Below are 144,179 nucleotides of genomic sequence, written 5' to 3' on the forward strand. Positions count from 1 at the left end.
AATTCAACTTATTTTAAAAAATCGAAGCGGATAAAAATAAATAAATACCGTGTGGTGATTCTACATTCCATGAGCTAAAATTTTGCTAAACAAAGTTACGCCAAATTTCTTTTCAATTTTGAGTTACAACACTTTTTGTACATGTGTGTTTTATTCGAACTCTTGCCCCACCACTGGGGCAAAAGTTCGAATCTAGTATTTGTGGAATTTCGCTAACCGTAGCACACTATTTTGACACTTTGGTAATATGAATACCTGAAACCACTTGATATTTGATGTTGGAACTGGAATACACTTTAAAGTTCGATCTGGATTTTACCCAAATCAGGGTTAAATTTACTACACCAAAAATTAGTAGTTTTCCGGCAAATTCAGACAAAACAACATTTTTTTCATCTTTGATCGAATTATCTCACTAATTCCATCACTCTTAGAGATACTATGTACATTTTACTGAATTTTAGGTTTTTACCTGAAGTTGCCACATGACTCGAACTTTTGCCCCACAATTCGAACTTTTGCCCCACTATGTGTAAAATATGATTTCCAAATCTTTTTTGCAAAAAGTTATACATGCTAAAGCATCTTCAAAACATACCTAGTTACGCCCCAAAATAAAATATCGAAGTCGATTTCATTACCATTTCATTCCATGCGTTGGAAGGACCATCGCATGTTATAATTTTTTGATCAAAAACCAACATTATGTCATAACTTTTCGAAATTAAGATCAATTTTCATAATTTTTGGAGTTAAAGACTCTTTTTCAAAAAGGGTTCGAACAACCTTGACACCCGAAAAAAATAATTTAAATTGAGCTCAAAAACTTCAAAAGAAACTTTTGCCCCACTCGAGCTTTTGCCCCACTTTACTCTAATGGAATTTGTACCAGAATTTCCCAAAAACTCTACTTCTCTTTTAAGTAAGCTTCAACTGATATTTCTTAAAACTATGGATGAGTTAATTAAAAAAAAATCACCAAAATGAATTGTCAGCAATTGAACCAGAATTCTCTGTAAAGGCTTTGTTGATCAAACTCTGAAAAGAAGATGGTTTAGATAGTGAAGTAAACTAGAAAACATACAATTAAACATTGCTTTCAAACGCTTGTGAGCCCATCATGAATTCATCCAGTGAAACTGAACCAATGATTCCAAATGCATTGAAAGTAAACAAACCAAAATGTTTAAAAGTCGACCGCTTACAAAAGTTTGACTACATTCCTTTGAGCTATCGAATAGATCAACAATAACTATACAACGTGAAATAGAGAACATCCGTTTTGAGTTTTAACAATGTAAAATGGTATTTTTCGTTTATCTATGATATAGATCTATGATAGGTGCTCAACAAAATTTAGACGTGTAAATTGAAAGTGGCAATAGAGAACAACCGAAAATATTCTATCATATTTCTTACGAATTTCTTCAATTCCCTTCTTCAACGGATCTAGTACAACCTGCTGTTTTCTTACATATATGCTTGTATTCTTCTCTTTCTACTGTTTTTTTGTCAACTCCTCCCTCACCGATACTTTCTAAATTTTAAAAATAGTTTTCGAAACGCCTGATCAAAGTTAAAACCTATGCTCGACTGACAGAAGCAATTCATTTACAGCTTCTACTTATGAATGATTGGCTACTATTAACGTAAAATTTTAACTCGTCTTTCGTCGGTAAATTGCTTCCGGAAATGAAACAGTACTAATAAGTAGTAAGTAACGATCCTATATGCCTGATCCGAGAGTGAACGATCGAAGATGTTGCATGAGGTGGAAAGTTTTGAAAAAGTGAAAATCCCTATAAATAAGTGCATACGTACTGTTTTAGAAAGTGTTTCTAGGTTAGATGTCACGTCCTTCTCCTTGAACCACCCCGATCTACACTGTGTAGATCGTTCGGGCGTTCGGTTTTTGCATCCTTCTCGCTCTCGCTCTCTCGGTACCAATCTTGGTTTTGTTCTTCTCTTCCTTTGTTTAGATAAGAATAAGCGGCAACAATTCCGTAAAACTAGACCAGTTGTGGTTCATTTGTTGATTTGTTCTTTAATTTGTTTGAGTTGTTTATTAAAATTTACTTATGTTATGAAAGATTGAAAAATTTGTTATTCTATATTGATTTCGTTTGTTTTGTTACATACTCCCCTCGCTTTGAAATAAATTGAATGCTAATCGCAATCAATAATGACTAATCATGAATAACTAGAAATCAACCAGACCAAACTTTCAAAATAAATCTATTTTCATGCTTACTAATGAATATTGCTCTTTCAGCTTAAGTGTAAGATTTCCACGTGGCCTTGCTTGGATGGATCATTTTCGAGAAATTCTTTCCCTAAACGTACTAAACCGTACCGGCTAAAATAATGGCCAAACTGTGTCAAACAAATATCCTAATGATTTCAAATTGCTATCGAGATTACGTACAAGAAAGTATCCTAAGCTTCGCAATGAATTCTACTACACGGACGAAAATGGCGTTAGATTTTGGTGTTCCAGATGGTTTTTGTTGCTCGGCTCTCACTACAGTGACGATTGTGACAAGTGTCCGAATACACCCCTCGACAAGGATGGATGCGAATATCCTTTCGAGTATTTCACGAGAACTAAAATTATCACTAGTATCAGTGCTACTGCTACCACTACTACCCTTACTACTAGTATCGCTAGATTGCGCAGCCTTTGGCCAAGGATTGCCCTCGCTGCTCTCGTTGGAGGCCTTTTTGTCGTCATCACGGTCATCGTCGTCGTCATCATCATCGTAGTCTTCGTCGTGGTGATTGTAGAATTGGTTTACGTTCGGATGATTGAGTTCGTCCAGGTTGTCATCATTGTCATCACCGTTCTTCCGTTCTACGTTTCCTTCGTCTATCTTGGTGTTGTTGGCTCTGGAGATTTGTGCGTTCTCAAACCTGTGCTAGCACCAGTCGCCTTCGTCCGATTCGCTGTAGATTGAGTGCATTCCCACCTTGGGCTTGAATCCGTTGAGGGCCGACGAACCGAACGCACTACCGCCGGTGCGGCCCAGATTGTACAGGTGCTCGTACGATAGGGGTTCCACCCTGAAACGATCTTTCTCTTAGAACGAAGGAGGATTGTGTTGTATCGGTTAAAAGACTGATCATGAACCACGTGAACTTTATTTGGGGACCTTGGACCTTTGTACTCTTTTAGTAGTTTATCGTCCTTATAAATTGAGCGGACCTTATACTATGTATGTGTGACTTCTCAATACTAAAATGACCACGTGGTTCATAAACGGTCCGTTATATATAATTGGTTTTGAACTTTCAGTAATCTTTTGTAGAATAGTTATGTCAGACATAATAAACATTGGTAGAATTAGGGGTTTCAGGGGGATCAGGCAGGAGGTCTCGGGGGCGTTTAAGAAGTTCTCAGGGTATTCTCAAGGGGTTTCAGTGTTTCAGAGGGTTCCGGGGGTCTAAGAGACGCTTAAGAGGATCAGGGTGTTTCAGGGGTTCTCAGGGAAAACCGGGGCCCTGGGAAACTTCACAGGTTCCAGGGGAGTTCCAGCGCTGGTCTTAGGGGCATATCAAGGGTTTTAAGGGGGTACGGCGAGGTCTCAGGGGCTTTTAAATAAATCTCAGGTCTTAGGGGGTTCCAAGGGAATCCAGAAGGCTCCAGGGGGGGGGGGGGGTCGGTTGGTCTCAGGGGAGCATTTCAGGTGCATTTTCGGTGGCTTCAGAGGGTCTCAGGTGCATTATAAGAGGCCCGAGGCGGTTTTAGGGCGATTATGTACACGCAAAAAAAAAATATTTTAAACTCAATAATTCAATAATAGAGTGCTTTGAATCAAAGAAAATAAACCATTGAACCCCGGTTTAATACCATTTTGCTTTGAAGCAAATACATTTGATATTAGTTTCAAAGCATTCTTTTCATTGCTTTAACAATCAAGCCTCCGCGGCATTGATTGTAGTTTCAAATACTTGTTGACTTTGAATCTATCACAACATTGCTTTGAAATTAAGTAATTTTATAATTTTAAAAACTATTTTTTTTTAAACATATATTCATGGACTAAGATTCAAAAACAAAATACATATTTTTGTTTGAAAGTGAAAGCTAAACATAAAAAGGCGAAGGAGAATCGAACATAGGTACTGCTAATATGCTGTACTGATAACGGGTTATCGTTCACGACCAGATCTGCTCTTGAAAATCTGAAGGTATAACTGAATCACCTTGTTCATTTTTGGCATTATGCATTCTTCGATATTGAAAATAAAGAAATATTTTTTTTTTGATCCAACAAAAGTCGCGACTTAGAAACAAAGTCTCTGTAAATTTGGTTTCAATATGTGTTATTTTCCTGCGTGTAATTAACATTTTCTAGTCAAAAAGATTAGAAGGTATTCTTAGAACCACCATAAACCAAAAATAAGAGGTATTAGGTTTTAAGACGTTTCTCAAAACCTCTACAAAACTAGTTGGTCAATAAAATGTTACTTGAGAGAGTTTTAGATGTGTAATATGGAATTCTAGGGATTTCGGTGGCATTTCAGAATGTTTCAAAGGATTTCAGAAGCGTCAGATGGGACTTCAGATGCGTTTTCGGATTTCCGGAGGGTTTCAGGTGCGTTACTCTCTGAAACTTCCAGTAGCACCACTGTTACACCCTGAAAACCACAAGGGGTCATTTATTAATTACGTAAGGGTTTATGAAGGGATTGGGGTGAGGTTGATTGAGACATCTTACGCGCCATACAAAATATTTGGGTTACCATACAAACAAACTAGCAAAGTATTTGGGTTATCATACAAACAATCTAGATTTGGATTTGAAAATGGCGTAACAAACATTGTGAATTTCTGCTCCCGTTCTTGCTGAGCGAATTTACCATTATTCATGTAATCTCTGACCAGTACCGGTTAGAGCAAATTTTCCTCTATCTGATAACGAGATAGGTTTTGATAAATACCTTGAAATACGCCTAGGAGGGACGGAAGAAGCTGAGGCTGGTTCTGGCTGTTCCGCATTTCAATTCGATTATGGAGGTTGCAGGGCCGTAATCCATTTGAAATGCCCTTAGATTTAAGGGTGTTCTTGAAACTCCTCTGAAATGAACCTGATCTAAAATGCCTTGAAATGCCACTGAAACTTCTATAATCCCACTGAAACGCCCTTGAAATCATCATAATCTATTTGGAATGCCCCTGGAATGTTTTTGTAGCATGATAGTCGAGATACATCCTTGATTGTCATGCTACAGTTATTGACACTACATTTGGGTTACTGTTTTCAGAAGGGTTCTAGGGGACTCAGGGGCATTTTAGGGGGTCTCGTGAGCATATCAGAGAATTCCAGGTAGTACCCGGAGGTTTTATAAATGTTCTCAGGGTTTTCAAGGTTCAAGGGTCAAAATGTTTTCAGAGGTTTCAAGGCAGTTTCAAGAGGCCTCAGGGGGCTTCAGGGGATCTCATGGGTTTCGGGGGTTCTCAGAGGGTATCGAGGGCTTCTAGGGAGCCTCAGGGGAATTTTAAGGGGCCTCAGGAGCATATCAGAGAATCCTAGGGGGTACCTGGAGGTTTCAGAAAAGTTTCAGAATGATTCAGGGGGCATCTGGAGGCTGAGGGAAGTTTCACGAGGTCTCAGGGGACTCAGGGGATCTCACGGGGTTTCGGGGTATTTCAGGCCACTGAAGTGCACTGGAACACCCCTGAAATCTCCATAATCCAATCGAATTGCCTTGTAATATCTGTAATCCGTTTGAAGTGCCCTTAGACATTAGGGTGTGTCTAAAACCCCCCTGAAACGAACCGGATCTTGAATGCTTCGATACGCTCCTGAAACCTCCACAATCCCATTGAAACGCCTTCAATTGTAAATGCCCCTGAAACCCCTTGGAAATCCTTTAAAAGGCTTCAGAAGCACCCTGAGACGCACCTTAAAACCCCTTGAAACGTCCCTGAAATGCTATCAAACGTCTCTCGGAACGCTCTTTCAACGTTCCTGAAACCTCGTGAAACTCTCTAGAATGCATTGAAACGCCTCTGAAACCCTTTGTAAACACCCTTTGGGGGCTCCTGAGACCCACCTTCCCTGAATCGCCCTATAAGCCCCTTTGAACGTTCCTGAACCCTCATTAATACTATTGAAACGCGCCTGAAACACCAGCTGTGCTCAAAAGCTTTAAAACCTGCCAGAACGATCTTAAAAGGCTCCTTTGCCACCTGAAACGCCCCAGAAGTTCCTTGGGCTGGAAACTTCCTGGAAACCTCTTTGCCCCATCTCAAATTCCCACGAGCAAGACTTGTTCTCGCGAACTAGATTTCTTCATTAAAGCCTTTGTTTCAGGTGTTTAAAACCGGGTCACAAGTCTTGGGACTGCAAAGGCCCAGATAGAAATAAGCTATACAGGTGATGGGGAAGCGAAGACTATAAGGCATAAGTCTGTACAAGTGGTACACTTCTGAAAATCTGAAAACAGCAAACATCTGGTGAGAGGTCCAAAGGCAAAGTGCCTGACCTTCAAGAGAGCCTAAGCTAGCATATCACAGGGTAGTTAAACCTGCACTACTGCACAGTAACATAGCCCAGCGACCGATGTGTTTGGCAATTAGTTAGTGGAGAACGTATTGCCATCATAGCTTATCTAAACCGCATAACCACCGGAAGGGTCAACCCAGGACGGGTCAAGTCAAGTCTAAGAAGTTGGTGCCAACATCTAACGAGGATTTCGTGGTCACCAAAGTATAGTGTATGTAGTCTTACTCTGTATCTGTTATACTCCTCCTCGGTGGTTGATAGAGCCGGTCACGAAGATGCTGCACTGCATGGCGGTGGAATTTCCAGGGCCAAGGCCGGTGGTAATTACGGGTGATTTCAATGCCCGGGACGAATAGGGAATCCGTTTCATGAACCACCGTCAGATCCTGCTAGAGGCATATCGCACATACCTCTGACCAATGTCGTTACAAAAAGTACTTTTCACCGGAGCGGAGCTGAGTTGTAGTCCCGACCTAACAGTTAGTAGCGGTGTTCTCACGTGTATGCGATACTATCATGCCTATTACCTAGGTAAGTCGGCCCTACGAATGGGACTGTTAAAATCAAGATATTGTAAATCTGCACCGCGGTTGTCTGAAACAAACATGCCAAGTAAGAGAACGCTTCGGGATCAACGCTTCGGGTCCATGGCAAATGCTTCTCCAATCCCACTCGTACATTTCATTGTGTGCAGCATACTATACGGATCTGAATTGTAGAGCAGAGGTAGCACCGCAGTGCTAAAAAATCTAGAATCTTAATACAAATGAAATGTTTAAAATCTGCTCAGGCGTTTTCAAGACTCTACCAGTAGCTTCCCTGCAAGTATAGTGTAGAAGGCTACTACTGTCATATTTGGTAGCGGAGGACATGGCTACTGAAGATTCGCGGGCCTTGGAAAGGGACCACCTGTTCGGTTGGATGCCGGTAGTCCAGCGTGCCTCAAACCAGTCGGTGGCACGATCTTAGTCGACGAATCTCCAACTTTTAGCGACTAGGCTTCGCCTATGATAACGAACATAAGATGCGCACTCCCTACACACCAAAATTTTTGAAATACTTCCAGCACGCCAAAAATCAGCAAAAGAAATTGCTGAATTTCAGCAACATTTTTGCTGAATTTCAGCACAGTTTTGCTGATCAACTGTCAAAATTGCTGGATGGTTCAGCAAGTTGAAAAATAATTGCTGATACTCAGTAATTTGTATTGCTGAATACAATCAGCACGCCAAAAATCAGCAAAGTTTGCTGATTACCAGCGAAAATATTTTGCAGTGTAGGATCGACTGACGAGTGAAAGATGCATGCGGGGCTGGTTTCAACCCTGAAGTAGCTCTGATAATCTTCAGAGAGGTTGCAGCTTTGTATGCAGATAGGTCAATTATGTTAACCGATGGCTCATTAGCACAAGATGGAGTCGGCTATTGAGTGACTGGGGTGGTGGATATAAGCTGATACGGCTGGTTACCTGGTCTCTGTGGTATTTTCTCAGCCGAGGCCTATACATTGCTGCAAGCGTGTCGACATGCAAATGGGTCCCGGCGCGTGGTATTCTCGGACTCCACGTGTTCTCTGTCCGTCCTAGAGCATGAGAAGGTTGACTACCCGTGGTTGATCAAGATGCAAGGGTATACGGACATAATCTTTGTCTGGGTGCTTGAACACGCAGGCAACCCAGGAAATGGGGCTGCCGATGTTTTAGGAAATTGGAGGCGTCATGCTCCATAGGAAATAACCTCCGTTCCCCTCTATGACGCAACCCTCTGGATCGGACCAGGGATTCCAGATGATTTTTTGAAAAATCTATATTCTCAAATATGTATCTTTATTCCACACCAAATTGGGGAGAAAAATCTGTATCCCATACAAAAATAAAATAGCTTCTCTAGCTTACAAGTCTGTATTTCATATAAAACGAAATCTGTGCGGATGCTCAAAAATCTGTAGAATACCGATAAATATGCATATATGGCATCTGGATCGAACAGACCTCGAGGTATGCCTGGAATGCAGGCTGGAACTACAACAGGGAAGCTTTCCTCCGAAAGACACACAAGAGTGGAGTGATGTAGCATACTCTCTAGATAAGGTGGTGCTGACTCGACTGAGAATTGGACACACTCGGCTAGCTCATGGATCGAAAATCGGTGGCAACTCGGCCTATTGCCAGGGATGCGAACAAATACTAGACGTTATTCACACGCTAGAAGAATGTCCTGCACGTGGGGATTTGAGAGTGAAACTCGGCGTGGAAGGTTCAATACGGGAAGGATGCATTATCCAATGATCGAAACGCTGAGAATACGGTTTTATTGCTAATTAGAGGACTGGAGCTCTATGATGCCATCTGCCGAATTAGGACTCTGGTGCTCTATGAAGCTGGATGTAGAAAGTCGCACGCTACGATACGCGAAATATTGTACTGCCACTACGACATAGTACTAGGTAAGGCAGTACCAAGACTTGGAGGTTGACTCTCTATGCATTGAAGTTGAACTTGAATGAAATGACGATGGTGTTCGTCATCAAGAGCGGTAAAGTCAACGTGAGGAAACAACTCCTAATAAACTCTAGTTATTGGTTAAGAAGAATATCCGCCTGGGTATCCAAGAAATCAAAGGATAAATGTAAAGATACAAAATGGGAGGTGGGTGTCAGGTGCAGTGCTACATCACCACTATTCACCGACCAAGGTGTATTAGCACCTGGTGACATTAATAAATGTCGTCACAGCCTAGAGATGAAAGATGCTTTCAGTATGTTATGCAGGACGTCAACGGCGGATCGAACCGGAACGGCGAAGTTGATTGCTGCCGACTCGATCATGTGGAGGAGCCGATGAACTCTAGGAAACTCGCACGGTTTTGCATAGTGTGTAGCCTCATGCTTGCCACATGCGACGGGGACACGACTCCGGACAACTTTGCCAAGAAGTTCAACTCGGATTTTGACGGCTACGAAGTCTTGTTAAATCTAAACGAGTTGTTATCTAACCCGACGTTTCGACACTTTGGATGGTGGCTTCTCCAGGGGAAACTAAAATAATAATATATTATAAATATTTTCCTTATTCAATGTGACTGTTGTTAATTGTTCCCTACTTACGATACGTATTTCGTTTTTTTGTTCACTGTAATTATTTTAGTTTCCCCTGAAGAAGACACCATCCAAAGTGTCGAAACGTCGGGTTAGATAACAACTCGTTTAGATTTAGCAAGACTGCGTAGCCGTCACAATCCGAGTTGTAAAGAATACAGTCGGTTCTCACCTGTTTGTCAAGAAGGTGTTTTTGCTGGAACGCTGTTGTATCGGTTGTCGACCATATCGTCTAAGAACTATGGAAGTTATTGCGCATGGACTCAGGAAATGTCACGAAAATGTCATGGAAAATATGTCATGACATTTTCCAATTCTTCCACTTCCAATGTAAATTGCCATTCGTGAACACAAATCTTTAATAATGTTGATTAATTATGCTAAAATAACGATATCATCAATAAACATTTCTTTCTGGGGGCAGTGGAATGTCAAATAACCTAATGACATTTTTGTGACATTTTACAGCCCTGGTTTCCACTAAAAAGTTACCTCAAGGTTCGGAATAATTTGCAGAGCATACCGGTATCCTGCAAAAGAATTCGACCCTTCTATCGGAACGACTCCCGGGTATGTCATCTTCGTGACAGTAGCCTAGCAGGCAAGTTGGATCTGAACTCGTGGTATGAAATAAAGTCGCCGATAAGACCCGTGGCACGTCCTTCTTCGATGTAAACGATTGGACCTTAGTTGTGGGGAGGTCAAATTGCGGTGCACGCGGACCCAGTATTTAAAATTGTCATTGGGAACCATTTATGAAACTGGCAATGTACCTGCCCAATACCTTGGTGTCCTGCCAAAACGCGAGTCACGAAGTACGTAGGTGCAAGACTAGAGGCAACTAACCTCGAGGGTGCGAACTGCACTAGCGCTCTTTCTAAGCACAACCTTCTGGTTGTCCCGGGAAGACTTGGGCTTGGCGTAGGAATGGGTACGGTTTATGGTTATGTCAAGAATAAATAGTCCCTTCTCAATCGTTGACGTCGGAGCAGGTCTCAGTCTCCTGAAATTCTGAGCTTTCATTTCTATTAGGTCTGTTGAGCAAGGCTGCCCCCCGAAGAAAAATATACTCCTCCCACCTAACCATTCACTTTTAGATACAGTAAACATATGAATTGGGGGTCATCTGGTGACTTTGTTTCATCGGAACAAGTGCTCCATAGTGTTATTCTTAACCAATGGAGACAACCGTTACCGGCACTACAAAGCTTTTTGGCTGATCGAGAAAAGAAGGTAATATTGAAAACCAACCTGGGCCCGTATAGTAAGAAAGAACTCCCTTTTTATACAAGGCCATCAGGCCCTTACGATCTGTTCAGGTTGCTTAGCACTCCATATTTTCTATCGCATGACTTGACACTGTCTCAAATAAAAAAAAATGTGCGTACCATTTTTTTTCCTCCCCTGTTGGGGAAATGAAGCCACTGCGTCCAATAAGTTGAACTTTTGTGGCACGACGCGTCGTCTCCCAGTCAGGTGTAATGGAATCAATAAATCCCAAGACCTTACCAGGTTCTACCACTATTTAGACATCTTTGCCTGCGCGTGTATAAAACACCACAACTGCAAAGCAGATGTTCCGAGGTTTCACGTTCCGTATTACAGAAACGACAGATATCATTCTGAATCTGGCCAATATTTTTCAAGTGATACCTGCTCGGGCAGTGTCCGGTTACTAGGCCAGTGTATGTAGAGTACATAGAGCTCCCTTGTTGAGCTCTAAGAGCTTTTTCGTTTTATAAGCATTCAGTGTTATAAATCGTTTTGACTGATTGCAATTTTTGACATCCATCCAATTGGATACCACCCTCTGCTCAGCCCAGCATTGCGGACCAAAGACCAGGTCCCAAAGAAACCCTTCTCATCCCTACCGTAGCCCCCGCAGTTCACGGCCGGGCCATTTACCTCTCGTAATCGGTATCCCGGGCGGAGTCCCGCGCCCGCTCCAGCTCCCGCTCGATCTCAAACAGCTCCCGCTCGGTATCTCGGAACACGTACCGGGAGCCGTAGTCCCGTTCCCGTTCTCGCAGTCGTTCCCGTTCCCGGTCCCGTTCGCTTTCCGTGTGATGATAGATGCGTGGATCGCGCGATATTTCGCCGCGCGAGTTCGGCAACGAATGAACACCGTATGGCAGCGAGTGAGTGTTTAGCGATAGATGGAGACTTTGCTGTAGAAGAGAAATGATCAAGGCTTATTTTGATGTTCTCGAACGATTGGGCGGCTATGGAACTTACATGCGTAGGACTAGTGTTTAACCGCGGGAAATTAATATTAGTAGACTTTAACTGTAGTGTAGTTGGTTTTATTGGTCTTGGTGGCAGTCTTCTTCCGAAATCTCTGTGTGATTGTAATACTGGATAAGTGTGCTGGATGTACGGGCGAGATACTGGAAAGAGAAAGAAGGTTTCGGTCCTAGAGGGTATCGTCTGTAGGAGATCATCCGTGAGCTCGTAACCTACCGATTTCCTCTCGATACCGTTCGCGCTCGCGTTCCCTTAGCTCCTGCAGCCGGGCTGGACTTGGCGATCGTGACCTCTGGCAAAGGCTGGTCGTTCCGTACGGGTGTATCCTCCGGTTGTACCGATGGTGGGCGCTGATCTGCGTGTCCAGCCGCGTTGGCGAGGGCGAACGTGCCGGACTGGTGGCTACGGACCAGGAACCTTTATGTTTTCAAAATTGCAAATCTTTGTACATTGTGTTCGTGTACTGTAGTCGTGTATCTATATTCATTTTCTTGAGGATAAATAATCGCTAGTAGCGCTGCACTGACTGGTGGAGGGGGTAGAGGCACAATTCCAAAGCACGCTGCTAGTCGGCGCTGTTCGTGTGAGCGGCAACAGGGGGATAAGGGGAGGACATGCAGCGCGCTAGGGGGTGTATTAACTCGGGACAAAACGCTAGATTTCTAAGCACTTGGGCGCCGTGTTCTAATTTGTTTTTGTATTCGTGTGAGGCTATTATGGACATGCTGTGTTTTGCTAAAATTGAACTGCTAAGCTAGTTTTAGAAATATTTCATAATAAACGGAACTATTTGATTCATGATGGAAACGGGATCTCTACGAAGTATACATTCTTTAAAAAGTGGTGTCATAATTTAGGTAAACATGTTATTAGTAATATACCTTCTTATTAAGATGATCCTTAACGCTTTTTATCAAACTTTATTTTGCACTGTCAGGTTTTGTTGATCTCGATGAAGAAATTGTTGTAATCCATCAGCTTAGAGTTTTGTTCTCAGGATTTTTTTTTTTCTGATAATTGATTCTGATTCAAAATTCATTTAACGTATGCATGACCATGAAGTTATTTTTTACACGAGTTGATACTGGCTGGTGAATTCTCAGCAATTACTTCAATGAGATCTATTTACGAACAAAAGCATAAAGTAAACATTTTGTTCACAGGTAAGTTATCTTTGCTAACTGACATTCAAACGACTGATCAAAATTAGCAGGACAAAAAACTTAACAGTATCCTAACGTTATGACATACGATCACTTAGATATCGATGAAAAAGTTACAGACACCACTATATTATTGAAACGAACAAATCTATCAACTGCTAGAAAAACATCATGCGAAAACTACAACTTGATTGAAATGAGTGAATTTGGGACTCATGATTCGATCATTTATTTAATTCCTGACGCAACCTGGCAAACCTTCATTACTTTTAACCAGTCCTTTAGCGGTCAGTCACCGCAACTGACAAACTTACCAAACCCTCGCGATCAGGAAAATAAATATAGGTACGGTTGTGGGGGGAATGGAGTATGTGAGTGGTGCAAAATGCGGAACAAAAATACCTCTATCATATCTATAGCGCCCATAGTGGTGCCTACCAATTAGGTGATCCCTACGTGCAATTTCCACCACGTTGGACACCGTCTCCGAGAATCCAATGTCGTGGTGTAGGTGCCTCGGACTAGGTGAACGCTCCAGAGCTGAACCCCTCCTGCAATAGACAGAAACACAAACCAATTACCGCCGGTGGAACCCCCAATGCCTACCTAGATAATGCCATGGATGGTAACCGTACTGTATGCTGGGTGATCGTCGATGGGCACCCCGGGCATCGTGGCCTCCCGGATGCAGATGTCCATCGTCGATGTAGGCTTCCTGAATCTCGTGGCTTTTCCGGTCCTGCAGATCCGGCGCATCACATTCCAGCTGGACACACTTGTTGTTTCGCCACGTCTCCAGCAGCAGTATCCCGGCGTAGATCTTCCCGACGGTCATCTTTCCTGTGTTCAGCATTTCCTTCGGAGGTACCAGCAGGTCGATCATCTTCTTTGCCTGGATCGGCCAAATTTGCTTGATCGTTTGCCGTAGTTCGCTATCGGCTTGGTCCATTTCTTCGGCTGAAATGAGAACAAATATTAAAGTAACCTAGTGTCATAGGCAACACACGGATCTTACCGGGTCTCATCTTTATGCTCAAATTCTCCCGAATCAACGCAAACAATGTCGTGGTAAAACTCACTCTTCCCTCTTCGTCCAGCGGCATGTTCATCCGGGTTAGCTTCTTGTACGCAAGCCTATTCGGACACTTGTTCCCAAAACCAAGCGGTGGGGCCATGTTCTTCAGCATGTCGAACATTTCGGTGAAGTGCAGTTTCCCCCTGGAACATAAACAAACGTGGATTGTACGTGATGTTTTAAGGTTCTTTAAGTGTAAGTGAGAACTTACGATGCGGATGGGTCATACTCGGCCCATATCCTCACGAATTCGTCCAAGTGATGAGCACCCAGAATACTGGAGTCCCGTGTCAGATAGTCGAAGTTGTCCATGATGACAGCGACGAACAGATTCAACATCTGGAAACGACGACACAAGTGATTATAAAAACTGAAGAATCAGTCAGAATTAATACATTACCAAGAATGAGCAAAAGAAGATGAAGGATACAAAGTATCCATAGGCAAGTGTCGAGCCGCAAGTTTCGTTCGGTTTGTTTGCCCGGGGATCACAAGGACGCCCCTTGAGACAAGCCAACATGATGTTCGGCCAAGATTCTCCCGTTGCACACCTGAAGAGAAAATAAACATATTCAGTATACTTGTCCAGTGGACTCTCTCAGCTCCTTCTAAAAACTTGAGAAGTACTCACCTAAACAGTAACATCAGACCGTCCAGGAACGATCTGAAATTGTTGTGACGACTGATGGCAGTGTCCGGATCTAATTCTATATTACCAAAGACCTGTAACGAAAATTAATAGTTTTCAGTACCTCGTCAATTGATAATTGTGTGTGCTGCAGATGTCATACGAGAACATCAAACGGCTTCCCCATTTCACCGCCCAGTCATTGAAGTCAACCGCTATTACCACCGGCCTTCACCCTGTTAGCAAGGCCGTCATACAGTCCAGCATCTGCGTGAACTGCACGATGGGCCCCGGCAGAGGCGCATAACAGCTACAAAAAGAAGACCCCTTTACTTTGGCGACCACGAAGCCCTAATAGGTACTCGCAGAAAAATAAATTGTAAACACAATTAAATTCTAGTTTAAATCAACAAATTTTTCAGTTTACTATAGCGACAAACTGATTTCTAGTTTAAACTGAGCTGTTCTATTGTTTGATAATACAAATATTTTCATTTGTTGAAATTTTTGACAGTTCGTTAAAACAAACAGAGATTTGGTATTTTCATCATGAAATAATGGATTGATACAAATGCAAAGACCTAAATATTCCCACGCCTTCCGATATTCAAAGTCAATTCAACTGAAACAAAAATGCATTTTCACCCCACATTCCCAACAGCTGCCCGGGGGGGGATTTTAGATTCAATTTTCATCGTAGGGTCTACCTACCTCACGCACGGCATATTGGAAGCAACGAAAATCGCACCATTCGTTACTAACCTAGTTTTTATAACCCATCATCGTCCGGTGGTGGCCGGGTGCGATCATGTTGCAACGCGCTAGGTCCGATCAGTGTGGTGCAATTTCAATTACGCTTGGGACAACGATGGGTAATGAACCCGAAAGAATGATATGGAACCGCGACATCCTATTGATCGCGCTGGAACAAAGATTGTTTATTTTTTGTTTCGATTGGCGGCATACGGCGCCGGACTTATTTTGCACTCGATTTGTTTTGACTTCGAGTTAACTGAAAGAAAAGAATGTGGGGGTATAATTTCAACCAACATCCGCGGCCGGGGCTTGGTAGGGTCACTGTGCCCAAGTAAGGTACACTTCAATAACAAAGCGGGTGCTTTGTTTTGGAGAATTTGGTGCCAAATTCCAAAGACGATGAGGATGATGATGGTGACGATGATGATGATGGGGAGAATGATAATGACGTCGATGGTGGGGTTCAATTCTTTCACACACCCAAGCATTGTATACGCTCAAGTGAGGCGGGGCTAGAAGATGTAGGCCTTGGTGTAAAGATTCTCAGTAGGTTTTGTGCGAACACGCCCAAGTCAGGCGTGGTTAGGATATTTAAGTTTTTCGTTGGCATTAAGATTCTTGGTAGGGTTTTGGATACGCCCAAGTTGGTTCGGGCATTGTTAGGAATTATCATGACATCTTCGGCAAGACGAGAATGATCGTAGGAATTTTAGACACGCCCAAGCTGGTTCGGGTATTGCTAGGAAATTTAGGCTATAAATACGGAGGCTTTGGCTTCAGTCGGGGTCAGTTGTCGAGAGTTCGGTGACAACGTTAACGCAGGCAGCACATCGGATAAGTCTTGAGCTCCCATGTGGGACACCTCTAGATACTGTCCAAATAAAGGCTGTAGGTTAGTATGGGACAAACATCAAATCCTCGCTCCAGTCGACTTTTTAGATCCCATTTAGGACCCATATGAACTGTGCAAAATTTCAGAGCAATCGGTGAAACTATAATTTAGCGCAAGCGGTTCAAAGTTTTCATAGGATTTACTATGGGAAAAGTTACACTTTCAGATAAAAAATCCCAGAGGTCGTCCCTTGTCTCCTTAATTCAAATCGATCAATGTTTCTTGTAGAAAAATCAATTATGAAACTTTCCTTCGAAGACCGCAAAACAATTGGATGCTTGTGGAAAAAGTTATTGATTTATTACCGATTAGTGATCCAATGAACGGCTTTTTGTTTTGTTTTATTAGCAGCACTGTAGCTGCTGCCTTGGCTGCTGCTGTTTCTGGGGGTGGTGATGCCTCCCGCCACCCCATGCAACAACGGCAGCAACAGTGCTGCTGATAAAACAAAATAAAAAGCCGTTCGTTGGATCACTAATCGGTAATAAATCAATAACTTTTTCCACAAGCATCCAATTGTATTGCGGTCTTCGACGGAAAGTTTCATAATTGATTTTTCTACAAGAAACATTGATCGATTTGAATTAAGGAGACAAGGGACGACCTCTGGGATTTTTTATCTGAAAGTGTAACTTTTCCCATAGTAAATCCTATGAAAACTTTGAACCGCTTGCGCTAAATTATAGTTTCACCGATTGCGTTGAAATTTTGTACAGTTCATATGGGACCTAAATGGAATCTAAAAAGTCAACTGGAGCGAGGATTTATTTTTTCCATACAAGCGTGTACCATACTACTGTAGGTAGGACGTAGTGTATTCAAGAAGAAGCTGGAAGTGTCTCTAGTAGTTTGGTGAAGAAATACAGAAAATGTTAAGGTGATATAAGAAAAAGTGAATCGTTGTAATATAAGATACGTGATGGTTTGTGATACTTCAATATAGTTTATTAAAACTGTGTCGGACTGTAATGAAATGAAAGATATCACATTCCGTGTTGTGTTTAATGCAGCCCCTGGACGGTACAGGGCGCTTCATATGGTGACAGCGAAAAACTGTTCGACAATTAGAACAGCGGGACGCCAATTTTCTGACTGGAAGAAGAAATCAGTGTCAGAATCAGTGCAAACCATAAACATTGAACAGTTTTGAACAATTGAGAAGAAAACAATGTTACAGACTGGATGGAAAAGATGAAATTCGTGGCAGCGCAAGTGATAGTGGAATACAACGTAGCACGGAATTGGAAATGGCAACGCAACAACCTGTGTATGGAACCGAGAGTCTGGACCAATGGACATCATTCAGCCTGCATTATTTGATGGTATCGTGAGTATTAACCTTTTAAATGATTAAGTGTTTTGAGATGGTTTAAATTTTTGTGAGTTGGTTTGAAATGATGAAAAATTTTTACGATATAAACAAAAACATTTTAATTGAAATACTGTTGTGGAAAAAATAAAGAAGTTATTCAAAAAATTATAAAAAAAAGGAAATCATAGTGATTTTCAATAAATAATGGAAAAATATAACAAGAATAATGATTTCAAGAAGAACAAGTGGATGAAAAATACGAACAAATAACACTAGTTAACAAAATCAAAGGAAAGTCGCGGACTTCTGTTAACGATTAAAATTATTGATGCATAATAACGTGCTGATTTTGAGTCCGTGTTTAAAATAAGAAAACTAAGAAGTACAGTTTTTTTTATTATACGAGACAATCGCAACCAAGTTTTTTTTTAGAATTTACTAAAATTCAAAAATCTCAAGTTACAATTCACCAAATTTAAATATCTTTTTTGCAATAAGAGGAAGCTGAATGTAATATGTTTTGAATATCTGATTATTTTTTTTCTCGTCAGATTAGATATTGATGAGTATTGGGAACAATCTCCTTAAATTGTAGCAAAATATTCAATAAATAAAACAAGATTTGTATTTTTCTTTCAAAAAAAAAAATCTTTAGCAGTTGTAGCAATGTTGATTCAAAATCGTCAGCTTTGTACGGGATATCGAAAATATTTTCAGCTCTACTGTATTTTTCTTTCCTTATGCTTTCAAACTTAGGGCATAATTTTACACTAAACATGATTTTCAGCTGTGAACTAGCATTACAATGGAATGGAATCAATTAAAAGTTGAAAAAAAAAATAATAATTTTGTAACTATGCAACAGACCGGCAACAATTAGGTCGTGTTAATTTGAATTAAAAAAAAATCAGTAAAAATATCAACATAAAAATGGCCACGAATACAATGGATGAAATAGGCAACAATAGTGGAGCGAACAACGCTAGATTTGAATTTCCAATAGGTTTTGCTATACAGTGTATTCCAGAATTTTATGGTAGTGCGTGTGAATTGGATGCTTTCATATATCAAATAAATTGTTTTTTGAAACCCATAAAACGGATAACTGATGCTAGTGAAAGGAAAAATGCAGAAACCATACTCATTCAAATTGCACTGTCTAAACTTAAAGGCCCAGCAGCGTTAAAATTTAAATACATTCTTGCAAATACTTGGGATAAAGTGAAAGATAATCTCCAAAAAGTATTCGGAATTAGTTTACAATTGGAAGAACTGTTTAACAAAATAGAGACCCTTGAGCAAGGCAAGTGTGAAAGTTTTAAAAGCTACAAAGAACGCGTTCTTCAACTTAAGAAAAATATTGATGAATTTGAAAAAGATTATGTTAAAGATCCTACAATTGAGTCATACGCTCAAAGACATTTAAGAATACATTTTCTAGCGGGGTTGAAAGATAGAAATTTGAATTTTTTTGCAAAAACGAAAAAAGAAGAGTCATTGGAGGATTTGGTAGATTACCTACAAGAAGAATGCATCGAGGTAGAACAACAAGAGCGCGTCGAACAGAGATTGAGGGATTCACACATTGCAGAATCTTACAGGCAACAAAATAAAGAACAGAGATTCAGTAATCCACTAGGTATCGACCACAACTTTCATTACGATAAAAGTAGATTCAACCAGTCCGAAATAGTGCATGAGGGAAATTTCAACAATTATAGAAATCTGGGACAACAAGAAATTTATCGTGGTGATTACCAGACAAGTTTTAATGAAATAACACCTTATTGGACCAACAGAACTTTTGATGAACGCGACATGGGAATTCAAAACAACAACATTTACTATAATGAACGAAAAAACTAAATAGCCGGAGGTTCGTTAATTGCGTCCGATCACTCCGTCAATCAGAAAATAATTTAGAAAGGCGCTTATATGCTGCAAGTAATAAGAAAATTATGCCCATGAACATAAATAAGAGTTATAACATACCACAAAAACAATTGGTTCAATTTGATAAATGCATTCCAGCACAAGAAAAAGTATTTATACATTGGACGGGCAACAATCAATTTATGTTAAATATCCCCACTGTAGAAAGACCATACACGAAAATCAATTACATGATAGACACAGGCTCACAACTAAACATATTAAGATGGGATGCAGCCCCTAGAATCGGAGCAACAGACATAGATTATTCTGAATCTGAAAAGTTTTTGATTTCGGGATTCAATGAAAGTCAAACAAGAACGCTCGGATCTACTGAAGTTAGTTTAATAATTGGGAAGTCTAAGTATAAGATAAAATTTTATTTAGTTCACCACTTAAATGTACATGGTATCATAGGAGCAGAATTTTTGAAACAGCATACATTATATATTAGCCAGAACTTTGATTACATAGCCCTACGCAAGCCAGATAGTGTAGAATATAATATTAACAATATTACAACAACAAAGTACGTAATAGTATCAGATAAATCTTGTCAGACTGATTTACAAGATAATAGTAATTGTATACAATATGATAACAATGACAAAAGCTGTCAAGTAAATTTTGATATTGATGAAGTCATACATGATGAAATAGTTACACAGCCAATCGTACCGAAAAAAGATTATTCATGCAATATGTGCCTTTATGAGAAGTATTATGAAGACGAGGAATGTATAAATCAACATTTTGATGAAGAATATTATAATAATGGATGTTACAATAAGAATGTAGAGGCCGGGAATCAATATACGCCGGAGGATTTAGATTCAAACCAAGATCTAAGTTTGACAGATAATTTGAATTATGAACAAATACAAGGTAAAAATCGTATCGAAAAATTGCTAGATACAATTGATTTGAAGCATTTGAAAAGCGCTAATTACGACGCAATGGAAAATATAATGGCAAGATATTGTGATGTATTTTATTTGAAAGGGGATCACCTGACAGTAACAGATGCAGCAGTACATGAAATTGAAACAACGACTAATGTGCCAATAAATAAAAGGCAGTATAGGTTCCCTGAATCAACAAAGAAACAAATTAATGAGGAAATTGAAGAAATGCGTCGGCAAGGGATTATTAGGCCCAGTAAAAGTCCTTGGAATGCACCTGTTTTATGCATACCAAAGAAAAATTTAGACGAAGAAGGAAACAAAAAGCATAGAATTGTGGTAGATTTTAGGGCATTGAATTTGATAACTAAACCATTTGTATATCCGATTCCACAAATAAATGAAATATTGGATAGCCTAGGCGATAGCAAATACTTTTCAACAATTGATCTGAAATCCGGATTTTATCAAGTTCCTATAGACCCAAGAGATGCTGCAAAAACTGCATTTTCTACACCCAAAGGTCATTTTGAATTCACGAGAATGCCTATGGGGCTTAGAAACAGTCCCTCAACTTTTCAAAGACTGATGAACACAGTTTTATTTGAAATTGAAGATGTTAAAGCAATCGTTTATTTGGATGATATAATTGTTTTTGGAAGAACAATTCAAGAGCATAACGAGAATCTGATTAAAGTTTTGAAATCTCTTCGTAAACATAATTTTAAAAATTGAACCAACAAAATGCCAAATTTTGAAAACCGAATTGAAATTTTTAGGACATACAGTTGATAAAAATGGTATTCGTCCGCTCGATGGTAATATTAAGGCTATACGAGAAATGGCAATACCAAAAACTGTAAAAGGAGTGCGATCATTCCTAGGAACAGTAAACTTTTATGGTAAGTTTATACCAGGAATTGCAGAAAAACGAAAACCTCTGAATGATCTATTGAAGAAAAATGTAAAATTTAACTGGACCTCAGAGTGCCAGAAAGCATTTGAAGAATTGAAAAACTTTTTAACGTCTGACTCTTTGCTAGTGAGACCAAATTACAAGGACACATTTGTTTTAACGACAGATGCCAGTGAATACGCTATTGGAGCAGTTTTATCGAATGAAAAATCAATTGACAGACCCATAGCTTACGCTAGTAGGGGACTTATTGGAGCAGAACGAAAATATCATACAATTGAGAAAGAATTACTGGCCATAGTATGGGCAGTGAATTATTTCCGTCATTATATCTACAATCAGAGGTTTATTGTTTACACAGATCATAGACCATTGATCTCAATATGGCATCTAAAAGAAACTTCATCAGTCCTCACACGTTTGCGTTTGAAATTGCAAGGATTGGAATGCGAAATTCGATACAAACAAGGAAAGGATAACGTTGTAGCGGATTTTCTCTCTAGGCTAAATCCAGACAATGAATCAGAAGAGCAGAGTCATCCAGCCGATGAAATTAAAACCGCAAGGTCGAAATTAATTGCTGTGGTCACCCGACAGCAAACGAAAAGAGCAGAACAAGAAAACGTATCCAACCAAAAACACCGCGACCGCGATCAAGCGAACAAACAGCTGATGAAAAACTACACCATTTCTGGCCACAATAACGGGGGCGCGATCGCTGACCGGGACCATGAAAGCGAGGGAACCAAAACAAAAACGCAAAAGATGACCTATATGAGTGATAGCGTAAATAATAATTGCACGGGCTCCGACCTACGAGGCATAAACAAGGTGTCAAATATACCTCCAGCAAGAACGAGTGCGATATCGGACGAGGCTGAAGTTGTGGAATCCATTATGGCCGACGTTTTCGATTTATGCAATAACACACATACTAATGACACATTTGCGGCAAGCGCATATGATGAATTTTTAGAGATGTCCAAGAATAATCCAATTGATGTAAATCGATTGAAAATTTCTAGGAATTTGAAAAGTGCAGATGCTGATTGTAACATTGTAATTTTGAATAGCAGATCAGCATTTAATGAAATTTCAAAAATTATTGATTTACCCCATGGGCTGAAAGATTTTTGCGAAGATGGAGTTGTTTCTATTCCAGATAGTAATTTATTCGGAATTATTGTGGAAGGCAAAAGTAATTCAATGATTAATACCAAAACATTCTTTTACAAACTTAGCAACTGCTTCAATCAAAATAAAGCGCCGATAACAGCGTCCAAAAATATTCATTTGATTTCGTTCAGAAAGATTAAACAATTTGAAGTACTTGAGATGATTCAATTTTTAGCTTTGAAAAATCAAATTACGTTAAGCCTTTATAACGCAGATTCGGAACGCATTGAAGTACGTAATGAAGATATCGAAACAATTCTTCGAGAGTTCCATGATGCTCCTTTAGGCGGACATGTTGGAGCAAGGCGAATGCGGAAACACATTGGTCTTATTTTTAATTCAGGGTGGCCACTCAACTCGGCAAAATAAATTCCCGGTTATTTCCCGGTTTTTCCCGGTACCTAAAATTTTTTCCCGGTTTTCTAGAAATTGATTTATATGGTTAAATCGGAACACTGATATTGCTACTTTCTATTTTCTCACTTTTCTGATTTTGTAAACAATTTAACCTTACTGGAAGCGCACCATTGTCAAAGATCTAATAATGTCAAAAAATATAATTCATCATAAACAGCCCAAGTGAAGTAGACTTTTGACTCAATTGATCGCGTTCTAGCAGGTTGACAATTTATGGCGGCTTTAATAAATTTTACATTTATATATTTTTTGAATTCCCCAACAACATAACACCATAACTGTTCAATTTTATGTTTTAAGCTTGAACTGTTTAACGCTCAAAATGACATAAAAATACTTGAATGCGATTTTTTGTACCAGAAGTTCTTTTGTGTTGTGCAAGTTATCAACATTCAAAATTCAGAAAACGTTAGTAAAATCTCGAACAAAGCGAAAACTTAATCATGCCTAACAATTAGAAGCGAATGAGCCCTGCTAAATATTTGAGCATCTTTGGTGGAAAAACAAAATCCAATATAGGCTTCATTTAGTAAGAAGCCCATATTTTCTCTAGTCTTAAAAACTTAAAATATTTCTCAAGAAAGTATTTTCGGAATTTTATACATATTAGATATGCTCTATTCAAAGTTAGGGTAGAGATTTCTAATAGAAATGCCAAATGAAATTTTTGAAAAAAAAAACTCAAATCAATTTCTCGAGAATCTACTGTAGCAATCCCTGGGAGATTATTCGAAAAATCTCTTGAAGAAACTTGTAAAGGTAATCTGGAATGTAAAAACTGTTTGTGGAATCTCTGGAATAATTATTAAATGATTCCTTGATAATGTTCACTGTTGAGATGCTTGACAGTATACTAATGAAAGAGGGACTCCTGAAGAAATCCATGGGAGGATTCAAATAGGTAAAATATAGTTGGAATTCATAAATAAATTACTTTAAAAGTATTTGACGAAAAGCATGTAAAATATTTAAGAACGTCTTTAGAAATTAATTATAATTTTATCAACAATTTTCTTGAAAAAAAAAGGAAATTATTGGTAAAACTGCTTGATATGGTTGAATTGTTTTGGAAAAGTTACTTGTAAGACGTTTCAAGTAATCCCTGGGAAAATATCTTGTTAAATCTCTTAATGAATGTTTGGAGAAATCTCTAGGAGAATCTGCGAAGAAAACCTTGGTTTATCATCAAGAGAAATGTATGGCAACCTGGAAGAATCGATTGTATACTATCTAAAGAACATGTCCAACATGGAATACTGGAAAAAATGTTATGAAATTCTTGAAGACGATCGATTTAACAGAATTTCTAAAACCATACACATTTGTAATTGTAAAGGAACACTGCGGTAAAATAAGGTATTTTTTTAAGGACAGACTTGTTAGAATCCCAAAATGGTCGCCACAATGGCCGACTGTGGCAGCTACTCACGATTTCGAGCGCACAAATCTCTTCGTAAACAAAACCAGCGCATCTGATCTGCTTATTTTAAGCTTATTACAAGTGAGCAACAACGGAATAATGAAATGCACTGTTGTTTGAAGCTTGATTCTTGAGATTTGTGCGTCTGAAGTTCTCCTGCACTGTTGAAGCGGGATTTCAAGACGCTTGTCCTTAATATGGCAATACTTTTTTCTGTAATGATACAATACACTGACTGTCCTACCCAAGACACATTAATTAAAGTTTTCCATTTATACCTCCATTTAGACACATTAATTAAAGTTTTCCATTATACCATTTATACCTAGTTTTGAACTCTGCATCTAGTATCTTTAGATTACAAAAATATTGATCATGTTTAAGAAAAAATAATGGTTCTCATGTAGATGCAATAGAAATTATTATCCTGGACTTTCAATTTTAAGGGTGGTTTATGTTCTAAGAAAAATTCCCGGTTTTTTCCCGGTTTTTCCCGGTTGTTTGCTATTCCCGGGTAATTCCCGGTTTTCCCGGAATTCCCGGTTGAGTGGCCACCCTGTTAATTGGAAAAACATGAGAAGAGACATCGAGAATTACGTAAAACAATGTGATTCATGCCAGAAAAATAAAATTTGTAAATCCAACAGAATTCCGTTAAAAGTTACTACAACGTCATCCGAGCCATTTGAAAAATTATATACAGGGGATGGTTAAAATGTTTGGGATAGGCAACTTTTTTTTCTCTCACCAAAAAGTTCAACATGCTATAACTTTTCATAGAGTGCATCAAAAAATCTCAAATTTTGACTGTTTGTCAACTCATTATATGTGCATCAGTGGTACAAATTTGGGCTCGATTGATTAATATTTCGCAAAGTTAGAACCGTTCGGGTAAAACACCTTTTTTTAGACAACTCATTTTTGAGCTAACATATCTCGGAACCCAGTGAACCGAATTGAATGAAATTTTGAACGTACTCTACCAACGTGCAAATGCTTCACAAACCATTTAAACATAGGTACTTTTAAAACGTTGAAAAAAGTTATCATGCATTGACACTTTTTGGATTTTTCTCGAAAAAATGTATTTTTTTTACATCAATGTCAATAAATTTTAGTGTTGATAACCAAAGATTTTCCACTTCTGTTCTCGAATTATCTCTAACCAGATATATTAGAGCCTATTTAGATTGAAGGAAGAACACATTTAAAAATTTTTGTGTGGTATTGTAAATTTTACTTATTTTTCTCTATATGGGTAAAAAATTCAACCCGGTATAACTTAATTCGCCGTGAGAAAATATAACATTTTATAACGTCGTATCAAGTATCAATATATTGTTGATAAACGTTAAAAAAATCATTCAATTCGGTTCACTGGTTTCCGAGATATGACAGTTCAAAAAATAGTTGTCTAAAAAATAATGTTTTACCCGAACGGTTCTAACTTCGCGAAAAATTAATCAATCGAGCCCAAATTTGTACCAATGATGCACATATAATAGGTTGACAAACAGTCAAAATTAAAAATTTTGTGCTGCACTCTATGAAAAGTAACAGCATGTTGAATTTTTTTGTGGGAGAAAAAAAGTTGCCTATCCCAAACATTTTGGCCATCCCCTGTATGGACATTGTTGTTCTCCCAGAGTCCGAATGGGGCAACAAATACAGGGGATGGCCAAAATGTTTGGGATAGGCAACTTTTTTTCTCCCACAAAAAAATTCAACATGCTGTAACTTTTCATAGAGTGCATCAAAAAATCTCAAATTTTGACTGTTTGTCAACCTATTATATGTGCATCATTGGTACAAATTTGGGCTCGATTGATTAATTTTTCGTGAAGTTAGAACCGTTCGGGTAAAACACTATTATTTAGACAACTAATTTTTGAACTGTCATATCTCGGAAACCAGTGAACCGAATTGAATGATTTTTTTAACGTTTATCAACAATATATTGATACTCAATACGACATTATAAAATGTAATATTTTCTCACGGCGAATTAAGTTATACCGGATTGAAAATTTTACCCATATAGAGGAAAATAAGTCAAATTTACAATACCACACAAAAATTACTAAATGTGTTCTTCCTTCAATCTAAATAGGTTCTAATATATCTGATTAGAGATAACTTGAGAACAGAAGTGGAAAATCTTTGGATATCAATACTAAAATTTATTGACATAAATGTAAAAAATCATATTTTTTCGAGAAAAATCCAAAAATTGTCAATCCATGATAACTTTTTTCAACGTTTAAAAAGTATCTATGTTTTAATAGTTTGTAAAGCATTCACATATTGTTAGCGTACGTTCAAAATTTAATTCAATTCGGTTCACTGATTTCCGAGATATGACACCCCAAAAATGAGTTATCTGAAAAATAGTGTTTTACGCGAACGGTTCTAACTTTGCGAAATATTAATCAATCGAGCCCAAATTTGTACCAATGATGCACACATAACAGGTTGATAAGCAGTCAAAATTTGAGATTTTTTTATGCACTCTATGAAAAGTTATAGCTTGTTGAACTTTTTTGTGAGAGAAAAAAAAGTTGCCTATCCCAAACATTTTGGCCATCCCCTGTATGCGCTGGTCATGCAGGACGACCTTACGAGATTTTTGGTAGTAGCTCCAATGGACAATCAAGAAGCGGAGACTGTATCCAAAACTTTTGTCGAAAAATTCATTTGTAAATTCGGTACTCCGTTGGAACTGGTGACAGACCAAGGAGCAAATTTCATGAGCAAGTTTTTTAAACACGCATGTAAAATTTTGAAAATCAAAAAAATCAATACAAGTGCTTATCATCCACAAGCCAATCTAGTAGAACGATCAAACAGAGAATTGAAAACATATTTACGACAATTTGTCGGAGGAAACCCGCAACAATGGGACCAACATCTTGATTATTTTACTTTTGAATATAATACTACAAATAATAGCTCAACCAGATACAGTCCGTTCGAACTTTTATATGGAAGAAAGGCAAGGATTCCTACCTCCATATACACTCCAACAGATTCAGATATAACATATAATGACTATTTTTGCGAAATGAAACAAATTCTTAAAAATTTGCATGAAAACGCCAAAAGAAATTTGATTGTTTCCAAAGAGAAACGTAAAATTATTTATGACAAGAAAACCGAAGAATGGCAACCTATGTGGGGCGAATTGGTTTTAGTACAAGCAATCCCAACAGGAACAGGTCAAAAACTTCAAAGTAAATGGAGAGGCCCATACGCAGTAGTTGACCTACCCAGCGAACAAACCACAATTATTAAAAATGGGAACAAATTTCAAAAAGTCCACAATAATAGGTTAAAAAAGTATAATGATTGATTAGCTATGCATAGTCGTCAATGTATAAATTGATGTAAATATTGAAAATCCAATTATTTCCTAATTACGAATGATTTTTGTAAATATTAGTTACTAAATATGTTGTTAAAAAAAATACCATAGGAATAATATGTTAGGATAGAGGCTTGCGTAGGATAGCTAGGAATATTTATTGAATTATTATATTAAATAAACAATTAACATATATAATTGTAGTAAGGTTCACAACAAAGCGGTTAACGATTGGAGAACATACGAATTAACTTAATTGATATTATATCGTAACTACTTAAAAGGAATTGATAAAAAATAAAACAAAAAATAATGATAATAGCAATAAATAAATTTTATGAGAATATGAAGAGACATAAAGAAATGAGGATGATGAATGAATCAGGATAATAAAAATAAGGTTTCGGGATATTTTGTACAGCTGAATTATAACAAAAATGCGTCCATCAATTCGGCATGAGTTTGAATGCAAGAACGATTTGAATGTACCGAAGAGCTGAAAAGGGGTAATTTGGGATGAGGAAACATAACTATGCAAAATGATTATTTGAAAAGGGTATATAGAAATTGGGAATGAAGAATTGGGCAATTGATTTATTGGGAATAATATGATGGGAAATACAAAGTAATCTTGAAAGGGGATCATTGGGGTATATCGGGTAACAATAGCAGGGAATGTATAAGAAGAAAAATAATAACTTTAGAGATTCTTGAATAAAGAAGCAGCTCTATTTAACGTTAATACATATGGAATACATAATAAATGAGGTTTGAACAAACAAACAAAAGACATAAATTGTTGATTGAGAGTATTAATAATAAAAAGAAACAATGACAACAACCGAACGATTATTCTCTGAAATGATAAAGCAAAACGGATTAAACAGAAAAAAAAAACAATTTAGAAACAATTTAGACCCAAATGAAACTACGGAGGACGCTCCTATATAAAATGGCCATGTTACATAACATTTTTGAAAGTATATACGAGATCGGATGAAAATTGAATGATGAGGACAAGGGAGGGCCCCCCAGAATGCTTGTGAATGTTGAGTGTGAATGATGAATGAACAACTAATTTGAAAAAAAAAATAATAATGATAATATGTGAATGAAAAATGAAATAATATTTATAGATTCGGAATCATTAGGTTGCGTCAAGAAACAAAAACTAGAAATTAACATAAATATATTTATATTTTATAAAATCATGAATTAAACACAAGATCTAAGTCTCGTTACAGGTATCCATCCAAAAACCTTATTCGGTAAGGGGGAGAAGTCGTAGCAATAAGGCGATCAAGCCGAGCCTGCGAAAGGAAACGGAGCAAACAGGGATTGAAAGAAAACGCACTGGAGAGAATTCTGTAGTGAGATTTTTTGGAATTGGTAATACAGATGTTTATAGTGATCCTGCAGAAGCTTTCCATTGCTACAACTCACATTTTAATATTTTACGGTTTTTGAGAAAAAAAAACAGTTTATGACTATTAAGAAAAGTAACGGTAACAGATCATAATTAATGTAATGGTGCAGTTTTTTTTAAATACTAATGTAAAGGTTATATTTTGCACATACAAGAAAAACAAATAATAATAACATGAAGACTAAAAGTTCAGTTTGCCATGGTAGATCAATATTTTATAAATCGATGGTTTCGATAGAATTTAAATATAACTTCCTCGAGAGATGACGCGGGCGGACAAGACGAGAAGGCAACACCTGGCGAGAGCAATCAGAGGAGCAGTTCAACGGTACCTCTATGAAAACGTACCACAGCCAATTGGTACGATGACGAGGAATAACAGATCGGATGGAAAGTTGAAGGTCAAAGGTGCTGGTATGACGGAGGAGAGAATTCAGCGAACATAATTTTATCACCGGAGACGATTCATGGTCAACTTGGGTGGCACATCTAGACAAACATTACTGAACATCTAATAATCTGCTAATGTGGACCACCACACAGTGCGGAACAGCACGAAATACAACAACCACAACAACTCATACAAAGATGTGACGAGAGACAAAAGGAAAGACGTCATCAAAGTTCCCGAAAATTTCCGACACAATGTAGTGTTCATCAACCGCATTATTTTTACCACTGAAGAAGCACTTACTCCGTGTTTCATACAGGAACAGTAGCCAAAACCAGGAATACGTCATATTGACATCATCAAAAACTTTGGAATTTAAGTCAAATAATTACAAACGGATTGTGCAACAGTTCCACTATTTGCACCAGGTCAAAGCCGGAAGAAAGGGCGATAGCTTACCAACCACATCATCGTAAATATCAATAATAAACAATCCAGTTCGGAATGCAGCTTGAGACGTTTTTCCAAGAAACAACAGTAAAACTATTTTTTTGCAAACGACAACGCAGGAATTACAAGCACGGAATACGATACAACCGAGGAGACGACATCAACTGAATCTACTACATAATCTTCAAGACAAACCAGTATAACAGGAGAGCAACGATACCACTCATCTGAGACCTGATACTAACCAATTGATCTGGGGATTTAACAAGAAGAGGCAAATATCAATGGCAGACGAACAACCCCTACGACGAATCAAGAGGAGCAGCAGCGAGTACCAAGGAAGTCATTCTCTTGAGGAAGAATGTAAGAAGGTTAATACAAAATTTAAAGTTTCTTTGGGATATTCAGATCAATCAACTGTAGTGGAAAATATTGTAAGACACTTACTGGGAAGATAAAGATTAGTATAGCAGTTTCAGTTTATATATTAACAATCATCGTTAGCATCATCATTTAAATGCTGAGTTTTTTTTCGGGGGATACATTTTACCCACATACTTACATTTGAACGTGATTTTATACACGTTCAAACTCCGCTAAGTGGGAGGGCATGCAAAGACCTAAATATTCCCACGCCTTCCGATATTCAAAGTCAATTCAACTGAAACAAAAATGCATTTTCACCCCACATTCCCAACAGCTGCCCGGGGGGGGATTTTAGATTCAATTTTCATCGTAGGGTCTACCTACCTCACGCACGGCATATTGGAAGCAACGAAAATCGCACCATTCGTTACTAACCTAGTTTTTATAACCCATCATCGTCCGGTGGTGGCCGGGTGCGATCATGTTGCAACGCGCTAGGTCCGATCAGTGTGGTGCAATTTCAATTACGCTTGGGACAACGATGGGTAATGAACCCGAAAGAATGATATGGAACCGCGACATCCTATTGATCGCGCTGGAACAAAGATTGTTTATTTTTTGTTTCGATTGGCGGCATACGGCGCCGGACTTATTTTGCACTCGATTTGTTTTGACTTCGAGTTAACTGAAAGAAAAGAATGTGGGGGTATAATTTCAACCAACATCCGCGGCCGGGGCTTGGTAGGGTCACTGTGCCCAAGTAAGGTACACTTCAATAACAAAGCGGGTGCTTTGTTTTGGAGAATTTGGTGCCAAATTCCAAAGACGATGAGGATGATGATGGTGACGATGATGATGATGGGGAGAATGATAATGACGTCGATGGTGGGGTTCAATTCTTTCACACACCCAAGCATTGTATACGCTCAAGTGAGGCGGGGCTAGAAGATGTAGGCCTTGGTGTAAAGATTCTCAGTAGGTTTTGTGCGAACACGCCCAAGTCAGGCGTGGTTAGGATATTTAAGTTTTTCGTTGGCATTAAGATTCTTGGTAGGGTTTTGGATACGCCCAAGTTGGTTCGGGCATTGTTAGGAATTATCATGACATCTTCGGCAAGACGAGAATGATCGTAGGAATTTTAGACACGCCCAAGCTGGTTCGGGTATTGCTAGGAAATTTAGGCTATAAATACGGAGGCTTTGGCTTCAGTCGGGGTCAGTTGTCGAGAGTTCGGTGACAACGTTAACGCAGGCAGCACATCGGATAAGTCTTGAGCTCCCATGTGGGACACCTCTAGATACTGTCCAAATAAAGGCTGTAGGTAGGACGTAGTGTATTCAAGAAGAAGCTGGAAGTGTCTCTAGTAGTTTGGTGAAGAAATACAGAAAATGTTAAGGTGATATAAGAAAAAGTGAATCGTTGTAATATAAGATAAGTGATGGTTTGTGATACTTCAATATAGTTTATTAAAACTGTGTCGGACTGTAATGAAATGAAAGATATCACATTCCGTGTTGTGTTTAATGTAGCCCCTGGACGGTACAGGGCGCTTCACAAACGACTGCACTTTTGTCACTAACAAACCCGGAGTGTGATTGTGTTGGTGACGGCAGCCACTGCGGCAGCTCGGAAATCTATTTTTAGACCGTCGGTAAGCGGATGGGGAGGAGAACGACTAGAAAAAGACTAAAAAGGCGAAACCGATCAACTTTTTGTAAATGCTTTCGTGAGTACCTGCGCGTTATCCATCACGGCCAAAGCTGCACTTGGGTGTTGGCGTGATGGATTTGCTTCACCTTCTTCGTTGTGGCGATGTTAGGGTAAGCATTTTATAGATGTGTGAGTGCTTTCGGACCATGTTTATGGTTTTTATTTTGTTGAAACAAATGAAATTTTTGACATTATATGAAATTATGGTAATCGGTTGTTTTTATCGATAAACTCTAAATGAAAACAATTAAATATAACTTTGGAATAAGTAAATTCTCAGTTTGAAAATCAACCATGCGTTTTATTGTTTTAAACAAGCGCCATTTTTCTGCGTGTAGTAGACACCAACTCCTGGACGGAGTATTTACCCATCGTCCATAACGCCGCCATTTTTCTAGACTCAATTGCCGCTGCCGGCGGGTAGTCGGTATGGGTCCGCTATGATGGTGATATCTGTCCCCCACTCAGAAACCGCCTGACAAAGCAGTTGCTGTTTGCTGAGCTGCGTCACAGTGGTTCAGGTTAAGCTGCGATACCTGCACTGCGATTTGTTCACTGCGGCTTTCTTGGAGGCCAGGCCCGTTGGATGCCTGTTGTTCGGGAATTTCCCGGTACAAATCACTCAGACAAATGGATAGACTCGGGCAGCCTTGTGCCTTATGGCCTTCGGCGCCGCATCTCCTGCACAGTTTGCTCCTATCAGTGCCTTTGCAGTCCCATGATTTGTGTCCTGGTTTTAGACTCCTGAAACAAACCTCCGGTGGCTCACGGGATATCAGATGACATACGCACCAGACTACCTTGACCCTTCCTACTTTAACGGACTTTTTTTTACGTCCGCCACAGGTAGCTTTGGTAAAGCCGGCCCCTTCCGTAGCCTAGCGGCTACGGTGGCCACCTGCACGTCGCACTGTTGCCGCAGTGCCGTGACGAGCTCTTCCACTTCGGTGATCTCGTCTAGGGTTTTCACCTTCAGAGTCGCCTCTTGTGTAAGAGCCCTCACTTCTACACTTCGCTAAGAACCTCTTCCGGCAAACTTTTGTAGGCGGTGCCCTTGCGTTCCTTATCGCGCTTCAGCTCCAGGATTATCTCGCCCGTACGAGTACGTATGATACTGCGCACGTCAAGTCCCAGATCTTCGTCGCTTCGCATCGCCTTCAAGACTTCCGAGTACTTAGACTCGTCTTGATGACGAGCGCGTTGCCTTTTTCGCGCATGGCACTTACTCTTTACGCTTTCTTGGTTGGACGTCCCTGTTCTTCTCGATCTGCGGCTTTTCTTCTTCCTCTTCCGCTCGACTTTTGCCCAAGGGTGGTCCTCCCCTTGATTCACCCGACTCTGTGGTTGCTGAGGGCCTAATAACGGTTGTAAACCCATGTTCTCTTCCATCCGGAATGGGTCAGCCTTTTCAGGCTCACCGTTCCCAGCTTTCTGGCTGTGGTCCAGCTTGCCGGCATTACTGCCGACCTTCGGGGTTAGTATCTTCCTAGTTCCTAGTCTTGCGTGCATCGCCAGACAACTCATCACCTGACGGCTGCCTCACCCGCTTCTGCGATTGCTTATCACGAGCAGTCGCATCCGGCACACCTTTGGACTTCCTGTGAAAGCGAAGGCCTCCGTCTGGGTAGACGTCGTAACCTTTACTTTCACCGGTTCCGCCGCTGCTGCAGTCTTCACTAGTCTCACATGATCCTGCTTGGTAGCGTTCATCGACTCACGAAGTCGCAACAGGGCATCGCCTTTCTCGCGCTTGGCACCTTCTCTTTTACGCCTTCTTGGTTTTGCGTCCCTGTTCTCCTTGATCTGCGACTTTTTCTTCTTCTTCTTCAGCTCGATTTTCGTCCAAGGATCCTCCCCTTGGTTCACCATACTCTGTGGTTGCTGAGGGCCTTACAACGGTTGCAACCCCCTGTTCCCTTCCATCCGGGACGGGCCAGCCTTTTCAGGCCTATCCTTCCAAGCTTTTCGGGTCGCCTGTCTGGGGTCCAATTTGCCGGCATTACTGCCGACCTTCGGGTAAAGTATCTTCCTAGCCTTGCGGCCATCATCAGACAACTCATCACCTGACGGCTGCCTCACCCGCTTCTGTGAGTGCTTATCACGAGCAGTCGCATCCGCCACACCTTTGGACTTCCTGCTAAAGCGACGATCGAGCAACTTTTTTACCCCCTCGATCACTTATTCCTCGGCACGGGTCGCTTGACACCTTGAATTAGGGTTAGTATTCCTATTCTTATTCGACAACTACACGACTGACTCGCAGAATGATGGGAAGGGCCATATACCGTCCCTGTGACCCCAAGAAAGAAATTTTATTGGATGTGCATTAGCTAAAGTGTGAGAGTTTCAAGCATTTAAACTATTTCTTAGGAGTAGCTTAAACTTCAGTTACATCAATGACTGACTCCTAGCTACTTCAATGACTAACTCTCAATACTACCGTACTGCGGTACTACTCACCTGCATTCCGATGATTGCATAGATAAAGAACAGCATCGCAATCAGCAAACAGACATAAGGCAGTGCTTTGAAGGATTGAACAAAGGTCCACAGCAGAATACGGATGGTGTCACCTTGTCGGAGCAGTTTGATCAAACGGGCCGCACGGAACAGACGCAGGAAGCCGACGTTGAAGGAATTTTCCTGAAAATCATAAAGGATTAGTGTTGAACAATAATACTTGTATATTCTTAGTGGTTATATCTCACCCAAAGTAGTAGAATAAGAGCGTCGACGATACTACCAATAACGGTGATCAAATCGAACACGTTCCACGCATCTTTGAAGAAATTCTAAAAAAGAAGGCAACAACAAATGAGTGAGCTCCGTCCACTGCCGGTCGGGCCGGTTCGGCACTCACCCTCGCACCAAACCCGATGATTTTGAGCACCGTTTCCACACTGAACATCCCCGTGAATATCATGTTGAGATACTTCATGAAATTCTCCAGCTTTTTATTCTGGTCGTGACACTGCAACAAGAGAAATGAGAACCATTGTCAGTTAGTGCGCATGGTCACTGACCACGTGCACCGTCGTGATGCACCGTGAAAAAGCGCGCGGTAAACAAACCTTCAACATTAGCAGCAGAGTGTTGAACACAATCAGTGACATGATGAAATACTCGAATGGTGCTGATACGATGATTCGCCACACGGTGTACTTGAAGCCGGAATGTTTGGTGGGAATATAGCGCTCCAGCGGCCGCGCTCCGATTGTGAAATCGATGCAGGATTTCTGTTTTTCGGGAAGAATGTTGAACGTGAAGTTGTTGAGGAATTGAATTTCAACGAAATCAATTACCTGATTCTTATCGATCTCGCCATCCTGTAGTTCCGCTTCGCCCTGCTCCTGGAAAGTGATGATAATCAAGGCAACGAAAATGTTCACGAAGAAGAACGGAAACACGACGAAGTAGACGACGTAGAAGATGGACATTTCGATACGAAAGTTCTGGATTGGTCCCTGATCCTCGTAGGTAGCTGCCATGGAATTCTGAAGAACTCTGTGAAATACGGAATCGAGATTGAAGTCAAACCTAGCCTGAGAAACGGGTTTAAGGTTACTCACTGTGGCCATCCTTCACCGGTCTGCACTGCGAACAACGTCAGCATAGCGGTTGCCACGTTGTCGTAGTTAAAGTACTGCGTCTTCCATTCCCGGTCCGCCTTCTTTGGCATACCGTCTACTTCGTCGAACACGAAATATGAACCTCTGCAAAGAAAATTCACGTTTAGTCAAGATCATGATCAGATGTTCTAGAAGAAGCAACTTACTGGCAGTCGATGCTATTGTGTTTGCTATCGTCACTACAGTAGAAGAACTTGCCGTTGAACAGCTGCACTGCAATGACGGCGAAGATGAACTGGAACAGAATGTACACGATCAGGATGTTGATGACGTTCTTGAGCGATCCAACGACGCAATCGAACACTGCCTTCAGCTTCGGAACACGTTTGATTGTTTTCAACGGACGTAGCACTCGCAGCACTCGGAGTGACTTGATTGTAGACAGATCGGCACCGGCATCGCTCCCGCTGATGTCGAACCCGATACTGATGACGGCACAGCCGACCACGACGGCGTCCATGATGTTCCAAATTTCACGCAGATAGCTACCCGGGTGAAGGATTACGCCCAAATCGATCAGCTTTAGGAGCAATTCGATCGTGAAGACACACGTGAAGGCGTAATCCAGATTGTTCAGTACGATGTTACGGGGGGCGTCTTCCTGCACAGGATCTTCTGCGGCCAGCGCGATCGAGGACAGCGAAATGACGATCATGATGAAGAAATCGAAGTACCGTAGGTTGACGACCCAATGGGCTGCCCGGCGCATTCTGGTGGATAAAAGCAGTGAATAGATTTGGATGTTTATAGAGCTCAGTACCGAATTTCAATACTCACGGATTGGTGGACGAGAATATGAACATGCAGGAGTACGGCAGCATCGGTTTCGGCCCTTCGCCCTGTTCCTCTTCCTCTTCCTCGGCCTTGGCTTCCTCCTTTTTGGTTTCTTTCTCCTTCTCTGCTTCCGCCTCTTCCGTTGTTGGCGTGCCATCTTTTGCCTTTTGTAGTGCTTCCATCTCCTTCTCCAGTTCCATCTGCTGTTTCTCCTTGTCTCGTTCCTGCTGCTGCTCTTCTGCTGCGGTCAGCTCTTGTGCGTTCGCCAGATTATCGACAGCGATAGCCAAGAATACGTTTAGGAGGGTGTAGTTCCCGAACAGTGTCAGGATGATGAAGTACAGCGAATAGATCATCCCGCTCTCGTGTCCGCCCTGTGAGTTGATGCCGAGGTACATGACCTCGTTCCAGTCCTCCCCGGTGAGGATCTGGAACACGGTGAGTAGTGCGATGGTGAATGTGTTAAAGTTAGTCGGTGGTGTGCCCTCGGGCAGGATGAACTGTCCCCCGAACAGCTGCATGCCGAGCAGCGCGAATATCAGAATGAACAGAAAGAGCAGAAACAGCAACGAGATAATCGAACGCATCGAACTGAGCAAAGAGATGACCAAGTTGCGGAGCGAGGACCAATACTTGGTGACCTTGAAGATGCGCAGCAACCGGAGAGCTCGCAGTACGGAGATACCGAAGGAACCCTCTTTGTAGGCGGACCAAACCACCTCGAAGATTGAACCAGCGATAACTATGCAATCGAATCGGTTGAAGGCCGACTCGAAGTAGATGCGAGGCCCGAGTGCGTAGATTTTGATCAACATCTCGCACATGAATAAGCCTAGGAACGCAAACTCGGCGTAGTCTAGAAGAGGGGTAAAATTAAATGTTAGTTCGAATAAAGAGTGTTCACAAAGTGCATTGGGATAGAGGGCTGGTGTGTTAGCAAGGCTGGCAGTATAGCAATCACACAGATGATGGTGAATCGCAAAATAGACAGGAAGCATGTTCCCTGTAGAGTTTCCGTCACTTGCCGGGGAAAGTTGGACACATAGAAGGCTAAAAGGATTACACATATGGTTTTGATAAAAATACAGCAAATAGATATAAAATCAGCTAAAGGATAACTCAACTATATTAGTAACGAGGTATTTGGCTAATGAAATCCTAATTGAAATCGCTACATCTGTTGAACAGGCAGGAATTACTGTCTACCGGGGAGGTTCACTACAAAACGCCAAAACATACAACGAAACAAGAAATGATTTACCATCAGCAAATTGCAACATAAATCAGAAATAAATAATCTGTGAGAAACAAAACTCCTCCCGCGATGATATTGTTTGGCCAACATCATCGCTGTAAACGCAAATCTCATGAGTTTTGCACCTGACAACCCGCATTATACGGAAACTGCCACTTGCCGATGGCTCCGATCCTACTTGAAACCTCTAAACAAAAAAGAGTAACCGCTAATAGTTTGTGCAAACTGAAATCTACTAGCAATGAGAACTGGTGATGAAACACTGTCTTAGCTCACGATGACAATATCCATTGACCACAAATGGGAGCGTGTCGTACGCGAAGGCAATGCGCTACTCACATAAAAACAACGACAACCAGTTCGGTTGCCCGTAGTGTTCGACCGCCACGCAGATGGTGTTCAGGAACACCAGCACTATCACGAACCAGTAGAACCATTGCGTTTTCACCGTGTGCCGAATACCGTAGCGGAAGCGTTTCTCCGCCCGCCAGAATCCGGACTTGGCCGGTTTCTTCTCCTTCTTGAGGATGCCTTCATCGCCTGACTCTGTGGTGGCTTCCTCGTCGTCGGTTTCCGAAGACTTCGACTTGCCGAGGTTTTTCAGCTTTTTCCGCTTGGCGGCGGCCTTCTTGCGGGCTTCCATTATGTACATGCGTTCCTCCTCGGTGGTTCGGTCCTCCGCCAGGATGATCTCCTCCGCTTTGCAGATCCACTCGACGAATCCGTTCAGTTCCTTCTCCAGTTGCTGCTGGCGGCGGAGTTTCAGAAACTCCTGACGGTTTTCGACCTTCTCTCGCTCTCGCGCAAACTCTCTGCAATGGATAAGAAGAAGCAGGATTAATTTGGATCGCCAGAACAATAACATTTGTTCAAAACTAGATAACTTACCCGCTGAGGACACCGAGAACTAAGTTGAGCATGAAAAACGAACCAATAATAATCAAAGGCACAAAATATATCCAATTGAATGTTGAGCCTAAAGCATCATTGGTCTGCAAGGGAAAGAAATAAGTATTAGTGATTCAGCTATGGTATCGACGAATAAAAGGTAAAATGCTGCCAAAGTGCGTTAGCTGAGTGTGTAGCGGACCTGGTGTGATGGTTAGAATACGTGACTGTCACACCGAGGACATGGGACCGAATTCCACTTCCGAAAAACTTACAAAATGTGAGTTTTTCCTTCGGAAGAAAAGTAAACCGTCGGTCCCGAGACGAACTAGCCCTGTGTTAAAAAAATGCGTTGGTTTATTTGAAGCGTCGCTACTGTACGCATCCCTTTAAACGATGCCTATAACGACTAGGGCTGCAGAACGGTGAGTCGATAAGAAGAACGTTTAACATAGCTCTGGCCCACACAAGTTCCTACCTCATGTTTCCACGGGTCAAGCGATGACAAAGACCGCTAGCTAAGAGTAGTGTTCTTAGCTGGTAGTGCAGCCTGGCACTGTTGTGTTTCTGACTTCATCTAGATTGAGGAGGTACGTACCGAGCGTCTGTTCACCAAGGAGGTTCGGCTCAAACAGCGTCTGTTCTGGCATCCAGCGGCTGAGTAAGAAATGCCGCCCAGCTAAATCCAAGGTGGTAGCCCCATCAGCATGGTCATCCCAGTTGAGTTGGTTGGGACACTAAACAGAACTGGCACGGTGGACCTCCGGCGTGACAGGAGCGTTGGCGAAGGCCGAAGAAGACACCCGTAAAAATCTCCATTACGAATAACGTAGAACATCGTAGCGTTGCAGGAACTTTTTTGGACTGGACAGAAAATGTGGAAAAGCGGGCATCGAGCGGCCACCTTCTACCAAAGCTGTGGCATCACCAATGAACTGGGAACAGGCTTTATAGTGTAGGGCAAGATGCGACAACTTGTGATAGGGTGGCATGTTGAGAGTTAGGGGCCATTACTTCAGCATCATCAACGTGCACTGTCCACCATTAAACAGAAAACCAAACCGACCACGTTCTTATCGGCGGTAAATTCTTCTCCGATATAACCAATGCCCACACATACCGCAGAGCGAATATAAATATGGATCACTATCTAGTCGCCGTATGCATACGCTCAAAACTTTCTACGGTTATTTCCACGCGTCGAAGTCGAACGCCGTGGCTCTATGTTGAGCAGCTGCGTAACGTAGAAGTAGCGCAGCAGCTAGCAGTGGCCCTATCAACGGAAGAGAAGCTTGGTTCAGCTACACTTGAAGATGGCTGGAGGGACATCCGATCCGCCATTGGTAGTACCTCGGCTGCAGCACTTGGCTTCGCGACTCCGAATCACAGAAACGACTGGTACGACGGCGAATGTGAACGATTGAAAATCGAGAAGAATGCAGCATGAGCGAGAATGTTGCAACACCGTACGAGGGCAAATTAGGCAAGTTATAGACATGCGCGGAACAAGCAGAACTCAGTCTTCCGGAGGAAGAAGCGCCAGCAGGAAGAACGAGATCGCGAAGCGATGGAAGAACTTTATCGCTCTAAAGACACATGGAAGCTCTACGAGAAGCTGAACCGCTCGTGCAGAGGCTTTGTGCCACAACCCAGCATGCGCCGAGACGATCACGGGAATCTTCTCACGAGCGAGTGTGAGGTGGTCGAGAGGTGGCGGCAGCATTACGATGGGCGACGTTGCAAGTACCGAAGGTGCGTGGTAACAGATCTAGGAGTACGTGGGCACGACGAAAGACTTCCGGCTCCTAACCTCCAAGAGATTAAGGAGGAGGTTAGCCGGTTGGAAAGCAACAAAGCTGCTGGAGCAGATCAACCATCAAGCGAGCTACTAAAATACGGCGGAGAAGTACTGGTAAGAGCACTACACTGGTGATTATCAAGATTTGGGAGGAGGAAATGAAAGGTATCGTGTGTCCCACCTACAAAAATGGCGGCAAGTTGGATTGCGGAAGCTATCGCGCGATCACACTACTGAGCACTACCAAGATACTCTCTCAAATTTTATGCCACCGTCTATCACCGATTGCAAGAGAGTTCGTGGAGCAATATTAGGCTGTATTCATGTGTGAATACGCTACAATGGAGCAGATGTTCGCCATCCGCCAGGTGTTGCAGAAATGGCGCGAATACAACGTGCCCACTTGTTCGACCTCACTTGTTCATCGATTTCAAATCGGCATATGATGCAATCGATCGAAACCAGCTATGGCAGATTATGCACGAATACGGATTCCTGGATAAACTGACACGATTAATCAAGGTAACGATGGATCGAGTGATGTGCGTAGTTCGAGGATTAGGGACACTCTCGAGTCCCTTCGAATTTCGCAGAGGGTTACGGCAAGATAATGACATTTCGTGATTGCTGTTAAACATTGTTTTTGAGGGAGCAATAAAGAGGGCGGGGATAAACACGAGTGGACTGATTTTCACGAAGTCTGTTCAGCTGCTTGGTTTCGCTGATGATATTGATATTATAGCTCGCAAATTTGAGACGATGACGAAAACGTACATCCGACTGAAGAATAAGGCCAGGTGAATCGGATTAGTCATTAATGTGTCGAAGACAAAGTACATGATGGCAAAGGGCTCCAGGGAGGAATCACCGCGCACGCCATCCCGAATTTCTATCGAAGGTGATGGAATCGAGGCGGTTGAAGAATTCGTGTACTTGAGCTCACTGGTGACCGCCGACAACGACACCAGCAGAGAAATTCAAAGACGCATTTTGGCAGGCAATCGAGATTACTTTGGACTCCGCAGAACTCTACGATCGAACAAAGTTCGCCGTCACACGAAGTTAACTGTCTATAGAACGCTGATTAGACCGGTATTCCTCTATGGGCACGAAACATGGACCCTACCTACAGATGACCAGTGCGCCCTTGGAGTTTTTTAACGGATGGTGTTGCGTACCATCTACAGCGGAGTGCAGATGGAAGACGGAACTTGGAGAAAGCAAATGATCCACGAGCTGCGTCAGCTGCTGAGAGAATCAACCATCGTCCACACCGCGAAAATCGGGAGGGTACGGTGGGCGGGTCTTGTCATTAGGATGTCGGATAGCAACCCGATAAGAATGGTTCTTGAGAGCCATCCGACCGGTTAAAAAAAGACATGGTGTGCTGCGAGCTAGTGTGTCGATCAAGTCACTGAAGGACGATTTGCGAACCCTTCGCAGAGTGCTAAGCTGGAGCCGCACAGTCATGGACCGAGTAGAATGGAAGTGACTCGTACGAACCATAGAGGACATTCAGGCCTTACTCTGACCGGTCAGGTAAGTAAGACTGAAAGTCGAAAATTCTCCAGTGAATACGAAACAGTCGATAGCATCCACATACAAGGGCAGTGTTGCAGTTGAACTGAACGCGAGCCAAAAATGAACTGAACGCGTTCAATTTTTTGAACGTGAACGCAGTAAACATTGAACTTGCGTGTCAGAGCTTTTCACTGCTCAAGAACGCCCGTTCAGATCCCCATTCGGCTCAATGTTCTAATGCACTATGAACTTCTGCACGAATGTTTGCTGGCCTGCTTACACTAACTGAAAATTTGAGCGGAGCGGCACCGCTCAAACGTCAAAATTATCTGTGCGAGTAAGCAGAGTTCCGTAGAAAAAAGACTTCATGGAACATGGCCCTTTACTGTACTACATAATACCATATTAGTAATACGTATATACTATACATTGCATTGTCGGGTTGGGAAGGGAGCGGATCGAATCGTCCGGGGTGACAACGCCTCGGTCCTTATGACGCGTTTTTATGCGAAATAACGTTCAAAAGCTTGGATGCGTCATCATATCCTACATGCCTCCTAGGACTTTGTGACGCATTTGTATACACTCGTTGTTGCACAGAAAAATGCGCCATACAACCTAGGACATTGTGGCATCGGGCATTAAGATTCTGCACCGAAATACGGATTATCCGCAATCCACGGTGACCGGACCGATTCCTCCTCACAATAGAAGGTCAGATTCTGAATCCAATGAGCCCAAGATTGCTAGAATTGGCGAAAAAATGGCAGAAATATGACCATTTCAGTTTAGCGGGTACCAGGGTATCATGTTAGCATGTTGGCATTATACTGGTGCAGTTCTTGCTCATTGTTCAAGGTGCGTTCAATTTCGAGCTCGCTCGCGTTCCAAATTTTGAACTGAACAATGTTCAAATCGTTTTGATCGCAGCGTGCTGAATTTGAACATGAACGCAAATTGATCGCGTTCAAATGCAACACTGTACAAGGGAATGAATAATAAAACAATAAAACGCGGCAGGCTACGGTGGGCTGGACAGGTAACTCGTATGCTGGAGGAGCGACAATCTTATTCAGCAGAGAACCATCGGCTTCGTGGTTGGCCGCCCACAAGGTTAATTTTTGAAAATGTGGGCAACCATTTTTAGTGCACCGTTGGTCTCTATTTAGTCTAGAGAAATGTTAATCAGGAAAACAGAATTCGGGGTAGGTAATGTCCGAAGCCATTCCAGGGTGTCTCAGCGTATCCCAGAGAGTTTAAGGAGCATTCCAGGGATTTTCAAGGTCTTGTAGAGCGTTCCAGGGGTGTTCCTGGGAACTCCAGTGCTTTTCTGGGGTTTTAAGGGGTTTCAGGGCTGTTCCAGGGGCTTCCAGGGGCGTTACTGAGGGTATTTAGAGGCGTTCGGATCTGATCAGGGGGATGCAGGGGCTTCCCAGAGGTGTACAAGAGGGGTTCATTGGGTTTCTTGTGCGTTGTAGAAGGTGTCAGGGAGCTTCAGTAGCGTTCCAGGTATTTTGAAAAAGGTCTCGGGCGATCAAGGGACTTTCAGGGGGCTTCAGAGGTATTCCAAGAGGCGATAAGGAGTTTATAGGCATTCTAGAATGTTTCAGGGGCGTTCCTGGGGGTTTTAGAGGTTTTCCATGGGATCTCAGGAGCTTTAAGTGCCATTCCAGCGGGTGTCATGGGTGGTACAGTGGCGCATTTCAGGGAAATCTCAGGGCTGGTCAAGGAAGTTTCAGGGTTATTCAGGGGGTTTCAGGTAAGTTTCAATGGGGTTCCAGAAGGTCTCATGGGGTTTCTGGGTAATTCCAGTGGGTTTCATGGGTGATACAGGAGTTTTCAAAGAATTTCATGTACATTCCGGGAGGTTTCAGGGGCGTTCGAGTGCCTTAAGTCCAATGGAATGCTCCTGAAACCTCAGGTGCTCAAGGAAGTCTCAGGGTAGTTCCAATGATTTAAGTGGGTCTTAGGGGCGTTCCAGTAGCTATGAAGGAATTTTAAGGGGTGTTATAGAGGGTCTTATTAATGTTTCGGGGAATTGAATGGGTTTCATAGGCTTTTAAGGGGGAAATGGGGTTCAGGAGCGCTGCTAGGATGTTCCAGGGGACTCAGTGGGTCTAATAGGCGTTCCAGGGGATTACAGAGTGTTTCAGGAGGTTTCAGGAACGTTTCTGATGGTTTGAGACGTGTTCCAAGTGGTTTCATAGGATTTCATGGGGTTCGACGAGCGTTCCAGGGGATGCATCTCTGACATGACCTGTAACCCTAATATCAGCTGAAATTTATAATTGCGTTGAAATCCCTCTAAAACCACTTGAAAGCCTCCTAATTATCCCCTAAATGTCCCGTAAACCCTTATGAAATTCTACTGAAACCCATGAACAGCCTAGATACACCTTGAAACACCTCTGGAACATTCCTGAAACTCCCGTGGAAGCCCTTACGAACCGCCGTGGACTCCTTAAATACGAAGCTTGAAAATGGAAATCTGATATATTTGTAACAGATAATTCAAATTTTCGTCTACCAAAGTGAACAGTTCACCAATTAGCGACAATCGGTCAACATTAAGATGCTGCTGCTTTCTGCTTTATGGCTCGACGTCCCCACTGGGACTTGACCTACCATTGCATGAATTTGTATATTGTGAGGCAAGTAGAATGATACACTATGCCCAGGGAGTCGAGAAAATTGTCCCGGGAATCGAACCCGCCGTCTCCGGATTGGCGATCCATAGCCTTAACCACTAGGCTAACGGAGACATTAAGATATGCTAGCTGAAAGATGCGTTCAATGGCTTGGGTTCCAGATTTCCGATACAAATGCTCTTTATTCCTCTCTTGGAAAAGGAAAATAAAGGGAATACAAATTTAATGGTTACATAGTATAGGAAATGACTGGCTCTAGACGTTCACCGGATATGTTTCCATTATCGTGAAATTCTGCACGGAAATACAAAAATAAAGTCAGTACTAACCATTCAACAATTGGCGAATTGCTCTACATGCATGGTGGTGGACACGACAGGATTCGTCTAGGAAGCAATGTCACGATAGATGGAGATACCTTCAAGGTAGTCCTAGGATCCTATTTGATGGCTGACAACAATATGAGTCGTAGAATACGAAGGCGCATAACTGGTGGAAGTCGTGCTACTACGGGCTCGAGAAACGAACGAAGATTCACCCACGCATCAAGCGCACTACAGAACGCTAGTCAGACTGCTGGTCCTCTACGGACACGACACGTGGACCATGCTCGAGGAGAGCCTGCAAGTACCCGAAGTTTTCGATCGACACGTGCTTATGACGATCTTCGGCAGTGTGCAGGATATATGGCGGTGAAGAATGAACCACGAGCGTTCTGCATTTTACGGCGAACCTAGCATCCAGAAGCTGGTTAAAGTCGGAAAGGTACAATGGGCAGGGCATGTCGCAAGAACGGTGGACAACTACCCAGCAAAGTTGGTGTTTTGGTGTTTGTTACTGATTCGTTTGGCTCAAGAAGGCTTGGAGCGCAGAGAATACAATAGGCAGACCATGTGGAGCGTGACTCGACGGATGTCAGATGCTGTTTAAAGGTTTCATGTTTTTATGTAACGTTGTTCATAAGAACTTCAGGGCACTAGACGAAGTATATCAACGCAGAATGCTCATGCCTACTAGTTGTAGTCCTGAACTGAAGATAGCTAGCATACGATAACCCAACGATAACTCTACTCATACTCACCCAATACATGGTTGACGTCCAGCCCTCCATCGTGATGCACTGAAACACGGTCAACATCGCGAAGCCAATGTTGTCGAAGTTCGTAATGCCGTAGTTGGGGCCCTCCCACTGCTCGATGCACGCACTCTCGTTGTGATTGCACAGATGCACTCCGGCTGGCAGTTCGACGTTCATCGTGTCGTCGTCGTCGTAACAAGGCGTCGGCATGTCACCTTCTTCAACAATTTCAACTGAAATGGAGAAAATTGTGTTGAGTCTTAAAGCCCAGATTCCCGTAAGCTGTAACCGCTACTCACAGGCATTTTCTAAGCTATAACAACTTTTGTGCAAAGCACCCGAGTAAAATTCTAATCCTATAATTGCGAATATAACGATTGCAAACAAGACTAAGAGTCCGATCTGGAGCAACGGTGCCATCGCTTTGATGATGGACTTCAGCACGACTTGTAGACCTTGAGGGCGAATAAAATGAGAAAATTGGTGTTAGAAAAACTGCGTAGAAAAACTACACGTCAATGATTGTGCTACAGTTCTACTGGTACTACCGATTCTAGTTCAGCATAATGTTTGCTCGGAAAATAGGGACAAGCGAAATGTAGAAATCAAACGGTCTAAAAGTGATGAAAAACGATGGTTTCTAAAATTCTTTCAAATAAACACATCTATCGTCGGAAAAGTGCCTACGGATGATACAACTACGGTGGTGGTGTGAGGATGTATTCTAGTGCAGCATGATCCAAATGGAAATAGTGATAACCAAATCATGAGTATACACATAAAACAAGGACCAGGACATGATGGGCCTGTTCCTGTAGCTTTTTTTTTGAGCGGTAGTGACATGTAAGTTTAGCTTGGTATACTATTCTACTCACTAGGAACTCCAGAAACTAATTTCAAAGGTCGTAACACACGAATCGACCTTAACGTTCTGAGATCTATATCGAGCGGAAGAGGGAGCAACGTGATGAGCCTATAAAAACACGATAGTTCAGATCGGATTTAGTTCGAGTTGGGATGTTTAGGGGGCGGTGGGAAATAGTTAGTGGTTGGGAAGGCCTACCTCATTATGTATTCTAATTATTCTTTATCTCCAGGTTTCAGTTTACTAGTCTAATCTACAATCTAGTGGAAGGACAAGTAAACTCATACCAAGGCATTTTGTTCTATCTGCTAGCTTCAAGCCCTACCAGTCTATCTGATCTAATTCACTATCCGAATGGGTATATTATATAGTCAGTGTTTTGAAAAATCAGATATTTTAATTTTGATGTGCCTAAAGGACTTTCAGGGAATCTTGGGATTGGCATGTGGGAGGCTATAGGATCTGTAGCTGCTATTAGGCGTTCAAAATTTTCTCGAATTCTCTGAACCCGTTACGGAATTCAGGTCGTTCCAGAAAATTTCATACATTGGTGAAGCTCCTCAGAATCCTAGAACTACATGGATTTCAGTATTCCGTTAAGGTTAGGCGGTGGAATTTAGCTGATGCATCGATTTCCGTTGAATCCGTTCGTTGTGTTTGCTTGATCGTTGTATGATGTTGTTGAAGTTTCGTTCTGACGAGTTATTTTCATAATCCTGAAAACTACGCGTTCATTTGTACTCTTTTGATATTCAATAGAAACCCTTTAGAATACATATATCTGTCTAGAATATTCATCTGCATTTTCATCTCGGCTTCACGGTAACAGACATCGAGTTCACCTAGCTAACCATAGTTCTGGAGTAAGCCGTGAAGCTTACGTGTTGTGTTCATGATCATGATCATGGAAGTGCTCGTTCAGATTCTACTATCATTAACAACTACTTCCGGTGAAGATTGCTACATGAACTGGGAACTTTGATCTCTATCGATCCATACCAACCCATTCTAATGTTTCAATATCTAAACGTATCAAATATGAAATGAAGTTTTTCATTCGAATTATATATATCAGCGCCGTTGTTCTAACCGTACTTACGGGTTACCATAGAAAGGCTGAAACACGTCAGGCTGAAATTACGAAAGGCTTAATACATAACGCTGAGCACCGAAAGGCCAAATCTAAATGATGATCTCAGATAAAATTGAGAAAGTGAATATGCTATACTTTATTGATCTGTTATATAACCATTACTGTAAGTTTTAAAAGTTCAGAATAGGTTAAAAATTTGCTCTCTATAAAACTTTGACTTTTTAACTGTTTGACTAAAATATTACCTTTTTTTGTGTTTTTGATACGGTGTCCGGCCATTTGATCAAATGCCGTTTCACCAAAATCTATGTATGTATATGTAAATGCGCTTTGAACATTTTCATGCTATCCAGGTCATGATAATTCCCCATTTTGCCCTTTAAACCAATATTGCATCAGTTATCGTGTTTTTAAAGAGATGGCTTTCACCAGGAAGGCTTCCAGGAATTTTACAGATATATTAACCAAATAATTCTCTAGAAAGTCCTTATGGGATTCTACCAGTAAATCCACTTCGAATTTCTCCAGGAATTTCTTGTGGAATTTCTGCATTAGTTCCTGCTGGGATTCATTGGCAAATCTAGCTTTTTCTTTTTTCTTGCTCACTCTCCTAAGCAAACAAAAGAAAGAGCGGGATGCAAAGGGGTGCTGCGGCACCCCTTTCCATCTTTCTCTTTCTCGTGTTTGTTTAGGAAAGTGAACAAGAAAAAAGAAAAGCTAGATTCGCCAATGCTGGGATTACTCAAAGAATTCCATTGAGAATTCCAGCTGGGATTCCTATAGATTTTTTACTGTGATTTTTTCAGATTTTTCTTCAGATAATCTTCCATGAATTTGCAAGGGACTCTTTCCCAGAATTTCAGGCAGTTCTCCACAGATTCCTCCAGGGATTCTTCTTGATATTTCTTTTGAGATTTCTTCAAGTAATTCCTGCAAGAATTTCTTCACGAAATCTTCCAGATTTTCTTAAAATACACCAACAAGCGATTCGTCCAGGAATTCCTGCTGAGATTTCTTCAGGAGTTTCTGTTGGTATTGCTACATAAACTCCTCAACTAATTTTTGTGCGGCTATTCCAGCAATTCCTGCTTAGATTACTTAGAATTTAATGCTGGGGTTTTTTAAAGGATTCCTACAATAATTCCTTCTATGAAGGAATTATTCCAGGCGGTTTTCCGGATACTATCTGGGAACTTCTTTACAGATTCTTCCGGTAATTTTCCCCCATGAATCCCTCCAGAAATTTTTATTCGTATTCATAGCGCAATTTATCCTAGGATACCCTCAGAAAAACCTCCTGGGATTCCTACTATTATTTTCTACCTCTATCCATACTTCAATCATAGCACATTCAGAAAATCAAAAAAAAATAGGAAAACAATTTGAACCTTGTTTAATGCTCATGGAAGTGGTAAATCAAATTTCAGAAAAAAAATTGATCCTGTTTTGATAAAAACTGTCAAACAGTAAAACAAAATCAAGAATATCGGTTCATAAAATCGCATTTTTTAAATTTTTTTTATTTTTTTGAATTCGTTTGTTGAAAATTCCAAAAATCGTTTCTCCTTGCTTGTTTTAAAAATCGACGAAGAATTAAAAAAATCGAGAAAAAATAAGTAGAAGCATTTCACTATCCTGGGCGACTTAGCAATGTTTGAGGTTGAAAGTCAGCTTTCTACAGAAAATAAAAAAAAGTAAGGTTCTTGTAAAATTGAAATTATATGACATCTAACATAGATCTGCGATGAGTATTACTCTTAGTGTATTTTTTCCTTAAAGTCCTTTAAATATCCTCAAACATCTTCGAATACATTATTTCAATGCAACAAATGAGTAGCGTGGCGTCACAACGTTGTATCATACTTTTCCCATTTTTAACATACTTTTCCAATAAAAACTTACTTTTCAACAGAACAAACTTATTGGAAATTTTACAAGGAATCCGAATATGAGGGTTTAAGGTCAAATTTACGAGTTATAGTGAGAAATCTGACCAAAAAGGCGTCAAAACGTTGTAACGTCACGGTAGAATGTGTCACAAACATGTTTAAATACATTATTTCAATGCAACAAATGTTATACATAATTTCTTATAAGAGAAAATCGTTTATAAAACCCAGCACATGAACAAAATCTCATTTAAATTGAAAAATATAACGTCAAATTTTGAGTTTTTTTTAGCTGGAAATGCTCATTTAAGGCGAAACTGGATGTATTTTCTCATTTTTTATTTTTGATTTTTTATCAAATAACGGAGTAATATTTTCAAAATCGGATTTCATACACATGTAGACGAAGCTTCAATTTTTAAACAAAACTTAAAAAAAGATTTTTGCAAAAATGAAAAATGCTTTCCAACAGGAGAAAAAAAAAACTCAGGAAATAACTTAATCCTTTATTCACATGTGAATGAAAACCGATTTCGAAAATTGCTACGTTAGGCCGATACAAATATTTAATTTGTTTTATTTATTTATTTTTATTTATATAGTATAATTCATCTGACAATATTGTCTTAATGAATAATGTTACGTACTAGCTACAATGAATTTAATCTTCTAATTTTACTGACAAATTTACTTGTGGACACACCGAATTCAAACGAGGACTCTACAGAACTAAACATACGAATCATTGCACAGATGGGTTGATTGTAGCCGTAATTCGATCGATGGAATCGTGATTGCATCAAGCGACGCTGCCTTAACATCCTACTTGGTGCTCGGAAGTCTATCAAAGATAGGAGATGAGGGCAATCAATATCTCCGTTGAGAAGCTGGACGATGAATTTGGCCTGCTGTATCTTGCGCCTTCTGTCAAGACTTTCAATTCCGAGCAACCGACACCTATCAGGGTATGGCGGCAAAGTCGCTGGGTCGCGCCAAGGTAAATTTCTGAGAGCAAGCCGTATAAAACGTTTTTGAACCCGCTCGATTCTCAGATTCCAAGTTACATCGTTTGGTGCCCACACAACCGAAGCGTTCTCCAAGATCGGTCGTACGAGAGAACAATAAAGCGCTTTTAGGCAGTATGGGTCGGTGAAATCCTTGGCTATTCTAGAGACAAACCCAAGCTGGCGATTAGCTTTGGAGATGATCGACGAGTAGTGGGCGTTGAAGGACAGTTTTGCATCCAGTATAACGCCCAGATCTGTCACTTGGTCCACTCTGTTGAGGACAGAATTGTCGATGCGGTAGTCGAAAATAATTGGCTCTTTTGAGCGATGAAAGGTCATCACATGACATTTGGGAATGCTGATGATAAGTTTGTTCTTGCGACACCAATTGACGAAAGTGTCCAGCAACGCTTGCAACTGAAGACAGTCCTCAAAGCAGCGCACGACGACATAGATTTTCAAATCGTCAGCGTAAATAAGTTTGCACCTGTAGCCAAGTGACGAAGCCACGTCATTGAAGAAAATGACGTTTATGATGTTTTATGTCACTCCCCCCTTCAAAAATCCCAAAATATTGAAGGAGCGAAAAAAAAACCCAGATTAATCCACCTAGTGGTGATAGTGCCTTTCTCGTCGAATATGAACTCAACATTTTTTCCGGTCATAAGCCGAAGTGTTCCTGCATCCTGAGAATACTCTATAACGGAATAAATCTAATTTTCTTCTTTTGTCACAGTGCTCGTTGACTCGTCAATGGGGGGCGGAGTTGATTAATAATAAATGTATTTATTTAATAAAACTCTTGAAAAATTAGCAAAACCGCTTAACTCATCGGTTTTGATAAAAAAAAACTTCTGGAAGACTCTAATTTCGCTTTAAAATTGAAAAATAATGTGCCCTTCTTCAAAATGTTGAATTCCGACCAAAATTTCCAAGGGGACCCCTCTGGACTTAAGAGAAAATCGAAATTTGTGTCAGCCTTATTCAGAAAAGCAGAATTTTATCAAAGTCATAATTGAATTTGGAAACTTATTGATGGCTCATATTCCGACGCTATGTTAAACGTATAGGCCAAGCTGATAAATATCAAATCTCTCAGTTGACTGCTTGACCACCTTCACTAGCACTGGATGCCGATCATTATCAAGACGTTTCGGCATTTTTTTTTCTGCGCACTTTAGCCTATATATTATTATCATTTACATGAATCTTATAACTATTCATGTAAAATTTGACAAAAAAAAAGTGCAAAGAAGCGAAATTTCCCATATTAAAGCCAATTCAAATTTCAACCGTGTTACAGAGCGCGTGGGCTCAACCAGTTGCATCAAAATTGTTCGCAGCAATTTTAGACGCAAAAGGGGATTGGTGCTATAAAATTTAATTTTTTCCATACAACGTTGATCCTCAGGAATCTAAAATGGTGTAATTTGACAAGATCGCTTAAATTTTCATCAAGATTTTGTTCTTTTACACATATTAATCGCTTGCATCGATTTTGTTCACCTGCGTAATTCTAGCAATGGATCCAATCCTGATTCTGCAACACTTCCGGTAATCTTAAGTGTGGTCAGAGATTATTTTCTTGCTGCCAGTTTACCTGGTTAACAAACATTTTTGATGATTTGATGTTTCGCATGCATGGGTTTGGTTTAGTTTTTGTTCACTTCCAACGGGACACCTGGAACCGGTTCCGGGACACAACCGGTTTAGATGCGGTATGAAACTATTTTCCTGCTTACCGTTCATCTGGTTATCGAAAAAACCGCTCTTCGATGTTTCACATGCCTGGGTTTGGTTCACTTTTTTAATTTGCCACTTCCGGCAGTACATCCGGAACCGGTTCCGGAATACTATTAGTTCAGATATGGTCTAAAACTATTTTCTTGCTTACCGTTCATCTGGTTATCTAAAAAAACCGCTTTTGATGTGTCGCATGCATGTTTTTGGTTCCACTTCCAGCGTTTTAATTGACCACTTCCAGCGGGACAGCTGGAACTGGTTCCGGAACACAGCCGGTTCAGATATAGTCTGAAACTATTTTCCTGCTTACCGTTCATCTGGTTATCGAAAAAGTCGCTCTTTTTTGTGTCGCATGCCTGGGTTTGGTATACTTTTTTAATTGGCCACTTGCAGCAGGACATCCGGAACCGGTTCCGGAACACTACCGATTCAAACATGCTCTGAAACTATTTTCCTGCTTACCGTTCATCTGGTTATCGAAAAAGCCGCTTTTTGATGTGTCGCATGCCTAGGTTTGGTACACTTTTTTAATTGGCCACTTCCAGCAGGACATTCGGAACCGGTTCCGGAACACTACCGGTTCAAACATGGTCTGAAACTATTTTCCTGCTTACCATTCAACTGGTTATCGAAAAAGCCGCTATTTGACGTGTCGCATGCATTGGTTATGTTCACTTTCTTATTTGGCCACTTCCGGCGGGACACCCGGAACCGGTTCTGGAACACTACCGGTTCAGATATAGTCAGAAACTGTTTTTCTACTTCCCGTTCATCAGATAATCGAAAATGCCGTGGTTTGATGGGTCGCATGCATGGGTTTGTTGCATTTTCATATTTGGCCCCTTCCTGGGGTACCGGTCCGGAACACCTAAATGGCCATAACTCCGGAACGGCTGGACCGATCTGAACCATTTTCAATAGGAAACAATGGGGCAATATACCCCATCGAATAAACCATCGGTCGTTAAAATCGGTTCATATTTACTATCTAAAAATGAGGTGACCTTTTTGTACACATACACACACACATACACACATACATACACACATACACACACACATACATACACACAGACATCATCTCAACTCGTCGAGCTGAGTCGATTGGTATATAACACTTGACCCCTCCGGGGGTTCTATCAAATTTTCGTTTTTGGAGTGAACATATAGCCTTTCGGTACACCTTGGTGTACGAGAAAGGCAAAAAACATGGCTGCCCATGACTCCATTTTCAATAGAAAAAAATGTTTACAAGCAACTATTTTTCAATAGTTGAAAAATATTTTTTCAATAGTTGGCATAATTTGTAATTTTTCAATAGTTTTTTTTTTCGTTTGTTCCTTATTTATTTTTGTCCCCCCCCCTCGTACCCGGCGAGAGTCCTCGGACATAAAAGAAAAATAATATTTGCATCGGCCTTATTGAAAAAAAAAAAAACAAAAAAAAATTTGAGGAAATGGTTCTAGTTTTGCCTTAAGAGATTTTACAGGTATTTCGGCAAGTTTTGCTTTAGAAATTTCTGCAGGAATTCTTCTAGGAATACCTCTGTGGGTTTGTACATGAATTTTTCGAGGTATTCATTTAAGAATTTCTCCAGGCGTTTCTGCAAATACTGCTCCAAGAATTCCTCCAGATAATTTCTGCATGGATTGCTGCAAGATTTTTCCTGGAATTTCTGCAGATATTCCTGCAGTTTCTATTGAAATTCCTCGAATATCTACTGCAAAGAGTGCTCCAGAAATTCCTAGTAGATTTTTTTTTTCATAATTTTCTCTTATGATTCCATCAGATTTTTTCTGGGAACTCCTCTATGGGTTCTTTCAGTAAACCCTTGAAATTTCCCCTGTGATTCCTTCGAGGATTTCTTTAGGAATTTCTCCAAGGATCCTTCCTGGAGTTCCTCATGAAACTTTTCCAGCAACTCCCCTTAAGATATTTGCTGGGATTCCTAAGGTAATATTCGCTATAGTTTCCACAGAAATTCCGTTGCTTCACAGATTTCTTCAGATATCTTCCAGTTTCTAGAGATTTTCGCAGAATTTTTTCCAGCCATTAGTCTAAAAATTTCTTTTGATTTTCCAAGAATGTTTCTAGAGATTTTCGCAGAATTTTTTCCAGCCATTAGTCTAAAAATTTCTTTTGATTTTCTCCAAAAAATACTGGATTTTTGAATCCTCGAGGAATTCTTCCTTCGGCTTGTCCCTACTTCATTTGTTATGGCTATAAAACAATATGTATTTGCTTTTTAAAAGTGAGGACGTGTTTTAATACGATCCGAAGTGACCACGTTGACTGACTAAATTATTTTTTGTGTTTTCTAGAAACAAGTTTTCGTAGATCGCAATGAAGTTTGTATGTTCAAACTCCAGTTTCAAGTCATTATGGATCATGGTCTACTTGATGATTGGATGTAAGATGGTCATTTCGTTCGTGATTGAAAACTCATAATTATTATAAGCTGCGAGAAGGCTGCATTCCAGTAGGGGCGTATATCAAGTAATCTATATATATAAAAATGAGTTAGAAGTTCCTTTGAGGCAACAAAACTCAAGAACGGGTGGACCGATCAGCATGACACTTGCACGGTTTGGTTCGTATTCATGGTGGCTGTGTTTATATGTACAAAAAGTTACGAAAATCCACTAGAAAAATGATAAAGCACTGATTTTTCGTGAGCTGGAAAGAAAATCAACATGCTCGAAATGAAACCAATCTAGAGTGCGGTGCTTTCTCGAGCCCAACAGTTGTCAAACCACCGCATCTTGGCAAGACAAAGTTTGCCGGGCCAGCTAGTATAAACATAAAATGAAAGACTTTAAAAAAAAAAATCGCTTAGATCTATGTTACAGTATGACCCATAAAAAAAATGCGAAATTCCATTTTTTGCGGTATTTGATGATTTTTAATAAAATAATCCTAATGAATCAAACTTTTTTGGATTAGGATACAATAAGGAGGTCATTGTCATACAGGATCTCTAAAGGGGGCAAATTGTCCCCTCTATTATCTGTTTCTTTCGCGTGTTTGTTTACGAGAGTGAGTAAGAAAAAAGAAAAAGTTGCGCACGCTAGAGTATGGGATACCTTATAATTGTTAACAATTTCTAAATAAAATCAAGTTTTTCTCTAATTTTCAGAGCAAAATTAACTAAGATTAAACTTTTAAACACATGAAAACCATGAAGAAATATGTACTCTTTAACAAATACTAAAAATGGTGCTACATATTAAAAACCGTATTTAAGATAATTAATAAAAAACTTAACACTGTTTGAACATTTTTCAAAACATTTTTTTGTCGATGAAGGTATATCAATCTACCTGTATGATAGGTACAAATACTAAGAACTTAAAAACAATTTCATGCTTAAAACATAAGGGGTACTCACTAAACAGATTAAATTGCTGCGTAAGACATGATTTTCTGCTTATTTGAAATGTTTCATGATTTTGCAAATGAAATAATCAAAGATTGCCTTGGCGATCGCGACGTTTAATCAGTTTAATCAGTTTACGCTGCACGGTGTGTTGAAACAGGATTATTATCGCACTTTCATGAACCTAAAATATTTTTTCGTTATAAGTTAGCCTTAGCTGTATATATTAAGATTCTGGAGGTTAAAAAATCTTTCATCGGGGAAAATTAAAATAAATTCGATTTTAGTAGTTTACCACTTTTCCCATATGATATAGTATTACGCAAATCTGATGAACCTAAGCTCCGCTGGCAAAAGTCCCCATTTCTATTAATAAATTTGAAACCATTTAGAGAGAAACGAATGTAAAAGTCTTGACAACGAGTTTAAATTTGTTTGGCGTTCGGTTGATGTATCCAGCCCACTACAGTCTGCCGAAAGTCATAAATCATAAAAGTCTACATTTCTTCCATTTAATGGAGGTAAACTAATACTTCCCATTAGTACGACTCATACATTTGAGGAAGTGCCATACACCTATGACTCATACCATTTGCAGCACATACCCTTCATGTGTTATTTGCCTGAAATGGCGGGTATTTGTTGCACATACTTTGCATGTCAAACCACATCCACATGGATATTTGCCAAAAAGTATTAGTCGACTATACTGAGCGTGCATGACGCATTTGTAAAAGTTCTGCCTCTGAACTGTTGAGGACTTTTGTCCATACAAAAGCTTAAAATTTTCAAAAACATTTTTTCCTTGTTACTTCTAAAATGATACCTTTAGGGTTCAGTGGGCTGTTGAGTCTCAAATAACAAAAAGTTGGCGTAAAATATATAAGATTGGCGTTGTCATATTATGTTAATGCATTTAAAAATGATTATTCAACATTTGGTTTAAAATAAGGAACACTGGGCCAAGGAGGTGATACACAAATTGTCACGCAAAAATCAACCTTTTTCAACCCCCCCTCCCCCCTATGTCACACTTTTTGTATTGGACCTCATATCTTTTTGTATCAGTCATCACGTTCTGCAAAACCCCCCTCCCCCTATGAGCGTGACGTAATTTGTGTACGGCCCCAAGCTAAAACGGGTGGGGTAAGAAGAAACACCGGGTTAACGTGATATTATCTAGTCATGATTAGCAATTTGAATCTAATAACAGTTTTTTTAATCAAACAATCATTTGGTCTAGGATAATTATACAAATTGTATTGAAATCGTTTTCAAAACATCACAAGTTTTTATTAAGAATTTACCGAATGCAACGCATGCTTAATATATGTCAATGTGAATGACATCTTATAGTATAATTTTCAAACGCATGAATAGCCACAATGATTGTATAATGAAATTATAGTATATAAGATGCGACACGAATGCACCCTGGTGTCAAGTGTCGAAAATAAACAAACAAACAAACAAACAAGCCTAAAATATATTGGAAACATCAATTTGCAAGTAATCTGATAAATTTCAATAATGGTAGTCTCGTGCAGTGATTTTTTTTCTATGTTCGTTTGGGATATCTGAAGTTTTATTTTATAAGACTTTTTGGTCTTGATAAAAACTTCATGCATTTTAATGGTTTCAATGTTATGACTGCATCAAATAAAGTTTCTTTTTCCCAAGAAAAATCCCTTTATTTTTGCAAAGTGAGTTTGACAACAGATTCAGTATGGGGAGAAATGTCACTTGTCCTTGCAGAGCGTGATAAAAACGAATTAAAAAGTCACCCGTACACTCGATACCTTCCAACCATATTCTATTTAGCAATCTAAATCTATCCAATGATTCCGAAATAAAGCATAAAATAACTAATAAAAGTTCTTAATAAGTTGTATTGAAACCTCAAATTGCGCCAAGCTTTATTTTATGACATTCCCAGAACATTGATGTCTTCTTAATATTGTTCCAAATTTTCAATTATCATTTCGTCTGTAGATTTAGTGAAATTTGTTCTCAGCATAAACAACAATTGACATATCTAAAACTAAGTAAAAATGAAAATAGAGTTAAGGACTGTTCCTTTTAATTGCACTACGATTTTGCATTCTTTGATATATATTTCAACCTCAACTGTTAGGTCATCTTCAGTGCCTCGTACTTAATCCGATATTCTGTTTACGTACATGTATTCCGCTAACATGCCCAGATTCATCATCATCATATCTAAAACTGTTTCAATCAAACATTGATTGATTTCACAATAAAAAAGTGATTACATATGCTTACCTGTACGTGTATCAAGAGCGTGTGCCGAAAGAGTAATCAAAAGCTATTCTCTAAGGGCTGATTTCTTCACCTCTGATTAACCGGTAAACCAAGCTTACCCATATAGTTAAACCTGGTTTAACGCTTAAGTCAGGGTGAAAAAATCGGGCCTATGTGTCCAACATGCAACAAAAGTATTCATAGTATGAATTTTCACTTGTTAGTAAAACATCGAGCCCTGCAAAATCAGAGCACAATATACATAAAAGTTCTTATTATATTCGAAGAGTTATAAGTATTTCTGCTAAACTAGCTCAAAACATGTTAATTTACAGTTAACATGAATGTTAAAAAAATACGCTTGACTAAGTCACCATATTTGTTAAATCACTAAACAATCGAAGCATCTTTCCTGGCCGTGTGATCGTCGTTTAGGTGCATCGTTACATGGTTTGGCATGCAAAGTATGTGCAACTAATACCTACCATTACAGGCAAATTAGCACATGAAGAGTATGTGCTGCAAATGGTATGAGTCACAGGTGTATGGCGCTTCCTCAAATGATGAGTCGCACTAATGGGAAATATTTGTTTACCTCCATTACAAATATCTATGTGCCAGACAAATGGAAGGAATGTAGACTCTTATGATTTATGACTTTCGGCAGACTGTAGTGGGCTGGACACATGAAAAGAACGCCAAACAAATTTAAACTCGTTGTCAAGACTTTTACATTCGTTTCTCCCTACATGGTTTCAAATTTATTAATAGAAATGGGGACTTTTGCTAGCGGAGTTTAGGATCATCAGATTTGCGTAATACCATATCGTATGGGAAAAGTGGTAAACTATTAAAATCGAATTTATTTTAATTTTCCCCGATGAAAGATTTTTTAACCTCCAGAATCTTAATATATACAGCTAAGGCTAACTTATAACGAAAAAATATTTTAGGTTCATGAAAGTGCGATAATAATCCTGTTTCAACACACCGTGCGCTGTTAAGTGAATCCCCCTATAATATTTTCTAAAAATTATCATTTGTCAAATAATTCAATTTTCAGAAAATGTCTCATAATTTAAAAGTTAATATTTTTTTCGTTCTTGTCTGACAAACCAACGAACTTCTGAAGACCATATCCAGCCATAGAAGTACTATTTTGAAAAAAAAAAAAAATGTGATTGAATGTGATTGAAAGCAATTGAAAGAAAATTATATCCTTAAAAAACGGCCTCTGGCGCGTGGGCGATTTCGACATCCATATGTTCAACGTTATATTTCCAAAAGTATGTGCCTGAAATCAGTCTATGTTCCTTTGCCATTATCAGATAAGTGGCTCTACTATACTATCCAATAGATACATGCAAGGTTAATCAGTTTGAAGTAGGGGAACGATGACTTTGAAAACTTTCGCGTTTTTTTGGGTCATACTGTAGATGTCATATAATTTCATTTTTCCAAAAACCTTGCCTTACGGTTAAAAATACCGAAGATTTTAATTATTTTTCTGAGGAAAGCTGATTTCCAGCCTCAAAATTTTCCAAGTAGCCCGGGATAGTCAAATGCTTCTTATTTTTTTTCTCGATTTTTTATTTCTTTTATTTTTAAAACGAGCAAAAAGAAACAGTTTGTGAAATTTTTCTTATCAACAATAAAAAGAAATATTTCCTGATTTTGTCATCCCAAAAGGCAATCAGAGATTTACAAAATAGTGTCATCAATGTATATCATTATCCTAGTTACGAAAAATAGTCTAATATTTATGTCTTGTACTTTCGAATTCTGAGACTTTTAATTTTCAGTATTTTGTAATTGCAGGCTTGTGTAATAATTCCATAAGTTCAGCCTTTCGTGTTCAGCCATATTTTTCGACTTTGAAGTTTCAGCCTTGTGTATCAGCAACATTCTCCAAATCGGAATGTTCCAATGCTTTTTTTTGCAGATACCATTGGTCATGTAATGCATCATTAAGATCAACAAAAAAATCGATATTAGGAGGCACTGTGTGTACTGAATTAAAAATAAAAAAAGGTAAAATCTTCTTCAGGAATCAAACCCGCAACTTTGTATCGCTAGTCTGCTGCTTGAATCGACTAAGCTGAAGAATAATTTAGGTCATTCCAAGCCAAGTCAAAATTTCAAAGATGTTGGTTCTATCGCACTAATCAGTCCTTTTCATTATGGAAACAGTGCTTTGGTAGAATCATTTCTAAGAGTTAATTATTATTTTTTGTACTTCATAGAAAACGCATCTCAGTTAAAAATCATCCAAATTTTGATAGTCTGTTATAATAGTTATAAAATTGAACTTTTTTTTTATGAAAAGGGGTTCCCAGTATTTGGAAATAACCAATAACTAATGTCTGTTATTACACGTAATACCTGAAAACTATAAAGTAGTATATTCTTTGAACATCTAACAAAATTAACTCACAACTCTTCTCTAAAATCTAACGAAATACTAAATGTTCAGTTCTACATGCACACAACTCTAATCCTATCGAAACACTTGCGGCTAACCCACACTGGATCCATAGCAATTTCTGCTTCTAAAACTCTAGCACCTCAACGAAACCCAGGAGACGCTCAACTCACTCTCTGTCATATCTATAGGTTATTCACATATTACGTATTCATAGACGCCTCTAGACACGAGTAGGAGAAACAAAGAAAACCACAGAGCGATCAATACGTCGGCAACGTGCATGCTTACCCCGTGAACACTACGAAAAAATCCATCATGTTCCAGATGTTGCGCAGGTAGGAGTCGGCGTGCAGCACCAACCCGAGGGCGACGATTTTGAGTGCGGCCTCGATCGTGAAGATGCACAGGAAGTAGCTCTCGGTCAGTTCCAGCTTCTGGGCCAGCACCGTTTTGTCGCCGTGCGGCAGATGTTCCTCCAGGGCCAGCACCACGCAGTTTGCGATGATTGTCAACAGTACGGCGTACTCGAAGGGCGGCCATTCTATGATGAATTTGGTTGCTCTTTGCGCGATAGGAAGGGCGAAAAAAGATATGGTGAACAATTGAATTTTGAGTTAAAATAGCTATTCGAATTACTTCCTAATAAAATTATCCTCTGCGAAGATGAACAGCGATGAGGGCCCGGGTGGTGGTGGACCTGTTCGATGCCTCGGACTTGTGCCCTTTTTCCCCTTCTTCGGACCCATTTGCTTCCCGTCCTTGCCAGGAAGCTCCCCCTCTTGAGCCGCTGCTAACCTGTGGAGAGATAAAGGAAGCGTTGGAATTATTACAACTTAAAACATCAATAAGAAAGGCGGCAAGTGGAGCTGAGGATTGTCAGAGAGAATGAATAAAAATGGTAAGGCATCAGTCTGACTTTAACCTAGAAACGGAAATTTTAACTGAAATTAACCTTTCAGGACGCGCGCAATCAAGCAACCGAAACTGCACCGCGCTCGCGCTGTATACGACGAGCGAGGTTTTTTGGTAGTGTTGTACTTTTTACAACAGCGCGCGTGCTGAAAGGTTAATAGACCTTTTTTTGGTGAAGTGGTAGCCACTTGTTTTCCCGAGACCTATTGTTTCATTTTTTCACAACTTTCACTTTTTTTGTTTGTTTTAACGTGTATTTTAACTTAAATGCTAATTCTACACTTTACACAACCTTCATGATTTTTTTGGTCGGAACTGAGAAAATTCTTCATCTTGACATTACGTCCCACCTGATACTACATTTTTCTCAGTTGAGTGTTCTTTGAGTTATTATTATGAGCTTATGACATTAAACCCCATATTTAAAAATTTAAGGAACAATTGATAGCAGAAATCTTGGAGAAATTTAAAAGAAAATTCTAGCGGAGTCCTTTATTGCAGTGCTTCCCAAACTGTGCGCCGCGGCGCCCTGGTGCGCCGTGAACCTTTCCCAGGTGCGCCGCAGGATTTTTGCTTTTGTGATGAAACAAAAAAAACAAACTCTTTATTTGTATTGCGGAACACTTTTAATTTTTTTATTAGTAAAACTGGTGTCGCACACATTTTTTTTTAAATATTTCCTGACTCTTCGATTGTTCCATAGGATTTCTGGTATCTTTTTTAAACATATTAATTTAAACCACATTTTAAAATTTCAAGTTTTTGAAATTGTTTTTGAAATTCTTAAGCATAAGCTTAGCTTTTGATTTTACTATATCTTGTCCATAGGTTTAATTTCATGAACATTATTTACGTTCTTTTCAGAATAATTACAAGGTCTTCGGAACAGCTTAGCGGCATGCAGGTTTTCCGATCTGGTAGTGTGAAGAGCTAGCTTTGACCTTTTTGAACCGGACTGTTTCATCAGTATTGCCGCAACCTCGCTAAACTCGTTATGCTCGGTTTCATAAATGGGGTTATATATGGCCAATCCAGGACCAAAGGGTTAAGTTGAAATTTATGAAAATAAGTTCAATCAAAGCCCACCTGGCAGGTCTTTACAATCTCTTCATGTGTCCCAGTTTGCCGAAATTTTCCAAAATAATAAAAGTGTTGCTTTGCAATTTCCTCAAAAAGTTGAAGCTTTGGTCAAGCTCTGTGTAGTCATTTTCATACAATAAGAATTCTTTAATTATTGCAAACGCTTTAGAATTTTTGACTGAATTTTGGAAATTCAGCAGCTTGTTTTACCTGTACATCTGATTTTTTTTTTCTTTTTTTTAAACTTCTATGATGAAATCTATCTTTGAGAAATTAATTTAAAAAATAGTTTTCCAAATATTGAATTCTGAAAACATGATATTAGAGAAGTGCTTCACGATTTTGTCTTGCACACTGTAAAGTGAAAGTTGCCCAAAATTTAAAAAAAAATTGTTAAAAACTTTGGTGCGCCGCGACATTTTTGGAAATGTCAAAGGGCGCCGCGATAGCAAAAAGTTTGGGAACCTCTGCTTTATTGAATCTCTGAAATTCTAATAAAAAGTGAGCGGAAATCCACGTTTACCCAAAAAATGTCTGGCATCATTTAAGACCGTATATCTTATCTTTTACAGTTTCCAAACATTTTCGATGGAAATTCCGTACAAATGGATGGCCGAGTGAAAGAATATGTTTTTCTCAAAACTCTTTAAATTCTCACACGATCTATTGCCACACATATATCTTCTGATTTGACCAAATTATATTATATAATTCATGAAGAAAATCCCTCTAGAACTCAATATACAGCTTCAAGGAAGTTTGGACTTAAAATCCAAAAATGCGACTTAATTTCAACTTTAGAAGTTTCCAATTTTTACAACAGTTCTAGAAAATGCTTCTGCAGCCTGGGATTATTTTTGGTCATAAGTTTGCTAAATTAAATGTAATGCCAGAATTCCGAAAAAAAATTTGAAACTCCGCTTGAAGTTTCTTCGATATATGTTCGGACTCTGGAAATTTATCAAAATATTCTTTTCTTACGGACAAAAATATTAAGCTGGCTACTTTGAACTCATTATTCTACATAATTTTAGATTTCGTAATGATCTTTCTTTGTTGTATAAAATTACGCATACCGTTATGAATTAATTCAAAAGTTCGTTGATAATTTTGACAAAGATTTTCTCCAGAAATTTCAGAGCAACCCCCTAAACAAAATCACAAAGCTGACTTGAATAAATAAAACAATTATTAAAAAGTTCAAACAGATAGTCAAAAATCTAATCATTTCACAAACATTTTGCCCATTTACTGTATATTACTACTAAGTTCCTATGGTAAAAATCAAACCAAAAGATGTTTCTTACACTATTTTTCTTTCTTTGCTTCACATTTGAAGGACCGAGGCTAAGAGCCATCTGAGAACCTCCGAAACCTTGAAAATGCCAACATAACGTAAAGCCTCTGAAACCTGCCAAAAAACTCTGAAGCTTCCTGAAATACCTTCGAAATCTCCCTAAAACCTCCTCGGACCCCTCGTAACGCACCTGAGGCCCTCCGAAACTACCAAAAACGCCTCTGAAACGCGACCAAAATCCTCTCAAGCCTCCTTCAATACCTTCGAATTTCCCCTAAAACCCCCTCGGATTCCATGTATCGCATCTGAGACCCTCAGAAAGCCTCGAAATTGTCTACATAATGCCTGCGTAACACCTCTGAAACCCGCTAAAAATCCTTTGAAGCTTCCTGAAATGTCTTCGAAATCCCCCTTAAAGCCCCTCGGTCCCCATGTAATGTAACGCACCTAAGAGCCTCCAAAAACGCCTACATAACGCATGCGTAACGCCTCTGAATCCCGCTAAAATTCCTCTGAAGCTTCCTGAATTAGTTTAGAAATCCTCCTAAAACCCTTTCGTAACGCACTTGAGACCTTCCGAAACCACCTAAAACGCCTATATAACGCATGCGTAACGCCTCTGAAATTCACTCAAAATCCTCTGAAGCTTTCTGAAATGCTTTAAAAATTCCTCCAAAACCACCTCGAACCCCTGACCACTGACGCACCTGAGACCCTCAGAAATCCCTGAAAACGGCTACGTAACGCCTCTGAAACGCGACTAAAATCCTCTGAAGCTTTTAAAAAGGTCTTCAGTATCCCCCTGAAACCGCATCGGATCCTATGTAACGCATTTGAGACCCTTCGAAACCCCTCGAAAAGCTCCCTGAGCCCCCATGCAACGCCTCTGACCACCTCCCCCTCCTGAAACTCCCATGAGACCCTCTGAAACCCCCCATGTCCTTCTTTAAATCTCCAGGCTGCTCGTCCTTCTTAAATTTTTTTGGGATTTTCAAATTCATTTAGGTAAAAATTCTAGTTAGGCAGTCCCTACACAACGAAACAAAAATTACTTCTTGGTCTGTCTCAGGAACAAACTTATGTGTCGCCGATTGATTTTGGGCCGCTGAATCCGAATCCGGGCTCAGATTTGCTCCAGCATGTCAGAATGTTAAGCTATACCTCTATTTGAAGGGTACAATATACGAAATTGGGCTATTTTGATTGCAAGCCATTAGCATGGAGATAACTTTTAAGCTTTTTAATGCTATTAAATTGGTCAATTAACATCTAAATTAACGACTCATGCAAAATATTTTGTTTCACAAAATCAAATTTGATAGATTTCAGCGATTTATGTTGGGTACGATATTTCCCCCATACATGTCACCCTTCAAGTTTACTTACTAACATAAAATGCTTAAATTTATCAAATTTGATTTGGTAAAACGAAATATTTGGCATGAGTCGTTAATTTAGATGTTAATTGACCATTTGTTTGGAAACTCCATGAAAACAACATCAAGATGTTACTTTATTCCAAAAGATGTTGTTCATCATGTTAGTTTTTATCAGCATCTTCCAATGTTCATATTTCCTTTTCAAGTTATTTTCCCATAAAATATGGGACAACTATGCTGCACACGGCAGTTCAGTTTACACGCATTAAAGGCTGTACCACAATAAATAATCAAGAGCGCACGCTAAGGAAAAGTAACTCAGATATGAGTAAGATTTACACAAATTTGTGCTAAAATTTAACGTTGAAGCATTCGTCATTGAAATCATTGCCATCATCAAGAATTTAAAAGCAGTTTTCTCGTTCAAAACAAAAGATTTTGCCATGAAAATGTATTCACTGCATTCCACATGAAGAATGGAATACAGTGAATATATTTTCATGGTCATTGTTTTGATTTACAGTGAAAAAACTGCTTTTCGTTTTCCGAAAAATGATGACGGATGCTTGAGCCTTAACAACACATAAAATGAGTAAAATACATTTACGCTAGGCTTATTGCTTAAACCAGTTTTAGCCTTATAATATTCTTGACATTATCAAGAATACTATACGGCTTCAATTTAATGAGATTTTCGCACTTGGGCGAGCGCTAGCGCTGGACATGCAATTTACTTAAGTATATTGGTGCACTTATCGTTGTGATTTGTGAGGAGTGAGCAAAGAATAATGAAGATTGTGAAATGATGGCTGTGATGCAGTGAGAAGTGTGAGGTTTTGAGGATCGAGGAGTGAGCGGTGCACTGAGAAGTAGGTGTGAGCAGTGATTACACATTATTGAACAGTGAAGAGTGAGAAGTGAGATGTGAGCATTTTAGGATGAAGAATGAGTAATGAAATGTGAGTAGTGAGAAGTGAGTAGAGTGGAATGAGCAGTGAAAAGCGATTTTTCAAAATTGTTATTCAGCCATTCCATAGAAAAACGATATAGTGCAACTCCGATTTTCGTGAAACTTGGTGAGTTTGTAATTCATCGAAGACTATTAGACTCATATTTTTTTATTTCGTGATTAGGGTGACCAATTTTCAGATTGGGTGGTCCTAAAAATCAAGGATTTTGAAAACTAAAAATTTTCAGAAAATCATAACTTTTCAACCATTTATTCGATTTTAAACTGGTCTTTTTAAAAAGACCAGGAATCATTCAAAAAAAGCAATACAATGCATAGTTTTATGAAGATTTTCGGAATCAGGCAATTTAAGAGCAGCTAGTATCAAAATATATGACTCTCTATATTAAAAAAAAAAAACATATCTCAAAAACTAAAAACCATACATTTCTGATTTTCTGATATGTTAAGCCAAATTTCTTGAATTTTCTGATGAAAATATAAAACCAGGGTACCTATTTGGTCCCGAGACCATGAAAACGGGAAAAAACTAATATATTTGCATATTTTTTGCACACAAACACAATTTGGCGCATTCGACGTATTTATCCTTAAAACTAGAATTCAATAGCTTTTAAACGAAAAAAAAGAAATTTTAAAAGTTTTTTTTTTTTTTTTAGTTTTTAAAAACCTTGATTATCAGGACCACCCTATCTGAAAATTGGTCACCCTAATGACGAAATAAAAAAATACGGGTCTTATTATTTTCGATGAACTACAAACCCACAAAGTTTCACGATAACCGGGGCCCGTAGCGTAGTGGCTACACGTTCACTTCAAAAGTGGATGGTCATGTGTTCGATCCCAGCCCCGGCACTTGCAATTTTTCATCTGTTGCTCTTCCCCCCGAGAGCGGCTGACACCTGATCCTCTTCTGAGAATATGCTCTAACGGACCCGGAAACTTGGATATCGGCTAACGGCAACTCATAATAGACCCCCAATTGGACTGGAGATGAAACAAGCGCCATACATCAACATCCTCGTGCTCATCATTCTACCTATGGACAGGGCGAAAAGTAACAGTAGCACAACGGCAATCAGTTCGATATGGTACAATTAGAATAGAATATATTTAGGCGTTGTACAAAGTGTAAGTGCAGCCGCCAATTGGAATCGCTCATGCAGTGCCTTGTAAATCAGGTTAAGTGGTTGAAGAATACAAAGAAAGTTCCACGATAATCGGAGTTGCACTTTATCGTTTTTCTATGGAATGGCTGTACTTATGTGTGGTTTAGATAAGCACTAGGCCGTCCCTTATTTTGCAAAATTTAGAAATGTTATAAGTTCGTTAGTGGAAAATGATCGTTTTAGCTAAAAAATGATCGTGTCAAAATTTGAAATCCGTATCTCAAGGCTAAGTGGTCCCTCAAGGGGCCTAAAGTTGTCAAAAATTGTATGGGACCAAAAAAAACATGAATTTTTTTTTCGATAAAACAAATACGCTATTCCACTAAAACCGGTGATTTTAGGACCCTAAAGGGCCAAAAATGTGCTTAGATTTGCGATATCTCTACTCGTTTCCAAGATATTGTCAAAAAACCACTGAAAAATCAGCATTTTTGACATTTTTTTTAGATTCCGATGTAAACTTATCCTATTTTGTTCAATTACTCAAAAACGAGTAGAGATATCGCAAATCTAAGCACTTTTTTGGCCCTTTAGGGTCCTGAAATCACCGGTTTTAGTAGAATAGCGTATTTGTTTCGTCGAAAAAAATTTCATGTTTTTTGGTCCCATACAATTTTTAACAACTTTAGGCCCCTTGAGGGACCACTTAGCCTTGAGATACGGACTTCAAATTTTGACACGATCATTTTTTAGCTAAAACGATCATTTTCCACTAACGAACTTTTAACATTTCCAATTTTTGCAAAATAAGGGACGGCCTAATAAGCACTTTGTGAAAAGTGATTACACAGCGCAACATTTTTTTGTCTCAAGAGCAAACTTATGTGTCTCCGAAGGATTTTGGGCCGCTGAATCCGAATCCGGGCTCAGATTTGCTCCAACACGTCACAATTTTGAGCTATACCTCAATTTATAGGGCAAAATATGCGATTTTGGGCTTTTTTGACTGCAAGCCATTAAGCATGGAAATATTTTTTTAAGCAATCAAAAGGTTAATTGGTCAATTAACATCTAAATTAACGACTCATGCAAAATATTTCGTTTTACCTAATCGAATGTGATAGATTTAAGCATTTTATGTAAGTATGAAAACTTGCATGCAACTTTTGGAGGGTGACTTGTATGGGAAATATCGTACTTAGCATAAATCGCTTACAACTATCAAATTCGATTTGGTAAAACAAAATATTTTGCATGAGTCGTTAATTTAGATGTAAATTGACCACTTTATCCTTTGATTGGTTAAAAAATATAATTCCATGCCTAATGGATTGCAGTTAAAAAAGCCCAAAATCGCATATTTTGCCCTATAAATTGAGGTATAGCTCAAAATTGTGACGTGTTGGAGCAAATCTGAGCCCGGAATCGGATTCAGCGGCTCAAAATATGTCAGAGACACATAAGTTTGCTCTTGAGACAGACCAAAAGTTAATTTTTGTTACGCTGTGTTATTTTAAAGTCAGCAGTGTAAAGTGGAGAGTTAGAAGTTAGCAGGGAGTAACGAACAGTAAGGAGGGTCAAGCTATGCGAAATTAGCTGTGAAGAGTGAGGCTTTCACTGTAAGGAATAGGTAGTGAAGGAATAACAAGTGATAGTGAGGAGTGGGAAATAAATACATAAGGTGAAGTGAAGAGGTGAACAGTGAAGATTGAGAATTGAGCAGTGAGCACTGTGCAATAACGAGTGTGGAGTAGTGAGGAAATATTAGTGAAAAAATATCATTAAATAATGAGAAGTGATCTGTAGAGAATAGGTAGTGAAAAGTGTGAGGAGTGTGATGAAGAGAGAAGTGAAAAGTGAGGAATGAAGAGTGAGTAGTGAAGGTAAGGGATGAGGATTGAGAAGTAAGCAGGTACGAGCATTGAACAGAGAATGTACATCAAAGTGAACCAGTCTGGAGCGCTGATTGATTGATTCAGCTTTATTATAGAGACTTTCAGTCCTTGGCTGGTTCATCTCTCGTGGAGCGATGAGTGTTTATCAGTGAAGTGCGAGAAGTGAAGAATCCGGAGTAAGTGAAAAGTGGGGAGTGCGGAGCAAAGATAAGTGAAAAGTTAAAGTTCAAGATTTGCCACGTGTGCATTATGAACAATATGCAACTCAAATGAGTTGTGTGATAAAAAAAATATTGCATAAAAATTTGTATGGAACTCGTTGCAAAATTCGATTTCTTCAGCACTTTTCAAGCCTTATTGGATAAATGTATGACTCGTGCTGAAAAAACAACTTTTTGCACCTCGCTACATAAATAACTATTTAGCATTTTGATTAATCGACACGTTTAACCCCGATTTTATGAGATTATTGATAAAATTATCTCATCATATCATGCTAGCTGCCCAATCCGATAGAGGTCATCCAACAGGGATGCCCCTTGGTGGAATGATAAGCTGGCAGAACTGAGGAAGAAATCTAGATGGTTGCACAATAGAGCAAAAGTTACATCTGATTGGGTTCAGTATAAACAAGCCCTTACAAATACAACAAAGAATTGAGGCAAGTCAAACGGAAGGATTGGAGATGGGTATGTGAAGACATCAATAGCGCTCCTACAGCTGCAAGGCTTCTTATAGTATTTATAGTCCAATCAAATGGTATTGGCAGTCTTTAAAAGGAAGATGACAGTTTTACTATTGATTCTTCTGAAACATTGGAAATCATGATGAGAGCTTACTTCCCAGGGTGGATTCCTTGTTCGAATGAAGAACAGGACTCAGATAAGGAAAGACATGCATAGTCGACCAATGCCTGTCAAAAAGCTTGTGAAATCTTCACACCGTCGAGGATCGGATGGGCACTGAGTTCTTTTCAACCTTTCAATTCTGCCGGGAAAGATGGAATTTTCCCAGCTTTACTTCAACAGGGTAAAGAGGCGCTTTGTCCGCTCTTAAACGAAATATTCAGAGCCAGTTTTACGTTAACTCACATACCTGAGGCATGTCGTAAGGTTCGTGTTGTGTTTATCCCAAAAGCTGGCAAACGGGACAAAACAACTCCAAAAGCATTCAGACCAATAAGCCTTTCTTGTGACCAATAAGCCTTTCTCTTGTTCTTGTGACTATGGAAAAAATCATGGATGACTTTATTAAGTCAACAAGTTTAATAGAAATGCCTCTTTGCAAATTTCAATATGCTATCAATCGGGTAAATCTACGATAACGGCGCTACAGTCGTTAGTTAGCAAAGTTAAGAAATCGCTTCAAGCAAAGGAAGTAGCCGTGGTTGCTTTTCTCGACATTGAGGGAGCATTCTACAATGCATCATACAGCTCCATGCGTTCAGCGATGGAAGCAAGGGGCTTGGATAAACGCATTACTGTATGGAGAACATCTATGCTAGAAGATCGGGAAATTTCTACTGATCTAGGAGGTGCGCAGCTATCTATTAGATCTTTAAAGGGCTGTCCTCAAGGAGGAGTACTATCGCCCTTACTGTGGTCTTTGGTAGTGGACGAACTCCTTAAAAAGCTAATAAATCAAGGTTTTGAGGTGATAGGATACGCAGATGATGTGGCCATTTTGGTAAGTGGAAAATATGATACTACGATTTCACATCGGCTTCAACATGCGCTGAATGTTACTCTCAAATGGTGTAGGAAAGAGGGGTTAAGCGTAAACCCTTCTAAAACTTATCGTTCCTTTTACTAGAAGGAAGAAAATACATTCTACCCAACCTTCTTTAGATGGAGTTCAAATTCAGTTCTCGGAAGAAGTTAAACATCTCGGTGTAACTCTGGACAAAAGACTGAATTGGAATTCTCATCTAAACAAGGTAGTAACTAAGGGTACAAAAGCCCTTTGGGTTTGCAATAAAGCCTTAGGGAAAACCTGGGGGCTGAAACCAAACATGACAAACTGGATTTATGCAGCAATAGTCCGGCCAAAAGATACATATGCTTGACTTGTATGGTGGCCTAAAACAATCGAGGTAACCGCTCAAAAGAAGCTAAGCAAGCTTCAAAAACTTGCATGTATATCATTTACAGGGGCAATGAAAAGCACACCATCGGTTGCATTAGATGCCCTTCTCAATATGTTACCATTGCACCAATTTGTTCAACTGCAAGCGGCAAAAGTGCCCTGCAGTTTCTGCAAGGGGACGGCATCCTATTTTTTCTCCATGGAGCTTGACAGGTAGGATTGTGTCTCCTTATGAGGAGCATACATTTATACTCCAGTCAAAATGTTCACCGACACAGTCGTGAAATTTGAATGTTTACATTTTTACGAGGGATATCGGGGGTAAACGCTTATTTCATATTAGATCTCTTGAATGTGTTGAGCATGAAAAAGCGGAATGAATGAATAGTTTTGAATTTGAGAGGGTTGCTATTTAAATCAAGATTTTTTAGAGTACTAATTCTTTGTAAAAAGACACACAACACTTCTTTTGCAAACTTTTTTGTTTGCCAAGGTGCGTTTTCCTTCATTTGCTCCCGCTGCTGTATAGTCTATTTTATGAGGCTAGTCAAACGACAGAAGTACGCGCTCTGGGGCCTGTAGCATAATGAAAATTTTACTAATAATATTAGTCTTGTAGCTTGTAACTTATAATTTTCTGTTGTATAAAAATACTACAAGTACAAGTTACAAGTCCAATACTATAAGTCGGATGGACTAATATTATTAGTAGATTTTACAAGTGTATGTTGCATAAACAAACTACAAGTATAAAATATTAGCTATGACTTGTACTTTTGATTACAAGTCTCAAAGGTCTTGTAAAATAATTTACAAGTTAAATTTAAAGTACTGCAGAAGTCATATTTAGTTTTGAATGTATCGATTTACCATTTTGATGAACTCAAAAGATATTATTTATCTAACATGTCAACCTTAATTCCAGTTTTCGACGATTAAATTTGGCAGTATGTATTCGAAACTCATTGAAGAGAAAATTGCGTTGATGTACACTTTGTATCCAAAATATAATTGCTGAGTCTCTCAAGTTCTCCAAAGTTTCTACAATACCCATCTTTGATTGGAGGTTCTTGGTAAAGTTATGGTTATTATGGTCACTGCATAAGCACAGGTAAAGTTGCAGATGCGAAATAAATTTGAATCAATTGCTTGTATTGCGCATCATTAAGCTAATCAAGAGCTACAATATACATACACTAACTCGAATCGAGTTACGACATATAAAAGTAGGTAATAGCTCAATTTTTGCATCCCAGATCACTTGGGATTTTAACAAGAAGCATAATACATGTTGCTAAATCTTTATACATTGTTTTTCATCCAGTACTATTAAATTTTTGGGACATTTTGCTAAAAATCTAGGTACTTGCAGTGCCATACTTTGTAAAAAACTATTTCGTCAGAGCGGCCGAAAATTATCCAAACAGCATATGGTTTTCTTCATCTATCGTATAAAGAATGCAAAACTTCGGAATAAATGAAGTTATTTCCGGATGTTACGCGAAAAATGCAGAATATAAACAAACATCAACTGCCATTTCAAATTAATAGTTAACTGTCTGTCGGATGAATTTTGACAGGTAAATGAACCAAAACAACTTGTATTTTCATAGTAACTAATATTACAAGTGCTAATAATATTAGTGGAAAATTGAGCCTTTATGCAACACAAATTATTAGCACTTGTAATATTAGTACTTGTAACTTGTAACTTGTAGCTAATATTATTAGCCCGATTATGCTACAGGGCCCTGATGTTTACGTTTTCAATCATCATCCGGTTGATAATGGTTAATGACTGCGCGCAAGTCAAGCGTAGTTTTTGAAACTGGCTAAAACCATAATTAGAAATTTTAATTTAATTTGTTTTCGCAAGTTAACGAGTGAATTGCAACGAAAAAAATACCTGATTAATTACCGTCGTGCGGGGCTTCTTTATACACTTTTTCATGGTTTTTCAACTTTATGACATTATAACTCCCAGACTAGTGAATGAATTTCCGCAATTTTTATACACAATAATTGTGAGTATGTATGTAGGATGTATGCAAAATTTGAGCTAAATCCATCAATAAACAAAAAAGTTGTTCATACACCAATCGGACACATCTCATATAGAACCGGATGGGGGCTACTTTGGACATTTTTATCTATAACAAAACTGCATTTCAAATTCCAGGGTTATTTGGAAAACTACATTGTACCAATACTGTAGTATACTGTATCATACATAATTTCAATACAAATATGCGTTTTAAGATGGTTCTGTGCTACCTTTGGTATTATGAGCAGCGTGATATTGCTATATAGATTGCCTGAAAAAAGGGACCATCAATCCTTTATTTGGACGAAACGGTCATTTATAACGTATAACGATACAAATATTCGATTGTATATGCTACGTTGATACATTTTGAATGAATTGATCAACCCTTTGAAATTTATGAACTGTAGAAACAATGCCTACAGACCAAATGTTCTGATACGTTATGTATATTATATTGGTTTATTCGATGTTTTTTCGCGTTCTGACAAGCAATAAACGGTCTGTTTGAAAAATAATTTCAACCAAATGAAGGGAAAACTATTTCTTTATAATAGTTCCTAAGACATCAAACAGATTTGAACCATATTTTGAATTCAAAAAATCCATATTCAAAAGTGTCCAAAGTAGCCCCGCATTTCAAAAGTAGCCCCGCACGACGGTATTGAGTTTTGTATTGCTTTTACGACAGCTTTTGAGCCTATTTTGGCTCAAATTTCTCATATCTCCAATTTATCGAACAAGTACCTTTTCAAAAATTACACGATATTCCAGCAAAACAAACGTGCGTGGAATTCTGTCAGTTGACGCCGCTGCTGCGATCAGCTGTTCTGAAACGTCTCGTAAAATGGCTTATTGAATGAAGTTTAGTATTGGCGAGCTCTGGTAAGCGGCAACAAAATCAGATCACCGTAGCACCCCCGTGAGTTTCTGCGTCACAACAAACTGCTAGAAGGTGATCTAGTAGGACATTTGAAGATCGTCAAAGACTTCAATTTAAACTCAGATATTAAAACAGTAGAGGATTGGATGATAACGAAGACCAACTATGATGTTCCCTTTAATGTGGTTAAACCAAGCCGCTATATTCTCTGTTTGCTGTTTTGGAAAACTATGCTGCATGCACATAGCAGTTGACTATAGATGTTCTTTTCATGGAGTTTCCAAACAAAGTATACTTAATGAGAACGGTTTCTAAAAGTATAGGTACGTGAAAACAGACCATTTGACGGTTGAAAGTCAAAAAAGTCATACACACTCAATTCCGTTTTTACACGACTTTTTTACGCGATTTTAATTTGCACGACTTTTTTCACGCGATTTTTCCGAAGTTACGCTACTTTTTTTTATGCGACTTTGGTTATTTGTGAAGGGCAAATCGTGTAACAAAATTTTCCATTTGATTTTTTTGCGAGGTTTCTCGAAGTTACGCGAACTTTTTTTACACGGACGCATCCATCGCGTAAAAAGCATAGCATAGCAGTTTTGAAATAGAAATAGAATTTTCATATAGCTTCTATGAACGAAGCCGATCAGATTATTCTTCATTCTTTGTTCCACATAAAGTTTCATCATTAAACATTGAATCTACCAGTTGATAGATTTTAAGTTTTGAGAATCCCAAAAGATAGGATTTAACAATGCAGACTTGGAAAAGACGTGACCTCATAATTGATCCAAAAATTCACGACTGGCCTGATAGCTTGCATGCATTAAGAAATCCATCTTCTTCGATTAATGCATTTCATCGCACCGAAAAAAAAAATCAGCCCACCCCAGCCAGCCACTCTGCCAGCCAAGTTGGCACCAGTTCAGGATTATGGTTTAGATTTTTCCCGGATCAGTAGCTGCGACATTGCTATTTCCAAGCCAACCAAGTCACTCCCTGCAGTGAAACAATCCAAAAATCTGTCTGGCATGGTAGCAGCATACATAGATTTACAGTCCACACGCGTGCGGGATACCATGTTTTGGATAGTGACACGATTTCCATTAAGCATGAGAGGTTTTCGCAGTAAAAAGAAAACTACATGGTGGTTTACATTCATGATTTGACACATCTTACAGGGTAGGTCAATGCAGTTACTTGCCAAACTTTGTGAATATCCATTTCTGTTGTAGGCGATGAAGGTATTCCAATTCAACTATTCACTTCAAGCTGAAGATACTTGAGCAGAGATTCGCACTCTGACATCAACTTCCATTATCCAAACGTAAATCACAGAATTGAGACGCTTATCACTCCATGTTCCAGTTATCACCACTTATTCATAAATCCGGAAACCCGGTTTCCCCACTTAAAACGCACCAAGAGGAAAACAACCCCGCGTACGCACAGCGAAGCTGCGAAGACCCTTTCGGGGAGACGTTCGTAAGGATACTGTGGACTGCGAACAATGTGCCATTCTACTCGGCCTAGATCTTCCGTCGACAGAGACACAGTCAGCCCAGCCAGACAGCGCCAATGCTTGAGTTTGTTGCTTTAACTGTGAACCGATCCGATGCTGGGGCTGATGCCATTTGGCTGATGTCATTAGAAGTCAGCCAACACTCAACAGCCAACACAACTGTGAACTAGATGGTTTTGGTTGGGTTGCCATCTAGCTAGAGACGGAATCTGGGTGCGCGTGGAGCGGTTTGCCGGGTGAACAGATCCCCGTCCTGGCAAACTAAACTCCAATCGAGATTTGCGGTAATGTTCGGTGTGTTTACTTAATAATGGGCGTTAGTAGGGGTGGTTCAGGGTAATACGTGATTTTTAGGAATCCGGAAAATATTCGTTTTCAAAGAAAATCGTTGAATTATAATCAACCTTATTCAAAATATTGTACAGAATCAAACTAGGAATCATAAATATTTATCGGTAGAGATTTTTTTAATTTGAAAAAAAGTTTTTTTTTATTCTGAAATAAAAAATATAATCTATACAATAAGTTAAACAAAAAAGGACAAATCTTTGTCGAATATTTTTTATTTCAAATTTATTTAGATAATCATAGCTAAATTCAAGGCAAAATGTCAAAAGATAAAGAGTAATTCTTTTAAATGAGGAAAAACAATAGTTGTTTTGTTGAATAATCTAAGAGTTCGCTGATATACTGCAAATATTAATATTGATAAGAAAATACCAAAAAAAAATCTGATATTTTCAGGAGGCTTTTCAATACTTGCACAGCCAGCACTAGAATAGAATAGAATAGAAAATCTAAGAGTTCTGGAGTGAAGATCTTTGAATGGAGATTTAACATTTTTGCGATCTGTCCCGAAAGGGATATATAAAAATGAATTTCTGTCCGTCTGTCCATCTGTCTGACCTAGTGTCTGACCCATATGGATTCGGAAACTACTGAACCGATTGGCGTTAAATTTTGTATGCATAAGTTTTTGAGGCCGGGGAAGGTTCTTAACATAGTCATTGTGTGAGACTCCTCTCATTTCCGGAAAGGGGGGTTCCCATACCAAACCATTTTTCAGAAACTTCGAAAAAGTAGTTTTTTTTTGTTTATTAACCAAAAGTTGAATCTTCATGCAAGCTCCAATGAAAAAAAAAATGTCCTGCATCAAACCGTTCTTCAGAAAACAAAAAAAAAGAAATTGAACAAATGAACCTTGTTAAATGTTATTCGAGAGGGTCTCAAAATTCACATTTCTGAGAAATAAGTGATCCTTTTTTGATAAAAACAGTAAAGCAGTAAAAAAAATCTCGAAAACTTTTTCCAAGGTTTCAAACTAGTTTCTATTTTTCATTGTTCGCAGTAAATTAAGTATTGTTTGATGTAGGAAAAGAGTTTTGTATTTTTTTATTAGATTTTGTACGTTAGATTTTACGGTATTAAAAATCTCAAAAAAAATTCTGTTGCTTCTTTTGAAAATCGATGAAATGGAGAAAAAAAAAACGGAAAATGGAAATTATATGACAATCATCATAGATCCGCGATGAATATTACTTCCAGTGTATTTTATTTTTCTGAATATTGAATAGTTTTGGAAATTTTTGATGGATCGTTCATGGCTTTTAATATGCAAAAGAATATTTTTTCATAAATTGATTGAATACCATGAGTGACTGAAAACAGTATTATATGAGTATTATTTCTGAACTAATGAATTTTGGAAATCTTCTCTGTCTATTTATGTTCATAGTAAAGCCTTCAATAAATTTCCAAAGAATTGCGAGAAAAAATTATCAAGGACTACGTAGATATAAACAAAAAAAATCAATAATTTCATCATCAAAATGCTTACAAGGTATTGATATTACAATATGTGACAGAAATCTACTTCGTCATATGCGCTGATTTCCGTCATTTCAGACGAACAATATTCAATAATCACGTTTATTTTAACACACTATTGCTACTGACTCAATGAATGGAACCTTAAAGATGTACTTGTCGTTTTTCTGCTGTAATTGAATGAATTTTGAACCAATCACAAGAACTTTTGTACACACTGAGACACGGTTAGTACTATCGGTGTCAAATCAAGTCAGTAGGTTAAAAATTTACTGAGTTATAGCCGAAAAACGATCCGTTCAAAAAAGAATCGGGTATACTACAAATTATTACATTTTTCCAAAGTTATTTCACAATTTGGTTATTTGGTATAAAATTGGGCATGAGGCATTAGCAGAAGTGCAAGGAAAAACAAGATCATTATTGGTCAGTGCTTCGTATGACGGGAAATAGATGAAGGTAGGATTCAAGAACTTAGCTAAGAATCTCAAAAGAAACCAGGTAAGTGTTTCCAAGAAATTGAGAAATGGATCTTTCAATTATCTTTCAAGTAATTTGCTAATCTTATTAAAACTTTGCCTGGACCTGGGGCATCCATGAAGTACGTCACGCTCAAAGAGGGAGGGGGGTTGCAAATGTGTGATAACCCATACGAAGGAGGGGGTTTCTAAACGGTTCCTCCCTATGATTTTCTAATTCTCTTAGAAATCCAATTTTTGTAAATTTTCGAATTTTAATTGTATAAGTAACCGAAAATCAAATATTTGAAATAAAATAGCCACAATCCGTTATAGAAATTTTCGAAAAAATCAATTTCTTCAGAAATTTTGGAAGACTATTTACTGCAAAGCATACCAGTATTTCTCTGGGGCTCGTTGGGATTCTCGCCAGAAATTCACTGAGTGTTGCCCAAAAATTTATAAGAATAACGAGTTGATAACCATATGAGCGTTCGAACAATATCAACAAGTGATTCCGAAAAAACATCGCCATTTTTCATAAATTTTGAATTTCATATTGCAAATCTTTTGAGCAGAAGCACCATACAGCCATTTATTTTTAAATAGTGCAACGCGAGACTAAAGTTCTGAAAACCCCCGCTCTGTATATAAGTTATTTGATCCTGCTCGGGAACATAAAACATCATTACATAGCCACCATCTTGATTTTGGTCCACCATTTTGAATTTTGATACGCCATCTATGAATTTCAGATCACCAGTTTTGGATTTCGGACGTCTGTCCAATGTCAAATAAACCCAGCCGTTATCAAATGTACCCATATTGCATGTTTCTAAAGCCAAAACTCATCATTTTGAGTTTTGGACCGCCATTTTGAATTTTCCTAACATTATTTTTGGACTCCGGACATCTTCTTCATATTCAATGTGCATGGTTTCCAGCCAAATCTCAATGAAACAGTGGTCCAATCTAGGGTCCAATTGAATTTTGGGCCGCCATCTTGGAAAAAGGGTTACCATTTTCAATTTTCATGTCACTATTTTTGGAGTCCGGACATCTTGTCCATACAAATTATGTGCGAAGAAGAGACTCGGGGAAGTGGGATTCTCCCTTGTGGGCGCCGGTTTTTTTATTCCTGTATATTTCACCGGTGATTAAAATACACAGGAGCAAAAAAAATCATCGGTAATACATATATAAATTGGTGAGCTCGTTTCATGTTGTAAATAATAGCAAAATGTTGGGATGTGATGTTTTTCACGCTTTCACTGTCATCTCTGTAAACTTACCAAACAAAAATTGTGCAGTTCGTCACTATATGTTCCGGTTTTAAACCATAGAGTAAAGTTTCAATAAAATATATATAGGCTGCATGTACCAATTATGGCACTACTTAAGGAAAACTAATGTCAACAATATGTTAAAATATAGCTTGGTTCCATACTTTACAGGAAAAATATTGAAACGTATTTATTACAGCGTGTGCCAATGATAGGAATCCTGTACCAGTTATGGTTACATTTTTTAACTTCGGTTCCTTTTCGCCCTATTTGCATGCATTCCTCAAGTGGTCATAATTGGTACACTATGGCGAACAAGGGTGCAAGGAAGCAGAAACTGGGGTCTGTTAGCCAAGTGGTTAAGGCTATAAATCTCCAATCCATTGTACTATTGCCTCACAATAGACAAATTCATGCAATGGCAGGAAAGAAAGCCCTTCAATTAATAACTGTGGAAGTGCTCATAGAACACTAAGTTGAAGCGAGGCAGGCCAAGTACCAGTGGGGACGTAGATCCATAAAGAAAAAGAAGAAGTGCAGTGGTAATGTCACTGCTCATAAATCTCTGCGGCGTACGCCAGTTAGTGCAAGCTTCTGGCTAGTGTCGTTACGTCCATACTAAGGTACAGTCGGGTCTCCTATAAGACGCTGTCACCCACTTTACGCCCACCGTAATTTCAATGCTGTCTTCCAACCAATTCAGTTCATTTTTGGAATGTGACAAGCTTGTAGTATACTCTAATCACAGTAAAAAAATCTGCTTGATCAGTTGAAAGACTGCTGGGAAATAGCAGTGGGCGTGAAGTGGGTGGCAGCGTCTAATAGGAGACCCGACTGTACACCGGAAACCATCCAGGTAAGCTGGAAAGTACTTATAGGTTGATGTGCCTGAGGCGTTGCGAGTGCGTACCGTACCGCGTCACACGACGCCCTCTGCGTCATCACTGGTATGGTGCTTATCGATATCCTTATCAGGGAGGACATAGAGTGCTTCGAAATGCGCGGCACAAAAGGCATACACAGGACTGCCAGGATGGCCTCAATGGTCAAATGGCAGCGCGCGTGGATCCATAGGTTGATACCGAGGCTAGTTGGATTGATGGGCGCCATGGGGAAGTTACATTCCATCTGACACAGGTCCTTTCAGGTCATGGCTGCTTCCGACAGTATCTACACCGTTTCGGGCATGCGGATTCTCCCGAATGCTCAGTGTGCAATGGTTTAGAGGAAACGGCGGAACACGTTTTGTTCGTGTGCCCGCGTTTTCGCACAATGCGTGACCGCATGCTTGCCACACGCGGGGAGGACACAAATCCGGACAATTTGGTCCAGAGGATGTGTAGGGATGATGTTAGCTGGAACGCCGCTGGAACGCTACAGAAGAGGTGGCGCATGGGCTCAGAGAATGGCTAGTTCAGATGCGGTACAAGAGGTTAACCCTGTCCGCCTTCCGAGGACAAAGGGAGTGGTGAGGGCCACTCGGGAAACTGGCTAACGCCAGCATGCTACCGTGATGGACTCTCCAAAGCGAGTCATCGATGTTTGTTGCTGCAGGCTACGCAGCTAACCTTGAGGGTGCGACGAGCACTAGCCCCTCTCTGAAGCAATGCCTTCTTGGTGGTTCCGGAGAGACGAAGGGTTTGGCGACCATAGGTACATATGTGTTTTAGTGGGGACGAGGAGAGAGTAGCCCTTACTATTGTTGTAGAAGACGGCCTTAACCCCACACTACCCTAACCTTCCTGTTAGGGTATCTATTGAGCAGATTTCCCCCCCTATGGTTTATAAGGAAAAAAGGTACTTTCAGGTCATGGTTGCTTCCGATAGTACCTAACCTACATTGTTTCGGTCATGCGTGTTCGCATGCTTGGCAGGAATGCCATTCCAACGGTTTTCTTCCACATTGTCTTTTAGCTGCCGAAGAAGTGGCGCGTAGACTCGAAGAATGGGCAGTTCAGACGCTATAGAAGAGGTGATCCATGGATTTGCAGTCAGCTACGTAGGTGACCTACGGTTGAAATCGACCCTTATAGCGGTTAAGTGACCACGAGGAGAACATCCTGGTAGCGATGCTGTCATGGCGTCGGTCTACAGGGTTGGATCCGGATCCGCGAATGGAAAAGGGATCCCCGGCAAAGTCGGGGCAGTCGGAAGCTCCATGTCAGCACGTCTTTCTGTGTGTTAGCTGATAGGGCCTTACTTTAGGGGAAGGTCAAATCGCTGTGTACGTGGTATCAGTTGTAGAAACTTGCTGTGCAGTTAGAAGCGACGTGGTTTCGACCCTGCCTGCCTTCCTAGGATAAAGGGAGCGGTAAGGGCACTCGGGAAACTGGCTAAGAGCATGCATGCTACCTTGGTGGACTCCTCAACGCGAGTTATCGATGTTTGCAGGCTACGCAGCTAACCTTGAGGGTACGATGTGCTCTAGCTCCTCACTGAAGCAATGCCTTCTTGGTGATTCCAGATAGACGAATGGCGATAATTGCAATATCATTTAGAGGGTCAGGGAAATGGTAGTTCTGACTTCTTCTTTGGATGTTGAAGACGGTCCCTAGCTCCCTAAATAGACATGTTGATGATATTGTTGAGTAGCTTATCTCCACGTGCTCGTCGAGCTGAGTTGATTGGTATATAAGACATGAACGCACTGATGGTTCTATGAAAATTTCGTTTTTGGAGTGAACTTATAGCCTTTTGGTACACCATGATGTACGAGAAAGGCAAAAATATGGAAAAAAAATCAGAAACAAGCTTTTTAAACTCTTAATAAAGCGAGTTCTTGATTCTATTAACAAAAAAAAATACGGTTTACGGCCCCAACGTTACAAACTTAAAGCACACGTCACTGCATTTGGATCTGAAGTTTGCGTAAAAACTAGAGCTAACATCACGATGTGACCGGGATTTTCTGTCGTTTTTTTGCTTTTTTTTTCTTTCCCAGTCTACTGCCAGGCCAGATATCATTTTACGAGCAATTTTAACACTCCTTGAAATCGCTTTTGAAATCTTAAGTGCCATATCGACGCTGGGATGACACATCTTCTGAATGGCAGGTCGCACCATTGATGGCGCAGCCTCTTAAATTAATACTATGCTCCTTCTTGTTTATTTTTCATAATGTTAGTTGATATGTACGTACAGTGATGGTATTATGCACTATTTCAAAAGAAGGAAGTGAGTTTATGGTTAGATAGACATGTTGATGTATCAAAAACCGAGAAAAAGAAGAACGAGGATGGAAAACCGCATGACAAACAGACAATGCAAAATTTAAAAGTCAAGAAAATCAGTTGGCCATTTTGATCTATCGTTTCTAATGCTCTTCAGCGTTTTGTTGCTTAGATTTTTTTTTTCCATATCTCCAAATTTTATATTTCCAAACCGTTTTGTTCTTCGATCTAGGAGTAAGTTCCACTTCAGTCTGCTCAAATACACAATACCGATGAACTCAACGAATTTTTATTTGTATGACCAAGCTCATCCATCAAACGTAGGTATGCGTATCACCGAGACGAATCGAAAGAAAATATCACGCATATTGATTGCTCGTGGATTTTAACTTCATCCTTCATTTGGTCGGTCTGATGTCGCCACTTCATGGCTGACTAGAGGAGGCCCATCATAAATCGGCTTGTTTTTCATAGTTGTTTCCGTTGCCTGCTGGCTGCAACCAGCACTCAGCCCTCCAGCCAACAACGGCAGCCACCATTCCAGAGGTCTCTCCAATTTGATCCCCTAGTAAGTATAGAGAACATCCTCCGACGACTCGATAATGACTGGACTATTTATATTCCACTCAACCATCAACATCATCTCCTTCGTAAAACCATCGAACGAACGGATGTTGAAGAAATGCCGTTGCCGCCACACTACCATCCCCATCAGCTACTATGTCGGTTGCGGAGGAAGTGAAGACACAGAATGAGGCACACGTTTAGCTTCAAGAGGGAGGTGGTTAAGAATGGACCCACAGGGAATAGATCTCTATAACGTAATTATTTCTTCGAAAACATTAAACTTGTTCTTCATAATGCCATCCAATATACATTTGTAAAAGAAACGAATTTCTTTCTGATACTAAGCTGAGATAATTTTTTTAGATCGTTTTTTTTTTCAGTTCAATTTTACCATTCTCTAACTTGCTGAGCTCATTTAATTCTTTTGGAATATTCAAGGGAATATTCAATATGTATCAACAATCATGCGTCTCCATGGAGTTAGAACAAACACAAGGAAGAGCTGCTTGTTAGTGTATCAATTTTCTCACGTCATTTTGTTTCAACTTCATGGCTAGTATCGTGACAGTTCTATACTACACTTGCCCCTACTCTGAGAAATCACGAAGATACCCTGCGATGACGACGACGACGACGACGACGACTACGTGGTCTATGCGTGCACATTGATGTAATTGTGGCCGGAATGAAGAAGCGGAAAAATCTTTCATTTTCCAATGGGGCTCGGTCGGTGCGTGACTGGGCTTTAGGGGCTTTCGCTGTCCCAGGCGTGATGGCTCCTATCCTACAATAGGTTTCCAGTCCACAAAGTAGACATGAGTATTGTGGAAATGGAACAAATGAATCGTCGTCGATTGTCCGGGGTTGGTATCGATGGACGTCTAGTTTACTTCACGTACACAGCTCGGGATGATTGTCACTGGGATTAGACACGGAATGATGAGATTTTGTTCGATTTTTATGGACTGAGCCGTGGGAGTGGACAATCCTTGTGCGATGGGTGAGTAAGAGTATAGTCGATTTGAAAACCATCACTAATATTGCCAATCAGCCATGCACCGTTTATTTATTTATTTACAATGTGATTTAAATGACGTACATTTGAATGATGATTCCAAAATAATAGGGCAGTCTTCTCCAGCATCCAGAAAAAAAAAATTGAAACGCTTCATAGGGAGCATCTATTTAGCATGCCACGCAAAATTTGGGAATTTTCGACCGCCTCCCCCCTTCTTATACCTCAACTTCGTGTAAACTAAATACCCTTTTCGTATACCTAATGAATTGCTTGTCACATTTTTCGGAACCCCCCTCCTCCTTCTGAGCGTGACGTACCTTATGGATGCCCCCATCTTCTATCTTCTATATGTATAAAAATAAGTTTGGAGTCCATTTGAGGCAACAAAACTCACGAACGGATGAACCAATCTTCTTGATTTTGACGTAGTTCGATTCATATTCGTGATGAATGTGATTATATGTAGTAAAAGCTATGAAAATCATCTAACAAGGAATTAAAAAAGTGAAGGCAGGTACTACTTTTTTATGAGCTGGGAAGAAATTCAACCCAATCAAAATAAAACCAATCTAAAGTGCGGTGCTGTAATGACCTGATCAGTTGTGAAATAACAAAATCTTGGCAAGATAAAGTTTGCCGGGAGAGCTAGTAGACAATAAAAATGCGCTTCATAAAGAACGAACATATGTACAATGAAAATAATGAAAAGTGTTCAAATATTTTCACTGTAAGTTGATCAACTCGTTTCGTATTAGTGACCCATATTTGGAAGAGATCGGTGGTTCTGTACAAAGTTATAAAGATTTCAGGAAAAGGTATAATAATCCGATATCCAACTTTGAGCTATTATAACTTCAGATTCAATGAATCGAATGCAATGGAGTTTTAACCATTTATGTATGACCAATATAATGAGCTTTGAATTACTTGAAATTATTAGAAAATAGAAAAAGTTATAGCGATTTAATTGATTCATTTTTTTATGTAAATTGGTCTATTGTCAATATGCATCCCATAACTTTCTTCAATGTATTGCCAAATATATTTTTACTTTTCTTAAAAACATTTTTATGTTCAAATCATTCAACAAGAGGAAATTTAAATGAGCTTCAATAACTATCTTGGTTTTCGAAACGAATTTGAAGTTTTGGATAATGTTGTAAAATTTCTACGACTTTGTTATAGAAGACTATGGTGAACAATACTATTATAAAACTAGAAGAAGTTGGCCTTTTGCCATTAGAAATTAGTCTGTAATTTGATAGCCATGTGAAGAGACGTGTTGAGGAAGAATTTTAAGCTGAGACTAAATAAATTAATGTTAAGTTAGTACGTCAATTTGAATAAAGTTAATTCCGTAGTATGTGGTTTTAGTGAATAAAAAGGTGTATTTGTGCTAACTAAACCGACTGGTAGTGGCAGTGAATTGACCCCAACCGAAACCCAATTCCCAAGGCATAGGAATCGGATCCTAGGCACCCCAGGATCGACCAACCAGGAAAAATTCCGGCTTATAATCCCAAGCTATCGATCAGTTGGTTTTCAGTGATTCGATGATGGCGTATGACGATTGGGATTTCCAGTGCCATGTCTTCCCGATGGCGAATTAGTTGGCTCCTTTGACCATGTATCCATTGTCCTTCCAAAGGCATCCGGCTCGAAGGACCATTATGTTGGGGCTTGCTCCACCGCCCACAACACGTAGAGTAATGCGGGGCAGTGGGTCTTTTTCTGAGCACAAGTTAAGAACCCAAACAAATCTGTATGGGTTTGACACATAATCAGGTCAGTTACTCGTCAATAAAAATTGGATTGATTTCGTTATGGTTTGGCAGAGTTATGCAAAAAAATGTGTTTCGAGGTGTTTTGATAGAATTTTTGGACCTTTTGGAATAAGAATTTGTAGTAACAAGAAGAAGAAAAATCTCATAACCTCTTGACGTCGGAGAATCGTTATTCCATAGTAGTTCGAGAGGTGCACTCGAATAAACAATAAACTACTAGTGCTTCTAACAGAAAGGGACATTGTTAAAACCTCTACAGTGGGGCAAAAGTTCGCAGTAGCTGTGGGGCAAAAGTTCGCACTAGATTTCTGAATCTAGTACATCAATATAATTACAGAATCTTTGAAGCCATGAAGATTTCGTATAGAAACTACTATATATGTATAATATGTGTAGTATGCATCCTGAAATCGTTCCGGCAGAGGGTTTGAACTTAGTTTTGTGAGAAGTTCCATTGTAAGACATTGTAACCCATTTCAAGAAATGAAAAATGGTCAAAAACATTTTTAAACATTCTCTTCGTCATCCTCGTCGTGTCTTTTCGTATGTTTCTGAAGTTCTTATGTTCATCTACTCTACCGGGGTCTTTCATAGCTTAGTTTGTAAATTGACAGCTGTAACTCATCACCATACTGACGGGGATAAGATTCGATTACGGTCCTGTTCAACAGTTTTGCTGCATATTTGTTTTTTTTTTGTATTTTGTATTTTGTATTTTGTGCAACATGTATCTCTATGATTACCCCACAATGTATTTTGGCAACTTTCAGTAACGCTGGAAAGGACAGCTCTTAGTTGATAGTTGTGGAAGTCTTCATAAAACACATTCTATACAAAAGCTGAACACCAGGTCGTATTCCAGTTGGGCCGTAATGCTAAAAACAGAAGGAAACAGATTTCATGGCTAGATTGAAAAGACGAACATGAATTAACATGCAATAAAAGAACATCACACAAATAAACTACCCTGTGCGAACTTTTGCCCCCCATAATGCGAACTTTTGCCCCCACTATGGGGCAAAAGTTCGCATTGGAGTACTTGTATTAAAAATCGTATTACTAAAACTACAAAAGTAATGCGAAAAAATCTAGTACTACATTTTGAAGGCAACATGATAGGGACCCTTTTAACGAAGAAAAATGATATTGTTTTCTTTTCGTTTATTAGTTATTTTGTGAAGTCTGTTAGGTGCGAACTTTTGCCCCGCATTACTCTACCCAAGTAACACAGAAAACATCTTCAGAAATAAAAATTACAGAAGATGTTGTATAGTAGTATTATAAGCGGATCTGACAACTTCTCATGTTATTATTTAGCTGAAATTAGGTTGACTAAAAACAAACATCAATAAAAATTACATTGACTCATTTATGTATGAAACATGCTACTTTTACAATTATATAACACTACAAAAGCATCAAATTCAAGTTGATTTATTTATGATCAGTTGCGCAGTCTTTTATGGTTTGTGTTAAATGATTTCGGTGGACTGACCAGCAGTCATATCTCTAGAAAGAATCAAGCATCCACTGAGCTTAGTTCTCGTATTACCACGTCATATTAGGCTATGTTCTGAGCACTTTGGTAAACCATTGATAAGCCACTTCAACCTTTCGGAAAAACAATGTACCCTCTGTGGCCTTTTGCGCCAGTTTTGTAGACTGGTAATATTGCAATGTTCGCAATCCTGATCCAACTTCCCAAATAATTCCGCTCCACACAGCTTGCGCTCTAGCCACCGCGAAAGTGTTAGTATGTATATTAGATGTTGCTTTTCGGACGCCATCGTAAATGCCGGGACTGCTAACAGATCTTGTTGGCCGGATTATAGATCCTGCCGGGTCCCTATGTCATAAATCCTACAAACTGTGAAATCGTTCATCCTTAGCGCTGCAGGAAACTAACTTCGAACACGGGATGGTCGGGTAAATCATCGACCACCAGGAATCCCGTGAAGACGACAAAATTCCGACGGACGACTAAAACAAACAAGCAGCACGATTGCTAATAACAACATTTTGACGTTTGACAGATACAGTTAAGCCGCGTTAAATGATTAGCTGTAAAAGAGTTAGTTCAGTGTCGCAAAATACTTTCTATGACTAAATTATAAATCTATTGCGAAGTAGTTCGCGAAAAGTAATTTTTACGTAATTTCAACTTATTTACAATGACAACACTAGATTTCGATTGCGGTTTGTGTTCCACTAGATAAAATTATGCAGATCACAGTACCACCTAAAAAATAAGTACACAAATAAAAATGCGACACAAATTGATTTTTTTTTTCAAATATTTTTGTTATCAATTGGTAGAAATTGATTTTCTTAAATATAAACTCATTCGGTTAGCAATTGAAGTGTGATCAGTTGTTTGAATTACAGGCTAAAATGTAAATATGGTTGAAATTTTAATAATTCCTAATACTTTCAACCGATTCTGTAATTCTTATGGATAGCTGCCATATTGTTTATCGAGACAATTTTAAAAAAAAATCGCAAATTTTTATATACATTTTCTAATTCAACTCAATGGCGCTTGAATTCTGATGAAGTAAAACCAGAAGTTTTGCAGTGAATCTAGCCGCGCATGTGAAAAAGCACCGTCTCCACTGACTAATTCCCATTTAATAAATTATACTATCAGCAAAGTTTATAATCTGTCATATATTATAGCATCCATCTCTTGGAAACAAATATCATGTTGTTGCAGCTATCAATACAATTGTGTTTTGTCCGATGATACAGTACTTGTACTTATTCATGTAGTGTCAATATTCAATTTAGTGTTTTATTATGGGATGCCACAAGCTATATTGCCTTCAAATAACTTAATTCCAACTAATGCTTATTGTATGTAATATAACAGCATTCTGCGAGCTGTATTCTTCGAAAAATACCTTATTCCAACTGATGATAAAGGCTGCATTAAATAGGTATTTTGTTAGTTATCAATGAAGACAAATATCTTATTTGCAACCAATTAACATTCAGTGGCTGGGTGGAACGTACCTTGAACGACATAATTAGTACTATACGTGTATTAGCATGCATCTTATATAACTTATAAGATGTTCTATAAGCCGCCATTTTTTGCGCTGTTTTGTTTATATAAGTGTGCCATATTATGTAAATAATGCAAGAAAAATACAACAGATCTAGTATGAAACGTGTAATTATAACTGTTATATAACAAGTTGTGTTACTTGGGTAAGGGAGTAAAGCCTCCAGAAGAACAATTCCTTGGGGTAAGTACCTTCCTTTTTGATGTCCATCTCCACGATCCAGAATTGAAGGGGGTTCAGCTCTTCCTAGAGTTTCTTGTTGGATGCTTCCAGCGTTCGCCGATTTCTTCCGCGTAGGTCACATTAAAACAGTATTTTACATTTACACTATTTATTGAACACAAACTACATTTATTTAACTAGTCAGGTATTATATTACATTATATACACAATTTGTCTTGATATAAAAGTCTTGTTGACCGTTCACCTTATTGCCTGAAACTGCACTGAATCCTACAAAGCCAGGTTTCTTTCCGATCGACCCGCTTCGATCGTGTAATAATGACGTAATCATGCTGCTCTCTGCTCATTTCCTCAAAGGATCTCATTCTATACGAAAGTTGGTCCAGTGGTGTGTTTCAGGGTGGGTTAAGGGCAGAGCCGGATTTACAAATGTGGGGGCCCGGGGCCACAGTGTTGCGGGGGCCCTCTTTCTAAAGGATATATTTTTGCTTATATAGAATGGAAAAACTAGTGAAAAAAAATCAAACAAAATGTACTATTGTCGTTGTGGAAAATTTTAAATCTTATTACAAAAAATGCTACCCATTCATAAGTTATATTCATATTTGATTCTAGTGTAAAAACAATGTTACAAGAAATTACGTGAAGTAAAAAACCTTTTATTTTTCGCGAGTGTGCCCGTGGCATAAAATTTTTAACACAAACAGAAATACAGAGACATTTGAAGAAGAATTTATAGCAGAGATCTTCGAGAATTTTTGAGTTTATTTATAATGCACTCGCAGAGGCAGTTTTTGCGCAAGCTTCGAAGAATTTCTAGCGCAATGCTTAGTTACAGAAGTTGTTAGCGACCTCCCAAAAGAATTTTCGACAAAATTCTGAAATCAACTTCTAATAAAACTCTGAAACAGGTAAAACTTTATGAAAATTTTATAGAGGTATTGAAAATAGGAACTTCCAATATATTTGCTATATTCTAATATAGTTGTAACATAGTAACTATTTGTGAAATTTTAGCGATAATCTGTAGTGCGTTCCTGGCGGAGCTTCTGACTTCAATTTATGAACTTCTTTTTGATTTTTTGAGAAATTTCTAGATAAGTTTTGGTGGAGAGCTAAGACGATTTTTAAGCCGAATGAAAAAATTCAGAATTTCATCATCTATAAATATTTTTCTACAAATTCCTTCAGCAACTTCCTATGAGTTTTGTCAAAAGTTCACCAAAATAACATCCCCTAATTCATAAATAAAATCTCTTCAGAACTTAAGAAATGCAGACCGAAACTCTTAGAAATAATTCTTTTATGCAGATTATTTCAAAGAGTTCCGGTCTGTGTTTCGTGAGCTTGCTATAGTTTCTCTAGTACAGAAATAAACACGAATATTCAGAAGGAACTTTTTGGCTCTCCATTTTACACAGTTTTGGAAATTTTCCAGAACTCAGACGAAAAATTTTACCAGGACTGGTGTTAAACTTGTGCAATTGTAGAAGACTGATTTGTTTATGAAATATTGTTATCAAGTCTTAGAGGAAGTTTGTGTAAGCCACAGAACAGTTAGTTATGATTTTTTCAATTAGGTCGAAATAAATTTCATTCAAGGGGGCGGATGACAAACAATAATTTTTTTTCTGTCTGTATTAACGAGATTTTTAGCCCTAGGCTAGTTCATCTCGGGACCCACGCTTTACTTCCCTTCCGAAGGAAGAACTCACATTTTGCGAGTTTGTCGGGAGTGGGATTCGATCCCAGACAAACAATAAATGTACCGTAAACCGGGGTCAAATTGATCAGCGGGGTGAAATTGATCACTCGGGTACTACATTGTAATTTCATACTAGGAACTCTTAAGCGTCGTAATGATCTTAAACTTTTTACGTCATCTGATTCGTAGATGTCAAGAGATGAGTGTAGACTTTTAATTTTTAAGAAAAAAGTTAGTTTTGCCTATTTTTTTCAAGGAATTTGCAATGTATTTTTCATTTAGCTGAAATCATTGCTACTAAACATTCAATTGCTAATAGGACTTCCCGTAAATTCTCTGTTTTAACATTTTTGTGGAGCCTTGGTTGGGATGTTATGCAGCTAATCAGAACATGAAATAGTTATAAAAAGTTCAATTTATGAGGAAATAGTCATTTATTGTGATAAAAATCACTTATTTCATGTGATATTGCCTACCTTTAGGCGTTTAAAGGGAAATTTCAAAATTCAATTTTGCGTTTAAAGTATCAAATTTACTAGTTGTAAGATTTTAGACGCGTTATTCGGTTTTAGAAGAGCAAAATTAAGCGGAGAAGGAAATTTTCCTTTCCAACCGATGCTTAATTGTAAACTGATCAATTTCGCCCCAAAGTGACTTTTCCAATATTTTGATATTTGGAGTTATTTAACTTAAAGTTTTAATTTGTTGAACAAAATTCTATCACATGGTTTCATGGAGATCCGCAGGGTACTGGTTTTACAGATTTTCTTTTGGCAACTTTTGAACAGGCATTCATGTTATCTGCAAAAGTTGTTTTAAAGTGATCAATTTGACCTCGGATTACGGTATTTGATGAAAATTAAAGAAAACCTTTAAACTTATCGGATTTGTTTAAAAATCATGACCACTTGAATTTTATCTGAAAATTTCAAAATTTTTTGGACACTTTATTTGTGAGCCTTCCCTTGAAATGTTTAATTCTGACCAAAATTTTCCGAAAGAGGAAGTAACATTAGAAAAAAACGAAATTTTTGTGAGCCTTAAAACCACAACATGTCATTTACATCCTTCCAAAATTTTATTGTTTCACATTTTCGGGAAGTAAGATTTTGTGGGGGCCCCTAAAATGTGGGGGCCCGGGGCCATGGCCCCCTTGGCCCCCCGTAAATCCGGCACTGGTTAAGGGGTAACGCAGCTCCTAAACAGATAATTTGGTGTCATATTACAAAAATATTCTATGCGTTATATTTTTCCCGTGTTTAGAATTTCAAGATAAGTCAAAAGTTTTTGATGGCAGCCTATTTATTGCATCCATAAACAAATAGAAACGCTCCATCGAAAATCAAAAAGCGCTCCATAAAGAATGAACATATGTTCCATAAAAATGTACAATGGTACCTTTCATTGTCTATTTTATATGGTGCCATTTTATTTTTTCTATGGAGCAATATTCAATTTTCTTGGGTACAATTTTAATTTTTTATGGAGCATTTGCATTTTTCTATGGAGCTTTTGTATTTTATTGTGGAGCATTTCAGTATTATTTTTGGTGCAAAATTTCACTTTCAATCATTTTGTCTATTTCCTGTATATTAGGCTGCAGCTCATTTTTCAAAAGTTGTTGAAACCTGGAATTCGTTAGCTTTTTTTTGGACTCTAATGACATAAAAAGAGAAACCTCTGAGTTTGAGTCAAAAAAATTTAAATTTTGAGGTTGCGCAACTTGAAAGTTGAATTTTCAAGTAATAAAAAGGTGTTTTCACTTCAAGTGCCATAACTTTTCCAATTTTCAACCGATTTTCAATTTTTTTTTATGAATTTCTGAAAAATTGATTTTTGTATATACTTGTAGAACTTATTTATTTTTTCCAAAATCGCGCAAAGTGAGTTTTTGAAGATTGGATTTATTTTTTTCGATAGCGATTGCTGGCGTATTTTCGGTTTTTTATAAGCAACCCGAGGACCGAAAATACGCCAGCAATCGCTATCAAATTATCAAAGACGGTCGTTATTTTATTTTTTTCTTCTTTTTACAAAAAAATGACTTTAGGGCCCGATAACTTTTTAACCGCTTTACCAATTTAATATCTTTTAGTGTTCTGTTGTGGATATTTTTGTAGCCTAGCAATGCTGTGAATAATTTGTACCTTTGAAAAATTGTTGCAACATGGATAAATATCAAAACACGTATTTAACAAGAAAAATGAGTTTTTTTTTATTTTTTTCGTGGTTATTTTCGGGCTCTAATTGAAGAACATATTCTTAATAATCATGTGTTCCATATCCCTAAATATAATGCTTTGTATCTGCTTTGAAGTAAAAACTCCAATTTTACGTGAAAAAATCAAGTATTAAGGCATATTTTGGTAGTTTTTGGAGAAAGTGTCATAAAAATGAATACTTTGACGAAAAGTTCGTTCAGTACAAAGACAGGTAACATAAATATCTACAAAAGCACGCTAAAAGATTTGAAATTGGTTAAGCGGTTAAAAAATTACCGGGCCGTATTTTTTTTTGGAAAAAGGAGAAAAAAATAAATTAAATGTTCATAAATTCATATTTTGCGTAACTTTGGAAAATGCAATGTTCTATAAGTTGCAAGAGTTTATTAACCCGCAAACACCCGGGACGATCTACTTTTGGCAGAAATGCAATATCTTCTTTGTTTTAAAACATTTTACCCCGGATTTTTTTTATAGTCAAGGGGAATAGTTGTGCTAAGAAATGAATGGTACCTCTCCCCTTTGCACCCTCCCCCCTTTTGCAGGGAGGCGAAAATACGTGGCTTTTTTTTGTATTTTTTTTATAAATTATACATGTTTTTGCTGAAATTTCATCGTTTTGCTAATCCTAGACATGCAATGTATTACTACCCATCATAGTCTGTTGAAGTTTTGATCCCAGAGCTATTCTAAGGCCTCTAAAGTACTCCGAAGTTTGTGACACTAATCTAACATTCTCAACCAAATTTTATACACAATGAATGATTACAGAACATTGTCTACGGCACTCAAAAAGTCTCAAAGCACCACTCGAAAATTCATGGTACATGAATTGGGTGATCTAGGTCATCCAAACTACTCTGGAATTCATTTTCTTAAGATGTAAAACATCTACCATCGTTTGTGTTCACTCTGTCCAAGAAATTTAGACACGTTGATGTCCATTACACCTCACAATGCTATGAGCAACTTGATATTGTGGTAGTTGGACATTCCGTGAAATACAAATGGCATCCAATACACTTTGAAGTTTGGCTTACGATATCTACATACTGTCTCATGCTTGAGTTGTGAAAAATTTTCGTGGAATGTAGTCTATAGTGCTGATGGAACCTCAGTGCACATCTATAATGCTTTTGGTACATTTATGGGATATTCCAGGCTTTCCAAACTATTCTGGAATTTGGAACTTAAACGTCTACAGGCTCTGCTCTTGTGTTTCTTCACTCTATCGGCATAATTCTTTCACGACTGTGTCTATTGCACCACATTATATTACGAGTATCTGTATTTGTTGCTATTTGGGTGTCCACTGGCATACAAATGGGACCCAATGTATTTTGAAGTACGGGTTGCAATATCTGTAAATCTTAGGATATTTTTATTGTAACGAATGTTCGCGGAATATAATCTAAGCTACTCTTAGAACCTCAGGGTGCAATTCTGATAACTTAGCAACATTCACTTGGTGATCTAGGTTATCCAAACTATTCTGAAATTAAGACCTTCAAGCTCTACTCTTGTATATCTTTATTTTATCGATGTACTTCTTCCACGATTACCTCTGTTGTATCTCATAATTTGTTGAGTGTTTATGGTACTTATGCATCCATTGATATACAAATGTTCTTTATGGTATTTGGAAGTGTCGGAAATTACCCAAGAATTCCTCTAGGCGTTCTTCGTTCATTTCTCCAGGAGTCCTTCAGAAATTCATCGTGATGTTCTCCGAGAATATCTCTACGAGCTCCTAGGGAATGTCTCAAGACTTTCCGTGAAATTCTTCGAGAGTTTGCCAGCAGTTTCTCGAAATTTTTTTCAGGAGCTATGCTGGAATTCCTTCAGGAGTTCCTCAGGAATTACTTCAAAAACTTTTCGAAAAATCCTGCAGGAGTTCATCGGGAATTCCTCGAGGATTCCACGGGAGTCCTCCAAAGATTTCTCCAGGCATTCCTTAAAAACTCATCGAGGAAGTTTCCCCACGAGTTCCTCCAGAAATTGTTCTTAGAATTCCTCCAGGAAATTTTTCAGGGATTCCTCCAAGAATTTTCCTAAGAATTTCTCCAGGGATTCCTCCAGCGGTTTCTCTAGAAGTTCTTCCAGGGATTCCTTCAGGAATGCCTCCAGGAATTCCTGCATGGATTCCTTCATGGATTCATCCAGGAATGCAATCAGGTATTCCTCCAGGAATTCCTCCAGAGCTCCCTCAGAAGTTCTTCCAAGATTTCCTCCAGCAACTAACCCAGGGATTTCTTCAGGATTCAAGGGATTCTTCCTTAAATTTCTCCAGCTGTTCCTCCAGAGTTTCCTCCAGCAATTCCCCTAGAAATTAATCCGGAAATTCCTTCAGAATTCATCCAGAAATTCCTCCAAGACATCTGTCTAGAATTCTTCCAAGAATCCCTCCAGGAATTCCAAAAATTCCTACCGTACCTTTCCTAAGAACCTTCTGAGAATCTGCCAATAATCCCTTCAGGAATTTCGCAAGAAATTCCTCCCGGGATTTTTCAAGAATTTCCTTTAGAAATTCATTTCAAAAATTCTTCAGAAATTCCTTTATGAATACTTCCTAGATTCTTCAGGAAACCTCCAGAAATTCCTCAAGAAAATACTCCCGGGACAACTCCAGGAATTACACCGAGAATTCCTTCAAGGATTTTTTCAGAAATTCTTTCAAGAAGTCCAACATGAACTCTAATAAGAATCTCTCCAAGACCTGCTCCAATATTAATGTCAAAATTCCTTTATAAATCCCTCCAAGAATTCCTTCAGGTAATCCTCCAAAAATCTCTCTAGGAATTTCTCCAGGAATTCCTCCAAGAATTTCTACAAGAATACTTCCAAGAGTTTCTTCAAGAAATTTCTGGAGAATACCCTAGAGGAATTCCTGGAGCACTTCCTGTAAAAATTCATGTAGTAATTTGTGAAGGAATTTTTGAAGAATTTCCCAGGAAAATTCTTAGAGGAATTCCTTAAGGATTTCCTTGAACTGCGAGGAAATTTAGAATTTATTTTTTTCAATTTTTATTTTCTGGAGGAATTTCTGGAGTATTTCATGAATTATTTCCTGTAAGAATTCATGGAGTAATTCATGCGAGTAATTCCGAATTCACGTGAGGTATTTCCCGCAAGAACTGGAATTTGAGGAATTTCTGGAGAAATTCCTGTAGTAATTCCTACAGCAATCCCTGTTGAAATTCCTGCAATTTTTCCTGGAGGAATTCCTAGAATATTTCTTAAAGGAATTCCTGGGGTGTTTCCCGGAACAATTCCTAGACGGTTTCCTGTAGTAATTTCAGAAGGAGTTCGTAGAGTCATTCCTGGAGAAATTCCTTGAGTAATTCCTGAAAGAACTCCTGGAATATTTGCTGAAGGAATTTCTGGAATATATCCTGGAGCATATCCAGGAAGAATTTCTGGGGGAATCCCTGGGCTGGAGGAATGACTGATGGAATCCCTGAAAAAATTTAAGGAGGAATCCCTGTGAGGAGTTCCGGGAAGAACCCCTGTTGGAATTGCTGGAGGTATTCCTGGAGGAACAACTGGAAGAATTTCTGGAGGATACCGTGGAGGAATTTCTGAAGGAATCCCTTGATGAAGTCATACATAAATTAGCAGTTATTCATGAAGAAATTCCTGGAGGAATTTCTGGAGAAATTACCCGGAAAGATTACCCGGAGGAATTCTCTGGAGAAATTTCTGGAGTATTCCCTGGAAGAATTCCTAAAGGAAACTCTGAAGGAGTCCCTGGAAAAATTTCTGGAAGAATCCCTTGAATCCTGAAGAAATCACTGGATTAGTTGTTGAAGGAAATCTTGGATGAATTCCTGTAGGAGCTCTGGAGGAATTCCTGGAGGAATATCTGACTGAATTCCTTGATGAGTTCATGGAGGAATTCGCGAAGGAATCCCTGGGGGTATTCCTGAAGGAATCCCTTAAGGGATCCCTTAAGGAATCCCTGGAAGAATTTCTAGAGAAATCGCTTGAGGAATCCCTGGAGAAAATCCTAAGAAAATTCCTGGAGGAATCCCTGGAAAATTTCTTGCAGGAATCCCAAGAGAAATTTCTGGACGAACTCTTGAGAAAATTTCCTTGAGCAGTTTTAAGGGAATGCCTGGAGAAAACTTTGGAGGACTCACGTGGAATACTCGGGGAATTTCCGGAGGAATGCCCGAGGAACTCCTGCAGGAATTTTCGAAAAGTTTTTGAAGTAATTCCTGAGGAACTCCTGAAGGAGTTCCAGCATAGCTCCTGAATAAACTTTCGCGAAACTGCTGGCAAACTCCTGAAGAATTTAACGGGAAGTTCTGAGGCATTCCCTAGGAACTCGTAGAAGTTCTCGGAGAACATCACGATGAATTTCTGAGAGACTCCTGGAGTAATTTCCGAGGAACGCATAGAGGAATGCTTGGGTAATTTCCGACACTTTCAAATACCATAAAGATCATTTGTATGTCAGTGGATGCACAAGCAACACAAAAGAATACTCAAAACATTACGAGATACAACAGAGGTAATCGTGGAAGAATAAAGTAAAGAGATACAAGAGTATAAAGCTTGAAGGTCTTAATTCCAAAATAGTTTGGATGACCTAGATCACCAAGTGAATGTTGCTCAGTTATCAGAATTGCACCCTGAGGTTCTAAGAGTAGCGTAGATTATATTCCGCGAACATTCGTTACAATGAAAATATCCTAAGATTTACAGATATTGCAACCCATACTTCAAAATACATTGGGTCCATTTGTATGCCAGTGGACACCCAAATAGCAACAAATACAGATAGCAGGGCCCATATAGCCAAGGCGGTAAACGTACGGGTATTCAGCATGACCATGCTGAGGGTGACGGGTTCGATTCCCGGTCGGTCCAGGATCTTTTCGTAAAGGAAATTTCCTTGACTTCCTTGGGCATAAAAGTATCTTCGTGCCTGCCACACGATATACGCATGGAAAATGGTCATTGGCAGAGGAAGCTCTCAGTTAATAACTGTGGAAGTGCTCATAGAACACTAAGCTGAGAAGCAGGCTTTGTCCCAATGAGGACGTTACGCCAAGAAGAGAGAGAGAGAGACAGATACTCGAAATATAATGTGGTGCAACAGACACAGTCGTGAAAGAATTATGCCGATAGAGTGAAGAAACACAAGAGCAGAGCCTGTAGACGTTGAAGTTCCAAATTCCAGAATAGTTTGGAAAGCCTGGAATATCCCAAAAATATTCCAAAAGCATTATAGATGTGCACTGAGGTTCCATCAGCACTATAGACTACATTCCACGAAAATTTTTCACAACTCAAGCATGAGACAGTATGTAGATATCGTAAGCCAAACTTCAAAGTGTATTGGATGCCATTTGTATTTCACGGAATGTCCAACTACCACAATATCAAGTTGCTCAAAGCATTGTGAGGTGTAATGGACATCAACGTGTCTAAATTTCTTGGACAGGGTGAACACAAACGTTGGTAGATGTTCTACATCTTAAGAAAATGAATTCCAGAGTAGTTTGGATGACCTAGATCACCCAATTCATTAACCATGAATTTTCGAGTGGTGCTTTGAGACTTTTTGAGTGCCGTAGACAATGTTCTACGGCCCATATAGCCGAGGCGGTAAACGCACGGGTATTCAGCATGACCATGCTGAGGGTGACGGGTTCGATTCCCGGTCGGTCCAGGATCTTTTCGTAAAGGAAATTTCCCTGATTTCCTTGGGCATAGAGTATCTTCGTGCCTGCCACACGATATACACATGCAAAATGGTCATTGGCAGAGGAAACTCTCAGTTAATAACTGTGGAAGTGCTCATAGAACACTAAGCTGAGAAGCAGGCTGTGTCCCAGTGAGGACGTTACGCCAAGAAGAAGAAGAAGAAGACAATGTTCTGTAATCATTCATTGTGTATAAAATTTGGTTGAGAATGTTAGATTAGTGTCACAAACTTCGGAGTACTTTAGAGGCCTTAGAATAGCTCTGGGATCAAAACTTCATCAGACTATGATGGGTAGAGTAATACATTGCATGTCTAGGATTAGTGAAAACTATTGATGATTAGCAAAACGATGAAATTTCAGCAAAAACATGTATAATTTATAAACAACACAAAAAAAAGCCACGTATTTTCGCCTCCCCGCAAAAGGGGGGAGGGTGCAAGGGGAGGAGGTACCATGCATTTCTTAGCACAACTATTCCCCTTGACTATAAAAAAAAATCCGGGGTAAAATGTTTTAAAACAAAGAAGATATTGCATTTCTACCGAAAGTAGATCGTCCCGGGTGTTAACGGGTTAAAAAAAGATTGAAAATCGGTTGGAAATTGAAAGTCATGTGACACTTGAATTGAAAAAACCTTTTTTATTATACTTGAAAATTCAACTTTGTGGCGGTTGCGCCACCTCTCAATTTCAATATTTTTGGCTCAAACTCACAAGTTTCTATTTATGTCATTTGAATCCAGAAGAGCTTACGAACTGCATGTTTCAACCACTTTTCAAAAATAAGCAGCGGTCTGCTCTATATGTACATTGTGCATCCCATTGAATTTGATTGCCTAAAAATTCAATTTTCTAACAGAAAAAAAAACATCTTTTATGTTGGAAGCCTGAAAGGCAAACGTTGAACACATCCTTAATCTAGCTTATCCTAATGTTGACCCGTTCTCGCTAAGTGTGTTGCACAGTACACTCAAACCTCAATTTTGGTCGAATCCATTCAGGTAAAATCTATTTAGGTCCCGCCATTTAGGTAACGTTACCCAAATGGAATCTGATTGTGTTTTGAGCAGTTGGAGTTTTTTTTTAGATTAGGGATAAGGTTGGTTTAAGGGAATTAAGCTGCAAGTGGAGTTAAGGGGAGTTCAGGGTATGCTCAGGGGGGGAGCAATAAGGGGGGATAGGGTTGGTTTGGAAATGTTTAAGGTTTCCTAAGAACTTTCTTGAGTATACGTCATCGAATCTACATGCATAGTTTGTGTGCTTAAATGATTGAATAAAAGTTTTGCTTGCACAGCCTCAAGCAACTTTGTACTAACAAGTGGTAAATTCAATGTTTGTTGAAGGATATCTAAGAGCTTCCTAGAATATAGGTCATCGGATGAACAATCGTAAACAGTCTGGAACGTCTTGATTCTCTTCTGAAACCACCTGAATCGTTTAAGAAACGCTTTAAAGCGCCGCTGAAATCTCCCTGAAGATTTTGAAGAGCTGTGATCCTAAATGAATTTTTAGAAATTGTAGGCCCCCCAACACTGAGGTGAGTTAGAATTCATAACAATTAACCAATGTGCTTTATAAGTGGTGTATGGTGTTAAGTGTGAAGTGTGGCTCGATAATTCAAATGTTATTACTGAGGTGACAAGAATTGTTTTTTTTGAATATTATAAAGTCGCATAAGGTGCTATATTACGTCGCAATAGTGCACACCGTGCATCGCATAAGATTTCGCTTCAAGTCATTTAGCGTTCTTATTTTTCCGTCAATACACGTATTGCGCCTCCGCTTTTGTACGCATAAAGCACTTTTACTGCATCTTATGCCATGTAACTTTACCGCATGAAAGTACGTATAACATGAACATAAACTTCATTATACGTGCAAATTGGTAGTCTGGGCCCCTGAAACTCCCTAAAACTTCTGAAATCCTATGGAGTGCCCATAAAACCCGCTGAAACGCCTCTGAAACCCCGTGAAGACCCCTGGAATGCTATTGAAAGCCTCTGTAATAATCCAGGAACGTACCCGGGACCCTTGAAACCTCACGGAACACCTTAGAACATCTCAGAAAACCCCCAAAAAATACTTACAACATCCCTGGAACGCCTCTAAAACCTCCTGAAATTACACTGAATGCTCATGGAACTCCCTGAAGTCTCACAGACCCCCTTGAACACTCCTGGAATACCCCTGGAACGCCCATAGGACCCTCTGGAACCAAGTAGAAAACACCTGAAATGCTCCTCCACGATCGAAATTGAAAAAAATGACAATCATGCTCACAGTTTAGATTATGACACTACTGTTCAACAATTGGAACATGTATGCACTATAAATGCCTGTAAAAAATAATACAGTCAATAAAATAACAATTGAAATAGTTATTTATACTACATTTTTTGTAATTACGAAAAATACTCATACATAGGCAAAGGCAAAAGTAGTTTCTGGGGCTGTTTCTACAACTAGTTTGCAGCCCGAATCGGAAATGCAATCAGCCTGATTCTGATTCGAGCTACGCAGTGGATGTAGAGGCAGCGTCTCAATCTGCACAAGACGTAACAGTTAGTAATAAGTTTGTGCTTGAAAAAAGACTTTTTTCAAAAAAGTGCCGAAAAGTGCTACTTTTTAGCACGGTTAGAGTGCCGAAAACTCAGTACAGAAAAGTAGGCTGTTTGATCATACTTCCAACAATTGAAAAGTAGAACTTATCATTCTCAGTGAATATGCCATAATTTATATTTTATCTAACTCATTTTGGTACCATAATGGCCTTTTTTCCGAACTGGTTCATTATGCAACTGAAATGAGTTGCATAATGGAAAATAATTTTATAATGTTCATAATGCTACTCATTTGCATTGCATTATGAACATTATGCAACTCAAATGAGTTGCAATATGAAAAAAATCATTGCATAAAATTTTGTATGGAACTCGTTGCAAACTCGATTTTTTCAGCACTCTTCGTATTTATCCCACTCGGCAAGCCTCGTTGGATAAATGTACGACTCGTTCTAAAAAAAAACATCTTTTTGCATCTCGTTACATAAATAACTAATTTGCTATCATTGCCAAAAGTTTCATATGCAACACGTTACAAAACTTGTATTTTACAGCACTCGCCATATGTTCACATAATGCATAATGCATGACTCGTGCTGTAAAAATCTTCATTTTGCAATTTGTTGCATAAAAAACTATTATGCAATTCAGTATCATAATTTCTATTTTATACACTTAATTACAGTATCATAATAGTCAACTTTTCCGTAGCGTGTCATTATGTAACTGAAATAAGTTACATAATGAAAAATAGTTGCACAATGTTCATTATGCAACTCTTCTGTGTTGCATTAGGGAATGAGTTGTAGAATTAAAAAAAATCATTGGATAAAATGTTGTATAGAAATCGTTACAAAACTCGGCTTTTCCAGCACTCTTCGTATTTATGTACGGCTCGTGCTGAAAAAAAAACAAGTTTTTGCAACTCGTTACATAAACAACTATTAAACAAAACGCAGAAGTGTGAGGGGCATCCTTCCAGTTTTTGTAACCAGGATGTGACTTTGATATTTGAAATCGGTTTGACAGCAAATTCTATTGTAGTATTGTGCAGCTTTCGTATCATTGGCGTTACCAAGTTTTCAATCAATGTTTCAAATAGAAAATATTTCTAACGTTGCAACTAAATTGATGTAATATCGTGGCACCCACGAATACGCATTAACATTTGTCGAATGTGTAATAAAAAATTAACCATACTTGAAAAGAAAAATCGTATCCAAAAATCGTCTACATTTTGAAGTCACAATTACTACTCACGTGTTAATCGCACAATACACATAAGTTATCATTTCAGATATTTAACCTCTTGGGGTCACATTTTGATTACCCGAGTTTAGTATTTTATAACTATCATCTCCTGCTCGGGTTGCATTGAATTTAAATGACATCAACTCAATGTACCACGCTTTGTATTTCGTTTATATGCTTGATTTTAAAAATCTTGTATGAATCATATACACACGTGAATTCAAAGTGAAAAACTGAATTCCCAACCCTTTGAAAAAGATTGCCATCAGTCTACTTTACTTTCCCGCTTCCGAATGCCGTTTGCATATGCTTCTGCTCTTCCACGTTGGAATGTTACTACCGTTTATCGTACGAAACGGCAATAACGTGACTAAGATGTAAACATAAATAAATGGCACCCATGAGCAAAGAATGGAATTAAAAATCTCAGAGAGTATTATTTTTACTCAAAGCTCTCCATCGGTCACTCAAAGGGGAAAATGAGTTCCCTCCCCATTCCACCCTACAACTCATCGCGAAGGGGTGGAAGAGAAAGAGATCCCACCGATTTTCCTCTCTTTCAACTCTCACACGCTATCCCTGACCAGCGTAAATGTGTGAATCATTCTTCCTTCTTCCTTCGAAAGCCATACCGTCATAGGAAGTCCCTGTCTTGACATCGTGTGCCACCGATGACGAACGGATGGTCTGTATTCTAATCACCGTGACCCCTTCGGTTGTATATATGTACGAATACCCGTGGATAAAAAGAAAACGGAGGACGACACTACACTCCAGTTGTTAAAAATAGAGAATCCCATCCAGATTAGGTTCCTTCAATTTCGAGAGGGAATGCAAACACCACGTAGAGCGCATACCATGAGAAAAGGCGCTTCTGGGAAGCGGGATGGTGAAGATCCTCCACCGTACTCACGATATTCACTGGCGCTATCCACGACAAGGACACTGTCGTCCCTTTGGTCGCCGCCAATATTGGGGGCCGGTGGGAAGTGGTGGACGACAGAGTGGCACACGACGCTCTCTACACTACTGACGTCATTCATAATGATGGGTTTGTGGCCGGATACCTTCATACCCCCAAACTGTGTGATGATGTGGACAAATTAAATTGAAAAGAAAAACTTATTTGTCGCTTGTGCACAGTGGTCCGGAATTGTAAATTCACTGGCAAAAATACCAGACGTCACAATAGCTTACACATTTTAATCCGTTTTAACGTAAGCGAATGAACTTTCCGAACGATATTAGTAGCTAAGACAAGTTAATTTTTGCAATGAAAGAACCTGTTATATTCGAGAGCTATTTTTCTTATAGCTTTCTAAAAAATGATTTTCTTTGTAACTATGTGAATCCTTTTGACAATATGTTTACCACTGAAAACGTGCAGAGAAATTAGGTTTTTGGCAGAATAGCATAGCATAGCATAGCATAGCATGAATACTTGCACAAATCTTGGATGGAGTTGCAAAGTTGAATATTTCCATTAACTTTGCTGATGTCGCTACTATCTACAATGTCATAGATTCACTCAGCTCCACACACCTGGCCAAGTCCTTGCAAGCATTTATAAATCCCTTCATCAACTTAGAAAGAGCCCAGAACTGAAGCATCTTCCAATAGATGAAAGGATGTTGAAAATAGCGAATTTTCAACTTATATGCAGTTATAAAGTAAATATACTGAAGTAGAATTATTTATAAATGAATAATATTGGAAAGATCTCACCAATTGTTGTGGGGTTTTTGTAGTTCAAGGCCGATCATCTAATTGCCTTGATTAATGTTCTTCTCTGAAAAGAACAACACAATACTCAGCAAAAAACAACACAATATTGAACACTAAGCTCCCGCGCATCTATTGTTTTGATTTTCACTCGAGACAGTAGCGAACGCGATCGATTATGCTGCCATACTCACCCCTTACAGGAGCGATGCATGCACAGCAAAGAACAACACAATATTGAATACTAAACACCCGCGCATCTATTGTTTTGATTTTCACTCGAGACAATAGCGAACGCGATCGATTATGCTGCCATACTCACCCCTACAGGAGCGATGCATGCACAGCAAAGAACAACACAATACTGAATACTAAACACCCGCGCATCTATTGTTTTGATTTTCACTCGAGACAATAGCGAACGCGATCGATTATGCTGCCATACTCACCCCTACAGGAGCGATGCATGCACAGCAAAGAACAACACAATACTGAATACTAAACACCCGTGCATCTATTGTTTTGATTTTCACTCGAGACAGTAGCGAACGCGATCGATTATGCTGCCATACTCACCCCTACAGGAGCGATGCATGCACAGCAAAGAACAACACAATACTGAATACTAAACACCCGCGCATCTATTGTTTTGATTTTCACTCGAGACAGTAGCGAACGCGATCGATTATGCTGCCATACTCACCCCTACAGGAGCGATGCATGCACAGCAAAGAACAACACAATACTGAATACTAAACACCCGCGCATCTATTGTTTTGATTTTCACTCGAGACAGTAGCGAACGCGATCGATTATGCTGCCATACTCACCCCTACAGGAGCGATGCATGCACAGCAAAGAACAACACAATACTGAATACTAAACACCCGCGCATCTATTGTTTTGATTTTCACTCGAGACAGTAGCGAACGCGATCGATTATGCTGCCATACTCACCCCTACAGGAGCGATGCATGCACAGCAAAGAACAACACAATACTCGAAATTAGGTTTTTGGCAGAATTTACATAAAAACTGGACCGCTGTGAGGTGTGGACCAATACATGTGTTTTGGTGAGTCTGTGAATATTTAATGAGAGAGAAAGTTTAACTCGTAGGATGACGTACGCGAGTGCGACGTGCGGTGCGGATAACCATGAGCACAGGAAAAAGGATTTAGATTTATCAATTATGCAGGAGCAAGAAGCGGATGGCATGTAACGAGGATGACAATTGACATGCGGAAAAATGTATCATGTATCGGAAGAAGGGCAGCGAGAGGACAACTTGGACCTTATCCAGAGTAACTATTTTGAATGATTTTAATTCACGAAATTAATGAATAACGCATTCGAAATAAACTTTTCTAGGATTTTTTTTTTCAGAAATTCCTCTTAGAATTTCTTCAGCAGTTCCTGCGGGGATATCTCCAAAAGTTCTTGTTCCGTTTTCTTCATGAATTTCTGCTGGGATTCTTCCAGGAATTTCACTGGTACCTGCAGGAATTCTTTTGAGGATTTCTGTATCAATCCCTTCAGATATTTACGTAAGACTTTTTCCAGGCTTTCCTCCTGCGATACCTCCAGATGTTTTTCTGTGATACCTTCAGAAAATCTTGCATGGATTCATCCAACAATTCTTGCTGGTATTGTTCCAGGACATTCTCAAAAATTTCTACAGGAGCTATTTAACCCTTCAGCGCGCGCGCTGTTGTAAAAAGTACAACACTACCAAAACACCTCGCTTTTCGTATACAGCGCGAGCGCGGTGCAGTTTCGGTTGCTTGATGGCGCGCGTCCTGGAAGGTTAAGGCAGCGTTTCTCAAACTGTGGGTCGCGGCCCACTGGTGGGTGGCGGACTGATTTTTGGTGGGTCGCAAAGGCTCTGGCGATATTGTCATATATGCCTTAATAAACATACTTCTAGAAATTAGGTTTGTCCCTAATTTCTTTGTATTATTAATCTTATTCTGGAGTAGGTATATTAAATATTGAACCAACTCTCCTCGTTCTGAAACAACGAGCTTTCAATGGGAAGGTTTATGATTCTGGTATTTTTTTTATGATTTCCCTTATTTTCTGGGAAAAAATAATTTAATTTGTTGAATGAAGATTGCATTTTCAGCATTCTTCAAATTTACACGCCGCCAAGTTCAGACGTGAAATTAAAAAAAAATGTTATACCTAAAATTAATTTAACAACGTTACCGAGGTAACCAATAAGCAGTTAAAATTGCATTTATTTTGCACCATATGCGCCTTTACTGCTGGTTATTTAATGCTTATATGTCGTATATGCGCCATAAGTGCTAAATTAATGCAGGTTTTGGCCCAATATACGGCTGATTAAATGCTTATCTTTCCTATCCCCAAAAAATTGAACATGAACAAAAATGTTTTCCCCTGCGCATTTCAGTCGCTTCATATTCTTCCCTTTCTATATTTACTCACACTCTCCTGTGCGACTATGGGGCTGTTGTTTATTTTTGCAGTTGTTTTTTGCAGTTCCCGCTGAAATTGGGATTCGATCTCACAATCCTCTGGCAGATGATGATGCTGAGCCGCGCTACAGGATGAGCTATAAACGATCAGATAATGTGCGTTGATTTTTTGATCTATTAAAGGCTTGAGTACCACACCGACAATTATTTTGCTGTGCCCGGAACACGGCTCGGACAAGTGCTGATAATTAAACCATCCACATAATACACGATGGCATCATTGGTTTCTTATTCCATGCGATTTATTTGGAAAATATTTGTTCTCTCATTGATTTACTTTGTTGCTACCAGTAAATGATAGGAAATCTGAATGGTAATGGATCCTATAGTCGTGGTACATGAATTGAAAAGTTGAAATGTGTAACAGTTTTAGCATCGCTCATCTCTCTTAGCAGTTTTATGGCAATAAAGTAGCAGTTAGGATGCTTTTTAACCAAAAAATATCATGCATTTGAAATGCTACACAACAGCTGTCAGATTTTAAGCAGCATTTGAATTGCTAATTCAGAGCAATTCAGCAGTCGAACTGCTATGATACAGCAGCAAGCAGATATAATGCAGTTTTATAGCTGAAATACAGCTTATTTAAATGCTTATTGGTTACCTGGGTAGTTTCGACAAGAAACTAACAAACGTTTGGTAGTTTCCACCGCAATATATACCTGTTTATTTTCATCAATTTTTGGTAAAGCAAAACTGCGGTAAAATTTTGCAGAATTTCGATAATTTGAACTTTCACAGAAATCAGAACAACTGAGAAGTGGTTTCAAGCAAAGCAAGCAAAGCAAAGATAACCGTACACATCGTAGTTGCTACTCCGTGATTGACCAGAACAATGCGAAGTTGAATGTGAAAGCTTGGGACTAGCTAACCATTCTCAATGTGCACAATTCGAGAGTTCAGCTATTTAAAGTCAATAACGGCGCTGGCCACGTCCTTACGGTCATCAGGAAAGGGAAGGAATGTTAGTTCGACAACCGTTGCTACTAGAAACCGTGGAATCCACAGCATCCCCACAGTTGTCACGGGAAGGAATGGTGGTTAGTAGGGTAGGGTAAGGTGTGGATCTAGGAGCCACCTCTGTTAGGTGATATGATCCACTAGTTATATGGAAATACACGTCGCGGTCTTCATCACGATTATGATTTATTTGATCACGATGACCACTGATCCCGGATTTCGTGCTCGCGTTTCCATCGCCCTACCGTGGAAACCGACTGATCTACGATTATTGTAGCGCGATTCTGAACCCGGATTTTTCACTCGCACTTCCATCGCCCTACCGAGAAAACCGACTAACCAACGAATATTGTAGCGTGATTCTGATCCCGGATTTTTGTAGCGCGATTCTGATCCCGGATTTTTCGCTCGCACCCCCATCACTCTTACCTGAAAATTGTCTGCCATTCGAAAATTCTCAAGCTAATCTGATTCCGCATTCCACACTCGCGCTTGCATGGCTCTACCGAGAAAACCGACTGACCAACGAATATTGTAGCGCGATTCTCCAGAACAACTGAGAAGTGGTTTCAATAAAAAAAAGTAAAATAAGCGCTATGAGGGAACTGGTTGAAAATGTCTAGACAATTCTGACCTTCCAGCAGTATTAAAATTCAAAAAACGAGAAAACGTGATACAAAATTGGTTTTATTCGCTGTTTCTTCACTCTAAAAATAAAAATAAAGTTCTTGAGATGCATGAAATTGCCACTATATCTTCATAGAACATACATAATAAATTCTGTTTCCTAATTTCTTAAATGTATGATATACTACCTGAAATCTGTTGTTTTTCTGTAGTGCTATATGGAGCCAGACTGGTTTTGCAAATTTATCTAAAATTCTTTAAATAAACAGTTTACTGAAACATCTTGTATTTTTTTACTTTTCAAAAAAATGGATAGAAAACCAAGAATAACATTGTGAATAAAAAAATGTAAGATTTAGTGATTCGTAATGTTACTGTGGCCGGCAACACTGCCCGCCGTGCTGTCATAACAGTCAAACGAAAGATGTAGATGAGAAGTCAGAAAATATGATAAGAGGAGATGGGTTATTGTGACTCGGATTGTTCAATATCGAGCAAATGGTGTGTATAAGAGTGAGAAGAACACGCAACAATTGATGTTGCTAATTGCATCCAGTTACTCTTACGCTAAGTGCTGAAATAGTTATTAAAATGAATTCTTAGTCTAACTACTATCACAGTAGGTTATCACAATGAGTTCCTTATAAGTATAATTTAACTAAATCTAACTTTAATCTAATATCACAGATGTGTAACGAAGAGAAGCAACGGGACAAATGACAAGGCAGAATACGTACGAATACCGATAAATGTAAGTCAACTAAGTAAATTTATAATCAGAGGTTTAATAAAGTGAATTCTTTCAGCTTAAAGCTGATCCGCACCGATATAATTGAGTTTGCGGGCTGCTCCACGGATATCGGAAATATTCCCCCCATTTGCTCCCGTAACAGTTACAATAAAAAAAAACTATGAAAGAAATAAAATGTATTTGTCAAACAATTCTGTAGTTTTTTCTTTAAATGGCGTATACAAATGCGTACTGGTAGGTCACCAAATTCTATAAAAATAAAACATGGGTCGCAAGGTAGAAAAGTTTGAGAACCCCTGCAAGGGACGTACCAGAAATGGCAATGATACCTTCTAGAGTTACTCCGTGGATTTCCCAGGAATGTCTCTAAAGATTCTTTCAGGTATTCTTCCTGGGATTCCTTCGGAGTTCCTGCTGGGATTCCTCTTAAAGTTCTGGTTGCGTTTCCTCCATTAATTTCTGCTGGTGTTTTTCCGGAACTTCTCCAGATTTTTTTCCGGAGCTTTCTATAAGAATCCCTGAAGATATTTCCCGAAGAGTTTTTTTTTCTGGAATTACTCCTGTGAAACCTCCAGTAGTTTTGTTTTTCTTGGGGTCTCCTCTCCAGTTAACCTTGTGGATAAAGCTTTGGATCGCCAATCCGGATACGACGGGTCCGATTCCCGATCCGGTCTCGAACTTTTCTCGACTTCCCTGGGCATAGTGTTTCATTGTACCTGGCTCACAATATATAAATACATACAATGACAGACTTTATTATTGAGATTTTCAGCCCTAGACTGGTTCATCTAGGGGTCTCCAGTTAGCCTAGTGGTTAAGGCTATGGATCGCCAACCCGGAGACGGCGGGTTCGATTCCCGTTCCGGTCGGGAAAATTTTCTCGACTACCTGGGCATAGTGTTGTACTTGCCTCACAATATACAAATTCATGCAATGGAAGGCAAAGAAAGCCCTTCAATTAACTGTGGAAGTGCTAAAAGAACACTAAGTTGAAGCGAGGCAGGCCAAGTCCCAGTGGGGACGTAGAGCCATCAAGAAGAAGAAGAAGACTGGTTCATCTATTTCAATTAGGGATGCCAGATGATTTATTGAAAAATCTGTATCTCTTTTTTTCAAAATCTGTATCCCATACAAAATTTGGGTGAAAAATCTGTATCCAATACAAAAAAAAAAAAATAGCTGCTCTAGTCGGTATTTGGCATCCCTGATTTCAGTCAACAACTGTGTGAATGCTCAAATAACACTAATTTGAAGAGAAGCAGGTCCAAGTTTCAGAGTCTTTGTGGTTCTGAAGAAGAAGTTTTTCTTGGTATTCCGTCAGGAACTCTCGCTGGGCTTCTTCCAGAATGTCTTGCTGGTATTCCTGCTAGAGTTTGTACAGGAATTTCTACAGCAACTCCTCTAGGGATGAATCCAGAAATTTTGTAAGGGATTTCTGCAATAACTTCTTCGTGAATCATTCAATGAATCTAGGGATTTATTAAAAAAATTCATAGGAATTCCTTCAGGAACTCCTGCTGGAAATTTTCCAGAAATTCTACCGGAGATTCATCCGGGGATAAAGAAAAGTCTTTATGTGTGCCTCCAGACCAAAAATTACTCCAATAATATATCACAGAATTCTACTAGGTATACCTACAGGAATGTACTTTGGTATTGCTTGAAGAATTTATCTCGTGATTTGTTATAAATTTCATGCAGATTTTTCTAACAATTTTGTAATGGGTATACCTTCAAAAGTTACTCAAGGGATTTATCCAAGAACACCTCTACAGGTTTCTACAGAAATTACTTAAGGGATTCCTTCAGGAATTCATCTAGGGTTTCGTCTTGTTATTCTTCGAGTTATTTCTTTAGGAACTGTTAAGGGGTTCCCTTAGAAATTTCACAAAAAATCTCTAATGAATCCTTTTGGGATTTTAAAAGGTTTCTTTGGAGATTGTTCCGTAAAGATTCATGTAAATATTTTTCCAAGAAATCTTCTAAGAATTTTCCAGGGATTCCTAAATGAATTGTGCCAAAGCGTGTTTTTCTGTTACTTGCGTAAACACTCCCAGTTTTAAGAATGTGTCATGTATACGCGACAAAAGATTTTTTAAAATTTATTTGTATTCGTGAATTTTAACTTAAGCTAACTCTTCACACACAAAAGCTGTTTTCTTCTTAAAATACTCTAGAAATTAAAGCGGAAACGGAGCCAATCCGGGAAGTATGAATTATACCCTGCTTGTTGATTATATGATGGTTCATTTTCATTGGTTGTGCTAACTGGTTCTAACAACCGTCCTAATGTAACAAAAAGTTCAGGCAAAAGGGTACTTTATACGCTAAGTAGCTTACTAAAGATTGCTCTTTAGCCTTCGTTTTTAAGTAATTTCGGAACTTTAAAGTTCACATAAAAATGTCGGATAGCCTTCTAAGCAGCTTCTTATGGAAAATTATTAAAATGTATATAAAAACAAAAATGTACTTTTCAAAGTCTTAACAACAGTTTTTTTTATCGTATTGCGAGATATTTACATGCCAAACCAAACTTACTTTACATAATTACATGTCACTCAGGGACGGATTTATTAATAGTGGAGGCCCGCGCCACAATTTTGTGGGGGCCGTCTTTCTAGAGGATTTATTTTCTTCTAATAGAATAGGGAAAAATATTTAAAATTTCTGTAAAACAAAACTCTCGTACCAATTGTAATGGCGTGGTAATGAAACACGAATACAGAACCTTATACTAAAAAGCAAGAATTCAAACACCAAAGTTACGCTATCTCCGAAATGTTCCATTGTTTCAGAATTACCATCATTGATCATTTTCCTCATAATTTTGTTTCGGTGAACTCTTTGGAACATTTTCGAAAAAAATTCTAGCGAAATGTCAAATAGCAATGGAGATTCTATAATTTTAGAATTCGGAAAGATATTTTAGCGGAAAGGCGTGAATTTCTCAAGGTTTTTTTATTTATATTAATTTTTTATTTTTTTTTATAGGTAACTAAAGATGGAATAGTGTTTGTAAATTTATCACAAATTGGCTCGAAAACGGGTCAACGGTTCTATATAATTTGAAAAATATGTAATTCGGATTGCGTGTGAACATAGTCTAAACATAGCGAGCATTAAATGTAGCGTCTGTTTCTTAGTGAGCGTCAAGAAATACATAATCGACTCTCCATGTATCGATGTTCTACATTTCTATATCTCTCCCTATTTCGATGGTTTGATCGGTCCCTTTCATCTGCATCTATAGATGCATCTATAGATTTTTCCTCTCTACATGTCGATATCTCCCTATCTCGATATCTCCTATTTCGAAATGATCTTGTTCGTTTTTGTTCAAGATTTTCTCTCTATAAGTCGATATTGTCATTTTCAGAGGTTACTAGACCCTTTTCCCAGGTGCAAAATATTCTGAGTAGTTGCAGTTGTTGTCGGTTTTTCCTAGTTACTGAGGCTTTTTTTTTATCTAGTAGTCATTTCAAATTGGTTCTTCGATTCGATCTCTCCCTATCTTGATGGTTCCTTCAGTATTGAGACATGAAGAGTCGACTGTAGCAGCGTAGCAGGCAAGACAAAGTTTTCCAGCGACATCTAGTTTATTACATTCGACCCTCCATGTCTCGATATTGAAGGCACCATCGAAATAGGGAGGTATTTATCCATTTGAAGAACCAATTTGAAATGCACAGTGCACACTAGTTTCAAAATGCCTCCGTGTCCTACAATCCTCTCTCTAAAAAAGCTGAAGAAGTTTTATCACAGAAAAACAGACGTAACACTCTTCGAAGGGGCTTGGCTGGCACTTGCATCGCAATCCATCATGATCGGCGGTGTTTTAGGGCAAACAGGTTGAAATTCTGCTTCAACTAGCAACAGAACTTTAGGCGCACAAATATCAAAGCAAGCTTTAAACAACAATGCATTTTTTTTTAAATTTTATTCTTGCTCCTGTTCATAAGCTTAAAATAAGAACAGATGCGCTGGCTTTGTTTACGAAGAGATTTGTGCGTTCAAAATCGTGAGTAGGTGCCAAAGTTGGCCATTGCGGTGGCCATTTTCGGATTCTAACAAATCTTTCCTTAACGCTGTTTTATCAAAAGGAGCAGCGTGTTCATGAAACAGACATCGGGCAAAATGGTTAATCAATTTTTTCTTACGTATGTTTTTCTGAGGTATTATCATCGCATTTCAAGAAGGAAAAACTTTAAATTGAAAATTAATGAGTAGTTCTACCAAATGACGAAAAAAAATATTGTTTTGATTAAAAGTCTATAATTTCTGGAGAGCCAAGGCTGAATCATTTCTGGAAGTACTTCAATTTCAACGGTTAATATCATTCTTGAAACGGCATCGCAAACTGAAAACATAAATAGCCATCCTTGAGACATTCAATATAAAAGCATCCCACAAATGCACCGCTAAATTATGTATAATGAAGGACTTTTATTTTCCATTTTCTTTGATCAAGCAAACCGTCGTTTAACCCAATTCAAATATTTTCACCGTACAAGGTCAACTCCATTGCGCTGATGTCACCGCACACTGACTGTGACTATGCAATAGACACCGGCAACCATCATTGCTTACAACCGGGGATCCTTGTGAATACGAGTGCCATTCATACCCCGGTCCTGGTGGTATGCAGAAATCTTTCTTCAAAGAGCGTGTAATTTATGCAAAACTGGGATAACGCCACCACATATCAGGCACTTTGTTCACGTTCGTTCCATTCATTATTGAGCAAACAGAGCACCAGCAGCAGGAGGATCCACCAGACCAACAACATAGCTGCTGCAGATGGGAGAACGTCGCCATCACAGACGATGGCGTCAACGTCGCGTCGTTGTCGTCGGGTGTTTTCCCTGTCTTACGAAGAAAAAGAACCCCAGCTGAGCATTTATTGGTGAATACACACCAGCCACAGTCTCCGCTGGACTTTGTATGACACACGGTTTAAGTACGTGGCATTGAGACAAGAAGACGCCTGGATTTGTTTTGCTTGATATAAATGTAGGCTTCGGTGAGTACGAGTTACTTACTTATAAATCGTGATGCGTCAGAAATTCTAACTCACCCTAACTTCCAATTTTAAAAGCGCACAGGACTTCAGTGGAATTCCGTGAGGATTTTGCCTGGGATTTCTTTTTAGGTTCAACCAAGCATGCTGCTGAGTTTCCTCTAGGTAATCTCTTTCTAAAGCCCTTCAAGAATGCTTTTTCTATAAGAAGTTCCTTCAGATGGTTTTGTCAAAGTTTTTTCAGAATCCAGAAATGTCCTTCGCAAACTACACCCTCTTGAAAATTTCCATGAGTTTTTTTTTTCGCATTTTTATAACAAGTTATACCGGAAATCGCACCAAGAGTTTCTTCTGAGATTCATCCAAAGATACCTACATGGACTCTTTTAGATGTTTCTTGTTCGATACCTGAAGCAAGATCTTTAAATATCTCCAGTACTACTTTTAGGTTTTCCCAAAGAGGTTACTTCGCTGGGATTCCTTCAATAATGTTTCTGGGACTCCTTGAGGTAATCTCGTACGATTCCTTTCTCTTGATGAGAAAATCTTGTTAAATACCTAAAAAAGGATCTCAGCCCCTGGAATTTATTCAGAAGTTCTTTTTGGGACTTTTTTCAGGAGTTGTTTCGAAGATAATGTTCCTTTTAAGATTCCAAGGGGATTCTTTCAGAAGTTTCCCAAAAAAATAGGATTTCATTCAAGTTTTTCTCTCTAAATTGTTCCAGAAGCTTAAGGTGAGATTTACCTAAATATTCTATCTAAAATTACTTCAAACATTTCTGGGATTCTCCCAGAAGTTTATCCTGAGGTTCTTCCGAAAGATTTTTTATTCTGGAATTCCTTCAAATCTTCCGAAATCGTAAATAAGTTGTTTCTGGCATTCTCAAAATAAATCCATCTATGAATCGGCCAGGATTTTTCCCATGAGTGCTTTCTGGGAGTCTTCCATGGAGCTTCTTCTGGGATTGCAGCAGTAGCTCAATTTAGGATACCAGTAGGAGTACCTTCTGCAATCCATCCATCACATTTAAGACAAGACATAATCAACAATATTTGGTACGCGTCGCTCGAAAAAACCGAGTTCTTGCAAGTCCTCCTCGAGCATGGTTCATATCTCATATTCGTTGAGGACCACCGGTCTTATTAGCGTTCTGTACATGACGCATTTGGTGCGTGGGTGAATCTTTTTCGACCGCAGTTTCTTCTGGAGCCCGTAGTAGGCCCGACTTCCGCTGATGATGCTCCTCCGAATTTCACGGCTCACGTTGTTGTCAGCCGTCTGTAAGGATCCGAGGTAGACGAATTCCTCCACCACCTCGAAAGTTTCCCCGTCTATCGTAATATTACTACCCAGACGGATCCGATCTTGTTCGGTTCTGCCTACCAGCATGTACTTTGTTTTTGAGGCATTCACCACCAGTCCGACCTTTGCTGTTTCGCGTTTCAGGCGGGTGTACAGCTCTGCCACCGTTTCAAATGTTCTGGCAATAATGTCCATGTCGTCCGCAAAGCACACAAATTGTACGGATTTTGTGAAAATCGTTACCCGGCTGTTAAGCCCGGCTCGTCGCATCACTCCTTCCATAGCGATGTTGATGAGAGTCCAACACCTTGTCGCAGTCCCCAGCGAGATTCGAATGAACTGAATAGTTCACCCGAAACCCTTACGCAGTTTTGCACACCGTCCATCGTTGCTTTAATCAGTCTAGTCAGCTTCCAAGGAAAACCGTTTTCGTCCATGATTCTCCATAGCTCTGCGCAGTCGATACTGTCGTATGCCGTCTTGAAGTCGATGAACAGGTGATGCGTTAGGAGCTGGTATTCACGGCATTTCTGGAGGATTTGCCGTACGGTGAAGATCTGGTTCGTTGTCGACCGGCCGTCGATGAAGCCGGCTTGATAACTTCCCACGAACTCATTCGTTTTAGGTGACAGACGACGGAAGATGATCTGGGATAGCACTTTGTAAGCAGCATTCAAAATAGTGATCGCCCTGACGTTCTCACAATCCAAATGGCCGCCATTCTTGTGAATGGGGCAGATTACACAGCGTAACAAAAATTAACTTTTTGTCTGTCTCAAGAGCAAACTTATGTGTCTCTGAAGGATTTTGGGCCGCTGAATCCGAATCCGGGCTCAGATTTGCTCTAACACGTCACAATTTTGAGCTATACCTCAATCACAGAGAACAGACATCCAAGTCCAGTTCCAAAACTGTGTAAGGAATTTAACGGCCATTTGAAATCGGCAACACAAGTGGCAATAGCGTGGCGCTGCAATCGGTTAATTTCCCATACTAATTTAATTCACCACATGAAATGTTTCAATTCACCACTGACTGTGGCAATATCGTGTTTGGTGGCGTTAGTGTTGTCATCGTGTATTGGTTTGCAACCTTACTCAAGTAAAGATTCAAATCCTTACACAAATTTCCGAATGAAATTTGTTCTAGCCTGGATGTCTGTTCTCTGTGCCTCAATTTATAGGGCAAAATATGCGATTTTGGGCTTTTTTGACTGCAAGCCATTAAGCATGGAAATATTTTTATCAACAAATCAAAGGATAAATTGGTCAATTAACATCTAAATTAACGACTTATGCAAAATATTTCGTTTTACCAAATCGAATTTGATAGTTTTAAGCGATTTATGTGTAGATCGTACTTTCCCATACAAGCCACCCTCCAAAAGTTGCATGCAAGTTCACATACTGACATAAAATGCTTAAATCTATCAAATTTGATATGGTAAAACGAAAAATTTTGCATGAGTCGTTAATTTAGATGTTAATGGACCAATTAACCTTTTGATTGCCTAAAAAAAATATTTCCAAGCTAAATGGCTTGCAGTCAAAAAAGCCCAAAATCGCATATTTGCCCTATAAATGGAGGTATAGCTCAAAATTGAGACGTGTTAGAGCAAATCTGAGCCCGGATTCGGATTCAGCGGCCCAAAATCCTTCGGAGACACATAAGTTTGCTCTTGAGACAAAAAAATGTTGCGCTGTGTTACCTCTTCCTTTCACTCCTCCGGTAGCTGTTCGGTTTTCCAGATCCTGACTATCAGCCGATGCAGGTGGCCAACTTTTCTGGGCCTATCTTTATGAGTTCCCAGTTGCTTTGTTGGTTTTGAGCTTATGAATGGCATCCTTAACTTCCATCAGTGTGGGAGTTGGTTGCCGTGGTCTCCCGTGCCTACGTTCTCCATGTTATTCGGGTGCTGATAGAAGTGCTGCTTCCACCTTTCGATCATCTCACGTCCATCTGTCAAGAGGCCTCCGTCTTTATCCCTGCACACCAAAAGCTTTCAGCAATATTTTGTTCAATTTTGCCGAGCTGAAGGGCCCAGCAATTTTTTTACTGAATTTTCTGCAAAGTTCGCTGAATTTCAGCAAAACGTTACTGGTGATAAGCAGAGTTTACTGAACAAATCAGCAAAATTTTGCTGAATTTCAGTACAATTTTTGCTAATGCCTTCAGCTTAGCAAAATTCAGCAAAATTTTGCTGAAACCCTCAATCTATCTTTGATCGCGGCACGAAGCCGTTGCGGGATGCGTTGAGCTTATGATAGAACTTCCGTGTTTCTTGAGAACCACACAGCAGTTCCATTTCTTCACACTCCGCTTCTTCCAGGTGGCGCTTTTTCTCCCGAAAGAGGCGGGTTTCCGCTGTTTCCGCTTCTGTTTGTAACGTTCCACGTTCTGTCGGGTCCCTTGCTGCAGCATTATGGCTCTCGCTGCGTTCTTCTCCTCCAAAATCGTTCTGCACTCTTCGTCGAACCATTCGTTCCGTCGATTCCGTTCCACGTACCCGATGGTACTCTCGGTAGCGTCGTTGACGGTTGCTTTCACTGTACTCCAGCAGTCCTCTAGAGGGGCCTCATCGAGCTCGCCCTCGTCTGGCAACGCGGCCTCGAGATTCTGCGCGTATGCTGAAGCGACATCCGGTTGCTTCAGTCGCTCTAGGTTGTACCGTGGCGGTCGCCAGTACCGTACATTGTTGATGACGGAGAGTTTTGGGCGCAGGTTGACCATCACCAGATAGTGGTCGGAGTCGATGTTGCCGCCACGATAGGTCCTGACGTCGATAATGTCGGAGAAGTGCCGTCCGTCAATCAGAACGTGGTCGATTTGAGATTCCGTCTGCTGTAGTGATCTCCGGGTGTAACGATAAGGGAGGCTGTGTTGGAAAAAGGTACATATGGCCATTATTTTTGGAGGCGGCGAAATCAATGAGTCGTAGGCCGTTTTCGTTCGTGTGCTGGTGGGCGCTGAACTTACCAATCGTCGGTCTGAATTCCTCCTCCTGGCCTACCTGAGAGTTCAAATCTCCTATGATGATCCTGACGTCGTGGTTTGGGCAGCGATCGTACTCGCGTTCGAGCTGCGCGTAAAATGCGTCCTTGTCATCATCAGTACTTCCGGAATGTTTGCTGTGCACATTTATTATGCTGAAGTTGAAGAATCGGCCTTTGATCCTCAACCTGCACATTCTTTCGTCGATCGGCCACCAACCGATCACGCGCCTCTGCATATCACCCAACACAATTAAAGCTGTTCCCAGCTCGCGTGTGTTGCCGCAGCTCTGGTAGATGGTATGATTACCTCTGAACGTTCGCACCATGGATCCTGTCCAACACACCTCCTGCAGCGCTACGATGCCGAACCCGCGGTCCTTCAGTAGATCGACGAGTATGCGGGTGCTCCCAATGAAGTTGAGAGATCTGCAGTTCCACGTACCGAGTTTCCAATCGCAAGTCCTTTTTGTTCGCTCGGGTCGTTGCCGTTGGTCTCGGTTCGTATTATTCTGTTGCTGATTTTCCGTTACAATGGTTTATTACGGCTGGCTCGTAGGGCCTGACCCCAACCCCCTACTTTCCGGAGGACCATAGTGCACAGTTGAGCTTAGAGTCCTTCCCTGGCACTCGGACGTAGATCAGCCGCCCCTTACGTGGGGGTCAGACGCTGTTGTGAGCCGCTCCTCCTGGAGAACAGACGCTCAGGTTTGCCGAAGCAAACCCCCCTTCCCTGTTAGCCTACGACCAAAGTTCCCACCGGGGTTGGTTACCCGATCTTCCCTAAGGTTGCTCATAGTTTCCGGCCGGTACCGCGTGAAAGTAGGGATAGGAGTTGCTGGGCAGAGGCTAGTGGATCACAATGGGATCTGAATTGCGCAGCATATCGTGCCATTTAAATTATTTACTAGGTATTAATTCAGTCAGTACAACTTCATTGTTGAAGACGTTGGAATAAATAAAAAAATCTCAACCCTATAAAAACATAACATCCTTAAATAGCACAATTCCTGTCCGTTTCATTTGTATGCTTACACGTGGCCGTCATAGGTACCTGATATCCACACGACCAAACAATCCGAGAAAAGGAAACGAACCTAAGCAAAAGGCCTTTGAACGACAAATGTCAACGTCGTCGTCGTCGTCGTCAAGTCCCAATGATGGCATATTCGGTGACGGGAGCTATTCGACAAACATGAATGTGGTACCATCGAAAGCGAACCATTTCGAGGACATCCGGTTCGGAAGTGCCTCCACTACAACTGAACTAGCTACCTCCCCCGTTGCCCCATTAGATTGCATTGTCGCTAAATATGTAGGTATTTGTCGAGCTGTTTCTGCGAGTGACAAATTTGTGCTATATTACATGGAGGAAGAAACAGCATGGGGACATAATTCGCGCAAGGAAAGCGAAAGGTGTTTTGTTAAGAATACATGTTTGCCTTGGGTAAATTTAGTTACATCGTGTTTACGTGTAGAACTACCAAAATGGGACCACTTTACAACATGTTATTCAACACTCAACTATTTGAAATATGTTTCATTTCGTCCATAATCAATCAGGGAATATTCCAGCCATCATAAATTTTCTATCGGTGTTTATGTCATATTTACATGCTTTCACGGACACCACACACACGGCACCAATCACTGTCCGCACAACACCTGTCCCGACCTACCGTTCCTCCAGTCCCAAATCCTTGTAGCACCACGCACGTATATTGGCCAACATCGTCGTTGGAGTGCACCTTCACGCGAGCCACTAGACGACTTCCGAAACCAAGGGTCAACCAGCAGTAGCAGCAGCAGCAGCACTAACATGTTCCATCTAATGGAAACGAACTACCGTCGAGCGACCTACCGACCGACGACCACGAGTCCCACCGGTGTGCGGCAGGACGTACACGCACGCACTGACTGCACTGGATCCCGGAGCATTATGATAATTTGTGCCCCAAAGTATCCACACTACATCCATTCCTTCCCTTCTTGGCTTCTGCGGGGCTGCAAAGTTATGTTGGTTTCGTTCGAACAAGGCAACTTATATTCATAACGTGGCACGACCACCGCAACGAGAGTGGTTTCGTGTGAGCTGACCGGGAAAATGGGATTTTGGAATTTGGAGATTATTTCCATCACTGCGCTGCAAAAATGAACACGTTGTTTGCACGCTCTCGCTTCTACCGGACTTGTACATACAACAGTGACACAATTTTATATGCATACTGAGCAGTGTGGCAGAAATGTTATATATATCCATTAAAAGGTGGGAATAACTAGAATTATCAACTAACTAGCTGGTAGTCTTTTTTGTTCGCTGTACAAACATAGCTGGATGTGGAATGTGCCACTAACACAGCTTAACTCTGCTCAATTTACCATTTCACTCCTAAAAGCTGATCAACATGCGAACTGTGCCGCATCATCTTCAGAATAATCAACACACGCGCAATCTGTCATCTTACGCTTGGCACCCTCTGCCACACAGCCACTTCCCAACAACATCTCAGCATGAACTTATCCATATGCAGAGAACCCAACGGTCTGTCGTAGGCAAGTGTCTCCCTCGCCACATTATTGGCCTGAAATGTGACGTAGCAAGCGTCATACTCGCCTGAAAATAGAGGATCATCAACACTCACCCACTGACAATGTCTGTTAGTCGCAAGCAGCTACGGACTGTCAATCAAGCTTAAGCTCTTCAGGTCGTTGAGTGAGACCGTGTATCGCCTGGAGTCTATTCATTGTTTGATATTGAAACATATTGACAAAAAAGCTCTAAATGAATCACATATTGTTTTTGTTCACATCGTGCCTCAAACATTCTGAAAGTAAAAGTCTGGCAACGCTTCCAGGGCGTTCTGTTTCTCCGAATACGAGAGGAAAGTGTTCCAGTGCACGCCGCTCTCGTGCGACCTTTCGTGCCGATAATCACACACGAGTAGTGGATTTTCTGTGCTAATAACTGGAAACTTTTACACTGTTTCGTGGAATCGCAATTTGCAAGTGTCAAACGCAGAGGCCAACAATCCTTGACTCGTGCCACTTGACGTCTGCATAGTAGTGAGCCAGAAACAAACCAATATCGTCTCGTCAAAGCCGTTCCATATTTTCTTCTCCATTGAAAGCTCATTTCGGGTTCACCGAAATGAATCACCACCAGCGAAACCAGTGCATCGAGTGGCACAGTGGTGACACCACAATAAGAAAGCAATTTTCATCGCTAACAAAGAGATTGCTGCATTCGCTTCGTACCGCAGACAAGGCAGTCACTAGGTCAACAGCAGTAAGCACATGGCCCAATGTGGAGCCTTCTTTCATTCATGTGTTGCCATAAAGAGGTTAGAGGCAGCTGCAAGGTAGGTTGCAGCTTCGTTTTTGCTACGTTTGTCCTTCGTAGTCGGGACTGGGTGGAATATCAGGTGGAAGTATCTTTGAAGCATTCCACATTGTGTAGAAGCCACTTTATTGGTTGCTTTGTATATTGTTTAGGTATGTTGGTTTCTCTGTTTATAGTATTCCAATAATAGCTCATCCTAAACAATATTTGGAAAGTCCATAGATGCCCTAGGTTAGATGCATCAAGCTTGGCTGTGGATGCTCACGATTAAAATCGACATGAATCAGTTTTGTGGTGCTCAACGTTTGCTCTGCAGGTTAAAAGTGTCTCTGCAGGATATGTTCCCCACGTTAGCGACAGTTTATCATCATCGTCGAAAAACTCTAAGTTAAACTGTGTACTGTGGTTCTTATGATTTTTAAATGGTTGGTCTCCGGGGTTTATTTGCATGCCAAATTTAAGTCGCTACAACATAAAATGATTGCAAAGCGGGATTTCTACTAATAAGACATAATTCAGAGGTAATACAAAATGTTCGCAACTACCTTAAACACCCCTAGTTACGATCAATTGCGGCTTTTGATGAGCAAGCGCTCCAGTGCTTTTGCCAAGCATCCTAGATGGTTAGGGTCTTCAGCAAAGTCGTCTTAATTTATTGGTGTTACTCTTTTATTTCATTGGTTTTGAACTAGATAGCATAGCATAGCATAGCATAGCATAGCCGACCGTACACATCCTGGGGTGGCTGTCGTTAGAGACGTTTAATGCGCCAGAAAAGTTGCCTGGGACTTGACAAACCTTTCATTTAACGAACTCTCGACACCTGGCCAGGTCCTTACGATCAGCGGGGATGGGGAGGAAATGTTGATTAGATATCTACTCAGAATATGTCCAAGAACTTGGCCCACTTCATAGATATCTGGAGTTGGATGTGGATGGGGTTTAATGGGATGCTTTCCTTGGCGAAAAAGCGCATGACATTTTTTTATAAATTTAGTTTACCTCATTTACCTGGTTAACGCTGAAAAAGTAAACATTAGTTTATAGTAGATATGATATTTTAAGTAAAGGTAGATTACGGCACGATTGAATAATACTACGGTGGCTCACTTTAGCCGCCCCAAAACAGACCGACCGCGATCGATATGTACACACGCAAAACAGCGACGATTGCCGAAATGCAATCGGGTGGCGTAGGACCAGCCGGATCATCAGCCAAATCACGAAAATTGGCTCACACATTTTCACACGAAAAATTTGCTGTCGAACGCAAAAAAACACACGCACTCGCGGTCACTGTCTACTCTACTTCGATCTCATCAAAAGATTTTTTCTATTTATTGTATAAATATGTATGTTTCGGCTCAGTGCGACGCACAAGCACAACCGATCCCTCCAGGGTCATCGGAACTTCCCAATAAATGTTTACAACGCGAGGAAAAAAAATGGCGACTCGAGAAATAACAAAATATGTGAAAGAAAAGAAAAATAAATGAACAAAAAATCGCGTTAAACAACAACAAAAAACATCTCAATTTATCAAAAAAAATAAAACAAGATCGCGTAAAACGAGTAAAGAAGTTAGAAATCCGAAAAAAAAAACAACTCAAACGTCAAATTTCGTGTGAGAGTAAGCAGGCCAGCATAAATTCGTGCAGTGGACCATAATGATGATTTGAATGTTTATATATGAATAGAAAATAATTCAAAAAGAACTAAACCAGAAAGATCTCACCAAATGGCTTTGTAATCCAACGATGTGCTTCAGGATCTCTTGATTGATGGCTTGAATGCAGATTTGCAATAGGCTTCCTTCCACCTTCACCATTAGCTGGATCAATGCATTTGTTTGGCGATGAGCCACCTCCCTTTCAACGGAACGCCACCGCGGTTCTCAAGATCTTCATCCTGTTCGCAATCAGTCAACGAGATTGGTGGCAATGGAACTCACGTAACACTCGAATGTCACGTAACACCGCATTAGTGCCACAATCAGCACATCCGGATTCACCGGAAAACAGTCGCTAATCAAGCAAACCACAACCACACACTCCATAAAGCCAAAACGCTCGGCCCTATTAAACACTTTTTCACGTATCTGTTACCCGGGTGGCGTAGGGCCAGCCAGATCATCAGCCGAATGAAGAAAATCGAACTCGGAAAAAAAATGCTGTCACAAACAAAAAATACTTCCACTCGCGGTCACTGCCTACTTCGTCCATTTCATTGGTTTTGAACTAGATATGCTGAAACTGGTCTAGATATTTGTACCGACTTTTTCAAACCCTCTAAGCAGAATATCCTCTTCGAATGAGTGTAATCAGTTTCGTACCTTTTAATTCCGCCCTATTTTGCTTATCCTTCGACAGATACGCGTATTTCGACTACCACTTGTAATCTCCCTCAGTGTCAGTTATCCACTGTGGATAGCTTCGGACAGGATAAGAAAAATAGGGCGGAATTAAAAGGTACGAAACTGATTACACTCATTCGAAAAAAAGTGGTCTAGATATGTTTTAATTTTCAATACGATGCTCTAGTGTTCTAAGTGGTTGTAGGACAAAAGGTCGAAGGTCAAAAGGTCGACGGTCAAATGGTCGAAGGGTCAAAAGGTCGAAGGATCAAAAGGTCAAAAGGTCGAAAGGTCGAAATAAAAAAAAATACCTAGGACAGAAGGACGAAAGGTCGAAGGGTCAAAAGGTCGAAAGGTTGAAATTGAAAAAAAAACCAGGACAAAAGGTCGAAAGGTCAAATTGAAAAATGGATGAAGGGGAACAATGACGATGATACAGAAGATCAAAATAACCATTATTTTTTTTTCTTTCCTCTTCCTTCTTACTTTACATTCTCACTGCAGCTAGGAATGCATCTTTTCAACTTAGTGTTCTTTTAGCACTTTCGCAGTTATTAATTTAAGGGCTTTCTTTGCCTGTCATTGTATGAATTTTTATATTATATGACAAGCATACACTATTCCTAAGAAGTCGACAATATTTCCTGACCGGAACGGGAATCCAACCTTTAATTACAGTGGGTTTTTGTAATAGTTGGCGTTTTCCTAGTACTAGTTTATTGTAAAATGCATGATTCATTTGAACAATTATTGGCGTTACTACTATTAATTTAAAACAGATAATAAAACACACGTTTTTTAGACCTCCCTGAAGAAGGCCCAAACCAAGGGTCGAAACGTCGGATGAAATAGTATCACCCCGCTTATAATTTATCCGGACCGAAAAGCCAACCATAGTAATGCTTCTAGTAATGCTTTTCGGCAGTTGTTGACATTATTACTATATTTTTTAATAGAATTATGCCTTCTTTTAAACATAGGCTGTTCTTTCTAGTAGTGCTTTTTGATAATTTTTGGCATACTTACTAATAATATAATTGTGTATAATATCTTTCCTTCTTTTAAAAATATGTCATTCTTTCTAGTTATACTATCACAACGATTATTTTAAATTTGATTTTAAATATGTCCAAAGAGATCTCCTACAAAGATCTACTTAAATATCAAAACATGTGAAGATCAACGTTTCATTTTATTTTTTTAATAACCTCTAGTTCAATGTACTTATTAGACATTGCATTTTTGATACGTTTTACGTAATTTTTCTATTCGTTTTGACCATTTCTTTTTATTCCATCCAAAAACTCATATTGATTATGAGTGACGCAATGCGAAAAATATTTTTGGCGTAAATCATCAAACTGCAGGTACTTGAATAAATTTGAAATCCGCTTTTCGTACCTAACGAATCCTGGCCTTTCAGTTTTATTACCAACTACAGCCTTCGAGCCTTTGACCTTCCAACCTTCTTCCTCTCGAAATTTGGCCTTGTTATTTTAGTATTTTGACCCTTCGACCTTTCGACCTTTTGTCCTAGTTATTTTTTTGTTATTTCGACCTTTCGACCTTTTGACCGCTTGTCATTTCGACCTTTCGACCTTTTGTCCTAGTTTTTTTTTATTTCGACCTTTCGACCTTTTGACCCTTCGACCTTTTGACCTTCGACATTTTGACCTTCGACCTTTTGTCATAGATCCGTTCTTAGTATGTATCCTAGATAGTTGGAGTCTTCGGCAAAGTGTTTTGGATTGGGTCGTATTACATACTTACATCATCACTGCCGTACTTCTGCAAAGTGACGTAAGCGCCATTCCAAATTTCGACGTCTTTTGATACAGGGGGTGGCCAAAATGTTTGGGATAGGCAACTTTTTTTCTCTCACAAAAAAGTTCAACATGCTATAACTTTTCATTGAGTGCATAAAAAAATCTCAAATTTTGACTGTTTGTTAACCTATTATATGTGCATCATTGGTACAAATTTGGGCTCGATTGGTTAATCTTTCGCAAAGTTAGAACCGATCGGGTAAAACACTATTTTTTAAACAACTCATGTTTGAGCTGTCATGTCTCGGAAACGATTGAACCGAATTGAATGAAATTTTGAACGTACAATAACAATATGTAAGTTCTTCACAAACTATTTAAACATCGGTACTTTTTAAACGTTGAAAAAAGTTATCATGGATTGACACTTTTTGGATTTTTCTCGAAAAAATGTAATTTTTTTACATCAATGTCAATCAATTTGAGTATTGATATCCAAAGATTTTCCATTTCTGTTCTCAAGTTACCTCTAATCAGATATATTAGAGCCTATTTAAATTGAAGGAAGGAGACATTTAGTAATTTTTGTGTGGTATTGTAAATTTTACTTTTTTTTCTCTATATGGGTAAAAATTTCAACCCGGTATAATTAAATTCACCGTGAGAAAATATTACATTTAATAATGTCGTATTTAGTATCAATAGAGTGTTGATAAACGTTAAAAAATTCATTCAATTCGGTTTACTGATTTCGGAGATATGACAGTTCCAAAATTGTAAGTCTAAAAAATAATGTTTTACGAGAACAGTTCTAGCTTCGCGAAAGATTGACCAATCGAGCCCAAATTTGTACCAATGATGCACATATTATAGATTGACAAACAGTCAAAATTTGAGATTTTTTGATGAACTTTATGAAAAGTTACAGCATGTTGATTTTTTTTTGTGGGAGAAAAAAAGTAGCCTATCCCAAACATTTTGGCCATCCCCTGTATATGATCTGTGAGTACATTAACAATGTACAACTCCCACCAGACTCTTCGACGTAGAGTGCAGAAAGGTTTTGGAGGAGAAGCAGCGAGGGCGGTAACGCTGCAGCAAGGGACTCGACAGAACGTGGAACGTTATAAGCGGAAGCGGAAACAGCAGACCCGCCTCTTTTGGGAGAAAAAGCGACGCCTGGAAGAAGCGGAGTGTGAAGAAACGGAACTGCTGTGCCGTTCCCAAGAAACACGGAAGTTCTATCAGAAGCTCAACGCATTCCGCAACAGCTTCGTGCCGCGAGCCGAAATATGCAGGGATAAAGACGGAGGCCTCTTGACGGACAGACGTGAGGTGATCGAAAGGTGGAAGCAGCACTTCGATCAGCACCTGAATGGCGTGGAGAACGTAGGCACGGGAGCCCACAGCAACGGAGGAAACGACGACGCCAGTGCAGCGGAGGACGGAAATGAACCAACTCCCACGCTGAGGGAAGTTAAGGATGCCATTCACCAGCTCAAAACCAACAAAGCAGCTGGTAAGGATGGTATCTCAGCTGAACTCATCAAGATGGGCCCAGAAAAGTTGGCCACCTGTCTGCATCGGCTGATAGTCAGGATCTGGGAAACCGAACAGCTACCGGAGAAGTGGAAGGAAGGGGTAATCTGCCCGATTAACAAGAAAGGCGACCATTTGGAATGTGAAAACTTCCGAGCGATCACCATTTTGAATGCCGCCTACAAAGTGCTATTCCAGATCATCTTCCGTCGTCTATCACCTAAAGTAAATGAGTTCGTGGGAAGTTACCAAGCCGGTTTCATCACCGGCCTGTCGACAACGGACCAGATCTTCACCGTACGCAAATCCTCCAGAAATGTCGTGCATACCAGGTTCCAACGCACCACCTGTTCATCGACTTCAAAGCGGCATACGACAGTATCGACCGCACAGCATGGAAAAGCATGGACGAGAACAGCTTTCCCGGGAAGCTTACCAGACTGATAAGAGCAACGATGGACGGTGTGCAGAACAGCGTAAGGATTTCGGGTGGACTATCCAGTTCATTCGAATCTCGACGGGGACTACGACAAGGTGATGGACTTTCCTGCCTACTATTCAACATCGCTCTGGAAGGTGTTATGCGACAAGCCGGGCTCAACAGCCGGAGTACGATGTTCACGAAATCCAGCTAATTTGTATGTTTTGCGGATGACATGGATATTATTGCTAGAACCAAGCTTGCTATTTGATGAAAACATTCGCGAAATGATGCGATTTGCTTTCGACAACGAATACGTTTTCACCCATCCTCGCTTTATTCAATCAACCTCCCATACGAGTAGCACACGAACGGACTCAACACTAATCAGCATAGTTGACTCTTCCTTTTCGCCGTTGAGCCGTTGCGTTCTAGCCAAGCATCTCTTTTCATCGCTTTCGATGCTTTTCGACAGCTTATCGCGAAGCATCGTTGGCTGGAAGCTTTATTAGTATGGTATCGGTACATGCGAATGTTGCTTCTGTGTGCACGGTGCCCCCACAGACCGTTATTATAAAATAAAAATGTCCATCAAAACTAAGTTCAGGGATCGAATCCTGGTGCCATTCTGCACCTCTGGGCAAATTTTTAAAATAATCCCTAGGAGGAATCTCGAGAAATCTCGATTTGATGATGTTGTACTAAGAAATTTAAAAGAAATCCATGTCCAGATTGGACAATATCGCTTAAATACTTACACAAACTTTCCCTAAAGTGTTCAAAGTTGTTTCAAACCCGTGTTTATTTGATAACGTTACTTCAAATATACATATTTACTATTCATCTAAATCAATTTACTGATTAAACTGACTTACCAAACATTTGGCAGTGTACAAAAATCAGAAAAAAAAAATGCAAAAACGCTTGTCATGTGTGCTTTTGATTACCAACGTTAGGGTTAGAAAAACTGGAGTAGGTCTTTGAAGGCAGTTTTCTTAAAATGAATAACGTTTTCAGTCACAATAGTCGAAAACAAATTTATACTTTTTTTCGATATTGCTTAGCATTTTGAACAGGGGCGTTCAGTGTTTAGTAATTGTATTGTTCCTTGTTGTAAATGTATCGCTCCTATATGGGGCGAGTATGACACATAATCGATCCGATGACCGTAAGGACGTGGCCAGCGCCGTTATTGACTTTCAAATATTGAACTCTCGAATTGTGCACATTGAGAATGGTTAGCTATTCCCAAACCTTGCTTTCTTTGGTTCTCTGTGCAACTCTGGTCAATCACGGAGTAGCAACTACGGTGTGTACGATTATCTTTGATTTGCTTTGCCTAGAATTTTGAACATTTTTTTAATGAAAAGTGCTACATATTCTTGCACATGAACACTAGAAAATTACTGAGAAATATGTGTTAAATAAAGATCTAATAGTACACCAATTTTAGAAGAACAGGAAACTACGACGTATATGTAATAACATGGGACACGGTTTATAAGGGAAAATATAAAAAATGCAAAAACTCTAGTTCTTGTATACTTTTTGAGTTCCATTTTGGTCCCATATCAACTGTGCAAAATTTTCAGGTCGATCGGGAAAACTATTTTTTTGCGCCCGTTATTCTTAGTTTTTCAGACGATTTTATGAGAAAATTTACTTCTTCAATGAAAAATCGCTTGGGGTCACCCCTTGGTCCCTAAAAATAATTCGATTAATGATTTCTGTAACAAATTTCACGATGAATTAGACCTCCGAAGAGCGCAAAGCGATGCGAAGTTCATGGAAAAAGTTATGAAGCCTTTACCCGATCGATAAAATGACGAGATTTGATTATTTATTGTTGTTCCTTACATGTTAAACAGCGTTTCCATGCTATTCGGTTTTCAGTCAATAACTTTTTCCACATATCTTAGATCCCTTTGTGGTCTCCGGAAGGTTGGTTCCTCGTAATATAGTAAACATGTTGTAGAATTAGGGAAAATTTTAATGTATAACACTGGAATGTGTAATATGTTCATAAAACAATAGGGAAAAATCGCTTTTTAATGCTTACGTTAAAACCGATGCATGGCTTGGAAAAACATACTTATGTCAGTTTAGTCAGTTAATTGAGTTGGGTGAGTAGTAAATATGTATAATAAAAGTTGCGTTGGTAAATATATACTGGTTTGAAACCAATGTGATATAATAAAGGTGTGGAGGAACTCATCGTTTGTTTGTGTTAGTGAGGAATAAAAATAAACAACTTTTGAGGGGAGGGAAGGTGACGTCATACAAGTTCATAAGTAATGTACGTTTGGCAAGCGTGCCTATTCTACTTTGCCGATTTATGCGATGCGAAACAATCAGCTAGAACAAAACTAGTTGAAAACTCCCGCAGGTTTCCAATGGGCAAATCCTCTCAATAAATACATAAATTTGGAGCAGCTTGAGTGTAAAACTTTGGAATAATTGATATTCCTTTACCCCTTGTCCCAACCTATCAAATTGCGGCCACGGGTAACGAAGTGTCGCAGAATAATTGTCGTTTTTAGGGCACTAACTTCCGTAATTTTCCTTGGTCAATTTCAGTATTCCCCTTGATTGAAGTTTTCATCAAACTTTAAAACAATACACCATCTGCATTTGACCCTAAAATAGAAAGAAATGTTGAAAATTTTGCAAATCCTGCAAATTTTCCAAACGCTGCCAACTTACCTTTGTTTTGTGTTTGAATGGAATAACAAAATGCAGATCACCCTTGGTAACAGTAGAAGTAGGGGAAGCGGACCAGCTGAAAATTTAGGCGGGCTTCACAACACAACAACAACAGACTGTATGACGTCAGTCGTCGTTAGGTTGCTGAAGGTTGCTATGTTAAATAAAAAACAGCGCACTAACACCTGCAAAGATCTGTGTATTACACAAAACGATCTCTACACCTTACTTAGATCACATTGGTTTGAAACAACTATATATACTTTGGGGACTTTTTTTTGTAGGTATTTAAGCGATATTGTTGAATCTGAACATGGATTTCTTTGAAATTTCTTAGTATAAAACAACAAATCGAGATTTCTCGAGATTCCTCCTAGGGATTATTTTAAAAATTTGCCCAGAGGTGCAGAATGGCACCAAGATTCGACCCCTGAACTTAGTTTTGATGGACATTTTTATTTTATAATAACGGTCTGTGGGGGCACCGTGGTGTGCGTGTTGAGCGTTCATGCCGTAGTTTCGCAAACCAACCTATTCGGTATGGTTCGGCTGTTCGGGCGAGCGTGTGACGGCCCAGTCAGATGTGTGCAAAATCGTTTGTGATTTACATCATGTTCGTTTTGCCACCTCTTTGCTGCTGGTCATCGCTGATCAGTGCACAGTTCCATCGCACGCGATAAATATACAGTTGATGAGTTGTGATGAGCACTAGTGAGGTGATCATTTGCATCATTGGCTAGAACATTTGGAACGGTGGCAGAACAGTACACCCGCCTGAAACGTGAAGCAGCAAAGGTCGGACTGGTGGTGAATGCGGCTAATACAAAGTACATGCTGGTATGTGGGACTGAGCGAGACAGGACAAGCCTTGGCAGCAATGTTACGATAGACGGGGATACTTTCGAGGTGGTGGGAGAATTCGTCTACCTCGGTTCCTTGCTAACGGCGGACAATAACGTTAGCCGTGAAATACGAAGCCGCATCATCAGTGGAAGTCGTGCCTACTATGGGCTCCAGAAGAAACTGCGGTCAAAAAAGATTCACCCCCGCACCAAATCTACCATGTACAAGACGTTAATAAGACCGGTGGTTCTCTACGGACACGAGACATGGACGATGCTCGAGGAGGACCTGCAAGCACTCGGAGTTTTCGAGCGACGGGTGCTAAGGACGATCTTCGGCGGTGTGCAGGAGAACGGTGTGTGGCGGAAAAGGATGAACACTTACGGCGAACCCAGCATCCAGAAGGTGGCCAAAGCCGGAAGGAAACGATGGGCAGGGCATGTTGCAAGAATGCCGGACAACAACCCTGCAAAGTTGGTGTTTGCTAACCATCCGGTTGGTACAAGAAGGCGTGGAGCGCAGAGAGCACGATGAGCGGACCAGGTGGAGCGTGATCTGGCGAGCATCGGACGCGACCGACGATGGAGAACGGCAGTCACGAACCGTGTATTTTAGAGAAATATTGTTGATTCAGTTTCATCTTGAGTTTGATGTAATACTAAATAAATAAATGAAAGTTTTGTCTTTCAATACGACGCTCTAGTGTTCTCGGTTTGCATTCTAGAGGGTTGGAGTCTTCGGCACAGTGTTTTGGAGTGGGTGGTACTACATTCTTACGTCCTCGATTTTGCTTTAGATCATAGTTTCCCAAACTGTGGATCGCGGCCCCCCAGAGGGGTCGCCGGCCTCCAGAAGGGGGGTCGCGGGAGACATTTTCACTTTATTGATATTGGTATAAGTATGGATTATGTTTTTATTTTATAATATTTGTTAGATGATGATGGTTACCCAGCAAACACAGTAGCTAGGGAGGTCGCAAACCAAAAAAGTTTGGGAACCTATGCTTTAGATCATAGTTTCCCAACCTTCGTTTCGCGATCCCCCAACTTCTTGCAGGCAGTTTTCGATTGTTCAAAGGAAATTGTTGTGGCAACAGACTGGGGGATGCGAGAGCAAAGGTTGGGTACCAGTGCTCTAGATTTGCTTTATCAGATCCAGTTCAGTTGTATCTTTTGATATGATTATTAGAGACAATGGAAATTAGTGATTTCGCGGAAGCCGCGTAAGCTGTAATTAGTACAATTTTGTTCTTGATCAGTTAAGTCAACACGAAGTTAGCACTTCTAGTTATTTTTCTTTATTAATTGTCTCCCGTTTTTTAAACTGCTTGGTCTCAAGACTAAGTGAGCCGAATGAAATGAAATTTTGTACATTTATGTTTAATACATTGGTATATGAAAAATACTTAACTCTACTTAAATATGTTTGACGAGAAAAAATGTTACCGCATTTAAAATACTTTTCGAGAAATTTCATAATTTAACTGATTTTTAAATTATGTGACTAGTACCGCCTAGTGGTTCACATCAAACGACTCATCAACTGTAAATCCTTGACCAACCAAAAATCTTTGCCGAAGGTTTCGTGCTTTCTAACTACAAGTTTTTCCAGTATGGAACCATGAAAGAAAACTAAAAATTGGCTCGCAGGCGGCTGAGAACGAACAGCCTAAAGTATTTTTTTCTGAGCATGGTATTCCGCGTAAATTTTTTTTATCACGTTATTTGGAGTGTTGGTAAAATGTTGTGTCGAAGTTTTCTAGGTGGAATTCAATTTTTTTTTCTCGTGAAAAGTCACTTCTTGCTAAACCTCCAAAAAAATCTTCTAAATCTGAGTAGAACACAGACTTTATCTATCTATCATCATGAACAGTAATAGAACTTGTTCAACTTTGCCCGTAAATTAAGAGATGTTTGTCTCTGTCAGGGAGAGAAATATAAAAACAATATTGAAAGCCATACTGGTATGTGAAAGTTGTATATGGAAGGGGTTCATCTACTATGATGAAGCTCAAAATAAAAAAAAATATTACGAAATTCAACAATTGCTAACTAGTAATCAGAGCCATACGTTGGGAGCGATTCAAGAAACTCATAACAGTTTCGAACAATTAGTAAAACTATGAGATACATCATATATTGCTAATGATGTTCTGAATAGTCATTATAACAGGAATTTCATCTTCAACTTCTAATGATGCAAACACTAATCCACAAAGTTCCACAATTAATAACAAGCTTCACCGGCAAATGCCTTACCTTACCTCAAACCAGTCACGGTTTTCCCTGAGTGGCGTTCTCTGACAGCAATTCTGCGTATAGGGAATTCCAACATCCTATTCAATGTGGGCGTCGTGCTGGAGCTTATAGCATGAATCCTCAATGGACTGTGTGTACTATAGAGAGAGTGTAATACAGCTACAGCGCGCACTTGGTTCAGTTGGGGCTTTTCCTGCTGGCCTTGTCTGGGTTGGAATGCATGCCTGCCTATCTATTCAGAGAAAAAAGCTTAACATGAACAAAAAAAACCGTCACGATATACCCACTACCTACATAGCGGTGGTTTTCCACCGCATGGGAACAAAGGCGTAAGGTATAATAGTGAAGCAACGAGTTGAGCCTTGCAGCAGTAAACAGCACATAACGCAGAAAGTGGCGAACGTGCTGCAATTTGAGCTGCGATGACAACTATGGCACGTAAAGCACACATGAAAAGCATCGTTGAGTGGCAATGAGAATGCGCTTCTTTCTTCTCGGCGCTTTCTGATAGTGATAGCAGGCAGGTAGCCGGCAGCGGTTGAGCTTTCGAGGGATGAAGGTGGTTTGTTTCCGACGACTGTCCGTAGGCCTACATAATACACGTTTCCTGCCCCAACAATGAACCACTTTGACGTGGGCTATGCTCTACCGTTCCTGCGGACAATGGTTGTCTGCTGATTGTGAACTAGAATTGGTACCTGGAGTTTATGAGGCTACGAACAATAAGACACGTACGTGTGAGAATTAAAGCGAACGTCATCGGATGTCAATTAAAATGTTTTATCATGTAAGCTTCGCTCAACATTTTTTAGGCCAACATCCTAGAAATGCGGAGCATACAATGCTAACTGAAGCCTTTTCTACGCTAAACCCATACGAAATAAACGAACTCATTAGGTGATTCATATCAGAACTTCATGTCCGCTTCTCATCCATTCTGCTCCAAAATTGTCCATAACTTTTCATCGTATCAACCACAGTGTTGATGTCCTGCTACAATCCAAGGAAATTCTAAGCAAGCATCAACAAGTGAAGTACATACATACTTACATTGAGTGGTGACATCAAAGCTACTCCAAATTACTCAATGAGTAATCAACACTTGGGTTATTTTCTTATTCCCTAGTTGTGCTTTCATACATGTGAGAAAACAGATTTTTGGTGAAACTAGGAATTGTTTTCGATTTGCTCTACATATAAGCAAACACAAAATCAAGCAGGCGATTCGTGTGATTTTTTGTTTGCGCACTAAAAAATACCCTTTCAAAGTTTTTTCGCACCCAAAGGTAGGGTAAGTGTGCCCATCGTTGTGGTAGTTAAGGTAAATTCATTAAAATAAAACGATCGTACCATCTAATGAATGGTTTCAAAACGTTAATCGATAGTTTTCTATCCAAATTTGCCTGGAAAAATATAAAAACTATCGTTTCTCACTGTTTTTGATCATAAATCGCTTACCACAACATTAGGCACACTGTTCCTATTATGGAGGTAAAATATAATTTTGGTTCCTAATGTTGCGGTATCCCATTGAATTCATATGAGATACCGCAACATTAGGAACACAGCAGCAAAAATATTAAAGAAAATGTTATTTTTAAATAGGTTTTTGGGCAAACCTTAAGCACACAAACGATGAAATCTCATAATTTAAGCATAATACATTTATTAAAAATGCTTTTTGGTAACATTTCAATCGAAAAAGTGCTCAATTGTCATTACCGCAACATTAGGTACTACCACAACAAATTACCCTATAAGGCAACCATTTAAAAAGCATCTGTGATTCTGAAAAAGGGCGAAAGAGCCTCTTATGTTGTAAATAGAGGTGTGCGCCGCCGCGCCACGGGGGTTCCTGCAGGGATGGCATTGCGTGCTGAAAATGTGCACAGTGCGCTCATTTTCATATTAAAACCGCGCACACTTGCACTCACACTGAGGGGCATGCCATCCCTGGGTTCCTGAAGATAACTGATGGCTGTAGACAGAGTCTACGGATGCCGAAGATTGAAGAAAATGCCAGTGATTCTAAAAAACATGTTTTTGTCGTGTTCACCTCCAGAAAAGATGAAATTTCTCCAGCAACTCTTTTGAAGATTCTTCCAGCAGTTTCGCCAAGAATTCCGCTAGGAGTTCCTCCGGGAACTCTAGAAGATTCTTCTCGAGTTCCTAGAGTTTCCTCCGAGACATGTTCAATGAGTTTCTCCGGGTATTGCTACAGAAGTTTCACTGGGACTTTTCACAATACTTCCTCTAGAAATTCCTCTAAAAGTTACTCCGGGTTTTCTTTTAGGAGATTCTCCGGCAATTCCTCTAGAAGTTCTTCCTGAGAATTACTTCCTCAAGGAGCACCTCCGGGAATTCCTCCTCGAGTTCTTCAACGAGTTCACCCGGGAATTCCTTTACGATTTTTTACGGGAATTCCTTTAAAAGTTCATAAAAAATGCACTGGAAATACCAGAAGTTTACTCCGGTAATTCCTCTAGAAGTTCTTCCGGGAATTCTTCTGGGAGTTCTTCTGGAAATTTCTGTACAGTTCCTCCTGGAAAACTTCCAGAAGTTTCTTTAAGATTTCCTGAAATTCTTCCAGAGGTTTCTCCGGAATGTTCTAGTAGTTCCTGTGGGAATTTCTCTAGGATTTCCTCCAGGAATTCCTCCGAGAATTCCTCTAAGAGTTCCTTCGGGGATTGTTTGCCGATTTTTTTTCGGGAATCACACTAAGAGTTTCACCGTGACCGTCTCTAGAAGTTAAGGGCCCACATAGCCGAGGCGGTAAACGCACGGGTATTCAGCATGACCATGCTGAGGGTGACGGGTTCGATTCCCGGTCGGTCCAGGATCTTTTCGTAAAGGAAATTTCCTTGACTTCCTTGGGCATAGAGTATCTTCGTGCCTGCCACACGATATACGCATGCAAAATGGTCATTGGCAGAGGAAGCTCTCAGTTAATAACTGTGGAAGTGCTCATAGAACACTAAGCTGAGAAGCAGGCTTTGTCCCAGTGAGGACGTTACGCCAAAAAAAAAAAAAAAAAAGTCTCTAGAAGTTCTTCCGGGAATTCATCTGGGAGTACTTCTGGGAATTCGAACATCTTCGGGAACACCTTTACGAGTTTCACTGAGAAACAGTGAAAAGAATTGTCAGACAAAAGAGGCACAAAACAAGCAACAAAGAAGGTGCGGCGATTACTCTTTATCCCAACTGGCAACAGATAATGACATGATCTCGGAAACTTTTGTTGCAGACAAAACGGAACCTGATTTTGTTGCGTACTTTTCAACTTGTGAATAATCAATTATTACCAACCCAAAATCGAAACTATTTGATGGTACATCATCAGCAGCGTTGCAGTGTTTACCGACTCGAAGTTACCACTCGAAAATCACAATCAAAGCCTTAAATGTCTCTAAACTCGTGGTGCACGATCTTTGTCCTATTCTGTTTAAGTTAGGACAAACCTGTGTCGCATTGGGTAGAATGTCGCAACAAATTCAGGTTGGGGTATTGTCGTTATTGTTGCGCGATGGTTGAATTTTGATTCACTGCTGAGAAGAAGTTCCCCAGGCAAGTTATTTACGAAGTAGCACTGGGTATGTCGGAGTTTCCTCCGAGAATTCCTTTGAGAATTCCCCGGAAGTTTCTCTAGAAGTTCTGCCGGAAATTCCTGTAAAGTTCGTTCAGTAATTCCTTTAGGAGTTCCTCCGGGAATTCCTCTAAAGGAGTTCCTTCAAGATATCTTCCGGGACTACATCCAGGAGTTTCCCCAAACGCTCCTCTAGAAGTTCTCCCAGCAATTTCTCTAAAAGTATCTCGAGGAGTTTCCCTAGAAATTACGGGAATCCCTTTATGAGTTTATCCTCTACGGGTTCTTCCGGAAATTCCTTCATGAATTTCCTGGGAATTCTTCTAGGTGTTCCATCGATAATTTCTTTACAACTTCTCTCAGGAATTTATGTGGCAGTTCATCCGGGATTTTTTTAGGAGTACCTCCGGGAACTCCTCTACGACCTCCTCTATGAGTTCCTCAGGGGATTTCTTTACGAATTTCTTCGGGAATTCCTCAAGAAAATCTTCAAGGAATATCTTTAAGGCGAAACTGGAAGCATTTCCTCACTTTTTGGTTTTTGATTTTTTTATTAGATAACGAAGCAATATTTTCAAAATCGGTTTTCGTGCACATGTAGAGTATGGATCAAGGTATCTTCTGATTTTGTTTTGTGGTGGAAAATGTTTTTCGTTTTTGCAAAAACCATTTTTGAACAAAATTTCACAAAAAAAAAATGGTTTTTGCAAAAATGGAAAACATTTTCCACCTCAAAAGAATTCAGAAAATACCTTGATTCATGCTCTACATGTGCACGAAAACCGATTTTGAAAATATTGCTTCGTTATTTAATAAAAAATTAAAAACCGAAAAAATGAGAAAATGCTTCCAGTTTCGCCTTAAGAGTTCGTCCAGGAAACTCATCTAGGAATACCTCTGGTAGTTTCTCCACGAGTTCTTCCTTGACTTTTTTTCGGAAATTTCTCTAGGAGTCCCTCCGAAAATTCCTCCGGCATTTTTTTTACTAGTTACTCTAAAAGTATTTCTGGGAGTTGCACAAGGAATGACCTTGACCAGTTTCCTCCGAAAATTCATCTATGAGTTCCTCCGGTAATTTCTCAAAGAATTCCTCAGGAAATTCCTCTAGGAGTTTTTCCGTGAATTCCACTGAAAGTTCCTCCGGCAATTTCTCTAAGAGTTCTTCTAAGATTTGTTTTCGGAATTCTTCCAGGAGTTTCTCGAAACGTTCCTCTAAGATGTTTTTTGGTAATTCGTTTAGAAGTTCATTCGGGAATTCCTCTAGGTGTACCTACGGGAATGCCTGTACGAGTTTCTCCGGGAATTCCTTTAAGAGTTTGTTCGAAAAATCCTCTAGAAGTTCTACCGGGAATTCATCTAGAAGTTCTACCGTGAATTTCTTTAGGAGGCCATTCTGGATGAATTTTTGCGCAGCTGATAGATGATTCACCATAACAATGATTTCAATAAATTAAAAAAAAAAACATGTGAAAATAAAAAATATATAACTAAACTGTAACTGTGGAGCCTCGTAGCCGTGCGGTTAGGGTCACTAAGCTTCTAATCGCACTGTGGGGTGAGGGTTCGATTCCCGCTCCGGGCGATGAAACTTTTCGTGAGAATAGTTTCTTCTCCGTATCCACTGGTGCATGCTCTGTGTGTCCGTTGTCTAGTGTTAAGTTTCGTTCAGGCTGTACAGCCTTTGGCTGAAGATGGTGTCCGTGTCTTTATAAACATGTCATTGCATCTTCAACATGATGAGATACTAAAAAAATAAACACTGATATTGATTAACGGAATTAATAAACAAATTAAAATTATTGCCCGCCGTTTCACGCCGCCGCCGCCGCCGCTGAAAATGCATTTGGCATCACGCCGCCGTCGCCACCCAAAAAATTGCAAAACGCCGCCGCCGACCGATTTCAAATCGGCGCACACCTCTAGTTGTAAACAGTCATTGCTCATATGTATTTTTAAAAATTTCATATGCATTTTTTAAAATTTGTGCTTCTTCACGTGCGCCACATTGCGTATTTTTAGTAATATGAGAAAACCACCTACAATTGTTTTTTTTTTGTCCGCTCATGCGTCCATATATAAAAAAAATACCTTTGTGAGTTTTCCCATTTTTTGTGCCCTAACATGTGCAAAAAAATAAAAAAAAAATCTGTGATATTATGACTTTTTCGTTCCAGGATTTCTTGAAAAATTCAAATCTTTCAAAAATTCATTTGAATGTTTCACCAGATTTGTTTTCATCTCTTACAGGGATTAATTCAGATAGTTCACTAGATATTTCTCCAAAATTTCTCAGAAGATTATTTTGGAAAAGCCTTGCATCGATTCGATTGCTTCTGAAATTCCTCGATAAGTTTCTTCAGGAATTCTTTAGTGATTCTCTCACAATTTTTTTGAGTGATTCCTGTGCAAATTTAACGAAGCGCCTTCGGAGATTTCCTTGAAAAATTCTTAAAGGGATTCTTTTATAAATTTTATAGTTTCCTATAGTGTTTTATACAAAACACTGTATAAAGTTTTTCTTGGATTCCTTCCCAAATTGCAGTATGGTCACTAGCGTGGTTCAAAAAATCGTTTTTGCTCCACACCGCTTATTCGATTCCTAACCAGATTATATGCCTTCTCCCAAAATTTGAGCTCATTTGGTTGAAAATTGAGAGTGCACAAGCCCTTCAAAGTTTGTATGGGAATTACTATGGGAAAACGATGTTTTTCATTCAATCCACCGTAGCATTTCCCCAAGTGCCCTAGTGGGTTAGTCGATCCTTGGTAATCCCAGGCTACTCTATCAGCTACAACTTTGCCGAAGACCGCATTCAAATCGGACACCTCATTAATTAGTTATTGATTTGTATCCAACTGGACAAACTTTAACAGTGATCATCCAGCTTCCCAGCAGGCAACATTGCTGCATATGGCGCCAAAGATAGCACACTGAAATCATGGCTACTATGTTTCACTGCAAAATGCAGTGATGCCCACCGAATAGTTTAACCATCATGAGTAAAGATTTCGCTTCTGGATGAAAATCGGTAACTAATTAATGAGGCCTCCGATTTGAATGCGGACTTCGGCAAAGTTGTAGCTGATAGAGTAGCCTAGGATTATCAAGGGTCAACTAACCCACTAGGGCACTTGGGGAAATGCTACGGTGGATTGAATGAAAAACATCGTTTTCCCATAGTAATTCCCATACAAACATTGAAGGGCTTGTGCACTCTCAATTTTCAACCAAATGAGCTCAAATTTGGGGAGAAGGCATATAATCTGGTTAGGAATCGAATAAGCGGTGTGGAGCAAAAACGATTTTTTGAACCACGCTAATGGTCACTGCACGAATTTATGCCGGCCTGCTTACTCTCACGCGAAATTTGACGTTTGAGCGGTGTCGGCACCGCTCAAACGTCAAATTTCGCGTGAGAGTAAGCAGGCCAGCATAAATTCGTGCAGTGGACCATGGATTCCTTTAGAAGATCTTCCATGGCATGCTTTGAAAATTTGTTTACAATTTCCTTGGGATTTTACTGTGCAGCATCCACCATTAATGTAATTTTAATGTAACGTAACGTATGGAAAAACAACCAGATCAGTCAACGCACCAAAATCCGAATTTTCCACTCGAACGTGAAATCTGTGCTGCTATACACCAGTCAAACCTGGTGTGTATCAGTGGAGAACACGCAAAGTTGCAGGTCTTCATCAATAGATGCCTGCGGTATACAATTCGTACATGGTGGCCTTACAATTGGATCTCCAACGTGGAACTCCATCGTCGATGTCATCAAACGCCGACAGCGACAGAAATTCGTGAGCGAACGTGGAGGTGGGTCGGCCACACTCAACGCAGGGACGAAATCGAAATCTGCAAGCAAGCGTTAGATTGGAACCAGGAAGCAGGACATCGCAGCAGAGGTTGATCCAGAGGCTCATGGAGGCGCAGCTTCAATAACGAAATCAAGCAAGTCGACAGATACTTGACCTGGCCACAGGTCAAGGCGATGGCTGGCAATCGCCCAAGATGAAGATCTTTCAATTCGACCCTCCGCACCACCGGGGGTGCTCAGGACTGAAAGTAAGTATGTTTTTAATAGAAACAGATATTTGAGAGGATATGCAGAGGTGGCAATCTGCAAATAAGCGTTTAACACAGCAGAAGCAGATCTTGAGACTAATGACGATGTAGCCCGTATAGCCTCAATAAAGAAAGTTGACGGAAAGTCATGGACAAGATAACGTCCGCAGTTCATAACGTGTCGCGTAATCACCCTATATCGTGTCCCCCACGTCGGACCATGTATGCACAGTACTGAAGAGAGCAAGTAGAAATTTTCTGGGGATTATTTAAACAAGTTCCGGTATGAACTCATCAGATATATCATCAAGAAACCCTTTCCTTAAAGAATAAGTATTATTTGAAGTAATCCCGAGAGGGGGAATCGCTGGAGACATTTCGGAAGTAATTCCTGGAATTTTGACAGTTTCTATAAAAAAAATCCTGTGAGGTATCTCTGTTGTAGTCCAGTAGTCGAGAAAATTTCTCAAAAAATCCGATGACTTTGATGATTCTGCCTAATTGTTTGGGTAAATTATCATCAAATACATTTATTAATTATTGTCCCCCACTTGACGAGTCAACGAGGAAAATGACAAAAGAAGAAAATGAGATTTGTTCCGGCCTAAAGATTCTCTAAAGAAATCCTATAAACTATTATGGAGGATATATCTGAAGGAATCCCTGAACGAATAACAATGTGAGTGCTACTGAGAGTGAAGCCACGCTACAGTGCATCGGTCTAAGAAATTCTGCTTTTTGCAAAAATACAGTGTGCTCGTGACTATGGACAGGACCTCAACCCTGGATTGCTGTATAACCCCTTCGAAGAAACCCCCCCCCCCCCCTCCGCGGCTTGCTGCTTTTGCATTAACAGAACCTGAGAGCGGAGAGGTGTAGAGTCTCTCTTCAATATAAACTTTGGGTCGATAGGACCATAGGATTAACGAAATATACAGTACAGCCTGGGTCGTCAAGGATAGGAGACCCAGGCTTGGTTCAGTCATAATTGTTGTAAATGTTGTATATATTGTAATAAACCAAGTTTTTAATGTGTATCAGTGTTTAAAATGTAAAGTGTCAAGTTTAATGCAATGACCGAATCATCTCCCAACGGACTCCATAAGGACAAGGAACGGAAATCAACCCATCTCAATCCACCCAAAAAAGCGTCCGTCAGCTGGCTTAATTTTTCTACTGTGTTGGAGGTCGGTGGACTAAACCCCAACATAATGGTCCTTCGAACCGGATCCAGCTAGATGGGCGTTAGTAGGACAACCCAGGAAAGGTATGGCATTTCGATCTACACCGCCAGAACAACTGGGACAACAAGGAAGGAACGCCATTGCATTGACACTGGGAACAGAAGAACTTATCGCCATCGTCCAAGATCAACAATCGTATTCAACTGGAACATGGACGATTTCGCTACATCATTGGGCGTTTTCACAATGACCAGAAGATCACTACATCAATGGACATTTCCCGTGGTACGAAAATATGGAATCTCCCCGGATAGAAGAGGATTGGAATGCATTGCTGCACTAGCGTGAAGGCCTGTCGTCCAGGTAAATATTAATGTGCAGTATATGTCCGCCGAGGCAGGCGCAACTCAGCCACTAACACTATCTTCTGTTTTCTCAACGACTGCGACATCATGGAACTACCATGGAGGAGTATCCAAATCATACAACATCAACGAAGCTACGGCGGATAAAGCTTCGATCAACAACGAATCGTCAATAAATTATCGTGACTGCAATGGAAAGGAAACAAATCACGATGATATTACGATACACCAACACCTAATCAACTACACACTGTTTGGATTTCAACATGAGAGAGGCAGTCTCCGAAGGTTTTCTCTAAGGTCAGTAATTACGAACGTATATGTCTTGCCGAAGCAAGCCACTCGGATACTCACCTAATGAAGCTTATCCTCTCCATGTAAACCCTCTCATGCGATGGCTCAACACTCAGAGGCCACTCAACACCTGCTACTGCGGCGGCGACTTCATCCAATTGTTGGTGAGACCACACCATTGGTATTGGTGATATGCGGCAGATAATATTCTGGATCCAACAACACGTAATCGAGGCCAGGGATGTCAACGGAATGCTACCTTCCTCCAGCCAATCCATAATAAGGATTGGTAACACCTCACCGAATTATACGACATTATTCAGAAATAAATTTGGACGGTGGTAAGCTGGATACAACATCTCGCCAGCAATATCGCCCAGTATGCATTGGTCTACAACACAAGGACACAAGGGCGTCTACACCATCGGATACCTCGGCTGGGTTCAAGGACAAACTCATGGAACGCATTCTGCACATGTTCTTCGGTGACTTACGGGTAGTCATCGATCGCGCACGACAATTTGGCTACTTTTCATGGAAAACGATGGATCACAAAATCACTTCTGTTATAAGGTCACACCTTCCAAGATGGGCTTGGAATCACCGCGCAACACACGACCGGTTAACCAACAACGACGAGATAGCCGACGACGACTGCGTGCAGTTAGCCCAATGTGGATTTATCATGCCGACTGAATGTAAATCATGAGTGACCGTAGCTGTGTAGTTCGTAGTATTCAGATGGGTACCATACATTGCGAATTCGTACTGTGCATGTATGGAAATACTGGAACACATTACATTCGGAGGAATGATTTGAATATTCAACCAATACTAATTCTACTAGTGGTGATGGTAAGGTTGATAAACAATCGACAAACTGCCTTGGAGAAGTTGGATGCAATTGGTAATCGAGAGGTACTATCACGGAATAGGTTACTAGGGCCAACTGAAGTACAATGATCTTGAACGGGAGATGTGTCCGTATATCTCGGGCATCTGAAGCGTCTACAAACCAACAACGAGTGTAATCGGTGTACTTCAAAATGCAACCAAGGGATTTCACCTGCAGCACGGAGAGGTGGAAGTAAACATCGTCTGGTCAGGTCAGTAATTACAAATATATATGTCCGGCCGAGGCACGGACGAGTGTATATTACACTAACCCAAAAATCCTCTCCCAATAAACATCGTTGGTATGGACACGGACAC

General features: G+C 39.6%; 1 protein-coding gene across 9 annotated transcripts; it reads right to left on the reverse strand.

The window, feature by feature from the left end:
• Positions 1-1,112: 1,112 nt before the first annotated feature.
• On the reverse strand, positions 1,113-120,702 carry LOC109399355 (voltage-dependent calcium channel type A subunit alpha-1). 9 transcript variants are annotated; one of them, XM_062858481.1, is made up of 26 exons: positions 119,929-120,702; positions 61,030-61,188; positions 60,682-60,954; positions 46,609-46,706; positions 46,033-46,188; positions 45,737-45,966; positions 38,689-38,792; positions 38,140-38,612; positions 36,549-37,401; positions 35,918-36,481; positions 35,712-35,855; positions 35,445-35,646; positions 35,214-35,378; positions 35,003-35,113; positions 34,851-34,934; positions 34,603-34,785; positions 14,719-14,810; positions 14,488-14,638; positions 14,299-14,426; positions 14,028-14,230; positions 13,648-13,969; positions 13,451-13,563; positions 12,066-12,251; positions 11,841-11,992; positions 11,511-11,773; positions 1,113-3,070 (listed from the first exon to the last, which is right to left on the reverse strand). In XM_062858481.1, exons 1-26 carry the CDS (start codon positions 119,979-119,981, stop codon positions 3,007-3,009), a joined length of 5,526 nt encoding a protein of 1,841 aa, XP_062714465.1. In that variant the 5' UTR covers positions 119,982-120,702; the 3' UTR covers positions 1,113-3,006. The 9 variants fall into 9 exon arrangements, with proteins under 9 accessions (XP_062714465.1, XP_062714464.1, XP_062714462.1 ...); XM_062858480.1 differs by having other exon boundaries at positions 12,066-12,266; positions 13,415-13,563; XM_062858478.1 differs by having other exon boundaries at positions 1,113-3,060; positions 13,469-13,563; positions 119,929-120,700.
• Positions 120,703-144,179: the final 23,477 nt, after the last annotated feature.

Source organism: Aedes albopictus, chromosome 3, assembly GCF_035046485.1.
Source record: "Aedes albopictus strain Foshan chromosome 3, AalbF5, whole genome shotgun sequence".
Lineage (NCBI taxonomy): Eukaryota > Metazoa > Arthropoda > Insecta > Diptera > Culicidae > Aedes > Aedes albopictus.

Coding starts and splice junctions, on each gene's coding strand:
- LOC109399355 (XM_062858473.1), bottom strand. CDS start 119,981: ATGTTGGCCAATATACGTGCGTGGTGCTACAAGGATTTGGGACTGGAG. Junction 60,955..61,029: donor GAGGATAATTTTATTAGGAA/GTAATTCGAATA, acceptor TATCGCGCAAAG/AGCAACCAAATTCATCATAG. Junction 14,427..14,487: donor TCTTCTTTTGCTCATTCTTG/GTAATGTATTAA, acceptor CGTCGTTTCCAG/ATGTTGAATCTGTTCGTCGC.